The sequence below is a fragment of the Xenopus laevis genome, chromosome 5S, assembly GCF_017654675.1.
Source record: "Xenopus laevis strain J_2021 chromosome 5S, Xenopus_laevis_v10.1, whole genome shotgun sequence".
NCBI lineage: Eukaryota > Metazoa > Chordata > Amphibia > Anura > Pipidae > Xenopus > Xenopus laevis.
In genome coordinates, this window is record NC_054380.1 from 133,957,819 (window position 1) to 134,089,966 (window position 132,148).

General features: G+C 40.7%; 2 protein-coding genes across 5 annotated transcripts; one reads left to right on the forward strand and one right to left on the reverse strand.

Moving 5' to 3' along the window:
- Nucleotides 1–15,960: 15,960 nt before the first annotated feature.
- Nucleotides 15,961–92,098, reverse strand: cd2ap.S (CD2-associated protein S homeolog). Of its 4 annotated transcripts, XM_018265990.2 has the most exons (18): nt 91,778–92,098; nt 68,686–68,846; nt 52,750–52,897; nt 46,206–46,306; nt 42,187–42,307; nt 39,499–39,710; nt 38,104–38,191; nt 35,534–35,628; nt 35,297–35,395; nt 30,413–30,449; nt 26,857–26,922; nt 25,241–25,400; nt 23,983–24,377; nt 19,579–19,694; nt 19,404–19,490; nt 18,244–18,449; nt 17,263–17,326; nt 15,961–16,313 (listed from the first exon to the last, which is right to left on the reverse strand). In XM_018265990.2, the coding sequence occupies exons 1-18, from the start codon at nt 91,779–91,781 to the stop codon at nt 16,272–16,274; spliced, it is 2,202 nt and encodes a 733-aa protein (XP_018121479.1). In that variant the 5' UTR covers nt 91,782–92,098; the 3' UTR covers nt 15,961–16,271. The 4 variants fall into 4 exon arrangements, with proteins under 4 accessions (XP_018121479.1, XP_041421017.1, XP_018121480.1 ...); XM_041565083.1 differs by lacking the exon at nt 91,778–92,098 and having other exon boundaries at nt 52,746–52,897; nt 68,686–68,820; XM_018265991.2 differs by lacking the exons at nt 68,686–68,846; nt 91,778–92,098 and adding an exon at nt 62,928–63,226.
- Nucleotides 92,099–123,485: 31,387 nt separating this feature from the next.
- LOC121394135 (palmitoyltransferase ZDHHC2-like) lies at nt 123,486–124,427 on the forward strand. Its single transcript, XM_041564144.1, has one exon. The coding sequence runs from the start codon at nt 123,633–123,635 to the stop codon at nt 124,425–124,427; it is 795 nt and encodes a 264-aa protein (XP_041420078.1). The 5' UTR covers nt 123,486–123,632.
- The last annotated feature ends 7,721 nt before the right edge of the window (nt 124,428–132,148 follow it).

Here is a 132,148-nt window from a genome sequence, read left to right on the forward strand (position 1 = left end):
AAAAATTTGGACAAAATATCTTACAGTCCTTAATGTATTGATGGGGGGATCAGCTCCATTGTTATTTAGGGGTCTGATAACGACTTTGTTACGCCTCACAACTCATATCGCTCCCCACTTAAAGGGATACTGTCATGGGAAGAAAAAAAAAATTCAAAATGAATCAGTTAATAGTGCTGCTCCAGCAGAATTCTGCACTGAAATCCATTTCTCAAAAGAGCAAACAGATTTTTTTATATTCAATTTTGAAATCTGACATGGGGCTAGACATATTGTCAATTTCCCAGCTGCCCCAAGTCATGTGACTTGTGCCTGCACTTTAGGAGAGAAATGCTTTCTGACAGGCTGCTGTTTTTTGTTCTCAATGTAACTGAATGTGTCTCAGTGGGACATGGATTTTACTATTGAGTGTTGTTCTTAGATCTACCAGGCAGCTGTTATCTTGTGTTAGGGAGCTGTTATCTGGTTACCTTCCCATTGTTCTTTTGTTTGGCTGCTGGGGGGGGAAGGGAGGGGGTGATATCACTCCAACTTGCAGTACAGCAGTAAAGAGTGATTGAAGTTTTTCAGAGCACAAGTCACATGACTTGGGGCAGCTGGGAAATTGACAAAATGTCTAGCCCCAGGTCAGATTTCAAAACTGAATATAAAAAAATCTGTTTGCTCTTTTGAGAAATGGATTTCAGTGCAGAATTCTGCTGGAGCTGCACTATTAACTGATTCATTTTGAAAAAACATATTTTTCCCATGACAGTATCCCTTTAATGAGAAATGTTTCAATACAGTCAGTGCCAATCGTTGCTACTTACTTACATTTCAGCAAATATACCCAAGGGGAACTCAGTGGTAAATTGTTTGATCCATGTCTGTTGCTTTATACATTGCACCTTCCATTTCCAGTTGTAAGAGCCAAGGCAGACCAGTTACCATGGAGGTGCTGCAACTATATGATGCCATTTTGGGAGATTGGGGAGGTTTCCAGCCTTCAGCGGAACTGTTATTCAGGGAATGTTTATCCTTTGTGTGCAAGTAATTAGACTCAAGTAAGAAACCATCAATCTAGTTAAGGTTTAACCAAAGGCTTATTTTCAATTTCCAATAAATCTTTGGGATATTTTCAGGGAATCAGTCCAGGTCATTTTAAAGAGTTGGCTCAGCTTTTTAAATCTACAATTCTTGTATTTGTTATTTTCCAATTTGGATTTGTCCAATGCAAACACATAGGGGTAAATATATCTTTTTTTTTTTATCTTTGTTGCCCCATCTAGGAGTTCATGTGGGCTTGTAGAGCTCTACCATGGCACGAGAGCCACCATCATGCAATCCTGCATTTAAACTAATGGAATCCAGAAGCATAGACTATATAGTGCTGGGACATTCAGGGGCCGATTCACCAAGGGTCGAATATCGAGGGTTAATTAACTTGTTTATTATTGTTCTTCAGTAAAACACTAGGGGCCAGACTTATCAAAGTTCGAGGTGAATTTTCGAATGAACAAAAATTCTAATTTCAAGCTATTGTAAAATTGTAAAATTAGAATATCGAAATGTATCATGTACTGTCTCTTTAAAAAAGTCAATGTTGACCATTCGCCATCTAAAACCTGCCAAATTGCTGTTCTAGCCTATGGGGGACCTCCTAGAACCTATTTGGAGTCAATTGGTGGACTTTGAAAAATCAACTTTTTTTGGGAAAAACTTCGAAAACTAATTTGATCTAATGCGCTATTCCTTTGATTCCTACAATTCGAATTCGGTCGAATACGGACCTATTCAAACTAAAACGGACCTATTCGACCAACAAAAAGCTTCGACTTAATTGCGGTTGGTCTTTTTGAATTTCAACGTTTTTGCAACTCAAAATTCAACCCTTGATAAATATGCCCCTAGATTATTATATGATGCAGTAACGCTTGATAATTACTCAAATACTGGTATGGAAATTATTATCGAGAATACTCGGTAGCTGGGGTTTTCCGGGTAAAAGATATTTCCATAATTTGGATCTCCATACCTTAAAACTACAAAAAAATTATGTAAACATTAAATAAACCCAATAGGCTGGTTTTGCTTCAAATAATGATTAATTATATCTTAGTCGGGATCAAGTACAAGCTACTGTTTTATTATTAGGGAAAAAAAAGCAAACCAGTAAGTATTTCAATTATTTGATTAAAATGGGGTCTATGAGAGATGACCTTCCCATAATTCGGAGCTTTCTGGATAACAGGTTTCAGGATAATGGATCCCATATCGGTACTTTGCAACTCAGTGAGAGTATTAGTGTATACATTTCCATAAATAAAGAAAAAGACACTACAATTTAGAAAGAACATGTGAGGGTTTGTTTTTAGCAACACTAAAGCCTTGTGTGACAAAGGACCTATTGGCAAAGGGAACCAAACCAGAAATAATCATGAGAAGGTGAAAATGGAGACATTTCACACTTATTTTTTGCAGAAAACCATCAACAAAGTCCAGCTTTGAACATTTTCTTGTTTTATTTTAAAAAGTGTGATGTCAACTAAACATGGGGCAACATTTCACATCCCTGTAGGAAAAATTACAAAAACAAAAAAAAAAATCAATGCTTAAAACTACAAAAGTATGATGTGACTTCCAGTGGAAACTTGGGTTTCATCTCATCTCAGTGATTTTTTTCTCCCTATTGAACCTTTTCCCTCTAGAACCAGTGGCCTCCAGGACTTATCTCTTGAGATTCCCAACACGGCTGGTGCAGCTTGAAAGCAAGGTATAAATGGTCGAATAAATGTTATTGAAAAGAACAGGAATTTATTTTGGGTATCAGACTTGGGGGTCAGGACCTCCTGAAAACTAAAGATTGCCTACCCCTCCTTACTCTCCCCTATTCCATACATCCTTCTTCTGATTGTCTTCTCTTTCTGTTGGTTTGACCCATTTTGTCCTTCATGAAAGCCCAGTAAGTGGCCGTAGAGCCAGGCTTCTTCTTTCTACCAACCATAGTCTTTATTCTGAGATCAATATGGAATAATGCAACCCTCCTACCATCACGTTTCTCACAAACCCATTACATATTATTTTATTGCGCATTATCTTTTCCAATCTTCATTCTGGCCGGCATTTTCCAGGCTAGATGCATTTTAAAAGAGGCTTGGTATTTCTCAGCAGGATTAAGTAAATACACACTTTCAGTATGAGATTTGACTTTAGTGGGCTTTAGAGGGTATTAGCGAGAGTGGTTCTGTCCGAGAGCGGCTTTATTCAGTTGTACAAAGCGTCTGAGAGGCAAGCGGTAACATTTTAGGATAAATTGAATTTAGTCATAAAGTAAAATGCAATGATCTGTTATATAATGGCCTCACAGGCACAAAGTCTCCATATCAGCAGAAATAATACAATCCAGCCAAGGCCAATGTTTAACCCCCACCAGCGCTTGGTCTCCTTTATACAATAGTTTGGTAGGTGGAATAAGAAAGACTAGTATTGTATGTGTGACACTAAAATCATTCGAGAATAATTTAATGGAACAAACCTTGAATTCATTCACTGCCCCCTGAACAATGATAAATAATTGTAAAATCTGATGCTGATCTGTCCTTATTAAATAGAATCTTACAAGTTTCACCTCTTGGAACAGCTTATAGTATATACAGTTGTGTTCAGAATAATAGCAGTCCCACAGTTTGTGGCAGAAATTATATTTCTACATGACAAATAATTTACTAGTAGGTGTAGTAGAGTCCCAGAAACCCAACAGACCCAACAGTCATGACCTGCTGCTGATTATGGGTCATTGAATCATTCATGGGGAAGGTAGACAGCACCTTGTTTTTAGACCACTTTATTGGAGAAAAAAGGCTGCAAATGACTTTATTACAACCAGTTTAGCAGTAGTTACAATGCTGCCAAGCAAAACTGCCAGTCACCAACTTAAACCTGTATAACCCAATTCATAAGCAATAAACCAGGCCCACCTCTGTTACCATCTCAGCCGGTGGCCTCTTAAACTCTGCCTTTAACAACCAGGCCCCAGACCTTAAACTTATTCCTCCACCCCAAGACCCTCCACTTTAGATCTTGGTCTGAATCTTTCGTCTCCAGCTGGACTTGCCTGTAGGTTGTCATGTTGATGGTTCTTGAAAATTTGGCTATCATGTGGTTGAGTTTGCATCCATAGGTCTCAATTTAGCTGTTTGCCAAGCTGGTCTAGAGATAACCTCAGACCAGACTAACAACACCTCCAGCATGTGGATTCTAATTTCTGTGAGATCACTCATAATGGCCCTGGTTAGATCTACTGATCTGGTGTGACCTACCTAAGTCATTACCTCCTAGATGAATTAGAATCAGGTGTGGTAGAATCTCCATCAGCTGATTCCATCTGAGATCCCTTAAACCCATCCATTTAACCATGTAGATGTCTTTGTTTAAGTCTAAATTAAGTCCATATAGCACCCCCTAGCCCCTCGTGTAGCATGATGAATATAGGAATGGCCAATGATCCAAATCTGTTTCTTGGTACCTGCAAAAATTAAAGGGCATGTAAATTCAAAAAAATAAAATAATAATGAAAAAGAAACCTATCTCCAATATACTTTAATTAAAAAATGTGTACAGTTTTTATAAGAAACCTGACTGTATGCAGTGAAATTCTCCCTATATTTACTGCTGTGGATAGGAATTGTCAGACTATCTCTAACTGCTGAGCAGGGAAACAATCATACTTATGAACAGCAGGGGGAGCCCCGCCTTACTTCCCAGCCATACAGAACTCAAGCAGCTTTGTTTGTTTCCCTGTAGAGCAGTCAGCATTTCTAACCTTATTCTAGTTTGGAATTTACTTCACTTTTAAATAATTAGAATTGACACCTGTTTTTTCACAGAATGAATGAGCTCATTCATTGAACTCCACACTGCTATTATTTGGAACAAGCTATTATTATGTGGAACACTGCTATTATTTGGAACAAGCCTCAATGAACGATTGAATGACCCAGAATCAGCAGCAGGTCATGACTGTTGGGTCCGTTTGGTTTCTATTACTCTACTACACCTACTAGTAAATGATTTGCCATGCAGCAATATAATTTCTACCAAAAACAGTGATTGATCAGGTTCATGATGTTGGACTGCTATTATTCTGGACACAAGTGTACCTTAACCCAAAGACTGACTATTATTAAATCTGTAATAAACTGTTTTATTACATTCCCAAGTGCTCATGTTTGCATGTGTCCTATATAATTAAACGGACATCGACACTCGTTCTTGCAATATACAGACTTGCCCTGAGATGAAGGACTGGATGCCCTCTGCCCTATGTCAGACAAATGTGGGAAAATTCTCTCTGCTAAATATTTGACAATTCATCAAGAACAGTAAGCCTGAGCCAAAAGGCCATCCAACCAGGAATATCTTCAATCCACCCCCCAATATCAGATATCAGTACTGTCTATAGACATTCAGTACTCGCCAACATTCCTACAACCAACTGAAACCCCTGATCTGCCTTAACTTCTCCAGCAAACTCCGCCTCTTTTATGTTTATGAATAAGGGTCCCGTCTAAAGTCAGTTACATTCACAATTTAAATAATAAATCTATGTTCACCAATTCAGTAAAGAAAAACATGTTTTATAATTCAGGCAAACTCTAATCAAAGTTGACAATTCAACTATTGTCCACAAACAATGACCTCAGGTGGCAGAAGCCTGGAAAACTCCATGTCACTAAGTATCCCGTCATATTGTCCGTATCATATTGTTACTAAATAATGATCCCCTGCAGGATCAGCAGAGCCCGTAGGAGACTTCACTCACATGACTGCTGCAATCACAAGGCACTGACCTTAGGCAGCAGGAAATTAGAGCTGAGATAATTCATGGTTTATTTGATTTCTTGGAGGCTAAAAAAATAAAGTCTCAAAGTCTTTTTCATGAAATCACCCTTAGAGGACAAATTTGTGGAAATGTTCTCTCTATAGCAGTATATATCAGCATTGTGTAGGTTTGAGCAATATTTTATTTAGAGTTCTACTTTCTTCTTAACAAGAAAACATCGTAATGTCAACCTACAGCTTCAACAAAAAAATCTACGATGTCTAATAATAGTTCATACCTAGTCTCATTCTAATTTGCCTACAGGGATATCCAGAGCCTATTTGGCCCCCTCTCAGCTCATAACAAGGTTAAAGATATATAGAAACATTGGGGTGTCACCCTGCTATAGTTCCAGGGGTACCCAGGGTACAAATAAACACTCACCCCAAATCTCCCCCTAACTGGCCTTCAGACTGGGCCCCCTTAGCTCGTAACAAGGTTACAGATATATAGAAACATTGGGGTAACAGTCACCCTGCTATAGTTCCAGGGGTACCCTGGGTACAAATAAACACTCACCCCAAATCTCCCCCTAACTGGCCTTCAGACTGGGCCCCCTTAGCTCGTAACAAGGTTACAGATATATAGAAACATTAGGGTAACAGTCTCCCTGCTATAGTTCCAGGGGTACCCAGGGTACAAATAATCACTAACCCCAAATCTACCCCTAACTGACCTTCAGGCTGAGCCCCCTTAGCTCATAACAAGGTTACAGATATATATAAACATTGGGGTGTCACCCTGCTATAGTTCCAGGGGTACCCAGGGTACAAATAATCACTAACCCCAAATCTACCCCTAACTGACCTTCAGGCTGAGCCCCCTTAGCTCATAACAAGGTTACAGATATATAGAAACATTGGGGTGTCACCCTGCTATAGTTCCAGGGGTACCCAGGGTACAAATAAGCACTCACCCCAAATCTCCCCCTAACTGACCTTCAGACTGGGCCCCCTTAGCTCATAACAAGGTTACAGATATATAGAAACATTGGGGTAACAGTCACCCTGCTATAGTTCCAGGGGTACCCATGGGATTAATTAAACACTCACCCAAATCTCCCCCTAACTGACCTTCAGGCTGGGCCCCCTTAGCTCATAACAAGGTTACAGATATATAGAAACATTGGGGTGTCACCCTGCTATAGTTCCAGGGGTACCCAGGTACAAATAATCACTCACCCCAAATCTCCCCCTAACTGACCTTCAGGCTGGGCCCCCTTAGCTCATAACAAGGTTACAGATATATAGAAACATTGGGGTAACAGTCATCCTGCTATAGTTCCAGGGGTACCCAGGTTACAAATAAGCACTCACCCCAAATCTCCCCCTAACTGACCTTCAGTCTGGGCCCCCTTAGCTCATAACAAGGTTACAGATATATAGAAACATTGGGGTAACAGTCACCCTGCTATAGTTCCAGGGGTACCCAGGGTACAAATAAGCACTCACCCCAAATCTCCCCCTAACTGGCCTTCAGACTGGCCCCCTTAGCTCATAACAAGGTTACAGATATATAGAAACATTGGGGTAACAGTCACCCTGCTATAGTTAATAAGCACTCACCCCAAATCTCACCTTAACTTACCACCTGCTGGTGAGTTAAACATTTAGAAGGAAAACAGCAAACTGTTCTGGTGATTTTCTGTTTGTTCCAGAGCAGAGCAACAGGCAGGCTTCACTTAGACAAAAAGACTGTGACTAATTGCTCTAAAACTCTCACCACTGCATTTCTAATTAGAGAGCAAATCCATGATTTTTTACCATTTGAGGGGCAGGCCACATTAGTTTTAGGGTGGGCTTATGTCTAGGACATTAGAGGATCTTTTGTCTTTATTTTGCTTCCTTGGACATGTGTAATAATAAGTGGCCACTTCAAGCATTTGGACCAACATCTCTAATAAAGTTATATAGAAGAACTACTGTATATGAATGCACCCTATTCAAATTGACCAAAACATAAGTGAACTAACAAAGTTTTGCTAGGCAGAAACGAATGTTCGCTATGAAATATTCGCGCTGATAAATTAACGCTAGCGAAACTTCGCCAGTGTTCGGCTGCAGAGACACAAGTTCATAGATGGACATTCTTATGCTGGAATCTAGTGTTTTTCTTTCTCCTAATGTAATGCTCCTCATTTAAGCCAATACGTTCTATTTTGGCTTTATCCATACACAAGACATTCTCCCAGTATCCTTCTGGTATGCCCACATGACCTTTAGCAAACTGTAGATGGTCATTTTTGGGAGAGTAAAACTCCATGTGCCAGGCCTTTTTTCCTTACATTGGTCCATTGGGAGTGTCGTCTCCCTTAGGTCTTGGGCACCAACGTTAATTGACGAAGGGCCTGAGTGTGCGCGTGGTTTCTGTGTACCATTTTTGGGAGAGAGCAGTGGCTTTCTCCTTGGTACCCTGCCATAGGGTTCTCCCGATGATGGGCTCGTGAACTATTAGACACCTTATAGTTGGAGTTATCTATTAATGGTCTAGATAGGGTAACAATGGTCTTGAGTTTCCACCATTTGTACACAATCTGTCTGACTGTTGATTCGTGGAGTCCAAACTCAGATTTCTCCTTTGTTTGAGCGATGATTTACATCCACAAGAGTGTGTGAGAGTGTGTGTTTTCTGTCTTTGCTGGATCCCGGTCTTTAAATAAAACAGGGTCTCTCACTCGCACCTAAATATAATCCCATTGACTGAAAACACCAGACTCTGATTTTACCTTCAAATTATAGGGCAATCAAATCGATTCACTTACTTTTAACACACGCAGATATGTTATTAGATCTTTTTTTTCCCAATAAACACATGACCAAATATAATAATTTTTCATTTTCAGTTTCATTTGTTTTCATTAGATTTTCATCTACTTTAAAGGGGAAGTAAAGCCTAAAATAAGGCTAGAAATGCTGTATTTTGCATACTAAACATAAACCTAAACTTACTGCACCACAAGCCTATTAAAATAAATGATTTATGCTTTCAAAGTTGGCCACAGGGGGTCACCATCTTGTAACTTTGTTAAACCTCTTTGCAAGACCAAGACTGTGCACATGCTCAGTGTGGTCTGGGCTGCTTAGGGATCGTCATATATTATCAAAACAGCACAAGTCAAATAATATCTGCCAGAAGCCGATACAGCAAGACTGATTAATAATCAGAATATACAGACTGCACTGGGTCCTGTGTTGTCATGTAATCTAATGTGGATTTTATAGTTTTTGTATTGTTTAATACAAACTTTCTCCAACTCTGCAGAACCAGTGGCTGCAGCAAAATAATCCTCCAAATAGAATCCAAGTTTATCTGTTTAAATCTGGCTCCATGATCTTTGTCCCTGCAGCTGGAGTTGGAAACAGTAAAGGGGATGTAAAGGCAAAAATAAAATCCAATACAAATCTCTACACAGTCACCGACTGCTCTACAGGGAAACAAACAAAGCTGCTTGGGTTCTGCATGGCTGGGAAGTAAGGCGGGGGCTCCCCCTGCTGTTCATAAGTATGATTGTTTCCCTGCAGAGCAGTTAGGGACCGTCTGACAATTCCTATCCACAGCAGTAAATAAAGGGAGAATTTCACTAAGTACAGTCAAGTTTCTTATAAAAATAGTACACATTTTTTGATTAAAGTATATTGGAGATAGGTTTCTTTTTCATTAAATAAAGTAAAAATTTAATTTTATTTCTTTGCCTTTACATGCCCTTTAAGAACTTCTTTGAAAGTCAGATGAGATTTTAGTTCACATTCATATAAAATATAGAAAACTCTCAAGCACCACTGTATATGTCCACCACTCAATGGAATGCTGTTGTAATACAGGAAGCCCTCCAGTTCCCCACAGAAATATTTCTGTTTCCAACACATTCTTTAGAGAAAATGAAAACTTCAGCTCTATTTTCCATAAACACATCTTTTATATTTGTGTTATTACTAAAATAACCACCCTCAAAGTATAAGATGTTGAAAGTCCCACTGGTGTCATCAGCTCTGTATCAATCGGAAGATGTGTCTCTTTATGGTAATAGCAGCAATCCTTTGCGACTTTTAATAACATCATCATTGGCAATGGTGTATTCGACATAAAACATGAGTGGTGCCCTAGTTTGTCAGCTATGGTTTGTGAAAGTATTTGTATGATTCTGGGATGTCTATAAATCTCACATTATTTCTCCTTGACCTGTCTTCTCCATCATCTAGTTTGGGTTGTAGGACGAGTGTTTTCTTTTCTGGGTCATCAGTTCTGGAAATCGTAGAAATTGCATCTTCTCGAGCATTTTCTGAAGTCCTCTGCATTCTCTGTGATCTCTCTCCTGGGAGTTAAATTGATCTGAGCGGAGAATGTGTTCATTTATTCCAGTAATTTTCCAAAGTCTTGGTCAGTTGAAGTTCCAGTTGTTGGCTCAGTAGTTAGGACTGATAAGATTTGCAATTTCTGCTGCAACAAAGGTGTATAAATTACCATTGTATGATGGGCTTGTCGATAAGGTGATGCTGGAGCATTCGGATCTTGTTAGGCAGTTGTCAGTTTGCTCTAAACTGCTGTTGGCCAACTAAACATAGGGGTAGCTTGAAATCTTGAAATAATTAGTAACAATTGAATTAAATAAAAGCTAAAGGGCTGAATATTCTTCATTCTGATGGATCTAACCTCAAAAATCTCTGGAATGGTAGAAGGTGGCCATACACTAAGATTCACTCGTTAGGTAGAAGGTGGCCATACACTAAGATTCGCTCGTTAGGTAGAAGGTGGCCATACACTAAGATTCGCTCGTTAGGTAGAAGGTGGCTATACACTAAGATTCGATCGTTAGGTAGGTGGCTATACACTAATATTCGCTCGTTAGGTAGAAGGGGGCCATACACTAAGATTTACTCGTTAGGTAGAAGGTGGTCATACACTAAGATTCACTCGTTAGGTAGAAGGTGGACATACACTAAGATTCACTCGTTAGGTAGAAGGTGGCCATACACTAAGATTCACTCGTTAGGCAGAAGGTGGCCATACACTAAGATTCAATTGTTAGGTAGAAGGTGGACATACACTAAGATTCACTCGTTAGGTAGAAGGTGGTCATACACCAAGATTCACTCGTTAGGTAGAAGGTGGTCATACACTAAGATTCACTCGTTAGGTAGAAGGTGGCCATACACTAAGATTCGCTCGTTAGGTAGAAGGTGGGGTGGCCATACATAAAGATTCGCTCGTTAGGTAGAAGGTGGCCATACACTAAGATTCGCTCATTAGGTAGAAGGTGGCCATACACGAAGATTCGCTCGTTAGGTAGAAGGTGGACATACACTAAGATTCGCTCGTTAGGTATAAGGTGGCCATACACTAAGATTCACTCGTTAGGTAGAAGGTGGCTATACACTAAGATTCGCTCATTAGGTAGAAGGTGGGGTGGCCATACACGAGGTGGCTCTACCTAAGATTCGCTCGTTAGGTAGAAGGTGGCCATACACTAAGATTCGCTCGTTAGGTATAAGGTGGCCATACACTAAGATTCGCTTGTTAGGTTGAAGGGGGCCATACACTAAGATTCACTCGTTAGGTAGAAGGTGGACATACACTAAGATTCGCTCGTTAGGTATAAGGTGGCCATACACTAAGATTCGCTTGTTAGGTAGAAGATGGCCATACACTAAGATTCACTCATTAGGTAGAAGGTGGCTATACACTAAGATTCGCTCGTTAGGTATAAGGTGGCCATACACTAAGATTCACTCGTTAGGTAGAAGGTGGTCATACACTAAGATTCGCTCGTTAGGTAGAAGGTGGCTATACACTAAGATTCGCTCGTTAGGTAGAAGGTGGCTATACACTAAGATTCGCTCATTAGGTAGAAGGTGGGGTGGCCATACACGAGCTGGCTCTACCTAAGATTCGCTCGTTAGGTAGAAGGTGGCCATACACCAAGATTCGCTCATTAGGTAGAAGGTGGCCATACACGAGGATTCACTCATTAGGTAGAAGGTGGCTATACACTAAGATTCGCTCGTTAGGTATAAGGTGGCCATACACTAAGATTCACTCGTTAGGTAGAAGGTGGTCATACACTAAGATTCACTCGTTAGGTAGAAGGTGGCCATACACTAAGATTCGCTCGTTAGGTAGAAGGTGGGGTGGCCATACACAATGATTCGCTCGTTAGGTAGAAGGTGGCCATACACTAAGATTCGCTCGTTAGGTAGAAGGTGGCCATACACTAAGATTCACTCGTTAGGTAGAAGGTGGGGTGGCCATACACAAAGATTCGCTCGTTAGGTAGAAGGTGGCCATACACTAAGATTCGCTCGTTAGGTAGAAGGTGGCCATACACTAAGATTCACTCGTTAGGTAGAAGGTGGGGTGGCCATACACAAAGATTCGCTCGTTAGGTAGAAGGTGGCCATACACTAAGATTCGCTCGTTAGGTAGAAGGTGGCCATACACTAAGATTCGCTCATTAGGTAGAAGGTGGCCATACACGAAGATTCGCTCGTTAGGCAGAAGGTGGCCATACACTAAGATTCACTCGTTAGGTAGAAGGTGGACATACACTAAGATTCGCTCGTTAGGTAGAAGGTGGGGTGGCCATACACGAGGTGGCTCTACCTAAGATTCGCTCGTTAGGTATAAGGTGGCCATACACTAAGATTCGCTCGTTAGGTAGAAGGTGGCCATACACTAAGATTCGCTCGTTAGGTAGAAGGTGGCCATACACTAAGATTCGCTCCTTAGGTAGAAGGTGGCCATACACTAAGATTCACTCGTTAGGTAGAAAGTGGCCATACACTAAGATTCACTCGTTAGGTAGAAGGTGGCCATACACTAAGATTCGCTCGTTTGGCAAGGTCACCAAATGCGCAAATCTTTCCCCAGACAGGCCCACCTTGGGATCCAACAGAAAAATCAAGCGGCCTGAACGAAATCTGGCCAATTTTTAGCTGTCAGAGGGCCCAATACCTGGGCAGATAAGCAGCCAAATTGATCTTGAGAACCTGAATTGCCACTAATTCTGACACTTCCTTATTTTGTTTTCCTTTAATTGTCGTCTTTGTCTTAACAGACACTCATCTATCCAATTTGATGACTCGGCTGCAAAATTCAGAATGGTTGCTATGGGCGATTACTTCAAAGCAGATCCCTATGCACTGGTGACTTCCTACTTTATCAACCTAAATATAAAAAAATAAAGCCCCAACCACATTTATATTGTGAAAATCCAATCAATTTTTATTAACCGCTCTGAAAGCATGCATTATTGAACAGCACCTGTAAACAGTCGTATTTTATCGCACTGATTTCCGAAGCTCTTGGAATGTTTTGGTAGAAATCTTTAAAGTAAAGCTATTAGTGTCATTTTTTTTATTTTTTTCATGGCTAGATATCCCCCTCCCCCATAGCAGCTTATAAAAAATTTTACTAGTTAAATCATTGCACTTTGTCAATTTTATTGCTATGCAAAAAACAAGGCCATTCCATTGGTATATGTACAGTTGAGTTCAAACGGATTGTCTCGCGGCCCCCAAGTCTACATGCAGATTGTGATTGGAGGAACTGTAACTGCGCAGGCGGTCGCTCCAGATGCACCACACAATATTGTCAGCTCAAAATAGCAATGGGCAGCTCTTTATCCGTACGCTTATTGTCCAACTACAATGCTCACACCCTGTCACGGGCTTCGGGATGCAAAGTGTTGTAGTTCTACAACTCCTGGAGGACCTTAAGTTTGCCCGTGTCTGATCAAGAGGTAAAAGTCAGCATGGAATCTGCAGAGCAACCTTGAAAACTCAATTCCTGATTGGCTTTAATTCCAGCAGTCAATAAGATCCGATCATACTGGTAAAAAAATACCCTAGAATACATCATATTTGACTATGTTCATAAACATTTTAGATCAACTGCAAGAGAATACTCTGAAGCTGATCGGAGATACCGTCACATGCACTGGATTAAAAAAAAAAATATATATATATATAAAACGGAAGTACCATTCCTTTCTGAAAATGTATATATTGTTATGGCTTGCTCTGTTGATTAAAGGGGGTCTTTGTATTTTGTACAAAAGGTTGCAGCTTGTGTAAAGGCGAGGCTCAGTTCTGTTGGAAATACTGCTAGCACTGGTGGAAAAAGGTACTGCAAGTCACAGTGATTTTTTAATAGGGATGCACCGAACCCACTATTTTGGATTCAAGAAAGATTCGGCCGAACCCATCGAGAAAGATTCCGCCGAATACCGAACCAAATTTGCAAATGCAAATTAGGATTCGGTTCACTGGGCAGAAGGATTCGGTCGAATCCGAATCCTGCTGAAAAAAAAAGCCGAATCCTGGATTCGGTGCATCCCTACTTTGAACCCCAAACCTCTCATGTTAATAGATGATACTTCTCCTTTAAAAACAAGGGATTGATTCCTAGATGTAACTGGATAAAGATATACATAATACAACTAATTCTGTCTTCCTGTTTAAGGCGGGCTATAAGGTTTTAGTAGAAGCTGCACGAGGATTGCTCACACCATACAGCAGCGAATAGAAATGCCGAACAGTAGGACAGCACCATCGGGACACCAGTAATCAGCAAAGAGGGGTACCACTAGGGGGGCAGGGTACAGAAGTCGATATCTTTTAAGCTACAAAGAAATGAAATGGCACAGAGCATATGGCAGCACAAGCCTTTGCCTTTAAAAGGGGGTTATTCGGCTAAAAATCTAGCGTTCGTCAACCTAAGAATTAAATAGAAAACAAACTAAAATTGATTTTAAAGGGGTTTTTCAAATTTGAGATAACTTTTAGTATGATGTAGAGAGGGATATTCTGAGACAGTTTGCAGTTGGTTTTCATTTTTTATTATTTGTGGTTTTTGAGTTATTTGGCTTTTTATTCAGCGGCTCTTCGGTTTGCATTTTAAGCAATCTGGTAGCTAGGGTGCAAATTCCCCTAGCAACAATGCATTGATTTGAATAAGAGACTGGAATATGAATAGGAGAGGCCTGAATAGAAAGACGAGTAATAAAAAGTAACAATAACAATACATTTATAGCCTTTAAAGCTTTTAAAGCCTTTAAAGCTGCAAAAAGTCAGAAGAAAAAGGCAAATAACTAAAAAAAAACCTATAAAATATCAATAATGAAAACTAATTGAAAAGTTGCTTAGAATTGACCATTTTATAACATACTAAAAGTTAACTTAAAGGGGACCTATTGCCCTAAGAAATAATTCCAAATTATTTTTTATCATGTTAGTTGAGCAAAATAAAACATACTTGCGCTACATTTATTATTTAAATTTTGTTTCCTTCAGCCTTGGCATTGCACAATCACAGCAAGCAGGCCGGAGCCATTTTGTGGGCACTGTTATTAAGACAAATTGTATTTCACCCCAAAATCTTGTGTATGCGCCCGAATGCCCATACACAATTATAGAGTGTGAGGGGAAATGCGGGGAGAGCAGTGACATGTAGGAAGTGCAAGTAATTGTATTATATGCCCCGCCTCAGGCATAGAGGCGGGGCATATAATATTTGATTGACAGTTCAGATATTAAAACACCTTTATAAGAGGTATGGATGCTTTAATGAAAAAAACTATTTGGGTTCCATGTTTAATTTGCAAACAACTTTTGTGTGTAGATGACAGGTCCACAGGTGAACCACCCCTTTAATTCCAGGTCCAGTATCAGAAAAGAAAGGGCCCACCTCTGATCTGCTTCGCCCGTTCCAAAACTCCACCTATGTCTCCGTAAATTCTTATCCCCTTGTGGAATTCTCCATTTGAGAGAGAAAGGAGCTCGCCGTCTCTAACCTGCATGTTTTGTACTTTTACTCACTATTCCAGTGTAAGTGCAAAGCTCCACACTAATCCCTTGAAGTTCTCCTTGTGCAAAGTGACGTAACAAAATCTCCAGCAAAAAATAACAATATGCACAGGTGGAGCACCTTCTCGGCACCGTATTAACAGGGAGAAATTATACACAGCTCCTTTAATTAATACTTGGAGCACAGACAGGCACAGCAGTGTGTAAACCTGGATGAGTCTAAAATATACAAAACATGGGAGGAGTGGTTATTCATCTAAGGCTATTGGATCCCCCCCGTTAGACTATATTACAGATTAGTTCTAAAGATATTTATATATATTTATATATCACTGTATTGAAAGCATTTAAAAAGGAAAAAAAAAAGACAAGTATTTGATAAAATTCGTACAGAATCTCCGCTTTGTACATAAACTCAGTAGTATCTTGAAGCAAAACCGTTGTACGAGGCCTCGGCTCCAGCACAGTAGGAAGATCCGGCCTCTTTAATTCCAACCAAGGAAAGTGCCAGAGTGTTTGTTGATTCCGTGAACTCGAGGAAAAGAGGAGACAACGTTAAGTGTCTGACACGGACTTTAATCAATATCGGTGGCATAAAAACGATTGGCTCCTCATGTTAACGGGACCGCCTTCTTCAGCTTGTCAACCTCGGTCTACCGAGAGAAAGAAAAAAGTGTTAAGTGTTTTAAAGTAATACAATGTATATATAATATAATGTAGTGTTGCCCTGCGCTGGTATAAATGCTGTGTTTGCTTCAGAAACACTACTATAGTTTTATATAAATAAGTTGCTGTGTAGCCATTCAAAGGACAAAAGGCTCAGATTACACATCAGATAAGCTCTGTAGTACATAATGGTGTTTTCTGTTATCCACTATTAAAGCTGTACCATATAGACTTTTTTCAATTTCCACCATGGCTACACAGCAGCTTGTTTATATAAACTATAGTAGTACTTATCTGTTATCTACTGTGTATCCTGTGCTTGAATGGCTGCCCCCATGGCTACACAGCAGCTTGTTTATATAAACTATAATAGTACTTATCTGTTATCTACTGTGTATCCTGTGCTTGAATGGCTGCCCCCATGGCTACACAGCAGCTTGTTTATATAAACTATAGTAGTACTTATATGTTATCTACTGTGTATCTTGTGATTGAATGGCTGCCCCCATGGCTACACAGCAGCTTCTTTATATAAACTATAGTAGTACTTATCTGTTATCTACTGTGTATCCTGTGCTTGAATGGCTGCCCCCATGGCTACACAGCAGCTTATTTATATAAACTATAGTAGTACTTATCTGTTATCTACTGTGTATCCTGTGCTTGAATGGCTGCCCCCATGGCTACACAGCAGCTTCTTTATATAAACTATAGTAGTACTTATCTGTTATCTACTGTGTATCTTGTGCTTGAATGGCTGCCCCATGACTATAGTAGTACTTATCTGTTATCTGGGGCATCTTTGGAGATCAGATCTTTACTGCTAAAGGGCTGTGATTGCCTTGGGCTGGTACAGAAGCACAAAACATTGTGTACAACTTTCTAGCTACTTCGTTAGTTAAGCTTTAGTTCTCCTTTGATGAAAAAAGGTCTTACCTCTAAATTGGTCCGTAACAACCGTTCCTCTTCTAACTCTTTCTTTAGGTGATCCAGCTCTTTCCTGGAATGATAGATAATAAGGGGGTTATTTATTGGGAATGCACTGAATTCACTATTTTGGATTTGGCCAAACCCCTGAATTCTTCGCCAAAGATTTGGCCGAATACCGAACCGAATCTGAATTTGCATATGCAAATTAGGGATGGGGAAAATGTTTTGCTTCCGTGTTTTGTGACAAACAGTGACGTAAATCCCCTCTCCGCCCATAATTTGCATATGCAAATTAGGATTTGGTTCGGCCGGGCAGAAGGATATAGCCGAATCCTGCTGAAAAAGGCTTGAATCCTGGATTCGGTGCATCCCTATTATTTATCAAGCTCTGAATATCAGAACCTTAAATAATTCGTAGTTTTTGGAGCAAAAAAAAAAATTATTCGAGATTTATTAAAGTCCGATGGTCTAAAAACTCAGAATTCGAATCCCCGGCATCTAAAAGATCTTGAAGTCCTATACAACTCAATGGGCAAGGTCCCAGTGTCCTCGCTGATGTCCGTAGCGATATCCAATGTTTTGGGGATAAGGAGCAAAAAACTGAAAATTACGAAAAAATCATAGTTTTTGCGGAAAACTCAGAACAATTCAGAGTTTTCACGGAAAGCTCAGAGGTTTTCGGAGTTTTGGCCGACCCTATTTTTTCGGGCTTTTTTCTTCATAAATAAGGTCGGTTCGGGAATTCGGATTTGCTCTAGGTTGGGTATTAGAAATTCTGAGATAAATTCAGGACCTTGATAAATAACCCCCTAAATGTTTCTTGGCAAACTGATACAAGGGAAAGGCGTGCTGGCAGGAATCATTATGTTTCTTACGGCTAATTCCGGGAAAACTTTGGGTCCTGCATTTTTTTTGTCTTTGAAACCACCTTAAAGTGACCCCATCGTGTCTCTTAAATGCCCCTCACTAATCTGACCATACACTTACCTATGTTCTTTTCTAACGGCATCCACAATGCTAAGGAGTTCACTAATTTGGGCTTTGAGATCGTCCATTTGGCTCTTTTCACTCTTCTTACTGTCAGTCACTTCTGATTTCACTTTCACCTCAGCGGGTAACGGAACAGGAGGACTGGGGGCAGGTTTTGAGAGTAAAGCTGGGGGTGTAGATGTACCAGTGCTGGGAGCCAATGGCTGGGAGGAATAAAGTGTATACAAAAAAAAAAGTTAAAGGGAAAGGAAACGCCGCTTAAGCTGCTCGTTTGAACATCTTTGCAATTTACATTTCTTTTAATGTTTTGCCATGTTTTCTCCTGGCATAGAGGATATATTTCTGGGTTGCCCTTTGGTTTATGTAAAACCGTGTGTTTACTGGCAACACAGGGTGAAGGTCACAAGACACCAGCAAACAAAAGGTTAAAGTTACATGCTACAGTTTTGGATTAATTCTGGTTTATAGCTTACAGAAGGGGAGACATTATCCCTTATAATACATGAGTGATACTCAGAGTTCCCTGTATAACTCAGCCTGCAGCCTTGTGCCTTTATATGGTCACAGAACAACCCCTCAGTGACTTCTAATATCCTTATCATTTACAGTAGGGGGTACATTATCCCTTATAATACATGAGTGATACTCAAAGTTCCCTGTATAACTCAGCCTGCAGCCTTGTGCCTTTATATGGTCACAGAACAACCCCTCAGTGACTTCTAATATCCTTATCATTTACAGTAGGGGGTACATTATCCCTTATAATACATGAGTGATACTCAGAGTTCCCTGTATAACTCAGCCTGCAGCCTTGTGCCTTTATATGGTCACAGAACAACCCCTCAGTGACTTCTAATATCCTTATTTACAGTAGGGGGTACATTATCCCTTATAATACATGAGTGATACTCAGAGTTCCCTGTATAACTCAGCCTGCAGCCTTGTGCCTTTATATGGTCACAGAACAACCCCTCAGTGACTTCTAATATCCTTATCATTTACAGTAGGGGGTACATTATCCCTTATAATACATGATACTCAGAGTTCCCTGTATAACTCAGTCTGATATCTTTATAATAAACAAGGAAACAATATAACATATGTACACCCACATACAAACGCAGGCAAGTTACAGGTACAATCATTTATTTCCATACCTTTTTGACTTCAGGTGTCTTTACTTTGGCACTTTCATCCTCCTCTTCTTTAAGCACTTTGACAGAATCTGTTAAATCTTTGCTTTCCTATGAGGGAAAACACACAAGAGTTAAACATGTTAATAAACAACAATAAACTTGTTATTAAAATAGTAAGATTAAAATAGTAACTTACAGTAATGGGACCATTAAAGCGACCGGGTAGCCTCTTCCCTTGCATCTTTGGTCTGTTCACAGTTGGGTGAGATAAATGGTTTGAGGTAGGAATCACATCACCAAAAAAGTCCACCTCTAGAGAAACACAAAAGTGCAAGAATTGCATTAATCTTGTACAGTACATATCAAGCCGAGTCCCCCAATACCCAATCCTGTTACAGTTACAACTCCCCAATAGCCAATCCTGGGATTATTTCCATAATTCAGAGCTTTCTGGATAACGGGTTTCTGGAAAACAAATCCCATACCTGTATTGTTACTTAATACTAATCTTTCTATTCAGACCCTTTCGTATTCATATTCCAGTCTCCCATTTAAATCAATGCATGGTTGCTAGGGTAATTTGGACCCTAGCAACCAAATTGCTAAAATTACAAACTGGAGAGCTGCTGAATCAAAAGCTAAATAACCATATTGTAATCCATATTATGTATTGTGACAGCATATAAAGAGTACAGGTATGGGATCCATTATCCTGAAACCCGTTATCCAGAAAGCTCCAATTACGGAAAGGCCGTCTGCCATAGGCTCCATTTTATCCATATAATCCAAATTTTAAAAAATATTTTCCTTTTTCTCTGTAGTAATAATAAAACAGCAACTTGTAGTTGATCCCAACTAAGATATAATTAATCCTTATTGGAAGCAAAACCAGCCTATTGGGTTTATTTAATGTTTACATGATTTTCTAGTAGAAAGGGCATGTAAAAGCAAAAAAATAAAATCCATTTTTACTTTCTTTAATGAAAAAGAAACCTATCTCCAATATTTTCTAAGTAGAAAATGTGTACCGTTTTTATAATAAACCTGACTGTATACAGTGAAATTCTCCCTTCATTTACTGCTGTGGATAGGAATTGTCAGACGGTCCTTAACTGCTCTGCAGGGAAACAATCATACTTATGAACAGCAGGGGGAGCCCCCGCCTTACTTCCCAGCCATGCAGAACTCAAGCAGCTTTGTTTGTTTCCCTGTAGAGCAGTCGGTGACTGTGTAGAGATTTGTATTGGATTTTCCAGCAGGAACACACATTTTTAATCAGAGTCTAACTTTGTGGGTGCGCTTAGGACCCACAAAGTGGTTTCCGATGTTTCCACACCTATTTCCAGACAATAGCAACTTCTCATTGAAATGTGCCTTGGGGTAAGGAAACCACCTGAACTGCTGGGAAACACAAGACAACTGGGACCCAATTCAACTAATGACACATCTCCAAAAGCATGAATAATATTGTGAGCCTCCATTTCTATTTAGCGTTCTATGGGTGCAAGTTTATCATCATTAGGCTTTTACGACATTATCTTCAAATGTACGGTTTTCTACGGAAAATAGCTCATAGTAGAAGTTGATGCAGGGACTGGTCCGATTGCCACTCTGGAGTCAGTAAGGGCTCCCCCAAATTAGAGATTCTTTAAATGTCTTTTTTTTTTTGCCTTCCTCTGGATCAACTGGCAGTTAGGCAGGTTATATACAGACTTAAAAGGTTGAACTTGATGGACGTGTTTTTTTAAACTTACTGTAACTTACTATATTACAATGTCTATCATTCTCTGCTTATTGGTAGTAGTACAAGCAAATATGTTGAGCACTACTGCCCATAGAAAGGAACCTCAACCAATACAATAGGCCATTGATCCCCAAACAGTGGCATGTCAGACACATGTTCCTTACCAACCCCTTGGTTCCCTCTCCAACACATTGCTTGCCATCTATCTGCTCTCCAGCCAATAATTGGTATGCATGTTGTAAGCATTTTATTGACTAGTCCAGTGATCCCCAACAAGTTTTTACATTTTGTGCTTAGGAAAAAAAATTAGAAACCTTTCTCAAATCTTTCCTAAGCAGAAGAACAAGGCAGCCTCTTTCTTTCCCCTGACAACTTCCTTGACTACTTGGTGGTCAGACTGGTGGGAAACTGACCAGCAGGTGGCGCTGTTGTAACACAATTCATTCATATGAACAGTACATAAGTGATGTGCGTGCCGGCACGACACCCGCGGGACTCCCATGTTTACCTGGGCGGGTTCGGGCCGACCTCGCACCTCCGGTTGCTGGTGGGTCCGGGTTGAGCTCTTCTTCCTGCTCTCCCCGGCCGCCACTTTGCACTGCCGGTCTGCCGGCTTCCTTTTTTTATAGACTGGCGCCTTATCGCCCGCCCCTTTTTGTGACGTAATCGGTGGGCGGCACAGGTCTATAAAAGGAACCAGGAAGTTGCGGGCAGGAGCGGTAGAGGGAGGGCGGAGAAAAGCCAACCCGCACATCACTACAGTACATGTATCCCTTAATATCTTGGAATAATATAAAGTAAATAATGCATGTACATGGCAAAAGTGCTTCCGAGTAGCCTCCTCATCAATTTTAATTCACTTATTTTTAATCTTTACTTATCCTTTAAGAGCTAGAGCTGAATATAACTGCAGGATACACCCCACTCACACCCACTCCAGGGATCACATGAGCCCCCTAAAATGACATACAAGGAATATTACATTGGGCAGAAGGATAGAGGCAGAAGACACACCCCTTTAAAGGGCTAGTAACCGTTTGTACCGTATTCATCATGATTTTCAGCAGGATTTCTGCGAGAGAATATGATCTTACCAAAATGGAGTAGGGTAGGGTAAGTTCCCGACACGCAAGAAGGGAAACATGGCAAACAGGATAGGAAACAAAATCTGGAAAGAAAAGTCAAGGAGAAGGATGTCTAGAAAAGAGATTTTAAAACAAAAATTACTTTGCAAAGCAGGAAAAAAAGAAACATTTGTCAGAGGAACAGAAAGCCTGGGCATGCACAGCAGAAACATGTTAGTAGGAATAACACTGGCAGCCGCCATTTTACTTTGGGGTATCGGGTTATTTTCAGCATTTAAAAGAAACGTGAGAATGTATGAGAGAAGGGAAGCAAATGGCTAGAGATTCGGCTACTGCAGCTGAAGAGATGTGATCTCAGCACTCTGTTGACCTATGGCTCCTCCCTCTTAACACATTAGAGGTGTTGCTAACCAAAGGGACCCTCCCTATACGTCCAATATTATTAATGGGAAATGTAACTCCCCCTGGCTTACACACAAGGAACCCTCTAAGAATCTATACAATACAGGTGCATTTTCATGCAAAAAAAAAAAAGTGCATATTAAAGGGATACTGTCATTGGAAAATTTTTTTTTTTTTTCAAAATGAATCGGTTAATAGTGCGTCTCCAGCAGAATTCTGCACTGAAATCCATTTCTCAAAAGAGCAAACAGATTTTTTTATATTCAATTTTGAAATCTGACATGGGACTAGACATATTGTCAGTTTCCCAGCTGCCCCCAGTCATGTGACTTGTGCTCTGATAAACTTCAATCACTCTTTACTGCTGTACTGCAAGTTGGAGTGATATCACCCCCCCCCCCCCCAGCAGCCAAACAAAAGAACAATGGAAGGTAAACAGATAACAGCTCCCTAACACAAGATAACAGCTGCCTGGTAGATATAAGAACAACATTCAATAGTAAAAACCCATGTCTCACTGAGACACATTGTTACATTGAGAAGGAAAAACAGCAGCCTGCCAGAAAGCATTTCTCTCCTAAAGTGCAGGCACAAGTCACATGACCTGGGGCAGCTGGGAAGTTGACAAAATGTCTAGGCCCATGTCAGATTTCAAAATTGAATATAAAAAAATCTGTTTGCTCTTTTGAGAAATGGATTTCAGTGCAGAATTCTGCTGGAGTAGCCCTATTAACTGATGCGTTTTGAAAAAAACATGTTTTCCGATGACAGGATCCCTTTAAGCCAAGCTCCCATAAAAATATAACTTTAAGGTATTTTTAATATATTTACAGGAGTTTAGCAATTATCTGTCAATGGCATTAGCAATAATAAAAAAGCCATTGGTTACTAAGGATACGCATCGCTCTAAACTGTAACTGAGGCCAATATTTATGTTTTCTTTGCCTAATGAGGAAACTGTGAGCAATAAGAGGATAAGACGTGTCTTCCTAGCAGATAACCATCCGTCAGTGTTTTAAATGAAACAAGATACAAACAAGTATGGGACCTGTCATCCAGAATGCTCAAGACTTGGGGTTTTCCGGATAATGGATCTTTTCGTAATTTAGATCTTCATATTACTAAAAAATCAGATAAACATTAAATAAACCCAATAGGCTGGTTTTGCTTCCAATAAGGATTAATTATATCTTAGTTGGGATCAAGTACAAGCTACTGTTTTATTATTACAGAGAAAAGGGAAATACTTTTTAAAAATTTTAATTATTTAGATAAAATGGAGTCTATTAAGAGACATTCCGTAATTTGGAGCTTTCTGGATAACGGGTTTCCGGATAACGGATCTCATACCTGTACAATATTTACTTACCGTCTCTGGGGCTTTTAGCCGCTGGCTCTACTTCAATTGTCTTCGGCCGGCTCAGAATATGTTCCAGGTCCATCTTTGTTTTGTTATGATGTTCCCCGTTCGATTTTGGTTGGCTCAGGATCTGTTCTAGATCCATCTTTGTTTTACTAAGAGGTTCTGCCTCTGACTTTGGCCTGTTCAGAATCTGTTCCAGATCAGTTTTTGTTTTACTGTGCGGTTCCACTTCTGATTTTGGTCGGCTTAGAATCTGTTCAAGGTCTGTTTTTGCTTTATTATGTGGTTCTGCTTCTGCTGATTTTGGTCGACTTAGAACCTGCTGGTCCAGCTCTGTCTTTGCCTTATTGAGAGTTTCTGATTCTGGCTTGGGGCGACTAAACAGTAAATCTCCATTAGGCCTGAAACAGAACAAGCAAAATATGAAAAATCCAGCTTCACTTCCACTATAATGTTTAGTAGATCTTACTAAATACAGGTTTCTAAACTTAGAAAGGGAAATATCGAGAAAATGAAAATTTAATATAAGCTACATCATACTGATGTATGACGTGTTTATTTTCGTAAGTTCCCCTTTGAAGGGGAACTATCATGAAAATTTAATACAAGCTCCAGCATACTGAAATAAGAAAGTTTCCAGATACAATCAATTAAATATTCTGTATTATTTCTGAAATAATCAAGTTTATATTTACTATCCCTCTCTCAGCATGTTTCTCTTCATTCTGTCTTCATGCAGCAGTTTCTTTCTGACCACGCCTACTTGTAATAATGTCACTTCCAGTTTACAATGACAGAACTTCCTGTTTCTTGATGGTCAGGGGGTCACGGATCAGGTTGCGGATAAGGTACTTGCGGGTTGGGTAGCGGGTCCAATCGGGCAAGTATGCTGGTTGTGGGTCCACTGCGGTTTGCGGGTCGGGTTCAACAAATTTGTTCTGCGCAGGACTCTACCAGACATCCTGTCTCTCTACATGCAGAATTTGTGCAAAAGGCAGTTATTTTGTTACATTTTGTTTGTACTGGAATCAGTTATTTGTTGAAGCTTATATTCAATTTTAATTTTTTAGATAGTTCCCCTTTAAACTGGAAGAACTCTTTTTGCAATATTTATATTTATTAAAGCAGCGGCTGGATGGCATACTTATAAAATGTCGACATTTTTTAAAATATGTACCAAAACACCTATGTGAGCAAAAAAACTGGGATGTGCTGGAATTTGGCAATAATATAGAAGCTTTAGGAAGCAATTTAGAGGACTTACTTGGAGGTTGGCGACGCAAAGGCCGGCTTTTCTGGACGCTTGGGAGGGATCACTGCTGGTTTCAGGAGACTATTACTCTTGCTTGCAAAACTTGGTTTCTTTGGTGGTACCTGAGGAGCTGCAGGTTTGGGAGGTTTAAGGTCCAACATTGGCTTTTCATCTTTAAAAAAAAAAAAAAAAATCAAGCAGATGTTCTATTATAAACCATAAAGAGCACGTGCATTAAATATTGAGAATCAGAATGAATTAGGAGCTGCAATGTCTTCCGAGCTCAATAAACTGCTCCTTGGCAAACCCTCAACTCTATATTGTTCTGCAACAGCCCTGAAATTAGATTTGTTTCCCCTGATCTTGTAATCAATGCTCTTGTTGTGATGGAAAGGACTGATTTTGTATTATATAACCGGTGTCTTTCTCTCCGTTTTTAAATGAGATCTGGTATAAAAGTGTATATTGTAGGTGGGTCCCTAAGCTTAGTAAGTGACAGCAGCACAGAGCATGTGCAGTGAATCAGCAGAAAAGAAGATGGGGAGATACTGGGGCATCTTTGGAGTCACAGATCTTTACTGCTAAAGGGCTGTGGTTGCCTTAGGCTGGTACAGAAGCACAAAACATAATGTACAACATTTCTACCTACTTCTTTAGTTAAGCTTTAGTTCTCCTTTAATTACGGGAACATTTTTCTTTACGGTAAGTAATTTTTAGGAGATTCTCCCCCGCAGTAGCACAGATTAAAGGTCCCCATAGATGCAAAGATCTTTCGGTTAACGATCGATTTAAATGCAATCCGACTAATCCGTCAAATTATTGTGAGGTTAGTGGAAATCGAACGATTGTACATCTTACATTTTTCATCCGACATCTGTCAGAAAATTGATCGGCCAGGTCAAAAAATTGTTATCGGCCCCAGTGCAATCTATCTATGTGTGCAGGTCCAAGCAGGCAACTACCCGCAGTTTTCCTGGCAATATCGCTCTAAATGGTCTTTTTAGTTGATGGACAAATCGTACATTTAAACGATTGTTTTAAGATAATCGTGGTCTCACGATAATGAAAAGATCTTTTAAAAATCTATGGCCAACTTTAACCGTGGACAACGAATTTTACCATATGCCACTGGCTTAAAGGTGGCCATAGACGTTAAGATTTTCCTCTCTCTAACGACCAATTTTATCAAGATCCGACGAATCGGTCATATTATCGTGCATCTGACAATTTTTCGTCCCATATTGGCTAAAAAAAAATCAATCCGTAAGGTTAGAAAATATTCATTTGTCACAGTGAAATGTATCCATTTTGCAAATGTTTGCCAAGCAGGCAGCTACCCACAGTTTTCCTGGCTTCAACTAGACGATATCGCTTGAAATGGTCTTTTTAGTTGATGGACAAATCTTACATTTAAACAATCGTTTCAGGATAAGCTTGGTCTTAAGATTTTTAAAAGCTTTTCACTATCGTAACGTCTCTGGCCACCTTTAGGCTTGTTCTAGACTACCGAAGTCCCAGAGAAGGAGAGAAAAGAATGTGGGTTGGAAGAGAATGGAATCCCTTCATTAGACCAAGCACAGAATATGAAATGTTCAAAATGAGTGGGTTCTACCCGAGGCACCCCTTACCTTTCTCTTCTGTTTTTGCTGGAGTTAATTTTCTCTCTCCGATGCGAAGTTCTGGCTTTGGTGCTGCTGTAGAAGGAGGACAATCAATTCAGTTGCAACACTTATACCATGAACCTTTTGGGGCAGAGACACACACTGCGATTCGGGGAGATTAGTCTCATGGCGACAAATCTCCTCTTCTTCGGGGCGATTAATCTCCCCAACCTGCCTCCACGCCGGCGAGATGGCACTCGGAGCGCTTCGTTTTCCGAAGTCACCCAAAGTTTCCTAGTGATTTCGGAAAACAAAGCGCTCCGAGTGCCATCTCGCTAGCAGTTTGGGGAGATTAGTCGCCCTAAAGAAGAGGAGATTTGTCGCCGTGCGACTAACCTCCCCGAATCGCAGCGTGTGTCTCTGCCCTTAATGTATACGTGTAAATAATCACAGGCTGATGCAGAGGAGATCTCACCTAGCCTATGATTAAGTGTCCTTGGGGGACACAAAATGCATCAGACTTTTATCCTTAATACATAAATGGAAATAAAGACTTTTTTGTACTACTTCAAAAAATTTGGGCTCCTGGATTCTACTGACTGATTGACTTTTGGTGTTGCGGAGTGGTGCCTGCCCGCTACTTAAAGGAAAACTATACCCCCCAAACAATATAGGTCTCTATAGAAAGATATTGCATAAAACAGCTCATATGTAAAACCCTGCTTCATGTAAATAAACCATTTTCATAATACCGTATATACTCGAGAATAAGCCATCCCGAGTATAAGCCGAGGTACCTAATTTTACTTCCAGAAACTGGGAAAGCTTATTGACTCGAGTATAAGCCTAGGGTGAGAAATGCAGCAGCTTCTGGTAAGTTTCAATCAAAAAATTGAGGGTTTCTGCTCCCATTGGAGGCGCTGGCATCTCGTTTTTGGATGCCGGCGACCATTCTTGGATGCCGGCGAATATTCTTGGAGACTATTCTTGGACGTGGGTGACTATTCTTGGATGCCGGCGACTATTCTTAGGCGCCGGCGACTATTCTTAGATGCCTGCGACCGTTTTTGCGCTTGACCCGAGTATAAGCCGAGGTAGAGTTTTTCAGCATATTTTGGGGGCTGAAAAACTCGGCTTATACTCGAGTATATACGGGAATATACTTTTCTAATAGTATGTGCCATTGGGTAATCATAAATAAAAAATTGTAATTTTAAAAAATAAGGGCCACCCTCTAGGATCGTACGATTTACTGTGCACACAAACAAACTATACTTGGTCACATGAGCCAATTAACAGTCAGAGTTGTGTCTTTTGCTTCAACACTTCTTCCTGTTACAGTTGAAGTATTTCTGGTCAGGTGATCTCTGAGGCAGCACACAGACCATCACAAAATGGGGGTTCAAGGTAAGAGATGTAAAAGGGCAATATTTACTTATATTAAATAATCTTTCCAAACTGGAATATATATTTGCCACTTAATATGATGTAAACTATCTGTTGCTTAAAGGATAAGTAAACCTTTAAAATAAGTGAATGTAAAATTGATGAGGGGGCTATTCTAAGCACTTTTGTCATCTACATTCAGTATTTATTTTTAATTCCAAGATATTAAGGGATACATGTACTGTTAATATGAATGAATTTTGTTACAACAGCTCCCCCTGCTGGTCATTTTCCCACCAGTCTGACCAGCAAGTAGTCAAGGAAGTTGTCAGGAGAAAGAAAGAGGCTGCTCTGATGTTCTTCTGCTTAGGAAAATAATTAGAAACCTTTCTCAAACCTTTCCTAAGCAGAAGAACATCAGAGCAGCCTCTTTCTTTCTCCTGACAACTTCCTTGACTACTTGCTGGTCAGACTGGTGGGAAAATGACCAGCAGGTGGTGCTGTTGTAACAAAATTCATTCATATTAACAGTACATGTATCCCTTAATATCTTGGAATTAAAACAAAATAAATAATGAATGTATATTACAAAAGTGCTTAGAATAGCCTCCTCGTTAATTTTACATTCACTTATTTTAAAGGTTTACTTACCCTTTAAGTATTCATTTTGGGGGTATAGTTTTCCTTTAAGGTTTCTGTTGTGAAGATCTAACCTAGCCTCAGATGAAACCAAAGGCACCAAACAGCTGCCCCTCATAACAAAGACCCACGAGGGATCATGGAGGGGTGCAGTCTCAGGCATCAAAGGACCAAAGTGCCCCCAGGCTATAGGAAATATTTAGATGTTCATAAATCATTTTCCTGAAACAATTTTTCTGCCTGTTCCATCAGCAAACTGTCAGTTTCAGTATCTCTTCTGTGGCTGACATTTCTAAGGGCCTTGCAAACTAGAATCTCATGACAGTTTATAAACTGTGTTTTATAGGATGGGATTGCTTGCCATCATACTTCTTTAGTCAATGAAATTCCGGGATCAAGTAACAGCAGCATTATTATATTATATTATATTATATTAGAGAGATGAGAAATATTGTGCCTGAAAATAATCCTGTATCTCAAGTCAAAAAACAGACAAATACTTACATGTAACTTCGCTGTTACGACTGGCACATTAGCAGTTTACATGAAGGTGATTTTAAGCAACAGACAGTAACACCTTCTGTCAATACTGCTTAGTGCCCAATAGCTGACTGCTAGATAAGGCAGATTTAAAGGAATACTGTCATGGGAAAACATGTTTTTTTCAAAACGCATCAGTTAATAGTGCTGCTCTAGCAGATTTCTGCACTGAAATCTGTTTCAAACAGATTTTTTTATATTTAATTTTGAAATCTGAAATGGGGCTAGACATATTGACAGTTTCCCAGCTGCCCCCAGTCATGTGACTTGTGCTCTGATAAACTTCAGTCACTCTTTACTGCTGTACGGCAAGTTGGAGTGATATCACCCCCTCTCTTCCCTCCCCCTCAGCAGCCTAACAACAGAACAATGGGAAGGTAACCAGATAGCAGCTCCCTAAAACAAGATAACAGCTGCCTGGTAGATCTAAGAACAACACTCAGTAGTAAAATCCAGGTCTCACTGAGACACATTCAGTTACATTGAGTAGGAGAAACAACAGCCTGTCAGAAAGCAGTTCCATCCTAAAGTGCTGGCTCTTTCTGAAATCACATGACCAGGCAAAATGACCTGAGATGCACCTACACACCAATATTACAACTAAAAAATACACTTGTTGGTTCAGGAATGAAATTTTATATTGTAGAGTGAATTATTTGCAGTGTAAGAGTCATTTAGAGATAAAAACTACACCATAAAAATCATGGAAGAATCCCTTTAATAAGAAGAGGCCAAGAATGCTCCCTCCCTGTGGATCAGCCGTACTGTAAAAATGCAACAGCTATGTGCCCTTCATTACCGCAATCGATTGCAGATGATGAAATGAATATGGAACATAGACTTTTTGTTTTACAGGCAGTTACTGATTTACTTAAGGCAACTAAATATATCCTCGTCATGAGACAAAATTAATCAAGGAAATATTTCATGTGAAAGTCAGAGCGCAGCAAAGGGATACAGTTTTTCAAACGGCTAATTCCCATGGTTTTGAGCTGTAACGTATTGATGAACCACATACCTGGGCTTTTAATGGGAGGCGGAGGTTTCCTCGGCTTCTGTAAAGAGATAAAATAATACAACTAGGCTCAAGCATAAAACAGGGCAAAATAGACGTGCAATAACAAAAGAAGCCAACCATACTGTCTCAGCATGTTGTACATTTGGGCCAAATGCATAAATGTCATTAGCCATAGCTGTAATTTAGCAAACTGGTAATGTTGGGAAATGTAGTTCAGCAACAGCCAGTGACATATGGACATACAGTGGTGTGAAAAACGATTTGCCCCCTTCCTGATTTCTTATTCTTTTGCATGTTTGTCACACTTAAATGTTTCTGCTCATCAAAAACCGTTAACTATTAGTCAAAGATAACATAATTGAACACAAAATGCAGTTTTTAAATGAAGGTTTACGTTATTAAGGGAGAAAAAAAACTCCAAATCTACATGGGCCTGTGTGAAAAAGTGATTGCCCCCCTTGTTAAAAAATAACAACTGTGGTTTATCACACCTGATTTCAATTTCAAAGGTTATAAAGCCATTTCTAAAGCTTTGGGACTCCAGCGAACCACAGTGAGAGCCATTATTCACAAATGGCAAAAACATGGAACAGTGGTGAACCTTCCCAGGAGTGGCCGGCCGACCTAAATTACCCCAAGAGCGCAGAGACAACTCATCCGAGAGGCCACAAAAGACCCCAGGACAACATCTAAAGAACTGCAGGCCTCACTTGCCTCAATTAAGGTCAGTGTTCACGACTCCACCATAAGAAAGAGACTGGGCAAAAACGGCCTGCATGGCACATTTCCAAGGCGCAAACCACTTTTAAGCAAAAAGAACATTAAGGCTCATCTCAATTTTGCTAAAAAACATCTCAATGATTGCCAAGACTTTTGGGAAAATACCTTGCGGACCGACGAGACAAAAGTTGAACTTTTTGGAAGGTGCGCGTCCCGTTACATCTGGCGTAAAAGTAACACAGCATTTCAGAAAAAGAACATCATACCAACAGTAAAATATGGTGGTGGTAGTGTGATGGTCTGGGGTTGTTTTGTTGCTTCAGGACCTGGAAGACTTGCTGTGATAGATGGAACCATGAATTCTACTGTCTACCAAAAAATCCTGAAGGAGAATGTCCGGCCATCTGTTCGTCAACTCAAGCTGAAGCGATCTTGGGTGCTGCAGCAGGACAATGACCCAAAACACACCAGCAAATCCACCTCTGAATGGCTGAAGAAAAACAAAATGAAGACTTTGGAGTGGCCTAGTCAAAGTCCTGACCTGAATCCTATTGAGATGTTGTGGCATGAACTTAAAAAGGCGGTTCATGCTAGAAAACCCTCAAATAAAGCTGAATTACAACAATTCTGCAAAGATGAGTGGGCCAAAATTCCTCCAGAGCGCTGTAAAAGACTCGTTACAAGTTATCGCAAACGCTTGATTGCAGTTATTGCTGCTAAGGGTGGCCCAACCAGTTATTAGGTTCAGGGGGCAATTACTTTTTCACACAGGTTTGGATTTCTTTTCTCCCTAAATAGTAAAAACCCTCATTTAAAAACTGCATTTTGTGTTTACTTGTGTTATCTTTGACTAATAGTTAAATGTGTTTGATGATCAGAAACATTTTGTGTGACAAACATGCAAAAGAATAAGAAATCAGGAAGGGGGCAAATAGTTTTTCACACCACTGTATGTACCCTGAAAATGTCTAAGTCTAGAGATGCTGTATTTTATACTAGGGATGCACCGAATCTACTATTTTAGATTTGGCCGAACCTCCGAATCCTTTGCGAAAGAATCGGCCGAATACCATAGCGAACCGAGTCCTAATTTGCATATGCAAAAAAGGGGAAACCATTTTTTACTTCCTTGTTTTGTGACAAAAAGTCATTTCCCTCCCCATCCCTAATTTGCTTATGCAAATTTGGATTGGGTTTGGTAGAAGGATCCTGCTGAAAAAGGCGAATCCTGGCCAAATCCCGATCCGAATCCTGGATTCGGTGCATTCATATTTTATACAGTTATGGGACCTGTTATCCAGAATACTCGGGACCGGGGGTTTTCTGGAAAACAGATCTTTCCGTAGTTTGGATCTTCATACCTTAAGTCTACTAGAAAATCATGTAAACATTAAATAAAGCCAATAGGCTGGTTTTGCCTCCAATAAGGATTAATTATATCTTAGTTGGGATCAAGTACAAGCTACTGTTTTATTATTACACAGAAAAAGGAAATCATTTTTAAAAATTTGGATTATTTGGATAAAATGGAGTCTATGGGAGATGGCCTTTCCGTAATTCGAAGCTTTCTGGATAACGGGTTTCCGGATAACGGATCCCATACCTGTAAATTGAACCAGGGGTTCAGCAGCCATATCACAGCAATGAAACAGGCCTTTGGTTGCCCACAACAGCTCCCCGTCTTAGATCTTATGATGGCCTAAGCTTAGACGTTGACCGAAAACATTGCAGAAAATGAACTTTTGTTGTAGAAATTGATGCTAAAGGGTTTTGATTTGTAATGCACTGGTTTTAGAGCTGCCATGAAATATAAAGCTTAATTAACTGCTAATTAGTCTTGCATTGTGACAAATTACACACACCTAGGGGCAGATTTATTAAGGTTCGAATTTTAAATTCAAATTAGAATTTTCGAGTTGGATTTTTAGTCAAATTCGAGTTGGGAATATCCAAACTCGAATTCGAGATGTATCATACCTTGACTCTGGGAACAAGCCAAATTCGATAGCATTTCATGCCGAGATCATGTACAAGTCAATGGCAGAGGTCCAGTGACCCATTTGAAAATGTTAACAGCCTTCCTGACATTCGAGTTTTTTGCGGTGAAAAAACTCGATTCGAGTTTAGTCGAATTTGATTCGAGTTTCTGAGTTTGTTCGAGTTTTAGACATTGAGTTTTTTCTTGAAGGGGTGGTTCACCTTTAAGTTACATTTCAGTATGTTATAAAGTGGCCAATTCTAAGCAACTTTTCAATTGGTCTTCATTATTTATCTCTTATAGTTTTTTAATTATTTGCCTTTTTCTTCTGACTTTTTCCAGCTTTCAAATGAGGGTCACTCACCCAATCTAAAAAGTAAACGCTCTGTAACGCTACAAATGTATTGATTAGCTACTTTTTGTTACTCATCTATTCGGGCCTCTCCTATTTATATTCCAGTTTCTTATTCAAATCAGTGCATGGTTGCTAGGGTAATGTGGACTCTAGCAACCAGACTGCAGAAATTGCGAACAGGAGAGCTGTTGAATAAAAAGCTAAATAACTCAAAATCCACAAATAAAAAATGAAAACCAATTGTCTCAGAATATCCCTCTCTACATCATCCTGTGCTTGAATGTCTGCCCCCATGGCTACACAGCAGCTTGTTTATATAAACTATAGTAGTACTTATCTGTTATCTACTGTTTATCCTGTGCTTGAATGACTGCCCCCATGGCTACACAGCAGCTTATTTATATAAACTATAGTAGTACTTATCTGTTATCTACTGTGTATCCTGTGCTTGCATGACTGCCCCCGTGGCTACACAGCAGCTTGTTTATATAAACTATAGTAGTACTTATCTGTCATCTACTGTGTATCCTGTGCTTGAATGGCTGCCCCCATGGCTACACAGCAGCTTGTTTATATAAACTATAGTAGTACTTATCTGTTATCTACTGTGTATCCTGTGCTTGAATGGCTGCCCCCATGGCTACACAGCAGCTTGTTTATATAAACTATAGTAGTACATATATGTTATTTACTGTGTATCCTGTGCTTGAATGGCTGCCCCCATGGCTACACAGCAGCTTGTTTATATAAACTATAGTAGTACTTATCTGTTATCTACTGTGTATCCTGTGCTTGAATGGCTGCCCCCATGGCTACACAGCAGCTTGTTTATATAAACTATAGTAGTACATATATGTTATTTACTGTGTATCCTGTGCTTGAATGGCTGCCCCCATGGCTACACAGCAGCTTGTTTATATAAACTATAGTAGTACTTATCTGTTATCTACTGTGTATCCTGTGCTTGAATGACTGCCCCCATGGCTACACAGCAGCTTGTTTATATAAACTATAGAAGTACTTATCTGTTATCTACTGTGTATCCTGTGCTTGAATGGCTGCCCCCATGGCTACACAGCAGCTTGTTTATATAAACTATAGTAGTACTTATCTGTTATCTACTGTGTATCCTGTGCTTGAATGGCTGCCCCCATGGCTACACAGCAGCTTGTTTATATAAACTATAGTAGTACTTATCTATTATCTACTATGTATCCTGTGCTTGAATGGCTGCCCCCATGGCTACACAGCAGCTTGTTTATATAAACTATAGTAGAGGTTCTGAAACAAACACACCAGTTGTACAAGTGCAGCACAACACTACATTATATTTTAATTACTTGAAAAAACGTTATTTTTCATGTTACTGTTTATTTAAGACTAAAACATTACAGCTGCCATGTTGGCTCAAGTTAAATATCTATAAATCCTTCCCCAAATGCCTGTGGGGGGGGGGGCAGCATCCCTGCACTTACAGTAAGGGGTACATTTATCAAAATGTGACATTTGGACTCACCACAGAAAAACCTCACCCATGTTCCATTCATTCCTATGGGATTTTTATAATTGTATTTGATAAATATACTTTTATAAATCCCATAAGAATGAATGGAACATGGGTGAGTTTTTCTGTGGTGAGTCCAAATGTCACATTATGAGAAATCTGGCCCTAAAATCGTATATAGGCACAAAGGCTCTTGGTGATGAATTCTGCTCAAAGCTGTGCTCATATAGTAACCTGGTGAATTGATCACATCTAAACTTGTATGGGCAGCATTAGACTACAAGCAAGTGTCCAACTCAGGCAGTAATAGCTGCCTCTTATACGTACCTCTTTTTCGGACTCTTGTATTAGAGCAACAAAGTTGTCGGGGAAAACGCCTTCCTTACCATTCAGTTCTCCTTTCCACCAGCCTGGGTCACCAGTATCCTGCAATAATAAGATTGTCAGCTCTGTTACATACCATTAGCAAAGAAACGAGTAGTCGTATGTCTCTCTATATATATCCATCTATTTCTACATAGAGTGGACTGGATTAAAGGATCTTTGATTTATTAGAATACTTACTTTACTAGTGAGGCAAATAATATCCCCTTCCTTAAAAGAAAGTTCATCCTCGTTCACAGATTCATAGTTAAACAGGGCTCTGCACATCTCCTTAGCTATGAGAAAGAGAAGAAAACACATGGTTACACTACTATCTCAGCACACATCACTGAGTATTAAAAGGAAAATATCCTTTTCGACATAAGCTCATTCAGTTGGGCTACGTGAAAACAGTGCAACTCACCATCTGAACTATCACACACATACTTGCACAGAGATACACGATACTTTCGATTAAAGGGGAAGTAAGGTCATAAAAAGTAAAATTACTTTAACAGGACCACTACATATCTTCAAGGTGCTTTAATTAAAAAATATGTGTAGTTTTCATAAAAACAGTGAACTTCATCGCTCCTGCTTCTCTCCACTAGCATAGACTTCAGCATGCTTGAATTCCTCAGCCCGGCTGGCTGATGGCTGCTTAAAGGACCAGTAACACTAAATTTTTTTTTTCCAAAATTCGTTAGTACCAAAGTTACTAGTAGTTCCAAAGTTTAATTTTAGGTGTCAGTATCTCTTTAAAGGACCAGTAACACTACATTTTTTTTTTCCAAAATTCGTTAGTATAGAACGAAAAATAAACACCAAGGCAAATAAAACTTTTAAATTGCAAAGCCTTTATTATGAGATAACTCCTCTTCTAAAACGGCGAAAGGGCGACCATCCATGCAGCGGTGTTCAACTTCTCCTCCCTGGCTATTCTAGTGACAGTATGTGAAGGAGGCAGAGGTCCGCTCTGCAGCGCTTCCTCTATTCGACTTTGACTCCAGCCTTTCCTCCTCCGACGAGGAAGAAGAAGAAGAGGAGGAGGGCAGCCTCTGCCTCTCCAGCGACAAGTGCTGTCTGCAGAATGGTAGTAGTAGTAGGCGGCAGGCGCATCGATCTGCTGAAGAATATCCCCAGGACTACAGTGCACAAGCGCATGGACGAACCACTTGTTCCCCGTCGATGTGCCCATCTGAGTGTGCCTGGGGCTGGCAGTACCAGCTGCTGCAGAAGAAGGCGGCGATTTTAGACTCCGGTTGCTGCAGAATCCATGGATGAGGTGGGAGCACTGAACCGTCGATGCGCTACGATTGCGGGTAGCAGTGGCCAGTGTATTTAGTAAAAATAAAAACGAGCCGGTAGCACTCCCGGCTCAAAGGCGGAGCGGAACGCAAAGCCAAGGTTTGCAGGAACTGTGCACTTGGAGAGTGCACTTAGCCGCGTGGAAAGCCTTGAGTTTGCGCAGCTCCTCCACGTAGCACTGGTTCGTCTTCACTTGCAAATGATCCATGCACTTGTGCACGTAGTCCTGGGGATATTCTTCAGCAGATCGGTGTGCCTGCCGCCTACTACTACTACCATTCTGCAGACAGCACTTGCCGCTGGAGAGGCAGAGGCTGCCCTCCTCCTCTTCTTCTTCTTCTTCCTCGTCGGAGAAGGAAAGGCTGGAGTCAAAGTCCGACTGCTGGGAATAGAGGAAGCGCTGCAGAGCGGACCTCTGCCTCCTTCACATACTGTCACTAGAATAGCCAGGGAGGAGAAGTTGAACAACGCTGCATGGATGGTCGCCCTTTCGACGTTTTAGAAAAGGACAGGAAGTGGAGTTTTGGTAAGTTATCTCTTAATAAAGGCTTTGCAATCTAAAAGTTTTATTTGCCTTGGTGTTTATTTTTCGTTCTATACTAACGAATTTTGGAATAAAAAATGTAGTGTTACTGGTTCAAAATGATAAGCACTACTTCGAGTTGGAAAGGGCAGCAAAGCGGGATAACAGTTTCATTTATCTGTTTGCTCCTGTCTAAATAATCTCTGTGACAAACAACTCCACACACTGCTTCCCTGAACTCAGAGGAGGGGAGATGGGCAGGTTGAGGAATTTTTGAAGATTTTTCTCAAAAGGGTACACAATTCGACCCCCCTCCCCCAGTACTTGCAAGTACTTGGCTCTACACCGGGGCCAAAAAAGGTTGGGGACCACTGCTTTAAAGGAATACAATTTTTTGACTTTACATCCGCTTTAAAAAAAATGATAGTCTCATCCAGCTTTCATTCCTTTCAGCAGTTTGGGGCCATACCTCCTACCTGTCCTGACCCCAACGCCTGCCTGCCCTGACCCGACCGGCTGCCAGCCCTGACCCCAACTCCTGCTAGCCCTGTCCCTAATTCCTGCCTGCCCTGTCCCTAATTCCTGCCTGCCCTGCTTCTGCCCCCACTAAGCCCCACCCATGTAGTGTACGGAAGAATATACATTACACACGTGTTCTTATTGGCAGTTCTTAATGAGCACATGTCCAACAGTGGGGGTCTCTTTCTATTAATCACACACTGTAACGGGCCACTTATACTAATAAGCATAACTTGATTCAAAACAAATATGCATTCCCAAACGTGTATGTGCATATCTGTATGCGGGGACGTCAATAAGCCATTTCCCTCTCACTGCAGAGACCTTAGGTATAAGAGCCAGTAACTTACAGAGTGCCGACATGCAGTGACCTACAGCAGGCAGACTCCAGTCAATCTGAGCTTATAAATAAACTATGCACCTTTGGGTTTGCTGTCTGTCTCCGTTCTTGAAGCATCAGAGCTTGTTGACCGCAGAACCTTGCTACTTGATGGCTGAACTGGCGATGGCTGGTAAAAGAGAAAATAGAAGAAAACATTACATAGCGCGCTTGCTACCTTCTTTCTGATAACAATTACAGCAATCAGAATGAGAAAGATACTTTAAAGGTGGCCATAGACGTTACAAATACAATCTTTCCTGGAAAAGATGTTTCCAAGAAAGATCGTTAGTTTCAAAACACAAGTGAAAAGCTGAATCGTCAGATATACAGAGAGAAACAATAAAATTCTACCTGTATCTGAAGATTCAGCACTAACAATGGCCGATGTTCGGGTGCCTTCAAATTTTCCGGCAAGCATAATCAATGTGCCCAGGTCTGGACTGAGAATAAAAATAGGCCCTGGCATTTCAGGTACACAGAGCCCCAAACAGCCCCCACCAGCCCACTAAATACTGACTTTCTATGGCAACTTATAGCAGCCCCTCTAGCATATGCCAGAACCCACATATTGCCAGTCCGGGCCTGAATGTGTCAATCGATATCCAATTCTTCTGCCAATATCAGTCAGTTCATACCAGAATATCGTACAAAAATTTGTTAAGTACGATATTATCGGTGCGTCTATGGCCACCTTAAAGGAAAACTATACCCTCAAAATGAACACTTAAGCAACAGATAGTTTATATCATATTAAGTGGCATATTAAAGAATCTTACCAAACTGGAATATATATTTAAGTAAATATTGCCCTTTTACATCTCTTGCCTTGAGCCACCATTTCGTGATGGTCTGTGTGCTGCCTCAGAGATCACCTGACCAGAAATACTGCAGCTCTAACTGTAACAGGAAGAGATCACCTGACCAGAAATACTGCAGCTCTAACTGTAACAGGAAGAAGTGTGGAAGCAAAAGATAGAACTCTGTCTGTTAATTGGCTCATGTGACCTAATATGTATGGTTTGTTTGGTTTGTTTGTGAGTACAGTGAATCCTACGATCCCAGGGGGCGGCCCTTATTTTTTAAAATGGCAATTTTCTATTTATGATTACCCAATGGCACATACTACTAGAAAAGTATATTATTATTAAAATGGTTTATTTACATGAAGCAGGGTTTTACATATGAGCTGTTTTATGCAATATTTTTCTATAGAGACCTACATTGTTTGGGGGGTATAGTTTTCCTTTAAAAGCATTGTGTTTGGAAGGATATGTCCATGACTCCCCTATTTAGACCAGCATCAATGTGGAACACTTTCTTCCTAATTGTTACACTGGACAAGACCAACGAAGTGTTAGTTCTAATGATATACCTTGTCATGCCAAAAATGAAGGCAGCGCTGCTGTTTATTACAAGGAAAGTGGAAGGTATTACCTTTTCTGGCTTTTTCACTTCTGGCTCTGGCGCTGGTATTCTAGTCTTGAGTTTCACAGACCCTTCTTTGAAAATGTCCCCAAAGCCAACACCCATGACCTTCTTTGGCTGAGCTGTGGCTAATGGGGAGGCATCGGGTCCATTCACTGAGGACAGTACAGGCGAGGCTGGTGTTGCTATATGAGTTGCTATAGGAGTTGTGACAGATGGCTCTGCAGGAGGAAAAGTTTGCAGTTACTCTCTCTTGTCCATTGACAAAACGTTAACCAAGTGGGTTAGTAGTATGCGGGTCCGGGTCGGGTTTAACAAACTGGTTCTGCGCAGGGCTCTAACTCAAGTTAACAAATGTATTAATTAAATGTATCAATTTAGATCAGTTACAGGGTCGTCGACCCCCCCTCCCCAGACCTGCTTTAGAAGGTGAAAACGAAATGCTAGACTTCAATATCAGAAAAACAACCCCTTTAAGGGCAGTGGCTGAAAGGGAGATTTGTTGCCCTTTATAAAAATGCATGACTGTAGGCAACAAACCTTGCAAAATTGCTTCTTCATTTGCAATAACTGAAATCACCGGATGTAAAACCTACACATTGCGCAGTCGCCAAGTTTCCCCCCGATGCAACGTCAAGCATCTTCGGAAGAACAATGTAATGTTGGTTTTGCCATCAGTGATTTCAATTATTGTCAATGGAAAAGCATTTTTGGGAGATCTGTCGCCTGCAGTCGTGCATTTTTATCACATGTGACAAACTTCCCTGCAAGCCACTACCCTGAAGACCTGAAGGCATTTAATTCTTGAATACTGGAAAGGTTATTATTATAATTAGTATTTTTATTCAACCATTCACAAATAAAAGTAGGCACAGAAGAACCTTAGCTTTATTCAGTAAGGGCCCTTTCACTGCTGTCTTTAGCATGTAGCCTATTGCTAACTATGCCATTACCTTGCTAACATGCAGCTGTGCATACAGGCAAGTACAGAAGCTACACATTGCCTCTACCTGCTGCAGACTGTGGTTAGCGTATTGCTTTAAAGGAGAAGGAAAGCTATTGAAGCAGTTTATTGCCAATATAATAACCACAATAGTGCAAGCTATAAGACTATATTTAGTCTGCAGAATATTTTTTCCATTTTCTGTTTGTTTAGGACAGCAGCTGCCATATTAGCTTGCTGTGACATCACTTCCTGCCCGAGTCTCTCCCTACTCACTCATAGCTCTGGGCTCAGATTACAGGAGGGAGGGGGAGAGGAACAAACTGAGCATGCCCAAGCCCTAGCCCTGGAGGTTTAAGCTGAAAACAGGAAGTCTGATACAGAGGCCCATGAGTACACAATAGAAGGAAAGAAATGTGCTGTTTCTTTTGACAGAGGACTCAGAGCAGCATTACTTTGAGGTTTTACTGGAGTATTTATAATAGACATTTCTAATAAAGCTTACTTAATGTTAGCCTTTCTTTCTCCTTTAAGTGCCATAAAATAATGAAAGTGTCATTCTCAATAGCCAGTACAAGATGGCTTGTGCTGGCTAAGGCTTTAAAGCAGTCACCTTAAGACCCAAGTTTTAGATGGCTCTGCATGACCGAAGTCTGTCGCCCAAAACTTTCTTTCGGTCTGGGGACCTTTCTTGAAACAGCATGAAGAGTGTGTAACAAAATTGTTACAATCTGCAAGAATGGCCTTACTGACATGTTTAGGAATCATGTGGTACTCATTACCCATATTATGCAGTAATCTTGTTGGCATACCTGGCATGGTTAATGCAATGCTCAGTATCCATTTTCTGCAGCAGTCTTTTTGGCATGTTTGTGGTTAATGCAATGCTCATTATCCATGTTCTGCAGTGGTCTTTTTGGCATGTTTGGGGTTAATGCAATGCTCATTATCCATTATCTGCAGTGGCCTTTTTGGCATGTTTGGGGTTAATGCAATGCTCATTATCCATTTTCTGCAGAGGTCTTTTTGGCATGTTTGGGGTTAATGCAATGCTCATCCATGTTCTGTAGTAGTCTTTTTGGCATGTTTGGGGTTAATGCAATGCTCATGATCCATTTTCTGCAGAGGTCTTTTTGGCATGTTTGGGGTTAATGCAATGCTTATTAGGCATTGCTGTAGAAATCTTACTGACATGTCTGGTCTTTAAGGAAAAGGGGCCATGGGATGTGGCATAACACATTTTTAAACATTACTTTATTTAATCCTCAGTTTTAGGCCCCGTATTTTGTCGAGGGGCCCTGCTGGTGAGACACAGTTCAGCATAAAAGCACCAGTCCTGTGTGCCCGAGCCTTACAGTCTATTCTAGGAAAAAAATGTAAATATAGGTAACCATGGTTACATCTCGGAATATTGGGAAAGTGTATATAATTTTATCTACAAGAGCAGTGTTTGTAACACTGAAACCCTGAAAAGTTAATTAGTGATCTGGTAATTGATTAACGACATTTTCCGGGTGTATTTTATGAGTCTCACAGTACAAATATTTGCCCAAGGCTATGAAGTCTTGCAGCTCGCAGACCCTGGCACATGTGATGACGGCACTTTGTTTATTTCCGACAACATGAACTGGGACACAAACGTCTGCAGAACCGTCTTTCATTAATGGATGTTTTTCTGGAGCCCCATGGGAAGAGAGTTTCTTTGCTGCCAGGGCTTATGGGTAAATTTAGGTTAAATAACAGAAGGATTTTACCTGAATCCTCAGTGCTCTCCTGACTCTCTCCATCGTCCGACAGCTCCAGCTCTTTTACGAAGTTTGATGGAAAGAGGCCGGATTTTCCACTGTTGCTTCCACTCCACCAGCCTTCTTCTACCTTACAAACAAAAACAGCACCGATTACTTTTCTGACCATAATATCATTATTATTCGCTCATGTGAATTCCAGCAGTAGCAAAGATTTATAGCACCCCCCTCTGCAATTTAAAAAAAACGAAAGTTTTACATACAAAGGCCAATAAGAACCTCCTTCAGCACCTTACTGGTTCCTGTATAGGATGTTCCCAATGTCCTACTTAACCGATACCTGTCCAAAAGCTGGTGGGATATCTATTGGGCAAGTAAAAAAATAAATCACACTTGACAAGGGCTGCACTGGCACATTGATGTGGTCATCTCTCAGAAGGCCTCCTCGTCTGATTATTCCTCGTCTGATTATTGGCTGGGGATCGAATGATTGGATCTTCCCAATTTGATCCAACAATTTTGAGGCCATCTGTTAATATCTGCTCGCAAATGATCAGATCTTATATTATATGTCAAGCTTAACCTGTACTGGGTATTAGTGATGAAGGTCAACACCCAACCCGCCATCCATTATAAACCCACACTCAACCCATCCATTATAAACCCACACTCAACCCGCCATCATTTATAAACCCACTCCCAACCCGCCATCCATTATAAACCCACTCCCAACCCACCATCTTTTATACTCACGCCCAACTCGCCATCCTTTATAAACCACACTCAACCCGCCATCCTTTATAAAACAACACTCGACTGGCCATCCTTTAAAACACCCAACCCGCTATCCTTTATAAACCCACGCTCAACTCGCCATCCTTTATAACACCCAACCCGCCATCCTTTATAAAACAACACCCAACCTGCCATCCTTTATAAACCCACGCTCAACTCGCCATCCTTTATAACACCCAACCCGCCATCTTTTATAAACCCATGCTCAACTCACCATCCTTTATAACACCCAACCCGCCATCCTTTATAAAACAACACTCGACTGCCCATCCTTTATAACACCCAACCCGCCATCCTTTATAAACCCACACTCAACTCGCCATCCTTTATAACACCCAACCCGCCATCTTTTATAAACCCACGCTCAACTCACCATCCTTTATAACACCCAACCCGCCATCCTTTATAAACCCACACTCAACTCGCCATCCTTTATAACACCCAACCCGCCATCCTTTATAAACCCACACTCAACTCGCCATCCTTAATAAAACTACGCTCAACTGGTCATCCTTTATAAACCCAACCCTCCATCCTTTATAAACCCACACCCAACCCACCATCCTTTATAAACCCACTCCCAACCCGCCATCCTTTATAAACCCACACCCAACCCGCCATCCTTTATAAAGCCACACCCAACCCGCCATCCTTTATAAACCCAACCCAACATCCTTTATAAACCCACACCCAAACCGCCATCCTTTATAAACCCACACCCAACCCGCCCATGGCTGATGTCAGAAAACGTTCAGTACGAGATGAAGCAGCAATAAGTGTGAAAATTAGCTGGGCTCAGAAGTGAAGTCACCAATGGGGTAGGTTTTGGGCAGAATTAAGCCCGACACTCACCCACAACCCACTGGGTGAGTAATTGGTGGGCCCAAACCTGCTTGAATGCAGAACAAATTAGGCTGTTTTCCTTATATACAGTACCTGTTCACATTTGTTACAAGTTATCGGAAGAATTGAGGTTTAGCCACATTCTGTGGCCACAGGTTAAGCACCACTGTAATCAATACTACAGAGACCAAACCTGCCTAAACCATGGGTTTTAATGGGAATAGTTTATGTTTAGCAATAGGCAAATCTGAGCTGTTTCGCGAAATGGCAACAAAATCACGAAATTGTATTTCAGTCAATGGGCCAGATTTTTTCACCCATTGGAGTAAACGGCGTCTTTTTTGCAGCGAAACATGATGAAAATGTCACTTCTCGCTATATGTGTTATCTGTCTGCAAGCTTGGCGGCAAACATTTACACTGTGAAATGACCTCCCTCGGGCCATTTGATTAGTACATACATTAGGCAGTTTCAAGAAAGGGTTGGGCACCTATTTACCAAGTTAGAATGTTAATGATAGTAATACTCTAATGCGATGCTAATCCAGGGAGTGGTCTGATGGCCCCTGAAGTCATCGGAGGCAAATTGGAGATGGGGCGGTTTACTTTAAACTTGACGGGCATAGTTTTGTAGTTGTTAAAGATGAAAAAAAGAGTCTGTTACCGTCACAGATTGTAATTAACATAAAGCAATGACTAAATGATTAAGCATTCACTTTATCAGAGTAAGGATCAGTGGCTGCCAAGTTGTGCGCTTAATAACGTTTATTAGAAGCTGATGTTGCGTAACAGGAACCTACAAGGAAATGCCGTGTTGATATTCAGCCAATGAGCACTTGCAGCCTTCCCTATGTGCGCGCCAAATGAGAGGAATGATGCCTTGGCGAGCTATCAAAGGTACACGAGCTCCAAGCAGAACTTATTTATCAAAAGCAAAATTCTGTGCCAGGAAAGCACAGTGATAAATGGGAATGCTCTGCTGGAATAGGGCTCGGAATAAGAGATGAAAGCATCTGTGTAATAAAAGAGGGGGAAAAAAGGAGCAAGATAAAAATAAGCGAGAAAGAGAATAAAAGGGGAGAAAAATGAAATTAAAACGAATGTGTAAATGCAATTGCAAACAGAAGGGTTTTTTTTTTTGATTTCTGTTCTTTGCTCTTGAAAGGTAGCAAAAGTGCAGCCTCCTTTAGGTCTGTTAAAGGAACAGTAACACCAAAAGCTGAAAGTGGATCAATGTAATTAGAATATTATGTAGTGATGCCCTGCACTAGTAAAACTGGGGTGTTTGCTTCAGTACAACTACTATAGTTTATATAAACAAGCTGCTGTGTAGCCATGGGGGCAGCCATTCAAGCACAGGATACACAGTAGATAACAGATAAGTACTACTATAGTTTATATAAACAAGCTGCTGTGTAGCCATGGGGGCAGCCATTCAAGAACAGGATACAAAGTAGATAACAGATAAGTACTACTATAGTTTATATAATCAAGCTGCTGTGTAGCCATGGGGGCAGCCATTCAAGCACAGCATACACAGTAGATAACAGATAAGTACTACTATAGTTTATATAAACAAGCTGCTGTGTAGCCATGGGGGCAGCCATTCAAGCACAGCATACACAGTAGATAACAGATAAGTACTACTATAGTTTATATAAAAAAGCCGCTGTGTAGCCATGGGGGCAGCCATTCAAGCACAGGATACACAGTAGATAATAAATAAGTACTACTATAGTTTATATAAACAAGCTGCTGTGTAGCCATGGGGGCAGCCATTCAAGCACAGGATACACAGTAGATAACAGATAAGTACTACTATAGTTTATATAAACAAGCTGCTGTGTAGCCATGGGGGCAGCCATTCAAGCACAGGATACACAGTAGATAACAGATAAGTACTACTATAGTTTATATAAACAAGCTGCTGTGTAGCCATGGGGGCAGCCATTCAAGCACAGGATACACAGTAGATAACAGATAAATACTACTATAGTTTATATAAACAAGCTGCTGTGTAGCCATGGGGGCAGCCATTCAAGCACAGGATACACAGTAGATAACAGATAAGTACTACTATAGTTTATATAAACAAGCTGCTGTGTAGCCATGGGGGCAGCCATTCAAGCACAGGATACACAGTAGATAACAGATAAGTACTACTATAGTTTATATAAACAAGCTGCTGTGTAGACATGGGGGCAGCACTAGGGGTCTGGCTGTGTCTGTGCATGACATGTGATATAGGTGCCTGCCTTACAGGAAGCCAAGTCAGCATCAAAATGAATGAAACAGATTAAACATAAAAACTAACAAAACAAAAAAAAACCCCAATTCTTGTCTGTACTTGTGCTAATTAGCAGGTTATATACTGGCAACGATCCCACATACCTCCTCAATTATATCCAGAATTTCCCCCACTTTCAGCTCCAGTTCATCTTCGTTCTGTGGGACGTACTCAAACAGGACTTTGCACTGACGCTTTTTGGATTCTGAAATAAACAGAGGGGATTATTACATAACATTCTACAAAACAAACAATCCCATCCTAAAAGTGGCCACAGCCGCCCCAATATTATCGCATGAAAGCTCTTTAGTGCGATCAACGGTGTATGTGGTGGGAGACAAGGCAACCGATATCGGCCGACTAGTTGATTGGGCAGAACTAAAAATTCCGCTTGTGCCCGTATATTGTAAAGTTAATGTTGAATCATCAGATAGAGCAAAATAATTCTTTTAGTTTTTATCTGCATATCTGATGATTCAGCTCTTAACATTAGTAGAGTGTACGAAAGATCTTTTGTATAAACCAATGGTTGTGGCAAAGATCGTAATTGTAGTGTGTATGGCCACCTTAACTACTACAGGCATGGGATCCGCTATCCGGAAACTCGTTATCCAGAAGCTCCAAATTATGGAATGGCCATCTCCCATAGACTCCATTTTATCCAAATGTTTAAAAGCTTTTTCCTTTTTCTCTTATTCAGACATTTTCCTATATAAGCACAACAGGCGCTTCTTCTTTATATTATATACATGTGTGTATATACAGCATGTATGTATGTATGGGATCCATTATCCAGAAAGGCCGTCTCCCATAGACTCCATTTTATCCAAATAATCCAAATTTTTTTTAAAAAAAATTTCTTTTTCTCTGTTATAATAAAACAGTCGCTTGTACTTGATCCCAACTAAGATATAATTAATCCTTATTGGAAACAAAACCAGCCTATTGGGTTTATTTAATTTTTATATGATTTTCTAGTAGACAAAGTACAAAGATCCAAATTACAGAAAGATCCATTATCCGGAAAACCCCAGGTTCTGAGCATTCCGGATAACAGGTCCCATACCTGTACTTGAGGACCCGGGACCTGGTGCTTTCCTGATAATGGATCTTTCCTTAACGTGGATGTTCCTACATTAAAGGGGAACTCCACAAAAACATAATTTAAGCTTTTTGAAAAATAACCATAATTTCAAGCAACTTTGCAATATACATCAATTAAAAAATATGCAGACTTTTCATGATTTTTAATAGTTTCTGACAGTTCCCTAAGCCAGGCCCAATGCTCTCCTGCTGATCTGTCTGACTACTTTACTGAGCTGTCTGACTAGTTACTTTGTATGAACAGCCATTTGTCCTCAGCCTGCATCCTACAAAGGCCACAGTTCCCTGCAAACTAGTGATGTTTGGGTTTTTCCCGACACACACCCGGCCCTAACCTGCCCGAGCCTGACTTCCGGCTTCCCTTTAAAGACATGCACCGCCCATGATTGACGTCACAAAAAGGGGCAGGGAAAGCAGGGGGCCACCTATAAGGGCGGAAGTCGGCAGTTGAAGGTGGCGGGGGGGGGGGGGGGGGAGAGCAGGAGGAAGAGCTCAATCTGGACCCGTCTGTCACCTGCACATGGAGGTGCGAGGTTGGCCCGAACCCGACTGACCCATGGGTAAACCGGCGTGTGATTCGGGCCAGCACACACATCACTACTGCACACGTGATTTTTAATAAGGAACAGAACATCACAGTGCATTGGATTATTTGGAGTCTATGGGAAACTGCTTTTCTGTAATTCAAGGTTGCTGGATAATGGGTTTCTACTTTATTCAGCTAAAAAAATTTGAAACAATTACGTTTCCAACAATCTGTCTCAATCGGGCATGGGGCCAGAATCTGATTTTGATTGACAGGTCAAATACACTGGGATGTGGTCCCTTTGTCTACTTTACACAGTGTATTGTAACTGTCTTTCAAAATAACTGACACAAAGGAGATTGCCAAGGGGGGGTGGGAGTACTAGTACCAGTCTGATACCCTCAGGTCGGGGGTCTATAAATAAAGGGCAGAAGCAGGGAGCAGGCAGACTCGGGTCAAGTTTCTCTCAACCTGCACATCACTAGGTAGTACCTTGTTTTTGCATAATAAACTCTTTAATTTTATTTAGAAAGTTTTTTATTTTGATAAGATGAAACTTACATACAGGTATGGGATCCGTTATCCAGAAAGCTCTGAATTACGGAAAGGCCATCTCCTATAGACTAGAGTCCTGCAGCGGGTCGGGTTCCCCCGCAATAACCCTGTGGGTTGCAGACACAAGTTTTGGGAGCGGGTATAGACGCGGTTCTCCGGGTTTGCGGGTCTTCTCAATAGTGAGTTTTACACCTTTTTTTCTGATCACGCCTGCTTCTAATAATGCCACTTCCGGTTTACGACAGCACTTCCTGTTTCTTGATGGTCGACGGATCAGAGTTTCGGATAAGGTACTTGCGGGTCCAAGCGGGTAAGAATGCGGGTTGCGGGTCGGGTTTAACAAATTGGTTACACGCAGGACTCTACCATACACTAAATTTTATCCACATTTTTAAAACGGATTCCCTTTTTCTGTGTAATAATAAAACAGTAGCTTGTACTTGAACCCAACTAAGATATAATTAATCCTTATTGGAATTATTTAATGTTTATATGATTTTTTTAAGTAGAGCATTCCGGATAAGAGGTCACATACCTCTATTTATTTTCACTTTAGTTCCCCTGAGTTCTTATTGAACTAATTATTCTCTAGCTAGGAATTGATGTGGTTGTGACTTCACCTTGATCTAGATTATGTTGCTATGAATGCACATATGTGCTTCAATCACTTTCCTTATATTCACATACCTCCCAACATTTTGGAAGTAAAAAGAGGGACAAAAAATTTTTCCGCATGTAGCGCAGCAAATTTTATTTAACCACACCCATTTTTGTGGCCAAACCCCCTAATTACCATGTAAGTTTTACAAAATTTGGCAGGTTATGAAAGTTTGAAAATATTTCTCCTTCTCTAAACTGTTTTTTGTGTCTCAAAATTGTTACAAAGTATCTTATTTGCACCTGTTAGCTGTACTGGGCTCTCTGCCAAAAGCCAATTAAGTGAGAAACTTGGTTTCTTTTTCTGGTTGTTCATTGCAGAGAAAAGAGGGACTTTCCAGTACAAATGAGGGACTGTGGGTTGAGCTGTCAAAAGAGGGACTGTCCCTCCGAAAAAGGGACAGTTGGGAGGTATGTATTCATTCTATCCAAGATTCCAATGGCAGATCTAGTGCTGTCAGGAGGTGTTAGTGTGGGGCCCGCTGGGCAATTCGAAGCAGCACCGGCTGCCACAAGGCTAATCTCTGAATTAGGAAACCTTTGCAGAAGTGGAGAGTTAGTGGAAGCAGGAGTGGGGCCATACAGGGAGTACACAGATTTACCTGCATTCCCACTAACAAAGCAGGAACCGACACTGCAGTGACGCAAACATTCGTTCTCTGTAAACAACTCGCCCAATCACACACTGTATCTGTAAAGAGTCTGTATGTTCTACCCGTGTTTGTGTGAGTTTCCTCCCACTCATACCGACATATAGGCAGGTTAAACTGGTTCCTGATACCATTAGTCTGAATGTGTGTGAACATGACATTAGATTGTTAGCTCTACTGGGGAAGGGACTGATAATCTTGTAATGTCCTGCAAAATATGTTGGATCTATAAAACAGGTTGTTCACCTATGAAATAACTTTTAGTATGATGTAGAGCAGCGGTCCCCAACCTTTTCTGGACCGAGGGGGGGTCGACGGGGTCAGGGGAGGGGTCGGCGGGGTCAGGGATTGGCAGCAAGTTGCCAGTCCAATTTGGGCGCTCTGCCGTGCTTGGCGTGCCTCGTTTTTGTGGGCTGGGCTCAGCGGCCCAGTGCAGGAGTGTCCGCGGCCCGGTTCTGGCTCGTGGCCCGGTGGTTGGGGACCCCTGATGTAGAGACTGATATTCTGAGACAATCTGCAATTGTGAATTGAAAATCAATTTTTAAACTCCTCATTATAAGGGTCAGGACACATGCTCAGATTCGGGGAGACTAGTTGCCCGGCGATAAATCTCTTCTTCAGGGCGACTAATCTCCCCGAACTGCCTCCCGTCGGCTAGAATGTAAATAGCCTGCGGGATGGCACTCGGAGCGATTCGTTTTCTGAAGTTGCCTCACGAGGAATCTTCGGGCGACTTTGAAAAACGAATCGCTCCAAGTGCCATCCCACTGGCTATTTACATTCTAGCAGACGAGAGGCAGTTTAGGGAGATTAGTCGACCAGAAGAAGAGGAGATTTGTCGCCGGGCGACTAATCTCCCGAAATCTGATTGTGTGCCCTGACCCTAAAGCTGACTCTTTCCAGTTTTCAATTGAAGTGGGGGGGGGGGGCTACAAATGTATTGTTATTGCTTCATTTTATCAATCACCTTTCTATTAAGGCCTCTACTATTCATATCCCATTCTCTTATTTAAATCAATGCATAGTTGCTAGGGGAATGTGGACACTAGCAACCAGAGTCAAAACTGGAGAGCTGCTGGAAAGCTAAATAACTCAAAAACCACAAATAAAAAATTAAAACCAATTGCAAATTGTCTCAGAATATGCCTCTCTACATCATACTAAAAAATTTAAAGATGAACAACCCCTTTAAAAAAATTAAAAAAAAATCTGCAAGAGGATGTGGCTGCGATTCTGTAACAAACAGTATATGAGCTGCCAATACCATGAAGCACACTGGCCATATCATGCCTGGACTTGCCGTCTGTGGGTTCTAAGAAATGCCAGAGGGGCTGCTATAAGGTGCCATAGAAAATCAGTATTTAGTGAGCTTGTGGGGCTATTTGGGCCTCTGTGTACCTGAAATGCCAGGGCCTATTTTGATTCTCAGTCCAGACTTGGGTCACATTAGAGGGAAAACAGATGGAGATCTAGGACTAATCAAGGTCCCTATGGCTGTTATAAACAGTAAACCCAGAAAAAAATATACCATTTTCCGCTGGCGTTTCAATTATATGTAAGTTAACAATAGGCCAATATGGGAGCTGTCAGACATACAGCCAAATGCTGAAGTTTAGTGAAAAGTATTACTGCAGGAACCAGGGGGTTAAAAAACATTTTTGCAAATGTTAATGCACCGTTGCATTTTATTTCACTAACCTTATATCATAGGGACAAAGGAAAGAGTAATTGGGGCATGTGCAAAAGTTATAAATGCTGTTTTTGCAAGTTCCCTGATCCTAATTACCTCATTAGGCCTTTATAGTGATTAGGAATTGTCACCGGTTGTTGACAACTGCAAACCTTAAAGGGGAACTATAGTGAAAATGAAAATTTAATAAAAGCTTCATCATACTGAAATTAGAAACTTTCTAAATACAATCAATTAAATATTCTGCATCGCTTCTCAAATAATGAATTTCATCTTCACTATTCCTCTCTCAGCATCTGTTTCTCTTCATTCTCTCTTCATTCAGCAGTTGGGTGTCAGATATTCATTGACAGTTAGATCCAATATATCTTATAGGGGGCTCCTTTTGCCTAGAAGATGTATTAGAGCTCACTCTATTAAACTCACCAGACATCATGTCTCTCTACATGCAGGATTTGTGCAAAAGGCAGTTATTTTGTAAGATTTTGTTTGTACAGGAATCAGTTATTTGAGTGAGCTCTAATTCATCTGCTAGGAAGGGGAGCCCCTCTATAAGATATATTGGATCTAACTGTCGATTAATGAAGATAAAATTTCAGAATTTTTAATTGGTTGTATTTAAAAAGTTTCTTATTTCAGTATGAGGAAGCTTATATTAAATTTTCATTTTCGCAATAGCTCCCCTTCAACGTGAGCAGGGTGTGTGACACAAGCAGTTGGGGTATAGGAAAAAGCATAATTCTGATGGTCTACTCAACAAATCAGGGGGACAGTTAAGAGACAGGCCGGATGATATAGCAAGGTGGAGACCCAGATTCAGAACAGACCTCCCTGCAGCAGTTTGGACATCCAAGAAACAAGAATCCTTTTCCCTGTCTGCACAGAGAGCACAGAAAAGCTGCCTGTGAGTTTGTACCCAAATACAGAGTTGGATATTAGTGATTTTAGCTCTGATAAGCTCTATGAGCTGGATCCTTATGAGGCTTAAAGGAGAAGGAAAAGCTACCAAGGCAGTTTATTCATTAGAATGCTTTTTCATACCTGAGTAAACAGCTCTAGACACCGTCTCTGTTTGTTTAGGAAAGCAGCTGTCATATTAGCTTGGTGTGACATAACTTCCTGCCTAAGTCTCTCCCTGCTCACTCATAGCTCTGGGCTCAGATTACAGCAGGGAGGGTAGGAGGGAGGGGGAGAGGAGCAAACTGAGCATGCTCAAGCCCTAGCCCTGGAGGTTTAAGCTGAAAACAGGAAGTCTGATACAGAAGCCCATGAGTACACAATAGAAGGAAAGAAATGCTGTGTTTCTTTTGACAGAGGACTCAGAGCAGCATTACTTTAAGGGTTTACTGGTGTATTTATATGGACCTTTCTGATAAAGTTTACTTAGTTTTAACCTTTCCTTCTCCTTTAATAAGGACAGCTGAAGCCCCTTCACACCCACAGAGAGTATTGGGCACCTGACTTACTTTTTTTGATGGATTTGGGCTGTGGAGGAGGCCCCATGCCAGGGATTCCATACACGCTCATCCGCTGCACCAGGCTGGCAACATTTCCTGATTTCTCCTTTTTATTTGATACGTTCTCTTCTTTTGGTTCTGGATCTTTTTTGATCTCCTAAAAAGAAAGAGAGTGAAAAAAATTTGGTGTCAAAAAACATTTCTACTTACACGGCCGCTCTCAGAAACAAAGCGGGCATTGAACTGACCCTAATTTGACAAAAATTGGGCATAGATATAGTTGCACAAAACAGAGATTCATACGATTTTCGGGCCATTGTGAACTCAAAATAACAAATCGTCTCATCAATTTTCATACCATGGCGATCAGTTGGTTCATACCATGGCGGATCAGAACTATCGGTTTTGTACCATGGTGACGATTGGACAGGTTAGCTATATATCTAGGGTTGCAACGATTCCACTATTTTGGATTCGGCCGAACTCCCGAATACTTTGCAATAGATTCGGCCGAATACTGAACCGAATCCTAATTTGCATATGAAGGGGAAAACATTTTTTACTTCCTTGATTTGTGACAAAAAGTCACATGATTTCCCTCCCCATCCCTAATTTGCATATGCATTTCAGGATTATGATTTGGTTCGGCCCAGCAGAAGGTTTAGGCCGAAACCGAATCCTGCTGAAAAAGGCCGAATCCCGAACCGAATTCTGGATTCCGTGCATCCCTAATAATATCTTTGTATGTATAGCCTGACAATATACATGGATGACTACTATTTCTGGGATAGAACTTTCATACAGTTGCTCTATGTCAATTAATGGCCAAAACATCATCCAATTGGCTATTTTCCACTTTAAAGGGAAACTGTCATTGGAATTTTTTTTTCTAAAATACATACATCTGCATTGAAATCCTATTTCAAAAGAGCAACGAGATTTTTTTATATATTTAATTTTGAAATCTGAAATGGGGCTACACATATTGTCAATTTCCCAGCTGCCCCCAGTCATATGCAATATCAAAGGTAGAGAGCTTAAACCCCTGAATAAATACCTTTTGCGGTATCAGGTGCTATGCTGAAGGACCCATGCCTGCTTCCAGGGTCAGACAATCCGATGAAGACAAATGTCAGCAGCACACAGTAGATTTGAAGAAGTGTGAAGTTTATTGTATCAAAAACATTCAAAACAGGGCAACTTTTCGGGCCACCTTAGGCTTGATAAAGGGCCCAGGTGACCCGAAACGTTGCCCTGTTTTGAATGTTTTTGATACAATAAACTTCACACTTCTTCAAATCTACAGTGTGCAGCTGACATTTGTCTTCAGCTGCCCCCAGTCATGTGACTTGTGCTCTTATAAACCTCAGTCACTCTTTACTGCTGTACTGCAAGTTGGAGTGATATCATCCCCTCCCTTTCCCCCCAGCAGCCTAACAACAGAACAGTGGGAAGGTAACCAGATAGCAGCTCCCTAGCACAAGATAACAGCTCCCTGGTAGATCTAAGAACAGCACTCAATAGTAAAATCCAGGTCCCACTGCAACACATTCAGTTACATTGAGTAGGAGAAACAACACCCTGCCAGAAAGCAGTTCCATCCCAAAGTGCTGGCTCTTTCTGAAAGCACATGACCAGGCAAAATGACCTGAGATGCACCTACACCCCAATATTACAACTAAAAAAATACGGTACACTTGCTGGTTCAGGAATGACATTTTATATTGTAGAGTGAATTATTTGCAGTGTAAACAGTGTCATTTAGAAATAAAAACTACACTATAAAAATCATGACAAAATCCCTTTAATATTGTCCTTCTGCAACAAGTTCGGCTCCAAGCTTCTATCTAAAGACAAATATATACAGACAATGATCTGTGTGCTGCACAAGCAATATATTGAGATAGGGTATATATTACATTGAATGAATAATTGAAAGCACATATCCACTACAGTGGAGTCCATTATTTGTCAGTAACGTGATTAGTAAGAGAAGTCATTGGCAGCTACACAGGACTGAGCACGAGAAGGGAGTTCATTGCAATGTTTCTTTGCTCTGATTGGAGCAGAGAGATGAGGATGCCAACGGAATGAGATTGAGCTAAACAGAAGTAATAATGATTCCTGAAATAAAGAAGCCCTGGGCTGTGCAAGTCAGTGCTTTATTTTCACTGTAGATGTAAATATACGTTTGATTTGAGGTTTTTCCATGCACAGTGTGCTTTCTGCACTGTAGTGTGCCAGTGGGGCTTTTCTGAAGGATATCAGCCGATACCCTAAAGCATCATTAACATATATCAGGTTAAAGGGGTAGTTCACCTTTAAAGGAGAAGGAGAGGCTAAAATTAAGTAAGCTTTATCAGAAAGGTCTATATAAATATACCAGTAAACTCTCAAAGTAATGCTGCTCTGAGTCCTCTGTCAAAAGAAACAGCACATTTCTTTCCTTCTATTGTGTACTCATGGGCTTCTGTATCAGACTTCCTGTTTTCAGCTTAAACCTCCAGGGCTTGGGCTTGAGCATGCTCAGATTGCTCCTCTCCCCTCCCTGCTGTAATCTGAGCCCAGAGCTAGCAGGGAGAGACTCGGGCAGGAAGTGATGTCACTGCGAGCTAATATGGCAGCTTGCTGTAACATCATGTGCCTGAATTGCTGCCCTCATGGCTACACAGCAGCCTGTTGATATAAACTATGGTAATACTTATCGGTTATCTACTGTGTATCCTGTGCTTGAATGGCTGCCCCCATGGCTACACAGCAGCTTGTTTATATAAACTACAGTAGTACTTATCTGTTATCTACTGTGTACCCTGTGCTTGAATGGCTGCCCCCATGGCTACACAGCAGCTTGTTTATATAAACTATAGAAGTACTTATCTGTTATCTACTGTGTATCCTGTGCTTGAATGGCTGCCCCCATGGCTACACAGCAGCTTGTTTATATAAACTATAGTAGTACTTATCTGTTATCTACTGTGTATCCTGTGCTTGAATCACTGAGCATGAATAGCAGTATTGTTATGGAACCTGTTATCCAGAATGCTGTGAATAAAATTTGACCTTTGATAAATCTGCCCATAAAAATTTGGATTATTTGGATAAAATAGAGTCTATGGGAGACAGCCTTTACATGATTCGGAGCTTCCTGAATAACAGATCCAGAGCTTTCTGAATAACAGGGGTTGGATGGCTTTTTAGCAAGTGATGGAAGATAGCTCATAGTACAAGTTGATCCAGGGACTGGTCCCATTGCCATTTGAGTCAGGAAGGAATTTTTTCCCCCTCTGAGGCAAATTGGAGAGGCTTCAAATGGGGTTTTCACCTTCCTCTGGATCAACTGGCAGTTAGGCAGGTTATATACAGACTTGAAAGGTTAAACTTGATGGATGTGTGTCTTTTTTCAACCTAACTTACTATGTTACCTGTATTCCCGATAAATTCTACTTAGAGAGGGAAAAAGGTGCAACTTACCATTCAAGCAGATAATGGCAGTCACTGGGATGCCACAGGTATCAGCAGGAAACTTTAAATAAGTTGTGATAGTACATCTTACAATGAAAAACCGGAACAGATTCAAACAATTCCAGACATGGTATCATCCCAAATATCTACGGTCATTGAGAGAACACCCTTTTTTTTTTTTTTCTAACAAAATATAACTTTAATAAAATGCCAATAAAAATACAAACATAAGCTACCACTCAATAGATAGCAATAACAATCTCTTTATTTGCAATTAGTCCATATAAGGTTTTGGCCAGTTATCGAGGCCTCATCAAGTTGCCATTAAGAGCTGGAGAAAGCCATTATGTGGACAGGAGAAGTAAAGTCAGACTCACCACTTCCCAACCACAGCCCCAGCCTCAGAAATAGGCACCGAGTATTGTTATTAAGCAGTCGTGTGGCTTTGTTACAACATGAGATAAAAACACTGTCAATTAATCCAGGGCCTTTGGAAATAGAATGAGAATACAGGGACCTTACACTGAAACAAAAGCCTGTATTAGATCTTAAAGGAGAACTAAACCATAAAATTGAATACGGCTAGAAATGGCATATTTTATATAGTGAACTTATTACATGAGGCTAAAGTTTGAGCTTGTCAATAGCAGCAATGATCCAGGACTTCAAACTTGTCACAGGGGGTCACCATCTTGGAAAGTGTCTGTGACACTCACATGCTCAGTGGGCTCTGATTGGCTGTTGAGAAGCTAAGCTTAGGGCTCGTCACTAATTATCCAGCAGAAAATGAGCTTCCCTGTAATATAAGCTGATGCTACAGGTTTGCTGATTATTAAATTCTGATGCTAATTGCACTGGTTTCTGTGCTGCCATGTAGTAATTATCTGTATTAATTACTAATCAGCCTTATATTGTGACATTTCTATTCTATGTGTACTGTATATTGTGAGTGGCTCCCTAAGCTCAGTAAGTGACAGCAGCACAGAGCATGTGCAGTGAATCAGCAGAAAAGAAGATGGGGAGCTACTGGGGCATCTTTGGAGACAAAGATCTTTACTGCTAAAGGGGAAGCCCATCGGAGGGCACCATACACAGGCCAATAAGCTGCCGACACGGTCTGTCAGCAGCTTTCATCGGCCCGTGTATGGTCACCTTTACAAGTTTGACGGTGCAGGAGATTAAGACATAGGGAACCACTGGGCTTTCTCTGAAGTCATTTGCCTTTGAGGGGGTTGTTTAAAATAGATACACAAAAGGAAATGTAATGTTGGAGCCAAAAACTAAAAGCATTATCTGCAAAGGAAAATTGCACCTTTATGTCTGAGACAATCACCCTGCAAATTATTTATTTGCCAATTAGATATACTGTTACAGTAACTCCAGTTCAAATTGCCGCCTTGAATGAGCGGCTTTACCGCAACTGCCACCCGAAACTGCCACTACGTCATGATGGTTGAACAGCCCAGTGGGAGAACTGGGAAATCCTTAGCAGACAGGAATCACTGTCAGGCACTCCCTGAAAGTATGTATAATATATATAGCGAAACCTCGATTTTAAGTACCCTGATTTTAAGTTTTCCCGCATTTTACATTTTTTATTTGTAGTCCCACCAATGTTTTCCCAGATTTTACATCAAAATTTTGTCCTGATGTTCCCAAAAACTGTTTTTTTTCCCTCTATGAATGTTATTATTTGTGAAATAAAGAGGTTTAACATACTAATCAGATGTATATTTTGCCATGGTTCTGCCTGTAATTGTCAATTGCAATGAGTCTGCCTCTTATACAGTCCTGCACCAATCACTTATTGCTTTAGCCTGTGTATGTGACAGCCAGTCTTGCACATGCCCCCCATAGTGTAACATTAACTCTGCAATGTTAACCCTTGTTATTAACACACTAAATATTGTATCTCAAAGTAAAACGGACTCCTGTGCTTATATTATTTCAGTACTTGAAGAAAAAGTTACTTTAAAGGAGAAGGAAAGCTACCAAAGCAATTTATTGCCAATAGATTAGCCCCAATAGTATTGCAAGCTATAAAACTATATTTATTCTGTAGAATGCTTTACCATACCTGAGTAACAGCTCTAGAAGCTCTCCCTGTTTGTTTAGGATAGCAGCTGTAGTATTAGCTTGGTGTGACATCACTCTCTGCCTGAGTCTCTCCCTGCTCACTCTGCTCTCAGCTCAGATTACATCAGGGAGGGGAGGAGGGAGGGAGAGAGGAGCAGACTGAGCATGCTCAAGCCCTAGCCCTGGAGGTTTACTTAGCTTTAGCCTTTCCTTCTCCTTTAGCACATTTCTGTGATTTTAAATTTCCTGGTCCCCTGAAAAACGTAAGATGGGGGTTGTACTAGTATATGACAAGCAGTATCTTCCAGATTATAAAACATGAGAATTCACACAAAGGTCTGTTCTCTACCCAGACATTCCTTTCCTTAACAATTTGCATTATTATTCTACTCTCCCTTTATGATCCCTCGATGATGAGGAGAGTTGCCAAACGATAACCAATGAAAAACCTCCTATTGGCTTAAATCTTGTTACCAAATCCCACCAAAAGCACATTATCTGAAACCTGTCAAGCTGGCCAGTCGTACAAATCGGTTTTTATTACAAATTTTGGACTGTTTGTGGATCGTCCTGACATTTTTTGTACCACGACAATCGCTCGTTTAGTCGATAAGACTAAGGTTAAAAGGGGTTTGTCGGCTAAAGATAATGTCTCTGCATGTATTCCCTATCTGACTATATCATGGGTGACTGTCACTTCTATCTGTCAGACATAACTTTCCTACAATTGTTTTCATGGCCAGAACATTGTCTGATTTGTTCTTTTACTATTTTGATTTAGCCTGGTTTTTGGCAGGACAGAAAATTGCAACATCGATCGTTCTTTGGATATGGCTATAATCTGCACGTCTATGGCCAGCTTCAGACAGTAGAACAAGGAGACTCCATACAAGGAAGCCTATGTGTCCCACTGACATGAAACGCGTTAGGCGAGAGATAACTAAATGTTATACATTTTTATCTATCAACTTTTGGTCAGATCTATACGTGGCTTGCCGGAGTGCCTTGCACCTATACTTGTATACAGTGGGCATACACAAGGATACAGAAGGTGCCGGCCGAGAGCAGTGCACTGAAATTCATCACCCCAATCTGAACCAACTGTGAGTCACAATAATTATCTGTGAAGCTGAAGTGTGTCAGATATCAGGCTGCTGCCCCCTTGCCACTTACTAAAGTTAAAGATGTAGTTCACCATTAGGGTAACATTTAGGCTAGGGAAATTTGGGCCCTAGCAACTAGATTGTTTAAATAGCAAATCTGTAGTGCCGTTAAATTAAAAGCTTAACTCAAAAACCACAAATAATGAAAACCAATTGCTAACGGTCTCAGAATATCCCTCTCTACATCATACTAAGGGGCAGATTTATTAAGGGTCGAATTGAAAATTCGAAATTTGAATTTTAAGTTTTTTTCATGGTCAAAACTGTCAAATTCGACTAGGGAGTTATTCAAATTCAATTCGAGTTTTTTTTTTTTTTTAAAAAATTGAATTTGATTTTCCAGATTTATCATACTCTTTAAGAACTTGAATTAGAATATTCACCACCTAAAAGCTGCCGAATTGCTGTTTAAGTCAATGGGAGAGGTCCAGGGACCAATTTGGAGTTGTTTGCAACCTTCCTAACATTCAAGTTTTTTTCATGGAGAAAAAACTCTAATCCAGTTTTTAAAACTCAGATTTCAAAATTTTTTATTTTTTTAACAAATTTCGATTTGGTCGAATTTCGAATTTAAGGGAGTTTAGGGGAGTTTTTCATGAATTCGCTCACATGAATTCGAAATTCGACCTTTGATAAATGTGCCTCCCAATGTTAACTCAAAGGTGAACAACCCCTTTAAAGGAGAACTAAAGCTTAACTAAAGAAGTAGGTAGAAATGTTGTACATGATGTTTTGTGCTTCTGTACCAGCCCAAGGCAACCACAGCCCTTTAGCAGTAAAGATCTGTGTCTCCAAAGATGCCCCAGTAGCTCCCCATCTTCTTTTCTGCTGATTCACTGCACATGCTCTGTGCTGCTGTCACTTACTGAGCTTAGGGAGCCACTCACAATATACAGTACACATAGAATAGAAATGTCACAATATAAGGCTGATTAGTAATTAATACACATAATTACTACATGGCAGCACAGAAACCAGTGCAATTAGCATCAGAATTTAATAATCAGCAAACCTGTAGCATCAGCTTATATTACAGCCAGGGAAGCTCATTTTCTGCTGGATAATTAGTGACGAGCCCTAAGCTTAGCTTCTCAACAGCCAATCAGAGCCCACTGAGCATGTGAGTGTCACAGACACTTTCCAAGATGGTGACCCCCTGTGACAAGTTTGAAGTCCTGGATCATTGCTGCTATTGACAAGCTGAAACTTTAGCCTCGTGCAATAAGTTCACTACATAAAATATGGCATTTTTAGGCATATTAATTTTTAGCGTTTAGTTCTCCTTTAAAGCTGGCCATAGACGTTCAGACTTTGTTCCTTGTTTCATCATTCGTCTCAATGCAAGGATCTAAAACTAACCAATCAAATTTAAACTGTAGACTTAAAGCAGGAAAAATAACAAATCAGACTATGTTCTGGCCTGTAATTGACAGACAGCAATCATATGACAAATAGTACTGACAGTCAGCCACTGATATTGTTAAAGATACATGCACATTCATTATTATTTGCCAGCAATTTTTGAACCTGTCCGATCAACTAAACGACCTTTGGCACAAAAACGGTTGAGATGATTTTTTATTATGTCCGAAAATACAAAACAAATCTGCGCGTCTATGGCCAGCCAACTAGTTTTTTAGGAATTACGAGGGCTTCCCAGGGGCTGGTATTAGGGTTATAGCAACTCTCTGGCTGGCTACGGGTCAGTCCACACGAGCAGATTCGGGGAGATTAGTCGCCTTGTCGACAAATCGCATCTTCTTCAGGGCGACAATGGCCCCGAACTGCTTTCCCCCTGCTAAAATGAAAATTGCCTGCGGCAATGCAGACGCGGCGCTTCGTTTTCCAAAGTCGCCTGAATTTGCCTCACGAGGAAACTTCGGGCGACTTCGGAAAACAAAGTGTCACGTGTGAATTGCCGCAGACGATTTTCATTTTAGCTGGCGGAGGGCAGGCAGTTCGTGGGGGGTTGTTGCCCCTTAGAAGAGGCGATTTGTCGCTGGGGCGACTAATCTCCCCAAATCTGCTCATGTGGACTGACCCTAAGAGAGTGAGGAACGGGAGATGCAGTTCAGCAACAGCTGCAACCCTTCAGTTTCAAAGTCCTCCAGACTTTTACAGAGAGATGTCGCAATGGGAGATTACATCGATAACTAAACACAGTGTAATGAAACCTAGGAAATAACTCTCCAGACGTCAAGATTCCTCCTGCGCACACATTAACCCATTAGTGAAGATACAGGCTCTGCTTATTAACCCCGAGCGTTGCAAGAATAGCAAGATCTGTGGCTAATCCTAAAAAAGGAGTTACCCCAGACTTAGACTCAGCAGCTGGAAAAGCATAACGTTCTATTTAGTACTTAACACCAGAGATTGGCCCCTATATCACATCTACATACACACACGCACCAAGTGGCTGGACACAGCCATGCAGGGGTTAACCAAATAAAACCAAGAACAAGGGAACCCCTGGTAGCCATGACTGCTGACTAAAGGTAGATCTCCCAAATAAAAAGCCTATAAAAGCACCAGGGAAGTGGAATCATCGTTGGCTCAATCTGTGCCATTCAGCTGCTGCTTATAACTCTAGTGAAAATGAAAATGTAATATTAGATTCAGCATACTGAAACCTTCTAAATTCAATCAATAAAAAATTCTGTATCATTTCTGAAATAATCAGTTGGGTGTCAAATGAATGATCCAATATATCTTATAGGGGGGCTCCTTTTGCCTAGAAGATGTATTAGAGCTCACTCTATTAAACTCACCAGACATCATGTCTCTCTACATGCAGAATTTGTGCAAAAGGCAGTTAATTTTGTTATTGGAATCAGTTATTTGAGTGAGCACTAATTCATCTGCTAGGAAAGAAAGCCCCCCTATAAGATATATTGGATCTGAGGGTAAGGACACACGGGCAGATTCCGGGAGATTAGTCGCCCCGGCAACAAATCTCCTCTTCTTCGTGGCGACAATCTCCCCGAACTGCCTTCCCCTACTTTCCCTCCGGCTAAAATGAAAAATCGCACAGAATGCCAACCCGCTGGCGATTTACATTTTAACCGGCAGAGATTGTCGCCCTGAAGAAGAGGAAATTTGTTGCCGGGGAGACTAATCTCCCCGAATCTGCCCATGTGCCCTTACCCTAACTGTCAATGAATATCTGACACCCAACTGCTGCATGAAGACAGAATGAAGAGAAACAGATGCTGAGAGAGGAATAGTGAAGATAAACGTGATTATTTCAGAAATAATGCAGAATGATTGAATTTTGAAAGTTTCTTACTTCAGTCTAAGGAAGCTGATATTAAATTATCATTTTCGCGAAAGTTCCCCTTTAAGGCCAGACACACGGGAATCTGTCAGGAGCCCAGATATCAGGAACACAAGGAACGGACAATTTGAGGCTCTTGGCTGGAGTTAAACTGTAAGAGAATAGAAACTTTGTAGGAGAAGCAGAAAGCAGTGAAGGAAAAGTGCACTCACCAGGTCCAGAGACATGTTGTTGGGTGCTGTACACACCCAGCTGAGCTCGCTGACTGTGGGAGTGGATAAGGAGAGAGGCAGTAATGACGAGGAGGAGGAGGATTCGTGTATTAACATGACTTGCCTCCAGGCTTCAGGTAAGGGTTTGTTTTTTTTCACTGATCGAGACGGAGGGAGAGTCGGTGCCAGATCCTCATTCCTGGGTAGGGGGATGTGAGTCGGAGAGCAAGGAGATTCCTCTGCACACAAGGGTTGTTATGTGTGTGGATAGGACAGTGTTTATACATGCCTCGTGTCTCTGGGTCTTGCACAAAACAGTAGGTTGGGCTCATGACCAGTAACATCAAAATGTTTTTTTTAAAAAAAATTGTTAGTATACATCTAAAAAAAAAACCACAAACACAAATTAAACTTTAATATCGCAAAGCCATTATTAAGAAATATCTTACCGAGATTCCGCTTCTGCCCTCTTCAGAAAAGGCGACAGGGCTACGATCCATCCTGCGGCGCTCGATTTCTGCTCCCTGGCTATCTCCTATAAGGAAGGCAGGGAGGAGAAATCGAGCGCCGCATGATGGATCGCCCGAGACTTTGCAATTTTAAAGTTTAATTTGTCTTGGTGGTTTTTTTTTCAATTTATATCAATTTTTTTTTTTAGATGTTACTACTGGTCCTTTGAACAGGAACTATTGAACTATTGTGAAAATGAGATATAAGCTGCAGCATACTGAAATTAGACATTTTCTAAATATAATAAATTAAAAAATCAGTGCTGTTTCTGAAATAATCAAGTTTATCTTCACTATTCCTCTCTCAGCATCTGTTTCTCTTCATTCTGTCTTCATGCAGCAGTTGGGTGTCAGATATTCACTGACAGTTAGATCCAATATATCTTATAGGGGGGCTTCCTTTCCTAGCAGATGAATTAGAGCTCACTCAAATTACTGATTCCAGTACAAACAAAATAACTGCCTTTTGCACAAATCCTGCATGTAGAGAGACATGATGTCTGGTGATGTTAATAGAGTGAGCTCGATTACATCTTCTAGGCAAAAGGAGACCCCCCCCTATAAGATATATTGGATCTGAAGCTTACATTTCATTTTCGCTATAGTTCCCCTTTAAAGGAGTAGTAGCATTCTACAGGGATTCTTAGTCAAACTCATTATCCCCTTCTGACTCTTGAAACAATGTAGCAGAAGGCAGTCAGGTGTTTATCAGCCGGCTACTGCTACACTGTTTTTAAAGGGATTCCATGATTTTTATGATGTCGTTTTTATTTATAAATGACACTGTTTACACTGCAAATAATTCACTCTAGCATATAAAATGTAATTCCTGAACCAGCAAGTGTATTTAGTTGTAATATTGGTGTGTAGATGCATCTCAGGTCATTTTGCCTGGTCATGTGCTTTTAGAAAGAGACAGCACTTTAGGATGGAACTGCTTTCTGGCAGGCTGTTGTTTCTCCTACTCAATGTAACTGAATGTGTCTCAGTGGGACCTGGATTTTACTATTGAGTGCTGTTCTTAGATCTACCAGGCAGCTGTTATCATGTGTTAGGGAGCTGCTGGTTACCTTCCCATTGTTCTGTTTTTAGGCTGCTGGGTGGGGGGGATGATATGACTCCAACTTGCAGTACAGCAGTAAAGAGTGACTGAAGTTTATCAGAGCACAAGTCACATGACTGGGGCACCTGGGAAACTGACAATATGCCTAGCCCTATGTCAGATTTCAAAATTAGATATGAAAACAGATTTCTGCTGGGACAGCACTATTAACGGAGGTGTTTTGAAATAAAACATGTTCAGGTATAGCCAAACATCTTTTAGGACAACATAAAGGGAGACTGTGTGTCTCTATTCAGGTGATATAGATATGGCCATACCAGCTGTAAGGAAGGGTTGTGTTCAGTGCACCATTTTGAAGAGGGAGGCTTTTTGGATATTTACATTGAAGACTATCACACTGAAAGGACTGAACAGGAATGAGAACCTAATTGTTTAGTGGACTGAGTTTCGTTGTTTAATAACCTTGTGAAGCGCTTAGTGCAGGTTTCCATAGTTATACGATTAAATATGTCAGTTAATATAAATGGAATATTTTACACCTGATGAATATATGGAACACATATATTTATTGATTTTTTCTTGTATTTATATATTTAACCATGTATATTATGGTATCAAAACGTGGTCTCTTCCCGGTTCTCTTACATACTATATAGATAAATTAAACAAACAGATTTCAGGTTACTTGACCTTTTAATGATGTAGTAAATTGATTGATTCATTGATTTTAGTGTATGGATGGATTATTAATATTGTCGACAGGGGGGCCGTATATTAGTCGCCCGGCAACAAATCTCTTTTTCGGATGACTATTCTCCCCGAACTGCCTCTGTCGGCTAGAATGTAAATCGCCGGCGGGATGGCACTCGGAGCACTTTGTTTTCCGAAGTCGCCTGAAGTTGCCTAACGAGGAATTATAACAAATATAATTTGTAAACTCACGTGAGAAAATCCAAAAATGACTGAAATAAGGGCCAAATGTTGCCTGGGAAAGGTAAGTAAGATGGCGGCATGGCACAACTTTTTCTTTTTAGAGGGAGAACTTATATATTGGCATCTCCAAAGAAATTGCCTTTCCATGTCCTTTACCAATTTGTTACTTTTAATTATCCAGTGCAACACAATGTCTACTTGTAACTAGTGATGAGAGAAATTTTTCACCAGGTTTTGCTGCGTAAAAGATGCCCGTAGACTGCAATGGGTGAGAAAAATTGGCACGCGTCAAGAAAACTGTTGCCCATAGACTTCAATGCATTTGGTGAATTTTTGGCAAAGTGAAACGGGTCACATTTGCCCATCACTACTTGTAGCAACAGTGAGAATGCCCTTCCCACTAGTGGAGTCCATCGCAATCTCGTCTGTTCTCGTGTTCCACTACTCCTACGTCTATCGCTTCACTTCCTGGATCTTCCATCTCTCCTACGGATTCTCACCAGGATCGTATGGTGCGTAATTCCGCACGTAAGAGCAGTGGAACACAAGACAACAGACGGGATCGCAAGCAGGACTCCATTGCAAACAAGCATCGGCACATGCAGACAGGAGCGCTAGTAACATCACAGCCAGGATATACATCATTACGCGACCGTGCCCGGAGGATCCTGTACATATTAACGAAGCAGGGATCCGGTGCTAGAGTCACGGTAGCGCACAATTGTTTTTTTGTCTCTCTTGTGTCTTTCTGAGGCTGAGCGCAGAGAAGGTTTGGCGTTTTGGAGGGGGGAGATCACTAACAGCTTGCGAGTTGAGTGATACATTCGGAGAACCCCATGGGACTTTAAAGACACAAAAAGCCACTTGGGAGAAAGAGAGGGAGACTCAGGGGCACATTTACCTAGGGTCGAATATCGAGGGTTAATTAACCCTCGATATTCGAGATCGAAGTAAAATCCTTCGACTTCGAATATCGAAGTCGAAGGATTCTGCGCTATTCCTACGATCGAACGGTAGAAGGAATAATCGTTCGATCAAACGATTAAATCCTTCGAACCGAACGATTTTAATCCATCGATCGAAGGATATTCCTTCGATCAGGAAATTGTTAGGAAGCCTTCCCCGTAGGCTAACATTGGCCTAGGTAGGTTTTAGGTGGCGAACTAGGGGGTCGAAGAAATTTTTAAAGAGACAGTACTTCGACTATCGAATGGTCGAATAGTCGAATGATTTTTAGTTCGAATCGTTCGTTTTGAAGTCGAAGTAGCCCATTCGACGGTCGAAGTACCCATATTCGACCATTCGAAATTCGAACTATTTTTCCTCTATTCCTTCACTCACACTAAGTAAATGGGCCTCTCAGAGTTGGTGAAATATTTTATTGCAGGAAGCGCATACAACTTTTAACGATTTATTTACAATTGCACCTTGGGACTATACTATTTGGACATAGAAAGCTGCCCCTTTACCTGTACATGTATAGCAGCAAGTGCACTGGCGGCTTTAACCTAGCACAAATACAATACAATAAACGACAATAAATACAATACAATAAAGAACAATAATAAATGTCTGTCTGCACATGTATAGCCGCTATTAGAACCAGGATCGGAAGAAGCCACTTTCTGATTGACACGTTATACTTGCGGATTGTATAATATACTCCTACCAGACTATACTGAATTCTGTTTAATTGTTAGTCTGTCCTTCTTATTACATTGCAGCACAATGAAACCACTTTAAAGGTTAAGTAAACCTTTAAAATAAGTGAATATAAAATTGATGAGGGGGCTATTCTAAGAAATTTTGCAATGTACATTCATTATTTATTTAGTTTTAATTCCAATATATTAAGGGATACATGTACATATGAATGAATTGTGTTACAACAGCGCCACCTGCTGGTCAGTTTCCCACCAGTCTGACCACCAAGTAGTCAAGGAAGTTGTCAGGGGAAAGAAAGAGACTGCTCTGATGTTCTTCTGCTTATGAAATATTTCACAAAGGTTTCTAATTTTTTTTCCTAAGCAGAAGAACATCAGAGCAGTTTCTTTCTTTCTCCTGAAAACTTTAGAGTAGTCTCAGGTGGCGCTGTTGTAACAATATTCATTTATATTAACAGTACATGTATCCCTTAATATCTTGGAATTAAAACAAAATTAATAATGAATGTACAATGCAAAAGTTCTTAGAATAGACTCTCATCAATTTTACATTCAATATTTTAAAGGTTTACTTATCCTTTAAAGTAATGTTTCAATGCCATATGGAAGTCTGGGATTATTTGAATTTACCTTGAAGTAAGTGTTACCTGTATCGACTAGGTGGCGCTGCAGTCTAAAGAGATGTCAAATTAGAAGTACACTTCAACAGCACTACAGCAATTTTCACCCTACCCGCCTTTCTCACAGGCTGCTAGATTTCACCAGGAGTCAGGCAAACAGAGAAGTAAAACTACCAGATAAAGAGATTGCCATGTGAATGACACTTGCGCTAATTGCTGGTGCCAACTGTCACACATCACTTTCAGTTCGAGTCAATGGCAAGTGATCCTGGGCAGGTAGTAACATATAGTGCAAAAACCCTACTCTGTACAGGTGTGGGATCTATTCTTCGGAAACCCGTTATCCAGAAAGCTCTGAATCACGGAAGGGGCGTCTCCCATAAACTACATTTTATCAAAATAATGACATTTTTAAAAAATTATTTCCCTTTTGTCTGTACAGATATAGGATGTGTTATCCAGGAACCCATTATCCAGAGAGCTCCAAATAACAGAAAGGCCACTTCATTTTATCCACATTTTTAGAAATAATTTCCTTTTTCTGTGTAATAATAAAACAGTAGCTTGTAGTTGATCCCAACTAAGATATAATTAATCCTTATTGGAAGCAGAACCAGCCTTTTGGGTTTATTTAATGTTTACATGATTTTCTAGTAGAATTAAACTACAGTTACAGAAAGATCTGTTATCTGGGAAAACCCCAGGTCCAGAGTATTCTGGATAACAGGTCCCATACCTGTAATAATAAAACAGTGGCTTGTACTTGATTTAAACTAAGATATAATTAATCCTTATTGGAAGCAAAACCAGCCTATTTGGTTTATTTATTATTTACATGATTTTCTAGAAGACTTAAGGTATGAAGATCCAAATTACAGAAAGATCTGTTATCCGGAAAAGCCCAGGTGCCGAGCATTGTGGATAACAGGTCCCATACCTGTACTTTAATTTTGCAGGCACCCCACTTACCTTTACAAAATTATCAGGGAAGGCTCCCCTTTTGCCATTGACTTCTCCCTCGAGCCAGCCATCCTCTTCCAGCTTATTCACATTCTTGATGACGTCTCCTACTCGTATCGTCAGCTCGTCCTCATTTTCAGCCTCGTAGTCGTATTCCACAATGTATTCCACTGAAACAACAGCAAAATACACATTTCAGCCATCTTTCTCACTAAAGATCATTTCGGGTCCGGCCAGGCAGAGGGGAAGATCTGAGCATTTGGTGAGCTTGCCAAAAACAACATAGTTGTTTAATTGTACAGATGTGGGATCCGGTATCCGGATCTAGAAAGCTCCAAATTACGGAAAGGCAGTCTCCCATAGACTCCTTTATAATGAAATAATCCACATTTTTAAAAATGATTTTCTTTTTATCAGTAATAATAAAACAGTAGCTTGTACTAGAGTCCTGCATCGGGTCGGGTAGCCTCAGAATACCCGCAAAGTGGTCGGGTTTCGGGCAAAAAGTCCCTGATTCCTTGGCTGTGCGGGCAGTCCGCGGGTAACCTGTTCTTCCAGTTTTTAATTTTTTTTGGGAACATTCGGCACCGGAGTGACATCACTTCCGGTTCAGTGTGTTCGTCAGGTTAGTTGGGACTATTGCGGGTCGGGTCACAGGAAAATGTGGGTCAAAATTCGGGTTACAGGTTCGAGTTGTGGGTACGGGATTCAATGGACCCGCGCAGGATCTTGTACTGGATCCCATCTAAGATATAATTGATCCTTAATGGAAGCAAAACCAGCCTATTGGGTTTATTTAATGTTTACATGACTTAAAGGACCAGTAACATCAAAAAATATATTTTTTTAAAAATTTGATAGTATACATATAAAAAAAAACACCAAGAAAAATTAAACTTTAAAATTCGCAAAGTCTTTATTAAGAAATAACTCCGCTTTCACTCCTCTTCAGAAAAGGCAACAGGGCGACGATCCATCATGCGGCGCTTGATTTCTCCTCCCTGGCTATCTCCTAAGGAAGGCCGGGAGGAGAAATCGAGCGCGCACGATGGATCGCCCGATCGATTTCTAAAGAGGAGCGCAAGCGGAGTTTCGTTAAGTTATTTCTTAATAAAGACTTTGCGATTTTAAAGTTTAATTTGTCTTGGTGGGGGTTTTTTTTCGATGTATACTAGCGAATTTTTTTAAAAATGTTTTTTGATGTTACTGGTCCTTTAAAGGGGTTGTTCACCTTTAAGTTAACTGTTAGTATGATGTAGCGAGGGATATGCTGAGACAATTTGCAATTGGTTCCCATTTGTTATTATTTGTGTATTTTTTTATTCAGCAGCTCTCCAGTTTGCGGTTTCAGGGTGCATATTCCCCTAGCAACCAGGCATTGATTTGAATAAGAGACTGGAATATGAATAGGGGTGGCCTGAATAAAACGATGAGTAATAAAAAGTAGCAATAACAATACATTTGTAGCCCTACAGAGGATTTGTTTCTAAGATGGGGTCAGTGACCCCCCATATGAAAATTGGAAAGATTTAGAAGAAAAAAAAGCAAATAATTCAAAAACTATAAAAAAGAAAAAATGAAGGCCAGTTGGAAAGTTGTTTAGAAGTAGCCATTCTATAAAATACTAAAAGTTAACATAAAAAGAGATACTGGCACCAGAATTAAACCATTTTTACCTCTATCATAGTATTGCATACCTCCCAACATGTTGGAAGTAAAAAGAGGGACAACATCACCAATGGGACTAGGCAGGGGTGCCCGCTATCGCCCCTAATTTTTGCTTTAATGGTCGAGCCGTTAGCTCAGACAATAAGAGACAATCAGCTTATAAAGTGTGTAGCTACGTCTGTAGGACAACAAAAGATAGGGCTTTTTGCGGATGATATCCTATTGGTTATCACCGAGCCTGTTGTTTCTTTGCCAAACTTGATGCAGGAATTAGAGCAGTTTCAGTCAATCTCATGGTACAAAATTAATACTAAGAAAACACAAGCTCTCCCCATTAACATTTCGAAACAGGCTATAACAGGGGTCATGCAACATCATTCGTTTGAATGGAGGGATTCCCATATAGTGTACCTGGGCATAAAACTGCCTAAAAATCCTGAGCTGATCTATAAATTTAACTACTTGCCCTTACTCAAACTGGCCGAATCTGAATGTCACAGATGGCATAAAGAGTCAATCTCCTGGTATGGTCGCATAATATCCATAAAAATGAATCTTCTGCCTAGAATACTATACGTGTTCAGAATGTTACAGATAGCCCTTCCCTTCAAATTTTTTGCTAAACTCCAGAAGGAGGTTAATAGGTTTATTTGGCAACATAAGCCCCCGCGGTTATCGTTTGCTATATCACAATATTCTAAATCCTCGGGAGGGTTGGGTATACCCAATTTAAAGTCTTACTACTTGGCTGCAATTCTTGAAACGGTGGTTAGGTTACATGCGGAGAGTGGGTATAAAATGTGGGTGGACATGGAGACTCACAGGGTCAGGGAACAGTCCCTTGCTCACTTTTTTTGGATGCCTAAGAAGCAGAGACCATCAGTAGACCATCAGTAGCTACCCTTCTGCCGACAACATTACTCTCCATGAAAGTTTGGGACAGTACGTCTTTGAAGTATGGGTTTGGACCTTTCCCATCACCATTGCTTCCTTTGACAGCATTCAAATATTATATTCCGCACATATCTTTGAGCAAATGGACTGATGCAGGCATTGTCAATCTTGGGAATCTCTACTTTGCGAAAAAATTTAGCCGATTTGAGGATCTAATGGAAAAATATGGTCTTCGCCAAAACCAACTCTATGCCTATCAACAAATAACCCATTTATTGCAGTCATTAAACCAGGATTACAAATCTCTCCGCAACAACACTCTGATGGAACACCTCTGTGGCAAATTTTGGAGTGGCAAGGCCATCCTGTCAGACTGTTATAAAATGCTCACTCAGAGAGATGAAACACGTACCTTGCCATATATGGAAAAATGGGAAAACGAATTGGGATTGTCATTCACACCTGCGCAATGGAATCACAGCATAAATAGTTACAAAGGTGCTACACACTGTACCAACCACATTGAGACCCACACGAAGCTATTAAGTAGATGGTACCTCACACCAAGTAGAATTGCATCTTTTTCTCCAGCCTATCCCAATGTGTGTTGGAGACAGTGTGGTCTTCAGGGTACAGCGCTTCATATGTGGTGGGAATGTACGAAAGTGGTACCATTTTGGAATGACGTCTTTCGGGTAATCAAAGAGGTACTCCATCTGGATATTCCTCAGCTGCCACAGGTCGCTCTGCTCCAAATCTATCCAACCAAAATTTCCAAAGTGGACAGATGCCTTTTGTACCAAATCTTTTACACGGCAATCACCCTAATAGCTACTACCTGGAAACAACCTGTGACTCCCACGACACAACAGTTGTATACTCTGCTCAACACAAGGAGGACCATGGAGATAATGTCTGAATCGGACACTGATAGGAAGGATAGATTTGTTAAAATTTGGGAACCCTGGACTATCCATCAGATCTCCATGTCCACCCATAATCATGGTCCCACCCCCATAGGCACGTAGTGAGGGAATCTGCATAGGCGATTGTGTATTTGCTTTGATAATGTTTTGTAGCATTCTACATGTTATTACTATCACATGTTCTTGCACAGAATACCTTGTACTTACCTTTTATTTTATTTTCCTTTCTGTTTGTTTATTTTTGCTTATATTTTACAATAATTTGAAGAGAGACAACATTTTTTTTCGCACGTAGCGCTGTGGACCACGCCCCTTTCGGTGGCCACACCCCCTAATTACCATGTTCATTTTACATAATTTGGCAGGTTATGAAAGTTTGAAAATATTTCTCCTTATCTAAACAGTTTTTTTGTGCCTCAAAAATGTTACAAAGTATCTTATTTGCACTTTTTAGCTGTTCTGTGCTCTCTGCTAAAAGCCAATTAAGTTAGAAACTTTGTTTCTTTTTCTGGCTGTTCAGTGCAGAGAAAAGAGGGACTTTCCAGTACAAATGAGGGACTGCGGGTTGAGCTGTCAAAAGAGGGACTGTCCCTCCGAAAAAGGGACAGTTGGGAGGTATGGTATTGGCTTTGTTTGCTACTACTAAAGTATTTGCACAATTCTTTTGCATTACTTGTCCGACTCCCATGCTCGTCTATGAGGGGGCTGCCATATTTGTGGAACAGGAGTCCGTTAGTATTAGAAACTCTAACTGACAAGCTGAGATGGGACAGTCAGGTTGGCAAAACAGTCAGGTTTAGGAATATCAACTAAACATTATTTCCAAAAACAGCCCTCTCAGCAAAAAACAATCAACATGACCTATAGGTAACTTTTAATGTACATTCATATTTTAAAAAGTAGTTTTTTAGTGTCAGTATCACTTTAAAGGTGAACTACCCCTTTAAAGGAGAACTAAACCTTAAAAATTAATGTGGCTAAAAATGGCATATTTTATATACTGAACTTATTGCACCAGGCTTAAGTTTCAGCTTGTCAATAGCAGCAATGATCCAGGACTTCAAACTTGTCACAAGGGGTCACCATCTTGGAAAGTGTCAGCAGCACAGAGCATGTGCAGGAAATCAGCAGAAAAGAAGATTGGTAGCTACTGGGGCATCTTTGGAGACACAGATCTTTACTGCTAAAGGGCTGTGGTTGCCTTGGGCTGGTACAGAAGCACAAAACATTATGTACAACATTTCTAGCTACTTCTTTAGTTAATCTTTACTTCTCCTTTAAGGTATGAAGATCCAAATTACATAAAGATCCGTTATCCAGAAACCCCCAGGTCCCGAGCATCCTGGATAACAGGTCCCATACCAGTAATAACAAATGATTGTGTCGGTGTGTTTGTATGACAGTGTTATATTCTACAGGAGGTTGCTCAGATACCACCAGGTTACACATCTGGAAGGACCTGAAAGCCAGACTAAAGGTGAAGTATACGGGTTGGTTTGATCACAGAGCTTAGAGCTACACCACATTCTATGGAGGAAATCAAGTCATTGGTACCTTTGACAGGTAAATTCAGAATGTGAAGAAAATGTAAAAAAGAGTCTGTTACTCTCGACTGGCTGCAGAGAAGCACAAGGGTGCTCATGGGATGCAATATCCTATTACATCTGCTATAAATCATTCATACTCCTAGGTGTAAGGGTGCTAATAGCTCGTCAAAGGTCCAAGAGCTCAGTTCGGTGTAATACGTGTAAATGTACATGGGGCTTGACACGCGCCTCACTGGTAAAACAGCAACTCTGATAATGGGCACAGGTACATAGCACAAAGGTAATAACTCCCAGCACAGGTACATAGCAAAAAGGTAATAACTCCCCGCACAGGTACATAGCACAAAGGTAATAACTCCCTGCACAGGTACATAGCACAAAGGTAATAACTCCCAGCACAGGTACATAGCACAAAGGTAATAACTCCCCGCACAGATACATAGCAAAAAGGTAATAACTCCCCGCACAGGTACATAGCACAAAGGTAATAACTCCCCGCACAGGTACATAGCACAAAGGAAATAACTCCCAGCACAGGTACATAGCACAAAGGTAATAACTCCCTGCACAGGTACATAACACAAAGTAATAACTCCCAGCACAGGTACATAACACAAAGGTAATAACTCCCAGCACAGGTACATAACACAAAGGTAATAACTCCCAGCACAGGTACATAACACAAAGGTAATAACTCCCAGCACAGGTACATAACACAAAGGTAATAACTCCCAGCACAGGTACATAACACAAAGGTAATAACTCCCAGCACAGGTACATAACACAAAGGTAATAACTCCCAGCACAGGTACATAACACAAAGGTAATAACTCCCAGCACAGGTACATAGCACAAAGGTAATAACTCCCAGCACAGGTACATAGCACAAAGTAATAACTCCCAGCACAGGTACGTAACACAAAGGTAATAACTCCCAGCACAGGTACATAGCACAAAGGTAATAACTCCCAGCACAGGTACATAGCACAAAGGTAATAACTCCCTGCACAGGTACATAGCACAAAGTAATAACTCCCAGCACAGGTACATAACACAAAGGTAATAACTCCCAGCACAGGTACATAACACAAAGGTAATAACTCCCAGCACAGGTACATAACACAAAGGTAATAACTCCCAGCACAGGTACATAACACAAAGGTAATAACTCCCAGCACAGGTACATAACACAAAGGTAATAACTCCCAGCACAGGTACATAGCACAAAGGTAATAACTCCCAGCACAGGTACATAGCACAAAGTAATAACTCCCAGCACAGGTACGTAACACAAAGGTAATAACTCCCAGCACAGGTACATAACACAAAGGTAATAACTCCCAGCACAGATACATAGCACAAAGGTAATAACTCCCAGCACAGGTACATAGCACAAAGTAATAACTCCCAGCACAGGTACATAGCACAAAGTAATAACTCCCAGCACAGGTACATAGCACAAAGTAATAACTCCCAGCACAAGTACCTAGCACAAAGGTAATAACTCACTGCACAGGTACATAGCACAAAGGTAATAACTCCCTGCACAGGTACATAGCACAAAGGTAATAACTCCAAGCACAGGTACATAACACAAAGGTAATAACTCCCAGCACAGGTACAAAGTATGAAGGTAATAACTCCCGGCACAGGTACATAACACAAAGGTAATAACTCCCGGCACAGGTACATAACACAAAGGTAATAACTCCCGGCACAGGTACATAACACAAAGGTAATAACTCCCAGCACAGGTACATAACACAAAGGTAATAACTCCCAGCACAGGTACATAACACAAAGGTAATAACTCCCAGCACAGGTACATAACACAAAGGTAATAACTCCCAGCACAGGTACATAACACAAAGGTAATAACTCCCAGCACAGGTACATAACACAAAGGTAATAACTCCCAGCACAGGTACATAACACAAAGGTAATAACTCCCAGCACAGGTACATAACACAAAGGTAATAACTCCCAGCACGGGTACATAGCACAAAGTAATAACTCCCAGCACAGGTACGTAACACAAAGGTAATAACTCCCAGCACAGGTACATAGCACAAAGGTAATAACTCCCAGCACGGGTACATAGCACAAAGTAATAACTCCCAGCACAGGTACGTAACACAAAGGTAATAACTCCCAGCACAGGTACATAACACAAAGGTAATAACTCCCAGCACAGATACATAGCACAAAGGTAATAACTCCCAGCACAGGTACATAGCACAAAGTAATAACTCCCAGCACAGGTACATAACACAAAGGTAATAACTCCCAGCACAGATACATAGCACAAAGGTAATAACTCCCAGCACAGGTACATAGCACAAAGGTAATAACTCCCAGCACAGATACATAGCACAAAGGTAATAACTCCCAGCACAGGTACATAGCACAAAGTAATAACTCCCAGCACAGGTACATAGCACAAAGTAATAACTCCCAGCACAGGTACATAGCACAAAGTAATAACTCCCAGCACAAGTACCTAGCACAAAGGTAATAACTCCCTGCACAGGTACATAGCACAAAGGTAATAACTCCCTGCACAGGTACATAGCACAAAGGTAATAACTCCAAGCACAGGTACATAACACAAAGGTAATAACTCCCAGCACAGGTACAAAGTATGAAGGTAATAACTCCCGGCACAGGTACATAACACAAAGGTAATAACTCCCGGCACAGGTACATAACACAAAGGTAATAACTCCCAGCACAGGTACAAAGTATGAAGGTAACTCCCCGCACAGGTACATAGCACAAAGGTAATAACTCCCCGCACAGGTACAAAGTACAAAGGTAATAACTCCTGGCACAGATACATAGCACAAAGGTAATAACTCCCCGCACAGGTACAAAGTACGAAGGTAATAACTCCTGGCACAGATACATAGCACAAAGGTAATAACTCCCTGCACAGGTACATAGTACAAAGGTAATAACTCCCAGCACAGGTACATAACACAAAGTAATAACTCCCAGCACAGGTACATAGCACAAAGTAATAACTCCCAGCACAGGTACATAGCACAAAGGTAATAACTCCCTGCACAGGTACATAACACAAAGGTAATAACTCCCAGCACAGGTACATAGCACAAAGGTAATAACTCCCAGCACAGGTACATAACACAAAGGTAATAACTCCCAGCACAGGTACATAGCACAAAGTAATAACTCCCTGCACAGGTACATAACACAAAGGTAATAACTCCCAGCACAGGTACATAGCACAAAGGTAATAACTCCCAGCACAGGTACAAAGTACAAAGGTAATAACTCCCAGCACAGGTACATAACACAAAGGTAATAACTCCCTGCACAGGTACATAGTACAAAGGTAATAACTCCCAGCACAGGTACATAGCACAAAGGTAATAACTCCCAGCACAGGTACATAGCACAAAGTAATAACTCCCAGCACAGGTACATAACACAAAGGTAATAACTCCCAGCACAGGTACATAACACAAAGGTAATAACTCCCAGCACAGGTACATAGCACAAAGGTAATAACTCCCAGCACAGGTACATAGCACAAAGTAATAACTCCCAGCACAGGTACATAGCACAAAGGTAATAACTCCCTGCACAGGTACATAACACAAAGGTAAAAACTCCCAGCACAGGTACATAGCACAAAGGTAATAACTCCCAGCACAGGTACATAGCACAAAGGTAATAACTCCCAGCACAGGTACAAAGTACAAAGGTAATAACTCCCAGCACAGGTACAAAGTATGAAGGTAATAACTCCCGGCACAGGTACATAACACAAAGGTAATAACTCCCGGCACAGGTACATAACACAAAGGTAATAACTCCCAGCACAGGTACAAAGTATGAAGGTAACTCCCCGCACAGGTACATAGCACAAAGGTAATAACTCCCCGCACAGGTACAAAGTACGAAGGTAATAACTCCTGGCACAGATACATAGCACAAAGGTAATAACTCCCTGCACAGGTACATAGCACAAAAGTAATAACTCCCAGCACAGGTACAAAGTACGAAGGTAATAACTCCCAGCACAGGTACATAGCACAAAGGTAATAACTCCCAGCACAGGTACATCGTACAAAGGTAATAACTCCCAGCACAGGTACATAGCACAAAGGTAATAACTCCCTGCACAGGTACATAGCACAAAGGTAATAACTCCCAGCACAGGTACATAACACAAAGTAATAACTCCCAGCACAGGTACATAGCACAAAGGTAATAACTCCCCGCACAGGTACATAGCACAAAGGTAATAACTCCCCGCACAGATACATAGCAAAAAGGTAATAACTCCCCGCACAGGTACATAGCACAAAGGTAATAACTCCCCGCACAGGTACATAGCACAAAGGTAATAACTCCCAGCACAGGTACATAGCACAAAGGTAATAACTCCCTGCACAGGTACATAACACAAAGTAATAACTCCCAGCACAGGTACATAGCACAAAGGTAATAACTCCCTGCACAGGTACATAACACAAAGGTAATAACTCCCAGCACAGGTACATAGCACAAAGGTAATAACTCCAAGCACAGGTACATAGCACAAAGGTAATAACTCCCTGCACAGGTACATAACACAAAGTAATAACTCCCAGCACAGGTACATAGCACAAAGGTAATAACTCCCAGCACAGGTACATAGCACAAAGGTAATAACTCCCAGCACAGGTACATAGCACAAAGTAATAACTCCCAGCACAGGTACATAACACAAAGGTAATAACTCCCAGCACAGGTACATAACACAAAGGTAATAACTCCCAGCACAGGTACATAACACAAAGGTAATAACTCCCAGCACAGGTACATAACACAAAGGTAATATTGGTGTGTAGGTGAATCTCAGGTCATTTTGCCTGGTCATGTGCTTTCAGAAAGAGGCTGTTGTTTCTCCTACTCAATGTAACTGAACGTGTCTCAGTGAGACCTGGATTTTACTATTGAGTGCTGTTCTTAGATCTACCAGGAAGCTGTTATCTTGTGTTAGGGAGCGGTTATCTGGTTACCTTCCCATTGTTCTGTTGTTAGGCTGCTGGGGGGGGGGGTGACATCACTCCAACTTGCAGTACAGCAGTAAAGAGTGACTGAAGTTTATCAGAGCACGACTGGGGGCAGCTGGGAAACTGACAAAATGTCTAGCCCCATGTCAGATTTCAAAATTAAATATAAAAAAAAAATCAGTTAGCTGTTTTGAAAAACAGATTTCATTGCAGAATTCTGCTGGAGCGGCACTATTAACTGATGTGTTTTGTAAAAACAAAGTTTTTATGTGACAGTTTCCTTTTAACGTTTGTAATGAAAACAAACAGAAAGATTGTATTGGTTATGTGTATGGCCACCTTAATTTTTTATTAGGGATGCACCGAATCCACTATTTTGGATTCGGCCGAACCCCAGAATCCTTCGCGAAAGATTCAGCCGAATACCGAACCCTAATTTGCATATGCAAATTACGGGTGGGAAGGGGAAATAATTTTTTACTTCCTTATTTTGTGACAAAAAGTTACGCTATTTCCCTCCCTGACACTAATTTGCATATGCAAATTATGATTCGGATTCTGTTCTGCCAAGCAGAGGGATTCGGCCGAATTCGAATCCTGCTGAAAAAGGCCGAACCCTGGCCGAATCCAGAACCGAATCCTGGAATCAGTGCATCCCTAATTCCTATACAAGTGACATGACTTCATAGAGAGAACAGCAATGACGGCTGTACAACTAACAGCTTTATTATACTGACCGCAATACCAAACACCTTTAACATACTAGTCTCTCTCCCTACCACTCCCAATCTCACATACCTCCGATTCCACCTCTAACATGGCACATCCAGTCTCCAGTACTGAGGCAGCACAGAAAGAAAGGGCAACTAAAACTAAAATGCAATCAGATTTGGCTACTAGAAAGAAAAATGTATAAATAATCATAAATGTAATTCATAAAAATAGCTCACTGATCTGACCGACAGACTGGTACAGGTATGGGACCTGTTATCCAGAATGTTCAGGACCTGGGGCTTTCCGGATAACAGATCTTTACGTAATTTGGATCTTGATACCTTAAGTCTACTAGAAAATCATATAAACATTAATTAAAGCCAATAGGCAGGTTTTGCCTCCAATAAGGATTAATTATATCTTAGTTGGGATCAAGTACAAGTTACTGTTTTATTATTACACAGAAAAAGGAAATCATATTTAAAAATTATGATTATTTGGATAAAATGGAGTCTATGGGAGACAGCCCTTCCATAATTCAGAGCTTTCTGGACAACGGGTTTCCAGATAACGAATCCCATACCTGTACTTTATTTAATCTGAATGATTAGTGGCAGGTCGGAAGATTGGAAAGTGCGATCATTTATTGTATACAAGGGTAAAATCTGCACCTCAATGGCCAGCTTAAAAGGCCAGCTCTAAAATAGAATAAGGCTAGAAATGCTGTATTTTGTATACTAAACATAAACATGAACTTACTGCATCACAAGCCTATTAAAATAAATGATTTATGCTTTCAAAGTTGGCCACAGGGGGTCACCATCCTGTAACTTTGTACTGTGCACATGCTCAGTGTGGTCTGGGCTGCTTAGGGATCATCATAAATTATCAAAACAGCACAAGTCAAATAATTTTTGCCAGAAGCCGATACAGCAAGACTGATTAATAATCAGAATATACAGACTGCCCTGGGTCGAAGGATACAAATCTCTACACAGTCGGCGGTTGCTTTATAGGGAAACAAACAAAGCTGCTCCAGGTCAGGGAAGTAAGGCGGGGGGTAGAGTCCTGCGCGGAACCAATTTGTTAAACCTGAACCCGATCCAAGACCCGCAGCCGGATCCACATACTTTCCTGCTTGGACCAGCTACTCGACCCGCAAGAACCTTATCCACAACCTGATCTGCTGACCATCAAGAAACAAGAAGTGCTGTCATTCTAAACCAAAAGTGACATCATTAGAAGTAGGCGTGATCAGGAAAAAAAGTAAAATAGGAAGTGTTGTCATTGTAAACCGGAAGTGACAACATTAGAAGTAGGCGTGATCCGGGGAAAAGGAAGTAAAAGGAAGTAAAAACAGTAAGTGCTGTCATTGTAAACCGGAAGTAACATCATTAGAAGTAAGCGTGATCAGGGGAAAAAATAAGTAAAACAGGAAGTGCTGTCATTGTAAACCGGAAAGGGCGTCATTAGAATTAAGCGTGATCGAAAAAAAGGAGTAAAACCTTTTGAGAAGAACCGCCGACTCGTGTCTATACCTGCTCCAGAAATTTCTACCTGCAAACCGCAGGGCAGCTCAGGTTTTTGCGGGTAACCCGCGGGTACCCGACACGCTGCAGGACTCTAGTGGGGGTGCTGTTTGAAACTTTGATAGTTTCCCTGCAGAGCAGTTAGGGACCGTCTGAAGTTTCCTATCTGCAGCAGTCAGAGAAAGTAAAATGAAGGGAGAATTTCACTGCATACAGTCAGGTTTATTTGAAGAAAAAAAAAAAAAAAGAAAACCGGTACACATATTTTAATTAAAGTATATTGGTGATAGATTTCTTTTTCATTAAATAAAGTAAAAATTGGATTTTATTTTTTTGCCTTTACATGCCCTTTAATACATGCAGTATGGCAGCTCCTATTTATGTATAAATAGGAGCAATGACACATTCTGGTATTTGTTTTGTTTTCCTTCACATAAACACTGCACGGGTCACTAAACACCCAACAGGTTCTGCTACTTCTGCACTAACACACTTAGCAAAGGATTAGTAGAGGTATGGGACCTGTTATCCAGAATGCTCGGGACCTGGGGTTTTCCGGATAACGGATCTTTCTGTAATTTGGATCTTCGTACATTAAGTCTACTAGAAAATCATATAAACATTAAATAAACCCAATAGGGTGGTTTTGCTTCCAATAAGGATTCATTATATCTTAGTTGGGATCAAGTACAAGCGACTGTTTTATTATTACAGAGAAAAGGGAAATCATTTTGAAAAATATGGATTATTTGGAGAAAATGGAGTCTATAGGAGACGGCCTTTCCGGAATTCGGAACTTTCTGGATAACAGGTTTTCCAGATAACGTATCCTATACCTGTAGTGGTATACAAGCCATGGCCAACCAAGATATCCATACATCTCACAGACTGATATTGTCTTATAACTATTCAGGCCCCCAACATGGAAAAGAGCAGATAATGGGAAATCACAGACAGCACCAGCCTGATGGTGGCCATACATACATTTATATATACATATATACATACATATATACATAAATAAATACAGATATTGCCCACCTCAAGGTATCAGGCTTATCCCTAGGTCACGATGACTGGATCACAATGAGGAATATACAGAATGTCGAATCGAGGACCAATTTAACGAACCAATGAAGTCTTTGTTCTGACGGGATTTTTAAACCTGCCTGACTTTTGGCCAGATATCGATTGGGGAAGCCCATTGGAGGGCTCCATACACTGCCCAATAAGATACTGTCAGCACCTTATATCAGCCCATGTATGGGGACCTTTAAAACGGCATCAGTACAACAATCTGTTCCGACTTCCAGGGGGTTATTTATTAAAGTACGAAAGCCAAAAATTCGTTGGTTTTCATTTTTTATTATTTGTGGTTTTTGAGTTATTTAGCTTTTTATTCAGCAACTCTCCAATTTGTAGTTGCTAGGGTGCAAATTACCCTAGCAACCATGCATTGATTTGAATAAGAGACTGGAATATGAATAGAAGAGCTCCTTTCTAGAAAGGTGAGAAATAAAAAGTAGCAATAAGAATACATTTGTAGCCGCACAGAGCATTTGTTTTTTTAGAAGGGATCAACTGCCCCCATTTGCAAGCTGCAAAGAGTCAGAAGAAAAGGCAAATAATTATAAAACTATAAAATATAAGACCAACTGAAAAGTTGCTTAGAACTGGCCATTCTGTAACATAATAAAATTTACCTGAAAGGTGAGGTTAATATCGTATTTTGGGTGCACCTAAACTGGTGTGTTGCCTCCTTCCTCCTCTCTCTGGCTAATAAAAAACTCACAATAACTTCTGCCGCTGCCCGCAATGATAGCTATGCTGTGATACAGCAACCGGATACTCACAATAAATATTATTTCACTCTAACAGACAGGCTTTTGTTCTGTCACAGAGTCTGGTGTATTTATGTATTGGTTTAGCCTCACCCACCGTGTGTCAACAACACCGACGGAGTTGGTAGGATTGTGCAATTCTGCCATTTACACCCAATTCCAAGGGTGTTCTACCCATGTTGTTCACCTTTAAATTAAATGTTATTATGATGTAGAGAGTGATTTTCTCAGTTTGCAGTTCTCAGTTGATTTTCATTTTTTATTATTTGTGGTTTTTGAGTTATTTCGCTTTTTATTCAGCAGCTCTCCAGTTTGCAAGTTCAGCAATCTGGTTGCTAGGGTCCAAATTCCCCTAGCAACCATGCATTGATTTGAATAAGAGACTGGAATATGAATAGAAGAAACAGAAGAAGCTGGAAAGATTCAGAAGAAAAAGGCAAATAACTTGAAAAGTATAAAATATAAATAATAAAGATCAATTGCAAAGGTGCTTGGAATTGGACATTGTATAACATACTAAGGGGCAGATTTATTAAGGGGCAGATTTATCAAAGGTTGAGGTAAATTTTCGAATGAAAAAATTCAAATTTCAAGCTATTTTTTGTGTACTTAGGGACTAGCCAAATTTGTTACGAATTTAAATGTTTTTTCGAAATTTATCATGTACTGTCTCTTTAAAAATTTGACCATTCACCATCTAAAACCTGCCGAATTGCTGTTTTAGCCTATGGGGGACCTCCTAGAACTTATCTGGAGTCTTTGGTGGACTTTAACAGAAAAACTTCTAATCGAATGCGCTATTACTTCAATTACTACGATTTGAATTTGATTGAAAACTGACCTATCTGGCCAAAATACCTTTGATTTAATTTTGGTTGGTCTTTTTGAATTCGAATTTCGAAGTTTTTCAAAATCGAAATCCGACCCTTGATAAATCTGCCCCATAGTGTCTTTACTTAGTAAATGATTTTAGTTATGATTGGTGCCCTTTAAAGGGGTTGTTAACCATTTGAGTTAACGTGTAGTATGATGTAGAGTGATTCAAGTTTTTTTTCCCCACAAAAAATAGTTTTTCCCCTTTAAAGGGGATGGTTGCTAGGGAAATTTGGATCCTAGCAACCAGATGGCTGAAACTGCAAACTGGAGCTCTGCTGAATAAAAATCTAAATAAATAAAAAATAAAAAAAAATGAAAACCAATTGCAAATTGTCTCAGAATCTCACCCGCTACATCGTACTAACAGTTAAGTCAAAAGTCAACAACCCCTTTAATTGAAAAACAACCATTTGTTGTTTCGTGACTATATAACAAGCAGTGTGTATTTACAGAGCTATAAACCAGGCACCTTCTGACACGACACACACAAAAATGCCTTTCAGATTTATAACACAATAAAATACACTTGACACATGAACATAAGGAAGGTCTGTGTAACTTACTGCTAGTTAACTTGGCGAGCGAAAAACATTACAGGGATTGTTACAGGGTAATAACTATTGACTGACCTACTACTATAGAAACCCTCTACATGTATGTATATAGATATGTATGTATGTATATGCATGCATATATATGTATATGTATGATGTCATCAGTTATAAACGGTGAGTTCTGATGTCATTTCTGTCACATGACTCACTGAAATTTGTGTATTATAATAAATAAAGTACCCCCAGTTGCAAAATATCAGGATATTAGAAGTTACCTCGGAGTTCCACGGCCTTGTATTTTTATATGGTCATGAAACTCCTCAGTAACTGATAATATCCTTATATTTTACAAGAGGGGCTACTTTATTCACTATATATTTTACAAAAGGGGGTACTTTATTCACTATATAATACACAAAAGCCATGAATATCTTGTAAATGATATCCTTATAAACGGTGAGTTCTGATGTCATCAGTTATAAACGGTGAGTTCTGATGTCATTTCTGTCACATGCCTCACTGAAACTTGTGTATTAAAATAAATAAAGTACCCCGGTTGCAAAATATGAGGATATTAGAAGTTACCTTCGGAGTTCGGCCTTGTGTTTTTATATTCCAGTTTTTTATGGTCAAAACTATTGAATTCGATCAGCAAGTTATTCAAGTAATTCGAAAACGTTGAATTCGATTTTCGAGATTTATCATACTCTGGCCCTTTAAAGGGGTTGTTGACCTTCAAACAACTAGTTGTTTTCTGCTAGATCACCAGAAATGAAGACTTTTTCCAATTACTTTCTATTTTCTATGTGTCAGTGTTTTTTCTAATATTTAAGTGTAAAGTGTCATTTTTCACCTTCTAAAGCAGCTGTGGGGGGGGTCTCCGACCCTGTGAACTGTTCTAAATTAATACATTCAGTTGATACATTTCTTATCTTTGTCCCAGCTAAGCAGAATCTCTGGGTGTCATTACAGGCAGCTTGATACAATAGTTGATACAATAGTTGCTGATACTCCAGAGATGCTGCTGAGAAATGGATCAACTAAATGTTGTAAAATTGTAACAGAATCTGCACCTGAATTACTGAGCTGCCAGACTCAAACACCAGAGACACCAACATTCAACTTTATACTTAGATTTTGTAAAAACAGTAAAAAAATAAATAAAGGAAAGTAATTTAAAAAAAGTCTTTATTTCTGGGGAACAATCTGAAAACTGAACTGAAAAAAGTGGTTGGAAGGTGAACATCCCCTTTAAATAAACCCAATAGGCTGGTTTTACTTCCAATAAGGATTAATTATATCTTAGTTGGGATCAAGTACAAGTTACTGTTTTATTATTACACAGAATAAAATGTTGGATTATTTGGATAATATCTATGGGAGACGGCCTTTCCTTAATTTGGATCTTTCTGGATAAAAGATCCCATACCTGTACTTGTTTTTCTATTCAGGCCTTTGCCTATTCATTTTCCATTCTGTCATTCAAACCGCTGCCTGGTTGCCAAGGTCAATTGGAACCTAGCAACCAGACAGCTGTAGAAATTCAGAATTGGATAGCAGCTGAACAAAAAGTTAAATGCTTAAAACGAGGACCAACTGCAAATTGTCTACAAATATCAATGTCATTATATAGAAAGATCATTTAAAGGGGAACTACTCCTTAAAAAGGACCTGGTCTTGGGCATAAGAAAAGTAAGAAACGTTATAAAAAGTTGTTAAGGCTATGGCACATGCAGCATTTTGATGTGTGCTAATTAACTTGGAACTTCCCAGTGGATGGACATTCGTAGATTGCAAGCTCTCTGAGAAAGGGATGTTGTGCCTGGCTGGAATTACTCAGCAATTATACATAGAATGACAGGATTTTCAGTGTGTATTCACTATTCAAAATAAACTCAGGCAGAAACCAGGAAGATTTATCAAAGGTCGAAGTGAAAATTCAAATTAAAAAAATTTGAATTCCAAGCTAATTTTTGTGTACTTCGACTAGGGAATAGTCCAAATTCTATGCGAAAATTAGAATTTCAAAATTTATCATGTACTGTCTCTTTAAAAATTCGACTTCGACCAATTGTCATCTAAAACCTGCCGAATTGCTGTTTTAGCCTATGGGGGAACCTCCTAGAACCCATATGGAGTAAGTTGGTGGACTTTGGAAAATCAAAGGAGTTTTTTTTGGAAAAAAATTAGAATCGTAGAATTTGAATGCGCTATCACTTCTTGTACGATTCAAATTTGACCGAAAACTGACTTATTCGATCAAAAACGGACCTATTCGGCAAAAAAAAAAAAAAAACTCGACCCTTGATAGATCAGCCCCTTAGAGGCACTTTTATCAAAAGTCTAATTTCTTATTCATGCGAGTTTTTAAATACTCTCCAAAACTCTCCTACATTCGAAATTCGACCAAATCGAAATTTATTAAAAAAAAAATCAAATTTTTATAAACTCAGATGAATGTAATTTACTCGAAAACTCAAATCGAATTCGATTCCAATCTTAAAAACTTGATTCAGGTTTTTTCTCCGAAAAAAATTTGAATGTCAGGAAGGCTGCAAACAACTTAAAATTCCTGGACCTCTCCCATTGACTTAAACAGTAATTCAGCAGGTTTTAGGTGACGAATAGTCAAATTCGAGGGCCAAAATATGATACATTTTGAAAAATGAATTTGAATTTTCAATTCGACCCTTGATAAATCTGCCCCTACTGTTTACACAGATAAGGCCTGGCTATGAAAACAAACAAGCATAAATCGCCGAATTTGAATTGACCGAAGAGGTGTGATAAATCTCACATTCGATTTCACATTAAATTCAAATGTGTAAATTTTGACACCATAAAACTATTTCAAAATTCGAATTTTAATCCGAATTAACTATTTGACCCTAAGGGGCATATTTATCAAGGGTCGAATTTCTAAATCAAAAAGACCAACCGAAATTAAGTCAAAATTTTTTTTGTTCAAATAGGTCCGTTTTCTGCCAAATTCGAACCCCATCCCTGTTGCAAGTTGGGGTTAAGGCACTTTCTAAATTAATCCTTGAGATTTAGCGCAGAGATCACCAACCTTTTGTACCCATGAGCAACATTCAGAAGTAAAAGGAGTTGGAGAGCAATACAAGCATGAACAATTTTCTTGGGATGCCAAATAAGTGCTGTGATTGGACATTTGGTAGCTATAGGATTGCCACCTGGCCGGTATTTTACCAGCCTGACCGGTAAAAATTATGGTTGATCCCAAATGATAAATATATAGGAAGGCCGGTATTTTTTTTCCATAAAAGATGGCAACCCTAGGTAGCCCCTATGTGGATTGTCAAACAACATTGAGGCTCTGTTTGGCAGTGCACCTGGTTTTTATGAAACCAAAACTTGCCTCCAAGCCTAGAATTCCAAAATAAGCTCCTGCTTTGAGGCCACTGAGCTCATGGGCATTAGGCCTAATGCCCATCAGCTCACATCTCTACATACACTGCCAGCCTAATGCCCATCAGCTCACATCTCTACATATACTGCCAGCCTAATGCCCACCAGCTCACATCTCTACATACACTGCCAGCCTAATGCCCACCAGCTCACATATCTACATACACTGCCAGCCTAATGCCCATCAGCTCACATCTCTACATACACTGCCAGCCTAATGCCCATCAGCTCACATCTCTACATACACTGCCAGCCTAATGCCCACCAGCTCACATCTCTACATACACTGCTAGCCTAATGCCCATCAGCTCACATCCCTACATACACTGCCAGCCTAATGCCCATCTGCTCACATCTCTACATACACTGTTAGCCTAATGCCCATCAGCTCACATCCCTACATACACTGCCAGCCTAATGCCCATCTGCTCACATCTCTACATACACTGTTAGCCTAATGCCCATCAGCTCACATCTCTTCATACACTGTCAGCCTAATGCCCATCAGCTCACATCTCTACATACACTGTTAGCCTAATGCCCATCAGCTCACATCTCTACATACACTGTTAGCCTAATGCCCATCAGCTCACATATCTACATACACTGCCAGCCTAATGCCCATCAGCCCACATCTCTACATACACTGCCAGCCTAATGCCCATCAGCTCACATCTCTACATACACTGCCAGCCTAATGCCCATCAGCTCACATCTCTACATACACTGCCAGCCTAATGCCCATCAGCTCACATCCCTACATACACTGCCAGCCTAATGCCCATCTGCTCACATCTCTACATACACTGTTAGCCTAATGCCCATCAGCTCACATCCCTACATACACTGCCAGCCTAATGCCCATCTGCTCACATCTCTACATACACTGTTAGCCTAATGCCCATCAGCTCACATCTCTTCATACACTGTCAGCCTAATGCCCATCAGCTCACATCTCTACATACACTGTTAGCCTAATGCCCATCAGCTCACATCTCTACATACACTGTTAGCCTAATGCCCATCAGCTCACATATCTACATACACTGCCAGCCTAATGCCCATCAGCTCACATCTCTACATACACTGCCAGCCTAATGCCCATCAGCCCACATCTCTACATACACTGCCAGCCTAATGCCCATCAGCTCACATCTCTACATACACTGCCAGCCTAATGCCCATCAGCTCACATCTCTACATACACTGCCAGCCTAATGCCCATCAGCTCACATCCCTACATACACTGCCAGCCTAATGCCCATCAGCTCACATCTCTACATACACTGCCAGCCTAATGCCCATCAGCTCACATCTCTACATACACTGTTAGCCTAATGCCCACCAGCTCACATATCTTCATACACTGCCAGCCTAATACCCATCAGCTCACATCGCTACATACACTGCCAGCCTAATGCCCATCAGCTCACATCTCTACATACACTGCCAGCCTAATGCCATCCCAGGTAGCAGCTCTCCCCAGGCATGTCCCTATATGTATCCAGCGAAAAGGAATTTAGCCACCCGCTGATCTACACAAGCCTCTGATTGGCTGAAAGGGAAAGCAGGAAAGGAGCAAGGATTGGGAAGAGAAGAGAACTGACGAGGTTCTGCTTAATTTACAGACACAATTCCTCCATAACTTGGAAGTTGGATGATGTCATAATCGTTCTGTGGATGTTGCTCCTTTTTTTTACACTGCAGGCTCCTCAAACTTTAACTATTATTATCCAGGCTAACAAGCTGCTCCAGACATACAGCCCCAGGGCAAGTCTGACTTCAATCCATATGCAGGCCAGTCTGGCTAACATGTGTACATTTTTGCTCACTCTAGTCCAGCACAGGCTGCTCCCATCTCCTGAAAATTCATACTAGCGAGCATCTCCCATAACTCAATCAAATGATTATACAACCTTGTAGTGGTATCTAAATTAATTACAAATCACAATGCCAACACAATTACAAAACAATGCCTACTCAACTGCATCACTACAAAGCACCTGTACAATTGCATCCTTGTACACTGCCAGCCTAATGCCTATTAGCTCACATCTCTACATACACGGTTAGCTTTATGTCCATCAGCTCATATCTCTACATACACTGTTAGTTTAATGCCCATCAGCTCACATCTCTACATACACTGCCAGCCTAATGCCCATCAGCTCACATCTCTACATACACTGCCAGCCTAATGCCCATCAGCTCACATCTCTACATACACTGCCAGCCTAATGCCCATCAGCTCACATATCTACATACACTGCCAACCTAATGCCCATCAGCTCACATCTCTACATACACTGTTAGCCTAATGCCCATCAGCTCACATCTCTACATACACTGTCAGCCTAATGCCCATCAGCTCACATCTCTACATACACTGTCAACCTAATGCCCATCAGCTCACATCTCTACATACACTGCCAGCCCAATGCCCATCAGCTCACATCTCTTCATACACTGTTAGCCTAATGCCCATCAGCTCACATCTCTACATACACTGCCAGCCTAATGCCCATAAGCTCACATCTCTTCATACACTGTTAGCCTAATGCCCATCAGCTCACATCTCTACATACACTGCCAGCCTAATGCCCATCAGCTCTCATCTCTACATACACTGCCAGCCTAATGCCCATCAGCTCACATCTCTACATACACTGCCAGCCTAATGCCCATCAGCTCACATCTCTACATACACTGCCAGCCTAATACCCATCAGCTCACATCTCTACATACACTGCCAGCCTAAAGCCCATCAGCTCACATCTCTACATTCACTGCCAGCCTAATGCCCATCAGCTCACATCTCTACATACACTGCCAGCCTAATGCCCATCAGCTCACATCTCTACATACACTGCCAACCTAATGCCCATCAGCTCACATCTCTACATACACTGCCAGCCTAATGCCCACCAGCTCACATCTCTACATACACTGCCAGCCTAATGCCCATCAGCTCACATCTCTACATACACTGCCAGCCTAATGCCCATCAGCTCTCATCTCTACATACACTGCCAACCTAATGCCCATCAGCTCACATCTCTAAAAATACCACTTAGTTACAATGTTACAGTGGCACTACACTAACCTTAGAGAAGATCTCTGCACAGACACATGTCTAAGAGCCCTTTTATAAACAAGGTAACTCCCAACTCCTAGGTTTCAACACTACTAAGTGCAAGGCTGGCACAACTCAGCATATCACCACATGGTATCAGTCTAAGCTACACCTAAATCACTAAATTAGTGCAGGCACATATTCCACATCAATATTCAATCCAATCAAATTTTACAATCAGATCTATGGAGCCACTGCTCAGTACATAATACAGCTATTGGACCTGTTATTCAGAATGTTAGGGATATGAGGTACTTCCAGATAACCATCTGAAAACCACACGGATCCCATATCTGTACTAAGGAGGCCCATATCCTGCTCACAGGGTGCTGCTCACCTGCACTAATCCCAGTTCCAGAGGGAAATTACACCTGCACCCACTCACCTCTATATCATCTTCAACTTACACATGTACAGTCTCAACCCAGAAACCCAAAGCTCCCATAAACTCATAGAGCCCCCCATATACACAGTAAGACTTATAGAGACCCCCATATACACAGTAAGACTTAGAGACCCCCATATAGACAGTCCTCCATATAGACCTATACACAATACACAGTGACATACAGAATACACAGTCCTATACACAATACACAGTGACATACAGAATACACAGTGACATACAGAATACACAGTCCTATACACAATACACAGTGATATACACAATACTCAGTGATATAATCAGGGAGAGTAAAACCCATCAGTAACACAGGCGCCCCCTAGTGACAGAGAGAAAGTTGTCAGTGTTCGGGCGCAACTTCCCTGAATCCCCCGGAGTCTGTGACATCCCCGACCCCTCCTGCTGCACAAACCAACCCCCCCCCCAGCACTTATTCTTATCCATTAGGCCCCTCCTACTCTCACTACAACTCCCAGCACCCCGCGCAGTCCTTGCTCGAACTTTCCCCCAACAACAGCTGAAAGGCCTCGGGTCTGTCCCGTCACTGCCCCGCACTCACTCACCCATGTCTCCCGGATCTCTCCCACCCCCGGGCGGTAAGGGGGGGCTGTCACTGTCCGACCTCTCGCTTTCCGGACTCCGTGACTGTGGGTCGGCAGCCTATGCCCATCCAAATGTCAGAAATCTCTTCAACCCTGTCCGACCCTCCGCTCTGTTCCCTCCCAGCCGAGCACCAGGCTCCACAACCGCGTACGCCAACTCGGAGCCCAGCGCAGCCACGTGACCCTCCGCGGCCAATCACACGTCGATCCCTCTTTCCGGCTCTTTCCTCTGATCCCAGTCAGGGAGAGAACTCAGTCCAGCCGCTAGGGCTGTTGCCAGGTACGGTGACGTCACGCTGGTGGGCGGAACCCTCGAGACACTCCCTTCCCTGAGACCCTTCAGTTAGTATTGTAGCAATATTACTTGATTGTAATGGCTGCCTGGTCCCCTACTGTGTGTCACTGAGCCTTTACATTTGTCCTAATGAGGTGATACAGTGAGTCATGTGATGCCAAGGGCGGGAAGATGGTTTGTCACGTTTTATAGGCAGTGAATTGACAAAACTCTCCTGACCCCTTGCAGTTTTAGGGCAATCTCTGGCATTACTGTAGGGTATGAGAGAGAATCATGTAGAGAAATGAGTGTGTGCTTCACATCATGGGCCCTAGAGTGGAGTGAGGGCCAATCTCCTCTTCCTGAGGCTTCATGTTCTGTGTCCTTATTCTGTTTCCTTATTCTGTGAGGAGCGCCCCAAAAGTCCGTACCTCCCAACATTTTGGAAGTAAAAAGAGGGACAAAAAAATGTTTTCCGCACGTAGCACAGAAATTTTTTGACCACAGACCCCTTTCTGTGGCCACACCCCCTAATTACCATGTTTGTTTTACAAAATTTGGCAGGTTATGAAAGTTTGAAAATATTTCTCCTTATCTAAACTGTGTTTTTGTGTCTCAAAATTGTTACAAAGTATCTTATTTGCACCTGTTAGCTGTTCTGGGCTCTCTGCTAAAAGCCAATTAAGTGAGAAACTTTGTTTCTTTTTCTGGCTGTTCAGTGCAGAGAAAAGAGGGACTTTCCAGTACAAATGAGGGAGCTGTCAAAGGAGGGACTGTCCCTCCGAAAAAGGGACAGTTGGGAGGTATGCCAAAACTCCCCGGGCCCAGCAAGAGTAATAAAAATGAGCAGCCACTCAAGGACCAATCCTTATGGCATAAGAACCCAATAAAACCATTATCATTTAATACTATGTCCGTGTGGAGGATTGGGCCTTGAGTGGCTGCTCATTTTAAATAAAGTATTGGATCCACTCCCTCAGCTGAAAGTTCAGAGCAACTGAACATCTCCCTTATGTGGTGAGTTCAACCTTGGTGACCTCTTCCTAATTGTGATTTCTTCCTAATTGTGACCTCTTCCTAATTGTGACCTCTTCCCAATTGTGACCTCTTCCTAATTGTGGTCTCTTCCCAATTGTGACCTCTTCCCAATTGTGGCCTCTTCCCAATTGTGACCTCTTCCCAATTGTGACCTCTTCCCAATTGTGACCTCTTCCTAATTGTGGTCTATTCCTAATTGTGATCTCTTCCTAATTGTGATCTATTCCTAATTCCAGTATATATCTGTAGATTCTGGCAATTACCAGAGGGGCTGCTGTAAGAAGCTATAGGCAGTCACTATGTATTGGGCCTGTGGGGGGCTGTTTGGGCCTCTGTGTACTTACAATGCCAGGGCCTGTTTTCAGTCTCAGACCAATATACAACCTTTGCTGTAGCTTTAACTACCTTGCTTAATAGCCCTGATGCTTCATTCATAGGGTCCCTCATAATCAACTAAATTACTCCCTTCCCCCATCATAAAGCAAATAAATTACTCTTTTACCCCCCATAATCAAGTGAATTTGTCTTTTACTCCCACACAATCAACTGCATTACTCTCTAACGCCCCAATAATCAACTGTATTACTCTCATATTCCCCAAATAATCAACTGCATTAGTTTTTTATTACACTAATAATCAACTGAATTATTCTCTTACTCCCCTTATAATTAACTGTATTACTCTCTTACCTCCCCATAATTAGGGTCAGTCTGGACCATTGTGGGCCCACTGGGTTCCAAACCCCCCCCCCACACACACACATATGCAAACGCCGGTGCGACAGCCTGTATTTTGTTTTTTTGGGGGGGGGGCAGCCAATCAAGGAGCAGCTTTGGGCAGGCGGGAGCCCATTAGGGCCAGGGGCTCACCAAGTTTTTTTCCCAGTGTCCCGGCAGCCCAGTCCGAGTGTTTCATTTACAACCTGACAAAGCATTTTTGGATCCAGATGTTGAAACAGTTGAAAACTCAACTGTGGATTTTAGACTCATCTGAATAAAGCAATTGTATTAACTTTTAGTAGTAATATAGTATTTCAGCAATACTGTATGTCCTTTGCTTGCCTGCATTAAACGTCTGTTCCACTACAAAATTCCAGGTTTGCCTTCGGAAGGCAATGAAACCCAAAGCTTGATGCAAATTGAATACATGGGTTAATATTTTTAGGCAGTTCCTTCCGTTTCTGAAGATATTGTATTAACATATGAGTAATGACATCATGTAGAGCTCTTTAACTAACCTCCCCGCATATCTAGAATTCCAGTGATGAAATATATTTGTCTATGGATCAAAAAAATCTGTAAATTGAGCTTCTTTTGCTGTTGGTTATTGCGGTTAGTAATGATTACGTTATGTGAAGCCTCATCAAAACTGGTTCAACTAGTCACTAGCCACATCTCAGGCATTGTCCACTGCTTGTAATTAATTTGAGTGGTCCCTGCCTCTTGGTTTCCCTGTGAAACTGATCCCAGTTGTAGGTAACTAAAGGTACAGTACTAACCTGTTATATAGATCATTTCCAAGTATCCAGCTCACTGTGCTACACAAAAGAATTCCAGATAAGGAATCCATGCTCTTGCACCTATTTTGTAAAACCAGTTTGGTAAGTGTCATAAAATGTAAGTGGACTGCTCAAGGTGGGTCATGGCTCTATAAAGTTATATATTTGTATTTGTAGGGCCCTAGTTTGCCACATGCATCAACACCCTCTGTTCCAGACTCAGACCCATGCGGCCCATTTGCTGATTGAGGGAATAAAATTCTGTACAACGTATTCACTCAATAAAGGGTGCGGTGCTTAGAGATGCAGTGAGCGAGTCTGCTTTGTAATAGAGCGGCCCATTCACTGAGGCAGGAGTTTTGACAGCTGTTGGAGGACAATTTATAAGCCAAACAGGGTGTTTCTTTATGCAATTCCATACATACAGTGGCCAACCATGAGGGAACGCATTAGCTTACAGAGTCCATTCTATCCTGATAATATTAAAGGAGAAGGAAAGCTACTGAAGCAATCTATAGCCAATAGATTAGCCACAATAGTGCAAGATATAACACTATATTTATTCTGCAGAATGTTTTACCAGCTCTAGAATCTCTCTCTGTTTGTTTAGGATAGCAGCTGCCATATTAGCTTGGTGTGACATCACTTCCTGCCTGAGTCTCTGCCTGCTCACTCATAGCTCTGGGCTCAGATTACATCAGGGAAGGGGGAGAGGAGCAAACTGAGCATGCTCACGCCCAAGCCCTGGAGGTTTAAGCTGAAAACAGGAAGTCTGATACAGAAGCCCATGTGTACACAATAGAAGGAAAGAACTTTAAGCACATTAATCACGTAACCTAAAGTCACTCCATTTTAAGGGTTAGGATTTGGCTCGGCTCATTCATTCGGCCAGATCTGAATCCTGCTGCTGAAGGCTTGCATTTGGTGCATCCCTAGTTGTAATCGCAAGGGAAGAAGACAATGCATCCATTCGAGGGACCCATATATGTATGTAAAACAGATCATTTTGTATGGACCTCTATTGATTTTGCGATGATTCCAGTACCTTTGAGTTATTCCATTGTTACAGGGAGAAATAAGCAGTTTAGACCACAGGCAACGTAGCTCATACATTAATAAATCCCAGCACAGTTTGGCTTGATTGTAAGTGCTATTGTGCATAAATTAGAAACATGCACAGCTTCTCCCTTGAAACATTTATTTGATGAAGCGCCCAAAACGCGTCAGGAGGGTGTGGCCAACACAAGGTAGGCAGACACTGTGGTGTGTTTTGCTGTGGTTAAAATGCACAAATAAATGTTTCAAGTGAGAAGTGGTGCATGTTTCTAATTTATGTACTAATTGAAGTCGACCTTTGCACGGCTCTTACTATACAGTTAGCATCTGCCCAAAAATCTGTAATTAAATTAAGTGCTATTGTGGAAAGCTCTAAATGCACAGAAAGACTAAACCTTCTTAAAGGGGAAGGAAAGCTAGTTGGCGCAAACCCCCCACCCCCCCTCCCGTTTGTTGCCCACCCTCCCTCCTCCCCACTGGCCTACCCGTCCCGCTGGGCAAATGCCCCTAACTTGTTACTTACCCTTCTGCGCAGGTCCAGTCCAGGGAGTTCACAGACGCCATCTTCTTCCAAGCGATCTTCTTCCTGCTTTGACTGGCGCATGCGCAGTAGGATCATTTCGCCAGTACGATCTACTGCGCATGCGCGTGACTTTTGGCGCATGCGCAGTAGATCCGTACCGGCGAAATGATCCTACTGCGCATGCGCCAAAACGCCGTTCACAGCAGGAAGAAGATCGCGTGGAAGAAGATGTCGTCTGTGAACTCCCTGGACTGGACCTGCGCAGAAGGGTAAGTAACAAGTTAGGGGCATTTGCCCAGCGGGACGGGTAGGCCAGGGGGGAGGAGGGAGGGTGGGCAACAAACGGGAGGGGGGGTGGGGGTTTACGCCGACTAGGTTTCCTTCCCCTTTAAAGGGATACTGTCATGGGAATTTTTTTTTTTTTTTAAATGAATCAGTTAATAGTGCTGTCACATGACCAGGGGCAGCTGGGAAATAGACAAAATGTCTAGCCCAATGTCAGATTTCAAAATTGAATATAAAAAAATCTGTTTGCTCTTTTGAGAAATGGATTTCAGTGCAGAATTCTGCTGGAGAAGCACTCTTAACTGGTGCGTTTTGAAAAAAACATGTTTTCGGATGACAGGATCCTTTTAATAACAGTACCCAGAAGCTCCCAATTATAACTGGTACTGATAACAGTGTCCAGTGCACCTTCATCTGGTATCCACCCTAAAAATAGCCCGCTCTTTGTAGCCATTACAATTTACAGCCAGTGATCTCCAGTCCAGGCTGTTCTTATTTTTATAATCTATATCAATTGGCAGGTACAAAGCTATGCAAGTCTCTATGCTTAAAGTTTACCCCCGGTGCAGGACTGAAAACCTGTTGGACGCCTTCAACTACAAACAGAACACTCCCATTGGCTTTCGAGTATGTTGTAGTTCAAAAACATTTCTCCGCTCATTCTCCAGTTTACTTAAGGCAGTTTTCATAACTTTGTCCCATGTAGTAACACTTTTTACCTGTCTGGCCATATGTGTGGCAATGGAAAAGCAACACCTGCCCAAACACAGGTATTAAGTCTTTGTGCAAAATAAGACTTACGGGTCAGGGGACACAGGCAGATTCGGGGAGATTAGTCGCCCGGCGAAAACATCTCCTCTTCTTTGAGGCGACTTATCTCCCTAAACAGCCTCCCCTGCATTCCCACTGGCTAAAATGTAAATCTCCTACGGGATGGCACTCGGAGCCATTCATCTTCCGTAGTCGCCCAAAGTTTCCTCGTCATGCAACTTCGGGCGACTTTGCCCGAAGTTGCCTGACGAGCCATCCTGCCGGCGATTTACATTTTAGCCAGGAGGAAGGCAGGGGAGGCAGTTTGGGGAGATTAGTCGCCCCCAAAGAAGAGGAGATTTGTCGCCGAGCGACTAATCTCCCCGAATCTGCCTGTGTGCCTTGACATTTAGGGTAAGGCCACACTGGGCGGTTTGGGGAGATTTAGTCGCCTAGCGACTAATCGCCTCATCTTTTTGTCAGTGGAAACTTCAGACGAGTTCGGAAAACGATTAGCGCCGGCGATTTTTCATTTTAGCCAGCGAAGAGTGAGGGAAGGCGTTCGGGGAGATTGGTCGCCGCAAAGACGAGGCGACTAAATCTCCCCAAAATGCCCAGTGCGGCCTTACCCTTAGTATGTTATAGATTGGCCAATTGTAAGCAACATTTCAATTGATCTACATTATTTATTTTTTTATAGTTTTTGAATGATTTGCCTGCTTCTTCTGACTCTTTCCAGCTTTCAAATGGGGGTCACTGACCCATCTAAAAAACAAAAAACATCTCCAAATGTATTGTTATTACTACTTTTTTTTTTATTCATCTTGCTTTTCAGGCCTCTCCTATTCATATTCCAGTCTCCTATTCAAATCAATGCATGGTTGCTAAGATAATTTGAGCCCTAGCAACCAGATTGTGCTAACATTTCAAACTGGAGAGCTGCTGAATAAAAAGCTAAATATCTCAAAAAACACAAATAATAAAAAATCAAAGCCGACTGCAAATTGTCTCAGAATATCCCTCTCTACAAGGGGTGTACCTACAGAGGGAGCAGACCCTGCAGCTACAGGGGGTCCCAAGAGGTACAGGGGTCCCCATGAGGCCCTAATTAATTGTAATATATATTTGTAAAACAGGAGCACATCTGGATATTTTGGGGGTCCTGAAATTAAATTGCTCAGGGGCACAGTAACATCTACGCTACTGCTTAGATTAAAAATGAATAACCCCTTTAATTCCTCAGGACCCACAGATTTTCTGGTCTGCTTTCTATTCTGCAGCTACACCAACAGTCCCCTGTTTTGCTTTAAACTTGCTTGGTTTCACTTATACTTTGCATTCTTTGCCTTCAGTTAAGCTTTGCTTTATCTCAGTTCTCCTGCTGGTGCTGAGTGGGGCAATCAGGCGTATCTCTCATGTGTTCCTTCCTCTTTCAGATTGAACAAAGTGCTCACGCTTCATTCACATGTCCCGTAGTCTGTTATATGCTGCGTCTGAACTGGTCAAATAGGAGGGAGCGATTAGCAGAAATATTCAGCTTTTTAAAGTTTGGAATAAAAAACAATGGCCCTTGCTTATTCCCCAGCTTCAAATTATTATTTTCTCTACATGCATTTGGATTATTATTATTTTTATATAGTGCTGACATATAGGGGCAGATTTATTAAGAGTCGAATTGAAAATTCGAATTAGAATCTTTAGATTTGTATTATGGTCAGAACTGTGAAATTCGACTAGGGAATTATCCGAACTCGATTCGAGTTTATTAACAAATTTATATTCGATTTTCGAGATTTACCATACTCTGGCCCTTTAAGAATTTGAATTTGAGTATTCGCCACCTAAAACCTGCCAAATTGCTGTGTACAGTCAATGGGAGAGGCCCAGTGAGCAATTTGGAGATGATTGCAGCCTTCCTGAGTTTTTTCCACGTTTTTGCGGTGAAAAAAGTCAAATACGATTTTGAATGAATTAAAATCATTTTAATCAATTCGATTTTATTAATACATTTCCCTAAGTCGAATATCAAATTCGAATTTAAGGGTTCGAGTTTTCGACCCTTGATAAATATGCTTCATAGTGAAGAACTAATTTTTTCACCAACCATGGATTCAAGGGCGAAATTCCGCATTACGCCATGTGTGAATTTCTTTGCGAAACTGCTGCAAAAATTCGCCGCAACTAAAAAGTTGCAGAGAAAAACGCCCATAAGAAAAAAATGCCCATTGATTTTAATGCAGTAGGACAAAAATAAAATCGCCATAAGAAAAAACGGCCACTGACTTTAATGCATTAAGACAAAAAAGTCGCCATAAGAAAAAACGGCCATTGACTTTAATGAATTAAGACAAAAAAGTCGCCGTAAGAAAAAACGCCCATTGACTTTAATGCATTAGGACACAAAATCGACATAAGAAAAAACGGCCACTGACTTTAATGCATTAAGACAAAAAAGTCGCCATAAGAAAAAACGGCCATTGACTTTAATGCATTAAGACAAAAAAGTCGCCATAAGAAAAAACGCCCATTGACTTTAATGAATTAAGACAAAAAAGTCGCCGTAAGAAAAAACGCCCATTGACTTTAATGCATCAGGACAAAAAAGTTGCCTTAAGAAAAAACGGCCGTTGACTTTAATGCATTAGGCAAAAAAGTCGCCATTAGTAAAAATGCCCATTGACTTTAATGCATTAGGACAAAAAAGTCGCCATAAGAAAAAACGGCCATTGACTTTTATGCATTAGGCAAAAAAGTTTCCATTAGGAAAAACACCCATTGACTTTAATGCATTTAGAGTGAGAAAAATTGTTGTGCGCATAAAAAATTTACAATTTGTGAATTTTTTTAGAGTGTAACGAATTTTCTGGCGAAGCGAAATGGGACAGATTCGCTCATCACTACTAGCCCACAGTCCTTTACTGAGATTAAACCTCATGCACATCAGTCCCTGCCAGTGTCGGACTGGCCTGCCGGGAAACCGGGTAAAAACCCGATGGGCCCGACCCTCATGGGCCCCCCTTCTGGCACAGAGAAGAAAAAAGTTGGATGTGTTGCATGTGCGCCGGTGCGCATTCAAGTGTGTTCTCCTGAGCGGCGCCTAACAGTAGGGGGCCGGGGGGCCCCCCAGTCCAACTCTGGTCCCTGCCCCAGTGGAGCTTACAATCTAAGGTCCCTATGACATTTATACATTAGGGCTTTCATGTTTCAACAGCCTTCATGTTTTATAGAATGGGAGGGAAAGAGCAGCTCCTTGCAGGGTTGATTTTTAAAGTTGGGCAAATTGAAATGACCCAAAAACTCTAATCGAATTCAAATCGAATCAAACTTGATTTGAATGTCAGGAAGGCTACGAACATCTCCCTGGACCACTCCCGTTGACTTAAACAGCAATTCGACAGGTTTTAGGTGGCGAATAGTTGGATTCAAATTCTTAACGGGCCAGAGTATCGAATTTGAATTTTTTAAAAAAACTCAAATCAAATTTCCATAACTCCCTAGACAAATTTGAGAGTTTTGACCATAGAAAAATTCGAATCTTCAATTCGACCCTTGATAAATCTGCCCCATAATGTTTCTCCACCGGCAGATTTAATCTATAGACACCTCTGTGCCGCCTGTTATTCGCAGGAGAGGCAGTTTCCATTCTTGTGAATGACTTGGGGTGATCAGGGGTGATTTGCACCATAGGTCTAAGAAAAAACTTTTGAGAGACTGTAATGTTCCAGACAGAGACAAAAATAAAATCAATTCACTGCTTCCTGCTTTTTTATATATATATTTTTATAACTACCCCTAATTATATTTATTTATAAGATATATATTTTTATCTCAATTAAAGAACTGACCATGCGAGAATAACTAACAATCTTTAGTCACACAGAGAACAGCCATCGATATCATCTTTCTTTTTGTGTGTATTGAGGTACCGGCGCATGGCCCTTAGAATCCGCTGGTTCCATTTCAGTTGGTTGGATTTTATTGGCCAAAGTAAATCAGTAGAATGAAAGGCAAAAACCACAAGCCATCCAAAGCTAAAGGGATTCTGTCATGATTTTTATGATTCATTTTTATTTCTAAATGACACTGTTTACACTGCAAATAATTCACTCTACAATATAAATTGACATTCCTGAACCAGCAAGGGGCAGATTTATCAAAGGTCGAGGTGAATTTTTCGCATGAAAGAAAATCGAATTTTATGCTATTTTTTGAGTACTTCGACTAGGGAATAGTCCAAATTCAATTTGAACTTGAAAAAATTTGAATATCGAAATTTATCATGCTCTGTCTCTTTAAAAATTAGACTTCGACCTTACGCCATCTAAAACCTGCCAAACTGCTGTTTTAGCCTATGGGGGACCTCCTAGGGAAAATCGAATCAAATTTGATTGAATGTGTTATTCCTTCAATTCCTATGATTCGAATTCATCCGAATATGAACCTATTCGATCGAAAACTGACCTATTCGACCAAAAAAAACTTTGATTTAATTTGGGTTGGTTTTTTTGAATTCGAATTTCGAAGTTTTTTCAATTCGAAATTCGAACCTTCAAGTGTATGTTTTTTTAGTTGTTATATTGGTGTGTAAGTGCATCTCAGGTCATTTTGCCTGGTCATGTGCTTTCAGAAAGAGCCAGCATTTTAGGATGGAACTGCTTTCTGACAGGCTGTTGTTTCTCCTACTCATTGTAACTGAATGTGTCTCAGTGGGACCTGGATTTTACTATTGAGTGCTGTTCTTAGATCTACCAGGCAGCTGTTATCTTGTGTTAGGGAACTGCTATCTGGTTACCTTCCCATTGTTCTGTTGTTAGGCTGCTGGGGGGGGGGGTGACATCACTCCAACTTGCAGTACAGCAGTAAAGAGTGACTGAAGTTTATCAGAGCACAAGTCACATGACTAGGGGCAGTTGGGAAACTGACAAAATGTCTAGCCCCATGTCAGATTTCAAAATGAAATATAAAAAAAAAAATCAGTTAGCTCTTTTGAAAAACAGATTTCAGTGCAGAATTCTGCTGGAGCGGCACTATTAACTGATGTGTTTTGTAAAAAAAAAGTTTTTATGTGACAGTTTCCTTTTAACGTTTGTAATGAAAACGAACAGAAAGATTGTAATCGTCGCAGTGTGTCGCAGTGGGACCTGGATTTTACTATTGACTATTGTTCTTAGATCTACCAGGCAGCTGTTATCTTGTGTTAGGGAGCTGTTATCTGGTTACCTTCCCATTGTTCTGTTGTTAGGCTGCTGAAGGAAAAGGGAGGGGGTGATTTCACTCCAACTTGCAGTACAGCAGTAAAGAGTGACTGAAGTTTATCAGAGCACAAGTCACATGACTGCTGGGGGGGGTAGGGTCGCCACCTTTTCTGGAAAAAAAAATACCGGCCTTCCTATATATTTATATTTTTTCCCTATTAATAACATTGGGCAGATTCACCTGTGAACTTGCGCTTCTCTTAACCGGGGGCTCTGCTGCATACTGGTTATATACTACATTTTGAGTCAGTTGTGGCAAGTTCTAAGCAACATATTTCTAACAAAATGGTGGCCTGTGATTTCCTGCTGGGACACTGAGTTATCAGCTAATTAGTCAGAGCTGCTGAGTCTTATTTTGTGTCACATTGTTTCAATCTTAGTGACAGGAATTTGTCACAGAAAAACAGTTATCTCTCTGCTGACTAAGACTAAACATTGTTAGTGATTGCTGTCATTACTGAGACTTTTGTTACACCTTTATTGTATACAATGTTGCAATTGCTTGAGGAGGATTGTAACCATAGCAACAAACCAATGGTTACTTCTTTGTGAAAGGAAAACAGTGACAAAGAATAAAACAAGAAGGAAAAATTGACTTGTAATAAAAGTTTTATTAATATTGGGATTGTTGCTCAGGTTTTCTAATATATGAAAACGTATTCTCCTTCCTTGACAATGTCTTCTAAAGCAAATGGCAAAACATATGAGAAGGCTAACAAGAAAAATGTAAAGCTACAGGATAGGGATACAAATAGTATTTTCTTATCTCACAACTCTGCTCCTACAAGAACATCTTTATCTGACGACTACTCTCTTATTGCGGCTGAAGTAGCCAGACTCATTAATCCAGTTATAGAGTCAACAATTAGTAAGGCCATTGACAAACTGCAGATCAAAATTACTAGCATCTCTGAAAAGCTCTCTACACATGATAAAAGATTTAGCGAGATCGAGGATGTGGTTTCTCAACTCCAAGATGATATGATTGATTCTTTATCCAGGTTGGACTCTTTAGAGAAACAAAATCAAGAGCTTAAGTTGAAAGTGGATGACCTGGAAAATAGATCTCGGAGAAACAATCTCAGATTCATAAACATTCCTGAATCTTTCCAGAATGATTCCTTAAGCATGTTAATTTCCAAAACAATTCCCATCAAATTGGGTCTTCCTCAGGATTGTCAATGTTTCAAAATAGAGAGACTTCATAGGATTGGTCCACCTAAAGATCTCCAACCCATGAGACCAAGAGCAGTAATTGTCAAATACCTGGACTACACAAATAAAAATAGATTATTTCAAGCCTACAAAAAATTGAATACACTTGATGTTGAAGGAAATAAAATTTTGATATTTCAAGACTACTCATTGCTTCTGTCTCAAAAACGAAAGGAATTTTCCAAAACTTGCCAATCACTGGCTAATCTTCATATCAATTTTGCCTTGATGTATCCTGCTAAACTTAAGATTTTTCTGCCTTCTGGAGCCAGGGTTTTTAGTGATCCTAGAGAGGCGCACACTTTTGTTTCACATATGGAAAAGAAGAATAGTGGAAATCTTGCTTTGGTAACACCATCTAACTCAAAATGTGGCTCTCCCCCAAAGGATCAAAGATGGAAGAGATACGATACCCCTCGACAGTCTAGATTTTCTAAGGACACAAAACCTTCTCAAGTTCAGACCAAATCTAGGTCTAGGTCGAGATCTCCACTTCCTCCTAGAATAGGCAGTCTTCCACATTCCAGTGAAGAAGATATGATCCCTGATACTTGACTCTAAAAGGGAATAAACTTTTTCTTCAATATGACCCTGTAGTGGGTGTTATATTCTCTGTTTAACTCGTCTCATAGAGAGAGAGTTGTTAGTTTTCCATCCTTAGGGAAAAAAGGAAGTGTCCTATTACTTAGTATACCAAATTTGTTATTCGGTTCTATAAGTCACTATCTTTTAAATTTTACATGTTATTACTGATCAGTATTGTTTGCTCTGTTTTGTTTATACCAGTGGATGTAGCTATATATGTATTATTTTACTTAAATCAGCTCAAGCTCATCTTTCAGGTTGATGTCTTCATCTAGATCATATTCCTTGTCCTTTGTTTCCTGGAATGTCAATGGATTAAATCACTTTTCTAAGAGAAGGAGTATACTTAGTAGTTTAAAAAATACCAAATGTGACATAGCATTCCTACAAGAAACCCATCTTAATGGTTCAGAGAATGCTTGGTTGAAAAAAGATTGGGTTGGTGAGCTAGTCTTCTCCCCTGCTGTTAAGAAAAAATGTGGAGTAGCTATTTTATTTCATCGTAAACTGAATGTTGCTATAACAAAGTCGATAGAACTTGGCAGATTTATTTACACTGAAGTACTCATTAATGATGTTGTGTGGCACTTGTGTTCCGTTTATGCTCCAAATAGTTCTAAGTCTGATTATTTTAATTGGCTCAAAAAACAAATTTCTATGCTTCCTGCTAACAATATAATTCTAGCAGGAGATTTAAATGAGTCTTTTCTTAGTTCTTTAGACAGATCGGATTGGAAATTGAATAATCCTTGTAAGAAATCTATGCTCCTACATAATTTTTGCAGAGATACTAACCTTAATGATGTTTGGAGACTTTTTCACCCTGCTGAAAAAGATTTTACCTTTTTCTCATCTGCTCATCATGTAGGTACAAGAATAGATTATTTTCTAATTTCCAATAATCTGATAAATAGAACTATTGAAGCAACTATAGGAGACATTAATATCTCAGACCATGCACCAATCTCATTTGTGGTCTCCATTTCACCTGCACCTCGAAACTATGTCTCTTGGTCCTTTCCTGATTCGCTTAAAGATAATACAGACTTCATTAAGATGCTACATAGCAGATGGGATTTGTTTTTCAAGGAAAATAAATTACATTCAAAAGATCCATCCTTATTATGGGAAACTTGGAAGGCAGTGGTTAGAGGGGAAATATCTTCTTTTAAATCTCACTTCTTTAGGAAAGTTCACAAAAACTTTCTTGAGTTGAGTAAAAGACAAAGCATTTCTTACATTCGATTTAAACAACATCCCTCATTTGAGAATGCTCAAAAATATAAGAATATTTTAGATGAACTTAAAATTTGGATTAAATTGAGACAAAATTTTTTTGCATCTTTTTCGCAGGCTAGGCTTAAAAACTTAAGTAACAAAGCAAATAATTTGCTTTTTAATCTTACTAAGGCTGAAAATAAGCAGGCTAAACTTATTAAGATTAAAGATACTCATGATCAGCTAACAAATGATCCCAATAAAATTGTAAGCATTTTCAAAGATTTTTATAAAGATTTGTACTCTAATCCAAATATAAACTCTGAGAAAATGCAAGAATTCTTTGTAAATTGTAAAATCCCCCAGATTTCAAAGGGTCAGTTGGAAAAGCTAAATAGTCCAATTTCCTCTGAGGAAGTGTCCACTATTATTAATAATCTGAAAACTGCAAAGGCAGGTGGCCCTGATGGCCTAACTCCTTCTTTCTACAAAATTATGAAAGATAAAATCTCACCCTTTTTAACAAACCTATTCAATGATATATTATTCTTTGGAAAGAGCCTACCTTCTAGTGAAATATCAAATCTTAGAGTTATCCCAAAAAAAGACAAAGACTTATCCCTTCCCTCCTCCTATAGGCCTATTTCCTTGTTAAATCAAGATATCAAGATACTATCCAAGATCCTTGCCGATAGGCTTTCTTTAATTCTTCCCTCTATAATATCCGAGGCCCAAAATGGTTTTATTAAGAATAGGTCAGGAGTAAAGAATATTAGGGCTCTGATCCATATCTTATACTTCGCCAAAAAACATAAAATCCCCAGTTCTATTTTTAATATTGATGCTGAAAAGGCGTTTGATAATATTACCTGGGATCACCTTTTTGTTTGCCTTAAGAAATTTGGTATCACAGGCCCCTTTTTCTAATATATCAAATATCTTTACAAAAATCCCAGAACACAAATAATTTTGGGGGGAGCTAGGTCGCCACCTTTTGAAATATTTAAAGGGACAAGACAGGGCTGTCCTTTGTCGCCCCTTTTATTTAATATTGCTCTAGAACCGCTAATTCGTTTCCTTGATCAATCCAAGTCAATTCCGGGAATTACCATTAATAAAAGACATCTCAAGGTATTAGCCTTTGCCGACGACTTATTACTAATTTTAAAAAATCCTGAGTCCTCACTTAAGGTTGTCTTTGATTTATTCTGAGACTTTCAGTCCTTCTCTGGTTATAAAATTAATGTTGAGAAATCGGAAGTAATGAATAATTATGGTTCTTTTTCTAAATCTTTACTTAAGAAATTCCAACTTAAAAACCCAAAGAATCAGATCAAATATTTAGGATTAATAATTTCATCAGATCTAAATAATTTATATTCTTTGAATATCACTCCAGCCTGTCAAAAGGTTTTTTCCATGTGTGAAAAATGGGCTAATTCTCCCCTTAATATAAAGGGACGAGCACTCTTTTTTAAATCTTTGATATTTCCCAAGTTAATATATCCATTAATTAATCTCCCCTTGCTTATAAAACATTTTGATATTAAGAAACTTGACTCTGCCTTAAATAAATTTATTTGGAATGGTAAAAAGGCAAAAATTGCACTTCATAAATTAAGAGCTCCAGTTAAACTAGGAGGGTTAAATCTTCCTAACTTTAGAGCTTTTAATTTATCAGCCCTCACTAGATACTGTATTGAGTGGATCTCTCAAGGCAATAAATTTACAAACCCTGACATCGAGATCTTTCAAGAACCCTTCTTTGATATTTTATCTGTTTTACATAGCAAATGGGGAAATGTTCCTTGTGACTTTAAAAGGAATCCTCTTTATCGTGATTCTATTTTTGTGTGGAAACATTTATTCTCTCAACATGGGTATAGTTATACAGAAACCCCTTTCATGCCAGCAAAGCTCTTACTTAAACCCTCAGATTATCAAAAGTCTGATTCCTTTCTATTTTCTGCTAAGAGAAATTTACTAGTCTTAGTTAAAGATTTATTTGATCCACATAAGAAAACTTTACTGTCTTGGTCAAAACTCAAAAATGAGTACAAGCTTAATGAATCTGATAGATATTATTACTTAGCTTGTCAATGCGGTCTTTCTCTACTGCATGATAAAAACAATTTGATTTTAGCTGACCACAAGCTAGCAGATGATTTGGCAGAATTTTTGGAACTCCCCTGTTTGATTTCAATTAACTCTTTATCTAAAAAATTTTGGAATATTTATGGTACAGACTCACATCCATTATCTAAATCGTCCATTAAATGGACTGAGTTTTTACAATGTCAAGTGTCTCCCTCAGATTTGGTGAAATCTATTAATACTTATAATAAATTAATTTTGGCAGAGAGTTGGAGAATACAACACTTTAAGCTTATTCATTTAGGATATGGGAAAATGTTTGCTAAAAGTACCTCTAATAGTCCTATATCATTTTGTCCTAAATGTGACGAGACTAATGTGTCAATTTTTCATTATTTATGGTCCTGTCCAAAAATTAACCTTTTTTGGAGGGAAGTTACTAATTTTTTGAATTCTAGACTGAAGATAAAAATTAAACTATCTCCGTGTATTGCTTTACTGCATCTAGATATTAATATGCTTTCTGCAAATCCTAAGTCAAATATTATCTCCCATGAGAGTAAATTATTGACTTCCTTTTTTCTAGCTGCTTCTAGGAAAGCTTTATTTAATTTCTGGTTACAAAAGGAACCCCCCTCATTATCGGACATCATATCTTATATGAATCAGCTTAGTTGGCAAGAAGCCTTAATAACTAAAACTAAAGGTAGTATTTCCAAAGATTCTTTTAGGCTGGTTTGGTCTCCTTATTTTGAAATCTGTAACTCCAATACTGGCGATCAAATAATGCGCTTTCTTCAATAGTTAGATGACCTATCTGACACTCCAGATGATAAATGGGCTTTTTCTTTCTTTTATTACTTGTGCATCCACTGGCTTAGTTAATTTTTAGTTCGTTTTTTTTTATTTTTCATGAATGATATAGTTTTGATACTATCATGCCATTGTCTCCTTTGCAACATATTTTCTTCATCTGCATAACATTTGTTGTCATTTTGATTTCATTTGTTTAATATGAAAATCAAATAAAATATTTTAAACACAGAATAACATTGGGATCAACCATCATTTTTACCGGCCAGGCTGAAAAAATAATGATCAGGGGACAAAACCCTAAAAGGGATAAGAGGGAAAAGAGATATCACTCCAACTTGCAGTACAGCAGTAAAGAGTGACTGATGTTTATCAGAGCACAAGTCACATGACTAAGGGCAGCTGGGAAACTGACAATATGTCTAGCCCCATGTCAGATTTCAAAATTAAATATATAAAAATCAGTTTGTTTTTTTGAAAAATCGATTTCAGTGCAGAATTCGCTCGTTATACACATGCATGTGCCCCAACATGGCTGCCACCACCTGAGGGTCAAGAGAGTTTGATTGAGGCTATTATTTCTCCAGTCCAGAGTGGGGGAAACTTTGTCTGCACTTCTGGTGGGTGGTACCATTTTGTGACAGGTGACAGGTGTCCTTTAATAAATATCTCCCAACCTTTTAAGTAACAAGGTTCAAATTGTATTAAAGGGCAGCTATGATCTCAGTTTATTTGTAGCCCTGTTCTTACTACAACTCTTTGCAATTAGAGTCCTGGCTGGGATTAAACTTAGGGTCCCAGCTATGCAGGGCAGCATTATGTTTTACGTGTTATCTGCTGTGTATCCTGTGCTTTTTCTCCTTTTTCATCTTTGAATGTCTGCCCCATGGCTACACAGCAGCTTGTTTATATGAACTATAGTAGTATTTATCTGTTATCTACTATGTATCCTGTGCTTGAATGGCTGCCCCATGGCTACACAGCAGCTTGTTTATATTAACTATAGTAGTACTTATCTGTTATCTACTGTGTATCCTGTGCTTGAATGGCTGCCCCCATGGCTACACAGCAGCTTGTTTATATAAACTATAGTAGTACTTATCTGTTATCTACTGTGTATCCTGTGCTTGAATGGCTGCCCCCATGGCTACACAGCAGCTTGTTTATATAAACTATAGTAGTACTTATCTGTTATCTACTGTGTATCTTGTGCTTGAATGGCTGCCCCCATGGCTACACAGCAGCTTGTTTATATAAACTATAGTAGTACTGATCTGTTATCTACTGTGTATCCTGTGCTTGAATGGCTGCTCCCATGGCTACACAGCAGCTTGTTTATATAAACTATAGTAGTACTTATCTGTTATCTACTGTGTATCCTGTGCTTGAATGGCTGCCCCCATGGCTACACAGCAGCTTGTTTATATAAACTATAGTAGTACTTATCTGTTATCTACTGTGTATCCTGTGCTTGAATGGCTGCCCCCATGGCTACACAGCAGCTTGTTTATTTAAACTATAGTAGTACTTATCTGTTATCTACTGTGTATCCTGTGTTTGAATGGCTGCCCCCATGGCTACACAGCAGCTTGTTTATATAAACTATAGTAGTACTTATCTGTTATCTACTGTGTATCCTGTGCTTGAATGGCTGTCCCCATGACTACACAGCAGCTTGTTTATATAAACTATAGTAGTACTAATCTGTTATCCACTGTGTATCCTGTGCTTGAATGTCTGCCCCCATGGCTACACAGCAGCTTGTTTATATAAACTATAGTAGTACTGATCTGTTATCTACTGTGTATCCTGTGTTTGAATGGCTGCCCCCATGACTACACAGCAGCTTGTTTATATAAACTATAGTAGTACTTATCTGTTACCTACTGTGTATCATGTGCTTGAATGGCTGCTCCCGTGGCTACACAGCAGCTTGTTTATTTAAACTATAGTAGTACTTATCTGTTATCTACTGTGTATCCTGTGTTTGAATGGCTGCCCCCATGGCTACACAGCAGCTTGTTTATATGAACTATAGTAGTATTTATCTGTTATCTACTATGTATCCTGTGCTTGATTGGCTGCCCCATGGCTACACAGCAGCTTGTTTATATTAACTATAGTAGTACTTATCTGTTATCTACTGTGTATCCTGTGCTTGAATGGCTGCCCCCATGGCTACACAGCAGCTTGTTTATATAAACTATAGTAGTACTTATCTGTTATCTACTGTGTATCCTGTGCTTGAATGGCTGCCCCCATGGCTACACAGCAGCTTGTTTATATAAACTATAGTAGTACTTATCTGTTATCTACTGTGTATCTTGTGCTTGAATGGCTGCCCCCATGGCTACACAGCAGCTTGTTTATATAAACTATAGTAGTACTGATCTGTTATCTACTGTGTATCCTGTGCTTGAATGGCTGCTCCCATGGCTACACAGCAGCTTGTTTATATAAACTATAGTAGTACTTATCTGTTATCTACTGTGTATCCTGTGCTTGAATGGCTGCCCCCATGGCTACACAGCAGCTTGTTTATATAAACTATAGTAGTACTTATCTGTTATCTACTGTGTATCCTGTGCTTGAATGGCTGCCCCCATGGCTACACAGCAGCTTGTTTATTTAAACTATAGTAGTACTTATCTGTTATCTACTGTGTATCCTGTGTTTGAATGGCTGCCCCCATGGCTACACAGCAGCTTGTTTATATAAACTATAGTAGTACTTATCTGTTATCTACTGTGTATCCTGTGCTTGAATGGCTGTCCCCATGACTACACAGCAGCTTGTTTATATAAACTATAGTAGTACTAATCTGTTATCCACTGTGTATCCTGTGCTTGAATGTCTGCCCCCATGGCTACACAGCAGCTTGTTTATATAAACTATAGTAGTACTGATCTGTTATCTACTGTGTATCCTGTGTTTGAATGGCTGCCCCCATGACTACACAGCAGCTTGTTTATATAAACTATAGTAGTACTTATCTGTTACCTACTGTGTATCATGTGCTTGAATGGCTGCTCCCGTGGCTACACAGCAGCTTGTTTATTTAAACTATAGTAGTACTTATCTGTTATCTACTGTGTATCCTGTGTTTGAATGGCTGCCCCCATGGCTACACAGCAGCTTGTTTATATAAACTATAGTAGTACTTATCTGTTATCTACTGTGTATCCTGTGCTTGAATGGCTGCCCCCATGGCTACACAGCAGCTTGTTTATATAAACTATAGTAGTACTTATCTGTTATCTACTGTGTATCCTGTGCTTGAATGGCTGCCCCCATGGCTACACAGCAGCTTGTTTATATAAACTATAGTAGTACTTATCTGTTATCTACTGTGTATCCTGTGAATGAATGGCTGCCCCTATGGCTACACAGCAGCTTGTTTATATATACTATAGTCGTGTTTAAGAAACAAACACAACAGATTTACAAGTGCAGGGCAACAATACAAGATTTTGTCTTTCCTTTAAAATACTGTAATTTCATTTTTACTGTTACTGATTCTTTAAGGAGTAAAAAAGTTAAATGAAAAAAAAAAACAAAACAAAAAAGTAAAGCCCACAAGTCTCATGTCTGACCCTAAAAGTGTGTTTTCAGGAGAACATTGGCTTGTGAGTGTAAGTACATGAGATGTGTTATTTCCTGCACAGGGTGTTTGCTCCGGGGCCAAGCAGGGAGCAGCAGACAGATGCACAGAGGATGGTACAGCACTTACTATACACACAGGAAGTCTCATTCTATAAACAGAAACAGTCCCACAATGTGCCAACGTCTGTAACCCTTGTCGCTCTGCAGCCTCGATACCTTAACCCATTCAGTTCCACACGGTGCACAATGCAATTGCATTTCATCCTGAACCCCTAGTCCTGGCTTTGCTCCAGGTAACAGACCTCAGAAGCTCTTCAGACTCCCTCAGTCCCCTTTGGGTCACGGCCCCTTTACCTCATGAAAAAGATTATAAATGCATAAACTAGAAGCATTATCCCATTAGTTATTTTGCTATCACTTCAAGGATATAGTTATAGAGGGACTGAGAGAAAAAGAAAGAGACAGTAAGCAATTCATTCTAAATCTCCCCCTAACTGACCTTCAGACTGGGCCTCCTTAGCTCATAACAAGGTTACAGATATATAGAAATATTGGGGTAACAGTCACCCTGCTATAGTTCCAGGGGTACCCAGGGTACAAATAAACACTCACCCAAATCTCCCCCTAACTGGCCTTCAGGCTGGACCCTCTTAGCTCATAACAAGGTTACAGATATATAGAAACATTGGGGTAACAGTCACCCTGCTATAGTTCCAGGGGTACCCAGGGCACAAATAAACCCTCACCCCAAATCTCCCCCTAACCGACCTTCAGACTGGGCCCCCTTAGCTCATAACAAGGTTACAGATATATAGAAACATTGGGGTAACAGTCACCCTGCTATAGTTCCAGGGGTACCCAGGGTACAAATAAACACTCACCCAAATCTCCCCCTAACTGGCCTTCAGGCTGGACCCTCTTAGCTCATAACAAGGTTACAGATATATAGAAACATTGGGGTAACAGTCACCGTGCTATAGTTCCAGGGGTACCCAGGGTACAAATAAACACTCACCCCAAATCTCCCCCTAATTGGCCTTCAGACTGGGCCCCCTTAGCTCATAACAAGGTTACAGATATATAGAAACATTGGGGTAACAGTCACCCTGCTATAGTTCCAGGGGTACCCAGGGCACAAATAAACACTCACCCCAAATCTCCCCCTAACTGGCCTTCAGGCTGGACCCTCTTAGCTCATAACAAGGTTACAGATATATAGAAACATTGGGGTAATAGTCACCGTGCTATAGTTCCAGGGGTACCCAGGGTACAAATAAACACTCACCCCAAATCTCCCCCTAACTGGCCTTCAGACTGGGCCCCCTTAGCTCATAACAAGGTTACAGATATATAGAAACATTGGGGTAACAGTCACCCTGCTATAGTTCCAGGGGTACCCAGGGTACAAATAAGCACTCACCCCAAATCTCCCCGTAACTGACCTTCAGACTGGGCCCCCTTAGCTCATAACAAGGTTACAGATATATAGAAACATTGGGGTAACAGTCACCCTGCTATAGTTCCAGGGGTACCCAGGGTACAAATAAGCACTCACCCCAAATCTCCCCCTAACTGGCCTTCAGACTGGGCCCCCTTAGCTCATAACAAGGTTACAGATATATAGAAACATTGGGGTAACAGTCACCCTGCTATAGTTCCAGGGGTACCCAGGGTACAAATAAACACTCACCCCAAATCTCCCCCTAACTGGCCTTCAGGCTGGACCCTCTTAGCTCATAACAAGGTTACAGATATATAGAAACATTGGGGTAACAGTCACCGTGCTATAGTTCCAGGGGTACCCAGGGTACAAATAAACACTCACCCCAAATCTCCCCCTAACTGGCCTTCAGACTGGGCCCCCTTAGCTCATAACAAGGTTACAGATATATAGAAACATTGGGGTAACAGTCACCCTGCTATAGTTCCAGGGGTACCCAGGGTACAAATAAACACTCACCCAAATCTCCCCCTAACTGGCCTTCAGGCTGGACCCTCTTAGCTCATAACAAGGTTACAGATATATAGAAACATGGGGGTAACAGTCACCCTGCTATAGTTCCAGGGGTACCCAGGGCACAAATAAACACTCATCCCAAATCTCCCCCTAACTGGTTTTTGGGTTGGACCCTTAACGAGGCCTGAACAGTCCCTAAATACCCAATTAATAGTGACTGCCTGTGGGACTGACTATAGTATTCTACAGTAGCCCCTCTTGCATTTGCCAGAATGTGTTGATTGCCAGTCTGGTCTACCTTTGAAAGAGGCCTGTAGGTGCAACTCCATCAAGCCCATTGTTAACATGACCCTGTTTAAACATTACATCATACCTCCCATCTGTCAGTTTTTCGTGAGACAGTCCCGATGTTGACAGCTCAACCCGCAGTCCCGGTTTGTTACTGAAATCTCCCAAATTTCTCTTTGATTTCCTGTACTGAACAGCCAGAAAAAAAGATACAATGTTTCCAACTTAATTGGCTTTTGGCCAGAATTGATACTTAGCTACTTTTGTAACTTTTTAAGCTATGTGTTTAAGCTTTCATAACCTGCCAAATTTTGTAAAATGAACACGGTGATTAGGGGGTGTGGCCACAAAAATGAGTGTGGTCAAACACATTTTAAAAACTGTTTTTGTCCCTCTTTCTGTTTCCAAAATGTTGGGAGGTATGTTACATTTATTTTATCTGCAGCAAAATCAGCTGTCTCTAATTCAAACGGTTCCCTTCCTCGCTCTAAATGCCTTTTCCTCAATGTGTAAACCCCCATCTATTTTAAGGCATGACAGTTGTGGGGCAGGTAATGAGCTGGTAGCAGCCAAACTTCAGAGGGCGGTGAAAGCACAAGAACACCAGCGCTATTGTACTGCTGCTCCCACTCATCTGTAAACAAAGTGTAAATTAACGAACAAAATCCCAATTGTTCCGTCGCTTTAAAGGGTAAGGAAACCTTTAAAATAAGTGAATGTAAAAGTAACGAGGAGGCTATTCTAAGCACTTTTGTAATATACATTCATTATTTATTTTGTTTTAATTCCAAGATATTAAGGGATACATGTGCTGTTAATATGAATGAATTGTGTTACAACAGCGCCACCTGCTGATCATTTCCCCACCAGTCTGACCAGCAAGTAGTCAAGGAAGTTGTCAGGAGAAAGAAAGAGGCTGCTCTGATGTTCTTCTGCTTAGGAAAGATTTGAGAAAGGTTTCTAATAGTTTTCTTAAGCAGAAGAACATCAGAACAGCCTCTTTCTCACTATTTTCTGAAAACTACTCCAACCAAATCCAAAAAAAAAAATTGGTAAAATCGTGAAAAAAATCAGAATTTTGCAGATTTGTTGTTGAAAACTGCGACTTTTTCGGATTTGACGCCTGAAAACTACGAAATCTTCAGATTATTGAATGAAACCCGAGCGCAGATCAACGGGACATCTGCTATTGATTTCTACATAAACTCGGCAGGTCTGAGCTGAAATACTTTTTTTATTCTGATTTTTAATATATTGGAAAGTTTACACTTTTGATAAATTTGCGGATTAACAATCGTTCACTCGAGTCAAAATTAACTCGGGTGAGTTTTTTCGCTAGCCAATGGTCTTTTTAGTAAGTAGGCGATCTCGTGGCAAATTGTCTTTTTGGCAAATTTTCGCTAAACATCCACAATTCGCCGTTTAGTAAATATGCCTTTGAAACTCCATTACAAAAATTAAAAACTGGCAGTTTTCCTGTGAGTCTAACATTACTTTGAAAGACACTGAAAGGACCTCTAGTGGTTGTTTTGGAATTTTTTTTCTAAATTCCACATTTACTGACATTAAATATTTTCAGCCCCCCCGCCCATAATACTAAAATACCGTACAAATGATAATGTACTGAGCAAAGACACAACAGACACACTTTTCTCTCATACCAGTGACCATTAAAGAAAAATGTGTGATACTGAGGGGTGCAAAGTTTCCTACCGGTCTAGTAACCCATAGCAACCAATCAGCAGGAAGGATTTACTGGGCATTTATTTAAAGCAAACATATACCATGAGTTACAAGACCAGGACAGACTTTGCACGTTTCATTAATAAATTGCGATATACTAAAAGTGAGTAAAGGACTGAAACTAGGCAGCATAGCCTGAGACCAACAATCACTTTTATTCACTTACCTCCCAATATTTGGAAAATAGAAAGAGGGACAAAAACATTTGCCCACAAATGCGCAGCGAAAATTTTGGACCACTCCCATTTTATGGCCACACCTTCCTAAAACACCTCCTTTTCACAAAATTTGGCAGGTTATGGTTGCTGATTCCCCCTTCAGGCCACTTACCTGCATCTGTCTGTGGCCCTTCTATAAACCCCAAACTACAGCCCATAGTTGTTCTATGAAAAAACCCAAACTCCAGCCCATAGTTGTTCCCTATAAACCCCAAATGTCATAAGTTGTTTCTATAAACCCCAACTCTACAGCCCATAGTTTTGTTTCTAAAAACCCAAACTAAACAAGCCCATAGTTTGTTTTCTATAACCCCGCATTCTACACAGCCCTTATAGTTGTTCTATAATAAACAACTACAGCCCATAGTTGTTCTATAAACCCAAATTCTGCAGCCAAGTTGTTTCTATAAACCCCCAAACTGCTGCCCATAGTTGGTCTATAAACCCCCAACCTACTGCCCAATGAGTTGTTCTATAAACCCCATCTGCCAGCCATAGTTTCTATACCAACCCCAAACTACAGCCCATAGTGGTTCCTATAAACCCCAATCTACAGCCCATAGTTGTTCTATAACACCCAAACTAAGCCGCATAGTTGTTTCTATAAACCCCAACTGCACGCCCATACGTTGTTCTATTAAACCCCAAACTACAGCAAGTTGTTCTATAAACCCAAACTGCACCCATAGTTGTTCTATAAACCCCAAAACTACAGCCCATAGTTGTTCTATAAACCCCAAACTTCAGCCCATAGTTGTTCTAATAAACCCCAAACTTCAGCCCATAGTTGTTCTATAAACCCCAAACTGCAGCCCATAGTTGTTCTATAAACCCCAAACTCAGCCCATAGTTGTTCTATAAACCCCCAAACTACAGCCCATAGTTGTTCTATAAAACCCCAAAACTACAGCCCATAGTTGTTCTATAAACCCCAAACTACAGCCCATAGGTTGTTCTATAACCCCAAACTACAGCCCATAGTTGTTCTATAAACCCCAAACTACAGCCCATAGTTGTTCTATAAACCCCCAAACTACAGCCCATAGTTGTTCTATAACCCCAAACTAAAGCCCATAGTTGTTCTATAAACCCCAAACTACAGCCCATAGTTGTTCTATAAACCCCAAACTGCAGCCCATAGTTGTTCTATAAACCCCAAACTGCAGCCCATAGTTGTTCTATAAACCCCAAAACTGCAGCCCATAGTTGTTCTATAAACCCCAAACTACAGCCCATAGTTGTTCTATAAACCCCAAACTTCAGCCCATAGTTGTTCTATAAACCCCAAACTGCAGCCCATAGTTGTTCTATAAACCCCAAACTACAGCCCATAGTTGTTCTATAAACCCCAAACTTCAGCCCATAGTTGTTCTATAAACCCCAAACTGCAGCCCATAGTTGTTCTATAAACCCCAAACTGCAGCCCATAGTTGTTCTATAAACCCCAAACTTCAGCCCATAGTTGTTCTATTAAACCCCAAAACTACAGCCCATAGTTGTTCTATAAACCCCAAACTACAGCCCATAGTTGTTCTATAAACTCCAAACTGCAGCCCATAGTTGTTCTATAAACCCCAAACTACAGCCCATAGTTGTTCTATAAACCCCAAACTGCAGCCCATAGTTGTTCTATAAACCCCAAACATCAGCCCATAGTTGTTCTATAAACCCCAAACTACAGCCCATAGTTGTTCTATAAACCCCAAACTACAGCCCATAGTTGTTCTATAAACCCCATTCTACAGCCCATAGTTGTTCTATAAACCCCATTCTACAGCCCATAGTTGTTCTATAAACCCCAAACTACAGCCCATAGTTGTTCTATAAACCCCAAACTACAGCCCATAGTTGTTCTATAAACCCCAAACTACAGCCCATAGTTGTTCTATAAACACCAAACTACAGCCCATAGTTCTATAAACCCCAAACTACAGCCCATAGTTGTTCTATAAACCCCAAACTGCAGCCCATAGTTCTATAAACCCCAAACTACAGCCCATAGTTGTTCTATAAACCCCATTCTACAGCCCATAGTTGTTCTATAAACCCCAAACTACAGCCCATAGTTGTTCTATAAACCCCAAACTACAGCCCATAGTTGTTCTATAAACCCCAAACTACAGCCCATAGTTGTTCTATAAACCCCAAACTACAGCCCATAGTTGTTCTATAAACACCAAACTACAGCCCATAGTTCTATAAACCCCAAACTACTGCCCATAGTTGTTCTATAAACCCCAAACTGCAGCCCATAGTTCTATAAACCCCAAACTACAGCCCATAGTTGTTCTATAAACCCCATTCTACAGCCCATAGTTGTTCTATAAACCCCAAACTACAGCCCATAGTTGTTCTATAAACCCCAAACTGCAGCCCATAGTTGTTCTATAAACCCCAAACTACAGCCCATAGTTGTTCTATAAACCCCAAACTACAGCCCATAGTTGTTCTATAAACCCCAAACTACAGCCCATAGTTGTTCTATAAACCCCAAACTGCAGCCCATAGTTGTCCTATAAACCCCAAACTACAGCCCATAGTTGTTCTATAAACCCCAAACTACATCCCATAGTTGTTCTATAAACCCCAAACTTCAGCCCATAGTTGTTCTATAAACCCCAAACTGCAGCCCATAGTTGTTCTATAAAACCCAAACTGCAGCCCATAGTTGTTCTATAAACCCCAAACTACAGCCCATAGTTGTTCTATAAACCCCAAACTACAGCCCATAGTTGTTCTATAAACCCCAAACTACAGCCCATAGTTGTTCTATAAACCCCAAACTACAGCCCATAGTTGTTCTATAAACCCCAAACTACAGCCCATAGTTGTTCTATAAACCCCATACTGCAGCCCATAGTTGTTCTATAAACCCCAAACTACAGCCCATAGTTGTTCTATAAACCCCAAACTACAGCCCATAGTTGTTCTATAAACCCCAAACTACAGCCCATAGTTGTTCTATAAACCCCAAACTTCAGCCCATAGTTGTGCTATAAACCCCAAACTGCAGCCCATAGTTGTTCTATAAACCCCAAACTGCAGCCCATAGTTGTTCTATAAACCCCAAACTTCAGCCCATAGTTGTTCTATAAACCCCAAACTACAGCCCATAGTTGTTCTATAAACCCCAAACTACAGCCCATAGTTGTTCTATAAACTCCAAACTGCAGCCCATAGTTGTTCTATAAACCCCAAACTGCAGCCCATAGTTGTTCTATAAACCCCAAACTACAGCCCATAGTTGTTCTATAAACCCCAAACTACAGCCCATCGTATCAGTGAATGAAGGGGTGAAGCATCACTTTAACTGTATGGTTTGATGTAACATTTCTGCCTTGGATTCAATGCATTTCTGGTTTATTTGTACTGACTCACCCAGAGCTCTTACCCCTTCCATGCTCATATAAAAGGAACATATTAAATTAGGGGGAAATTCATTCTCAGTGTGCTTAGTCCTAAAACCACTAGATGCTGCTGGAGCTCAATCTGGGAAATCACGTTCTTTATACAAAATTGAAAAAATGACTTTTACACTGGCCCCACCCAATCGTAAGCTACTGGAGACACAGTAAGGAAACCCTTTGCCAGAAATAAGACTTGATGCCCATCAAGTGATCCAAAATTCATTATTCTCTGTAATAATAAAGTAGTACCTTGTATTTGATGGTAACCAAGGGTGCTTCGCCAATGAGGCGAGTTGAGGCTGTCGTCTCAGGCGGCAGCGCCCCACTGGGTACCAGGGGCAGCAAAAATGCTGCTCCTGGTACTTTAAGAGCGAATTTCCGGGGGAGAGGGGCAGCAGCAACTGTTGCTGCCTCAGGCGGCGGAGGGGCCAGGATCGCCCCTGATGGTAACTGAGCTACATGAATCCATATTGGTGGCAAAACAATCCTGTTGGGTTTATGTAATGATAATATGATTTATTTATGGAGATCCAAATAAAAAATACACCAGGTCCGGAATATTGTGGATAACAGGTCCCATACCTGTATATGTTTTTTTTAAAAAAAAAAAAATAATTTACAGAAACAGCAAAGCTGAAAAATCATGTGTGAATCTGGTACCTACTGTACAAATTAGCACAACAATCTCTAAATCTGTACAAAAAAATAACAGTAGATTCCACTTTAAAAATGTTGGAGTTGTCAACCCAGGAGCACAAACAATTAATAATACAACTCTCCAAACCACCGCCAGTTACCAACAACCCAGGACTCATTTAGATGGATTAAATATCTTCATCGAACTCTTAGGGTCACATTTATTAAAATTTGAGATTATTGAGCTTTCAAAAATAAAAATGGCAATTAAAACCTGGCAAGTATTTATTACAGCCAATGGGATGGTTATTCCAAACATTCAAACTACATGTATGGGACCTGTTATCCAGATTGCTCGGGACCTGGGGTTTTCCAGATAATGGATATTTCCGTAATTTGGATCTCCATACCTTAAATTTACTATCTACTATGAATTTTGTTACAACAGCACCACCTGCTGGTCATTTCCCCACCAGTCTGACCAGCAAGTAGTCAAGGAAGTTGTCAGGAGAAAGAAAGAGGCTGCTCTGATGTTCTTCTGCTTAGGAATAACATTTGAAACCTCTGTGAAATATTTCCTAAGCAGAAGAACATCAGATCAGCCTCTTTCTTTCTCCTGACAACTTCCTTGACTACTTGCTGGTCAGACTGGTGGGAAACTGACCGCAGGTGGCGCTGTTGTAACACAATTCATTCATATTAACAGTACATGTATCCCTTAATATCTTGGAATAAAAAACAAATAAATAATGAATGAACATTTCAGAAGTGCTTAGACTAGAACCCTCATCAATTTTACATTCATGTATTTTAAAGATGTACTTATCCTTTAAAGGAGTTGTTCACCTTTAAGTTAACTTTCAAATAGAGGTCACTGACCCAATCCAAGAACAAATGCTCCTTAAAGCTACAAATTTATTATTAATGCTACTCTTCATTACTGCTCTTTTTATTCAGGCCTCTCCTATTCATATTCTAGTCTCGTATTCAAATCAATGCATGGTTGCTAGGGGAATTTGGACCCTAGCAACCAGACTGCTGTAATTGCAAACTGGAGAGCTGCTGAATAAATAAAATAAAAACCAATTGCAAATTTTCCCAGAGGTTCACTCTCTACATCATACTAAAATTTTGGGCCTGGGTCACATGTTGAGCTGCAAAAATCCTGCCAGACTGCACTTGTGATGGGGGAAGCAATTTTGAAATGACAGTTGCCCTTCAAATAAAAGCCAGAGAGAAACAAAAGAAACAGCATTTAGTCCTCCACTTACTTATTTAAATTGAACTAGGTTTGCCACCTTTTGGCCTGGTTTAATCCAGGTGGGGCTGTACACTGTGGGGTCTGGGCTGTGGCGCCCGCAAGTGGGTGGAGATGTGGGCGACATCAGTGGGAAGTTGGTCAGAGTCCCTGTCAGGCTCATGATTGATGGGCGTACTTCCAAGTGACCCTCCTACTTAAAGGAACAAGAAGACCAACAATTTTTTAAAGTGTTTTAAAGTAATGACAAAATAATGTAGTGTTGCCCTGCACTGGTAAAACTGGGGTGTTTGCTTCAGAAACTCTACTATAGTTTATATAAACAAGCTGCTGTGTAGCCATGGGGGCAGCCATTCCTAACGTCAAGGAGCCTGGTGGGCTACTACCTACCATCTACTGTGTTATACAGGGGTATCACTTATGTATTATAAGGGATAATGTACCCCCTACTGTAAATGATAAGGATATTAGAAGTCACTGAGGGGTTGTTCTGTGACCATATAAAGGCACAAGGCTGCAGGCTGAGTTATACAGGGGACTCTGAGTATCACTCATGTATTATAAGGATAATGTACCCCCTACTGTAAATGATAAGGATATTAGAAGTCACTGAGGGGTTGTTCTATGACCATATAAAGGCACAGGGCTGCAGGCTGAGTTATACAGGGAACTCTCATGTATTATAAGGGATAATGTACCCCCTACTGTAAATGATAAGGATATTAGAAGTCACGGAGGGGTTGTTCTGTGACCATATAAAGGCACAAGGCTGCAGGCTGAGTTATACAGGGAACTCTGAGTATCATTCATGTATTATAAGGGATAATGTACCCCCTACTGTAAATGATAAGGATATTAGAAGTCACTGAGGGGTTGTTCTGTGACCATATAAAGACACAAGGCTGCAGGCTGAGTTATACAGGGAACTCTGAGTATCACTCATGTATTATAAGGGATAATGTACCCCCTACTGTAAATGATAAGGATATTAGAAGTCACTGAGGGGTTGTTCTGTGACCATATAAAGGCACAAGGCTGCAGGCTGAGTTATACAGGGAACTCTGAGTATCACTCATGTATTATAAGGGATAATGTACCCCCTACTGTAAATGATAAGGATATTAGAAGTCACTGAGGGGTTGTTCTGTGACCATATAAAGGCACAAGGCTGCAGGCTGAGTTATACAGGGAACTCTGAGTATCACTCATGTGTTATAAGGGATAATGTACCCCCTACTGTAAATGATAAGGATATTAGAAGTCACTGAGGGGTTGTTCTGTGACCATATAAAGGCACAAGGCTGCAGGCTGAGTTATACAGGGAACTCTGAGTATCACTCATGTGTTATAAGGGATAATGTACCCCCTACTGTAAATGATAAGGATATTAGAAGTCACTGAGGGGTCTGTAACTAATCAGTTTCACTAAACCAATGTTACTTAGGATTGTGGTAAAAAACTATTTGTCTCTAAAAGTGGCAGATACATTACACAAACAATTATTATAATTTTCAAAATTATTATTTATCTGAAGTTGATTTATGATGTAACATTAGTTAAAAAAAACATGGCTTCTCCTAATAAAACCCATAGAAGCTTCTTGCAGATAATTCCCTGGTCAGAATCAGAACCCCTGATCTAATATACAGAACTATAAGGGCAACTGCAGAGTAACCACCGGGATAGGGGGACTTGGGCACATCACGTTACCTTGTTTTCTTACAGGGATATAATATACTGCAGAAACAGGGGACTGACACATGAGAAGCCTATAAAATACACCAGCCACACAGATGTCACAATTCCCATTCTTCTCAACTTTCACTTCTGCTGGGCAATTACACCTATAGCCACTAGATGGCGCTGTCTGTCAAGCTGAAAAGGGTTGGCTCCTATACAAGTGCAATGTGTGATAATCTATGTACAAAACTGATCTTGGCTAAAGCGGAAGAAAGATAAGATAAATGAAGATGAGTATTCTGTGAGAATCATTCTCATCATTGGGATCTTTGCTAGCTGCTATTATATATTTGTGGTGGAGCTGTGCACATTCACCGTACAGTTATTAGAGGCAAAGGTGACTTTCCTGGTGATTTTCCACATGTTGTTCCTCCTGTGCGTGTGCTGTTATCTACGGACTGTGATGACGCCTCCTGCTGTACCTCCTGCAAAATTCCGCCTATTGGAGTCTGACATTCAGCTGTACCAGAGCGATGAGAGGCCAGAAGTGCTGCAGAAGATCCTCATTCATAAGGCTAAAGACTTGACTGAATATTGTACTGTCAATTCCCAAACATCACTGAGGTACTGTAAGACATGCAAACTGCTAAAGCCAAACAGATGCTACCATTGCCCAGTGTGTAACATCTGTATCCTGAAACTGGATCATCACTGCGTATTTCTAAACAACTGTGTGGGATTATCCAACTACAAGTTCTTCCTCCTGTTCCTGCTGTATGCAGTGCTATTGTGCATATTCACTAGTGCAGTGTCGCTTTATTGCTCCATTCTACTCTGGACTCATCAGCTGCCCAACAGCCAATCCAAAATCCCTATCATTGTGCTGTTCATCTTATGTACACTGTTCTCTATAGCCCTATTCCAATTGTTCCGCTACCATTTCAACCTGGCTGTAAGGAATATAAGTGAGAGAGAGTATCATGGTGACACAGAGGAGTATAATCCCTATAACTTGGGCTTCAGCAAGAATCTGAGACAAGTGTTTGGCAATGAAAAGAAATATTGGCTCCTCCCAATCTTCAGCAGTTTAGGAGATGGCTTCTCATTCCCAATGGGAGATGCCGCAGAGGACATAGAGAAAAATGCTGCTTTTGCCAAGCACAGGACAACAGTGTCCCAAAGCAAGAGAATATTGAAAAGGAGGACCATGTTGTAGTTCAAATAGACCTAAGTCTAAGGAATGGATCCCTGTTGCACTTTAAACTTTCTCCGTAAAACCTACAAGGATGGATATTCTTTTATGAATGGAGTCCAAAACCCAGAACTAGTGCCAAGACAGTGTCGGACTGGCCCACCGGGAGACCAGGAAAACTCCCGGTGGGCCAAAGTGTCAGTGGAACCTCATACTGCTAAACCTTTGGCCTATTTCATAGCCATTCCCTATTATATGAGAATAAAGAGGCTAAATAGATGGAATAATAGATTATAGTATGCAAAGAATAGAGGTTGATTGAGGAGATGAAGAATATTTGTACTGAGAGTAGGCCCTAATGTCTAAGGTTTTTGGGTGGGCCCCTGGTGTCCCAGTCCGACATTGTGCCAAGGTCACGGCTCAGTCTTCCACCTATAACAACGGGAGGAGCCCTCCGCTATCCGGGTGAATGCAGGTCTTTACCTTACTTACAATCTAACTGGAGTGTACATAGTTGGCAGACTTTAAGGTACATCATAACGGTCATCATTAGAAATTTAGCTTACTAAACAAATCTATTAAAAGTGTACCAAAATGGCACCCAACTCTGATCAAAGGTGCACCAAAATGGCACCTGAAAAAGGTATATAAAATAGCACCTTAACAAAACAGGGTGTATCTTTCTACACCTTTTGAAGTAAATCTACTAAAAGGTGTACCAAAATGGCACCCAATTAAAACTGGGTGTAGCCTTTCATTTTCTTCATTAGCACCTAAAACAATTGGACAGGAGGTTGGTTTATGTGGAGAACTCACGGATTGGATCACTAGAAAATTGATGCTGTGTTGTGATTGGTGCACATTTATTTAAATACTCTGTAAATTCAGCCTATGATTAAGTGTTGAAGACATGAAACGCGTAAGGCGTAGGACACAATAAACTTTCACTTTGCTTTGACAATTTGGTGGAAGACTACCTTCATTTAAGTGCCTGCACCTGATTTATCTTTCGGTTGTCCGCTCCCTATTCTGAGGGCTCAGGGCGGTGCACCTGGGCCACTTCCTTAATGTGGTGAGTAATCATTTTTACTGTGAGGAGACCCTCTCTATGATTTACTGCTTAACGTAAGAGGACCAAGGAGAGAGTTCTGGGCAGGCAAGGGAACCAACGGGTGTAAATGGAATGGAGAACAAGGAGCGTGGTCAAGGGACAGGCAGGGTCCATACCAATCAGGAGAAGCAGTACCGATTCAAGAGACGAGAGAGTAGTCGAGGTCACAGGCCGAAACACACCGATATCACAATACACAACAGGATCTGAGAGAAATAACAGGCAAAGGTCAGGCAGCAATCAAGAGAAGGTCAGGGTGAAGAAGAAGGATCAGACAATATATAAGCGCACCCAGGAACTATGAGGATAGACCTCATATCAGCGCTATTGGCATCCCTGCAGGGAGTACGGCAGGCCCACTAGCCCACTGGACCACCAGTCACCCTTACCTATTCCTTCAGTCCTTTGGTACCACTGCTCATCTGTACCAATGGTGGGACTGGGCTTCTCACTGCAGGAGCTTCTTCCAACCTTACTTCATCCTGAACTCATTTCAATGGAACACAACTGCCAAGATGCTTCTACAAATGTTTTATAATAAATATTATGTGAATACCACTCAGCGGCCCCATGTAAGGGCAGAATTACACACACCTTCTCATACATGGTGCAGCTAAGTGCTATAATGTAGTAAAGCATTACTCATACTGTAGTTGGCGCCCCTTGTAGTTATGTGTGGGTCGAGAAAAACTCAAAACCCTAGCCCACACTCACCCAACCGGTGCCCGCCCGCATCCAGCTCCCCCCTCCATTTGTAGACTCATCCCGCCCATGATGTCACAAAAGGGGTGGGGCAGACGAACATCTATAAAACCAGAAGCCGACAGTGAAAGGTCGCAGGCGGGGAGAGCAGGAGGAAGACCTCAACTCAAACCCACCCAGGACCCGCAAGAGGTGGTCCAAGGTTGGGTCAACAGGAGAATAGAAATGGATGAAAAGACATGGAAGCAACCATGAAGATTTTTTGGCAAAAGCTAAGCCTACCTTTAATCAAACAGGACACTCTCACCATTAATCTCAATAGCTCCCGGTTTTCTCTGTAGCATTATAATACACTTACACCAAGGTGTATGATGTCATAATACATTCTGAAAATCTATATCTGCGCATCCTTAAAAAAGGCCAAGTGGAGAGAACATTACCCATGACGATCCCATCACAACAAGTTTATGGGATGGAGTAGTGCAAGCTCCTACGCAGAAGAATATTAGCAGTTCATCTTGCGGATATGTAGCGGCAGGCAAGATATTTAATAAGAAGTTATTATAAAGTAAGGGGTTTCCTTGTCCTCTAAGATCCTGGACACAGTAGTGCCATTGGGACCCTTTCTTTTCAGTGTAGACCCAATGTTTCTGAGGCGATTATATTTTAGTCTTGTTACCATATCAGTAGTGCTGCCCAATTCATACAATCTACACTGGCCATACACAGACCTACCTTAGTAGCTATTTCACCCTCTCCAGGCTGAGTCAGCAGCTTATTGGCCTGTGCATGAGGCCTTCTAAATGGCCTGCACCATTGATATCTGGCAGGTTTAAAAATCCTGTAGGATCTGCATAGACTTTCCGGCCAACAATTTGATCAGCAGCATATAAAGAAGGGGTATTGGGCACTCAGAAAAATTCCCCAAAGGCCGCCAAAGTTAAAATATAATATTCATTGTAGATTCATTAAAAAAAGAAGCGTATGTTCATTGGCCCTATGCTTTTCGTGCCCTCCAAGGCCCTTGGTCATGGGCTCCTACGTGTGTCTTGCCCACCAAGGCACTTAATCATGGGCTCCTACACTTTTTGTGTCCTCCAAGGCACTTAATTATGGGCTCCTACTCTTTTTGTGCCTTCTAAGGCACTTAATCATTGGCTCCTATGCGTTTCGTGCCTTCCAAGGCACTTAATCATGAGCTCCTACGCGTTACTTGTCCGTCAAGACACTTAATCACAGGCTCCTACACGTTTCATGCCCTCCAAGGCACTTAACCATGGGCTGCTTACAAAGAACGGGTATCGGCACTCAGAAAAATTCCACAAGGGCTGCCAAAATCAAAGTTAAAAATATATTTATTGTAGATTCATTAATAAAAAGGAACCTGATCTCCATTGGCCCTATGCATTTTGTGCCCTCCAAGGCCCTTAATCCTGGGCTTCTATGCATTTTGTGTTTTCCAAGGCACATAATCATGGCCTCCTACGCTTTTTGTGCCTTCTAAGGAACCTAATTATTGGCTCCTACGTGCTTCATGCCCTCCAAGGCATTTAATCATGGGCTCCTACACGTTTCGTGCCCTCCAATGCATTTAATCATGGTCTCCTACGCGTTTCGTGCCCTCCAAAGAATTTACTCATGGGCTCCTACACGTTTTGTGCCCTCCAAGGCATTTACTCATGGGCTCCTACACGTTTCGTGCCCTCCAAGGCATTTAATCATGGGCTCCTACGCGTTTCATGCCCTCCAAGGAACTTAATCATGGGCTGCAAACAAAGAAGGGGTATCGGGCACTTAGAAAAATGCCACAAGGGCTGCCAAAATCAAAGTTTCAAATATAACGTTTATTGTAGATTCATTAAAAAAGGAACCATATCTCCATTTGCCTCAATCAGATCACCCTGATTAGGCCCAGCATGTGGGTGGCTAAATCAGACAAAGATCTGTTCATCTGGCAACCTTACCAAACAACAGATCTACCATTTTGCCCAGTTTTAATTGGTGGAGGCCCAGGCTAGAACCTAAAGATGCTTGTGCAGAGTGTGAAGTTAATAGGTGATACCATGTCTCATTGAAAGGGACCCAACACTCCAGCCCTTATAAAGCCTTTGCGCTTGGCCAACAACACTATAATACAATAAATATAACTTGCTAATAGTCATAGTACATAGGTGGGAACAGAACTGCAAGACCCACTCCCAGCCAAATATCGGACTCTTTCATTAACCGGCCTCTTCCATTCATCCAGTCACCCCTTTCAGTCCCCCATGAAACAAACACATGAGCCGCCTGTGTTCAGCATTGATATATATAAATATTGTATTTTTTATTCTTTTCTTACAAAACAGGGAAAAAAATGATTGACTTGCAGTGCAATGTCTGATTGTTTGCTCTTGAGATTAAATACATCCATTAATGTGTTTATCCTTGTGATGAGAACATACAGACGCAAGTTCAGTAACAAACACCCACTATTTACTCAGAAATCAGTATATTTAAAGGCAACATCTTCCTGGACAAACTTCTCTTACGGAGCATGAAGTAAAGCACCAAAATATTTCATTTCTCAATAAAAAAAAATAAAGATTGTTTTATTGGGTGTAACAGTTGCCTCTTGATCAGAAATAATACGTGTAACAGGCGGGTAACCGGGAACGCTGGGATCAGCCGATTTACTGTAAAAAATGGGAAAAGTAGCAGCTCTGAAAAGAACTTTTTAGAAACATGGAGAATACTTTTTGCTTTTGCTACTGGGTCAGGCCCCCCCCCAAAAACAAGTCTTTCAGCCCTTGCACTTGAACTACAAATCCCAGAATCCCTGGATGTTGGTGGGTTGTTGTTCATGAACAGATGTTGTACTTCTGATGCATTGGTCAACCCTAACTTGTACTCAACCCAAACCAAACCCACAACTACTAATATTAGACTTGAAAAAATATCTCTATACTGGTGCTATTTTTCAAATTTGGTTTATGATATCATTTTAAAATATACAACAATAACCCCACATGGAGCCCAACGCGTTTCATGCTTACCCAGCCCTTAATATGATTAAGTGCTGGGTAAGCATGAAATGCGTCGGCTCCATGTGGGCTTAGTGCTGGGTAAGAATTATTATTAACATGTATTTATAGAGCGCCAACATATTTCGCAGTGCTGTGTGTGAAACGCGTTGGGCTCCATGTGGGGTAATTGTTGTGTATAAGTGCTGGGTAAGCATGAAACGCTCCATGTGCGGTTATTGTTGTATATTTAAATATGATATAATAAACCAAATTAGCATGAGTATGAAGATATTTTTTGCGTCTTATGTTTTACCTCTTTTTGGTCACTAGAGGTCTCTATCATGCTATAGTATATATTTAACATAAAGGGTCTGTAGTAGTGATGTGTGGGCCGACCCGATACCCGCAGGAACTTCAGGACTACCCGCGGGTTTGGGCCGACCTCACACGCTTCTTTGCTGGTGGGTGTGGCTTGAGCTCTTCTCCTGCTCTCTCCTCCCGTCCACTGTCAAATGCTTCTGACTTCATCTTTTATAGACTCTGCACCTGCTCACCCCGCCTCTTTTGTGATGTCATCACCGAGGCGGGTCAGCGCAGGTCTATAAAGGCAACCCGGAAGTGCGGATGCGGGCGGGCACAGGCTAAGGGAGGGCGGGCAAGGGTCAGGTGCGGGTCAGGGAAATCCCGACCCCCACATCACTAGTATGTAGCCAATATACTCTTTGTATGATCACAACTACTAATATACCTGTGCCCGTATGGGGAAGGTCCTGGGAAAAAGTGGGTGGGGAAAGTGCCCCAAATCCTGCAGGTTCTTGTGGTTTCAGGAGGGCCCAAGCTCTATTAGTAGCTTCCACCTGAAAATGAGGACCCAGGGCTATAGGTAACACTATAATGAAAGGGGTAAATAACACGGCAATTACTGGACTTTGGTCACTCCTATTTCTTTTTCGGTTTAGCACCCTAAACCCTCCCCTGGTGCCCCAGCCTGATTCGTACTGCCCTTTTAGGACCATTGGTTACAATGTTTTGCTAAAGTTTATATTATCTTCTAGTGAATAATAATTGGCTCTCATTAGATGGTATTCCCAGTAGGGATGCACCGTATCCACAATTTTGGATTTGGCCGAACCCCCGAATCCTTCGTGAAAGATTCGGCCAAATACAGAACCGAATTCGCATGTGCAAATTAGGGGTGGGAAGGAAAAAACATTTTTTACTTCCTTGTTTTGTGACAAAAAAAGTCACATGATTTACCTCCCCGACCCTAATTTGCATATGCAATTTAGGATTCGATTCGGCCGGGTAGAAGGATTCTAGTGAATCCGAATCCTGCTGAAAAAGGCCAAATCCTGGCCGAATCCCGAATTTGGTGCATTCCCAGGAATATTTGCTCCCTGGTAAAAGTAAAAATGGTCCCTAATAAAAGAACAAATGATATTGGTACCGGCAGTTACATCAAGGAATGTCCTACTCAACTGCACCTATGCCAATATACAGTCAACATCATTAATGGAAACCATATACTGCAGTAATGCTTGTTGGTTCCTGATAACACTGATGGCTGCAGGGGTCCTTTACTGGCCAGTCTTGCTGCTCTTTTACAACTTAAGGTGGCCATAGACGCACAGATAATATCGTATGAGACAGATTTTCGTATGATATTCGGTGCGTTTATGGTGGGAGAAAAGCCGACTGATATCGCCAGAAGAACTGGATATTGATCAGGCTGCCCGGAGATTTTGATCAGGCGCATTTGAAGGTCCCCGAACATCGGCCATTGTTAGTGCTGAATCGTCAGATCCAGGTAGAATTCTATTGTTTCTATATGTATATCTGACGATTCAACTCTACACGTGTGTACTGAAACCAACGATCTTTCTTGGAAACGTCTTTTCCAGGAAAGACCGTAATTGTTACTTCTATGGCCACCTTAAGGTGATACATGTGATAAAAGTTGCAAAGCTTACACAAGGTCTAGCAACCCACAGCAACCAATCAGATTTTTTTGGTTTCAAATGGGTGACTGGTACATGCTACGTGCTGATTGGTTGCGCAGCATGAAGCCTAGAAATGGTGTCTGGCACTGGAAGATTTGCAAGATAGGCACATGCCACAGGTCCTTGTGAAAAAAAGAACAGCGACCCAGAGGAGCAAATCCCCTAAAATCTCAGTGCTGCCATATTAATAGGTGCAAGTGAGGATATCCCAAGGGCTACAAAATGCTGAAGAAAAATAAACAATGAAGAATTTTGTGCCAATTCCGCTTGCAGGTTACTTATCCACAGATGGTGCCACCATGATCCAGGGACTGGTCCCCATTTTGAAGTCAGGAAGGAATTTTCTCCCCCTCTGAGGCAAATTGGAGAGGCTTCAGATGGGTTTTTTCCGCCTTCCTTTGGATCAACTGGCAGTTAGGCAGGTTTTATATAGACTTAAAGGAGAACTAAACCCTAAAGTTAAAAATCCCCTACCCCCCTACCCTACATAGACCCCCTCCCTCCCTCCCCCCCCTCCAGCCTAGCTTCCCCCCCCCCGGGCAAATGCCCCTAACTCTTTACTTACCCCTCCGTGCAGATTGTGGTCCAGCGGAGTTCACGGGCGCCTCAGCCACTTCGGTAATCTTCGGAATGAGACCGGCGCTTCGGCAATTTTCGTGAGTTTCGGCACATGTAGAAACAGAAAAGTGCTCCAACTGTGCATGCGCTTTCGGTCTCATTCCTAAGATTACCGAAGAGAAGAAGATGGCTGCCATGAACTCCGCTGGACAGAATCTGCACTGAGGGGTAAGTGAAGAGTTAGGGGCATTTCCCCGGGGTAGCAGCTAGGCTGGGGAGGAGGAGGGAGGGGGGTCTATGTAGGGTAGGGGGTTTTTAACTTAGGGTTTAGTTCTCCTTTAAGGTTGAACCTGATGGACGTGTCTTTTT

Excerpts from the sequence above, each read along its gene's own strand:
- cd2ap.S (XM_018265990.2), bottom strand. Across the intron at positions 46,307-52,749 it reads GCCCAAATCCATCAAAAAAA|AATCCAAAAAGCGTCAGTGC; the intron begins GTAAGTCAGGTG and ends TGTTTATTTCAG. Across the intron at positions 30,450-35,296 it reads TACAAGAGTCCGAAAAAGAG|AAGCCGAGGAAACCTCCGCC; the intron begins GTACGTATAAGA and ends ATCTCTTTACAG.
- LOC121394135 (XM_041564144.1), top strand. The coding sequence starts at position 123,633 with ATGTTGTTCCTCCTGTGCGTGTGCTGTTATCTACGGACTGTGATGACG.